At 41.4% G+C, this 144179-nt stretch overlaps 1 protein-coding gene across 1 annotated transcript; it reads right to left on the bottom strand.

The window, feature by feature from the left end:
• Nucleotides 1–66266: 66266 nt before the first annotated feature.
• On the bottom strand, nucleotides 66267–134630 carry TACR3 (tachykinin receptor 3). The gene is made up of 5 exons (XM_050944519.1): nucleotides 133948–134630; nucleotides 107101–107289; nucleotides 106032–106182; nucleotides 71597–71793; nucleotides 66267–70279 (listed from the first exon to the last, which is right to left on the bottom strand). Exons 1-5 carry the CDS (start codon nucleotides 134421–134423, stop codon nucleotides 69964–69966), a joined length of 1329 nt encoding a protein of 442 aa, XP_050800476.1. The 5' UTR covers nucleotides 134424–134630; the 3' UTR covers nucleotides 66267–69963.
• Nucleotides 134631–144179: the final 9549 nt, after the last annotated feature.

Here is a 144179-nt window from a genome sequence, read left to right as displayed (position 1 = left end):
ATATAGGGGGAAGGGACCTTTATAAATTGTGTGGTATAGTGCATTGTGTGAGTGGAGGGCTATTGAACTTCAAGACCTGGTACTTTCCCCTTATCCCCATCCACACTGCAAGATGGGCCAGGTACGGGGCTGTGCCACATCTAACACATACATTTATCCATATCCCTCAGGTCAGCTAGTTATTATTATAGCATCTACTTACCCTGAGACACTCTGTTTCAGGGGTTTGAGTGTGGACCATAGTGAGGTTATGGCACAACTGCGTGCCTGGACATGTGTAGAGATCCCACTGTAGGCATAGTCCTAGTGGAGACTTAGCGATGACAGACCCTGCTGCTTAACTGTGGCATGATAGCATTTTTAATACTTTTTCCTATTTTATTTGACTAGAACTATTATACTAATTGTCCTCCATTCCAATAGGGTCAGGGTGTGTGTGTGTGTGTGTGTACGTACTTACTTAATAAAAAAGTTTTTTCTTACTAGTCTAGACAAACAGAAGCTTTATTGAAAGTCTTAGAGGCTTAGTAGATTTTATCTTTTTAGGTGGGAGGTAGATTAATTCTTTTTTTCTTTTGTTTGTTCATAGGGGTCCAAAGTGGAAAAAGAAAGACACAAACTAAACCACTAGAACTTCTTCTGAGATTTCACTTTATTAATAAAGAAGGGCATTTCTCATAAGAGTTCTCCCACAGAGACACCAAAAGTTCCTTTACATCTTGTTGATTATCTTCTGTGAATTCTTAAAGGGCAGATATGTCTGCAGAGATTATTATATTTACTGTGTCCTAAAATGTGCTAGGCACTTGACGCAACAAACAAGATGATGTAGTCCCTACTTCAGTGAGTTCATGATCTAATTTTACAAGTTACAGAATGAGTAAAGATAACACAGATGCAGGATGAGGAAGACAACCTGATTTCTTTGAATATTGTTTTAATGACCATAAAGGGTATGGAAAAGGGGTCCCATTCCATATTAAAAATGAGAAAATATTTTGTGTTGCATTCTCCCCCACATGTTTGTCTGGCAGTCTTTCCTTCTTGAACTGATAACACTTCTTCTCCTCCTCATGCTGGGGGTCCATTCTATTCTCTCTTACTGCTGCTTCCTTTGCTTCTGGCCTGCAAGCTGCTGGGTTTCCCGATGCTCTTTGTCCCTCTCCAGCTGCAGCCTCTCTGCTCTAACCGTTGAACTGTCAGGAATCAGGGCCTGCAGAAAAGCTAGTATCTGGGCAATCTAACCAGTGCAGCTGACCTGCAGTAGTAGTAGTAGTAGTAGTTCCTCCTGGTTCCCAGCCTTGCTCACATCTTGTTCCAGTCCCACGTCTTCCCTGCTTTGGACCTAGCGCTGTTCCTGCCTTTAGCTCCAATTCCAGATTTTGTCTCTAACCCTTGTCTCTGGCATTTGGCCTCTGACTCCAGTTCAGATCCTGAGCTCCTATTCCTTGTGTGACAGACCCAGGCCAGTGGGGTGCAGGAGTCTGGTAGAGGGCAAATATACTGGTCACTGGGTGAGTAGTTTTCTGTTCCCTGAGTGACCAGAGCAAGGTCTGCACTAGAGTAGTCAGGAACTTGCTAGAACCAATTAAGGCAGACAGGCTGGTTAGAACACCTGCAGCCAATCAAGGCAGGCTAATCAGGGCACCTGGGTTTTAAAAGGAGCTTTCTCCAGCCAGAGGAAAGGAAGTGTGTGTAAGGAGCTGAGAGCATGAGACACAAGGAGCTGAGACTGAGAGGGTGTGCTGCTGGAGGACTAAGGAGTACAGGCATTATCAGACACCAGGAGGAAGGTCCTGTGGTGAGAATAAAGAAGGTGTTTGGAGGAGGCCTTGGGGAAGTAGCCCAGGGAGGTGGAGCTGTCACACAGCTGTTACAAGAGGCACTATAGACAGCTGCAAATCCATAGGGCCCTGGGCTGGAACCCGGAGTAGAGGGCGGGCCTGGGTTCCCCCCAAACCTCCCAACTCCTGACCAGACACAGGAGGAGTTGATCCAGACTGTGGGGGAGATCACTGAGGTGAGCAAATCTGCCAATAAGTGCAGGACCCACCAAGGTAGAGGAGGAACTTTGTCACACTTGCTACAGACTTCTGATCCAATCACTAGACACAGCTACCTGTATCCCAGTCTCTGACATGAGCTGCCTTTCTCTGCATAACTCAACCAGCTGATTTTAATTCACCTGTTAATTCATTTTGCCCCCCATCCTGCTCTTCACCGTGTCTTTCCAGAAAAGATTATAGAGACTTTCCTGTGTGCTTTTCCCTTCTACAGTACTTGCTTTCACTGCTGTTGGTGCTTATGCAATTCACACTCTTACTGATCCCACAAACACTGCTACCATGTATGTCACAGTTCAGGATTATTACACACCTGTATTTCCCCTGAGTTGTTCAGCAAGGGCACACACACTCAGGCTTCTGGCTTCATAGCCATTGCCTTTCTTGGGTGGAGACGTGTGTATCTCTCTCCCTTTTGACTGGGGTATTTCCAGGCCAAGCGGTTCCCTGCCTTCACTGTGTCATTCCCAAGAAACGACGGTCTGCCTAAACAGGCCTGCTTGCTTTCTTTCCTCAAAGACAGGGTGTAACTATCCATTGTTACCAAACAGTTCTTTCTAAGCAAAGCATTTTTTATTTTTAAAGTAAAAGCTTTACAGAGAAAACATTAAAAATAGTAAAATAACCTAACACATGCTATTAAGCTTACTAGAGATCAGCTTCCCATCTCCACGAGGGCTTGTGTCAGTCCTTCCAACTTTGACTTCAGGTCTGGGGCCCTCCACAGACAGGAGGTCCTAGCTGTTTGTTGGATCAGAACAAAAGCCCCGAGCCTGTTTAAAACCTGGCTATTTAGCCAAAAATCCTTTGTTGGTCCCTGGGGAATTCAGTTTGAACTGATATATGCAAACTTCTCCAAGGGATGGCTTCAAAGGGCTGGTAACTGGCAGAGATACATTAGCATCCTCCTTCTCCTAGAAAAGTTACATACAATCTCACAACAACACAAACAATTACATTTTTAATACAATGGACCCCAAAGTATTAAACTGAATTCAATAAGGTTTCCTACTTCGTTTCACAACAAGTTTTCAATGAATGTTTGCCCCAGTTCTTGGCAGCTTCCCCCAAGTTTGTATATGTGGAACTCACAGCTCTTGCAGCCCTCATGGTGAGCTCAAGTACAGTGGGTCACTGACACTACCCAGCAATCTCAGGGAGCTCAGGTGTGGTGGCCACCATAGCACATTAGACCCAGTCGGGCTGAACATAAGGATGGCGATAGAAGGGACTGGAAACCAGGGGTGAAAGTAACTTTAAGGACTTGCCGGTACTCCAGAGTCCTGTGGAGGGGGAGGGGCCTCAAGCGGAAGAGGCATAGCCTCTGTCGGAAGAGGTGGGGCCTTTAAATCCCTGAGCTTTTAAATCAGGATTTAAAGGGCTCAGGGATTTAGCTGAAGCTAGGATCTGGGCCCTTTAAATCACCCACGGAGTTACCAGCTGCAGAGGCGGCTGGGAGCCCGGGGGTTTGGGCAGGGGTGAAAGTAATTTACATTTCTTACCCATATGGTCCAATCGCAAGCAACCCACCTCTCCTACATACTTCATGGATCCCTCCCACTGCATGACATAGATAGAGAAAATAAAGCTACTGTTACTACTATCAGTACTGTCTGTAATAAAACTTTTCTGTTGGAATAAGCCTGAAAAAGTGAAAACTCAGTCACATTTTTCTCCATGTCTTCCCTCCTCCTTCAGCCAGGCTGCGGACATTAGGTTCCATGCTTTCTCCCTGCCTGGCACTGAGCAGCAGCTGCAGGGGCTACTGTCTAGCTTGGAGCAGGGAGACTGGCTGAGGGAGCGAGAAGCCTGCCTTCTGCATAAGAACAGTTCAAACTCAGCTGTTCCCTGCACGGTTCAGTAACATTTCAAAAAGGATCTGCAAGCAGTTTGGACATTACAACCATGATCCTCTGCAGGGGAGGGAATGGGATAGATTTGAACTTGGAAATGGTTCCTGATTTTGATTGTGTTTTTTGGGTATAGGAGATCCCCTCATCCCAAGGGCAGAAAAGAACTGCCTCTGCCATGGTCACACCCCCCCCCCCCAACAACAACTGGGAATGAAATTAACAAGTATGCCAGAAACGGCTTCTAACCCTGCAAGCTAGAGCCTATAGGAGAACCCCTGCTGGGCGGGGAGGGGAAGGAATGCAGAGCCTTGTCTGTAGCCTGGCTGGAGGAGGGGGAGGGAGAAGATGAGAAACCAATGTGACAGTGAGTTTTTCCGTTCCACCTGCTTTTATTAGCTCTGGATTTAAGCTGTGCAGTGAAATGCTTGTATTTGTTGTGTATATTAGTATTGGAGACAAGATCCCCTCATCCCCTGGGGCAGACAAGGACTGCCCCTGCCATGTTCAAACACACCGTCCCCACTCCATCCAGCTACTATGAGTGAAATTAACAAGGATGCCAGAAACCACTCCTATCCCGGAGGGCTGAACCACTCAGGGAACAGCTGAGTTTAAACTATTCTTATGCAGGAGGCAGGCTTCTCCCTCCCTCAGGCAGTCTCCTTTTCTTACCAGTCCTCCCTACCAGCCCATACTGGCTTACTTTCACCCCTGCTGGCAGCCCTTACAGCCTAGGGCCAATGAGCAAGGCTCCTGGATGGGGTGATGGGAGAGAAGGCAATGTCTGACTAGGACTGCTCTGCCCAGAGCAGGAGGGGATTGGGAGTGAGAGAGAGACCTAGAGTCAGCGTGATCCTGAGCTGGGGAGAGAGAGAAGGCCTAGCCAGACACGTTTGAGCTAGAAGATAAGGCCTGTTCCCTCACTGGAGCAGAGAGGAGGCACCAGGCACTATTCATAGAAGTAGTCAGGGCCCTACTCCAATGAGAGAGTGGCGTTAGCCATCTTCAGTGGAGAGGTTGATTTTTTTGAGGTTTTATCAATCATTTTCTAAATTACAAAACCAAAAGTGTGTAAGGGAGGATGTTTAATTGTCTTCCTTAATATGTAAGGAGGACAGAGGACAAATATGTCAAAAGAAGGACTGTCCTCCTTATTATCAGTTATTATCAGCACTTTGATGATGAGAAGTGTATAAGACATCTGGGAGGACAAATAGAACTAAGTTAGGGTTTAGAAGAAACTACCTAGAGGCAAAGGCAATGTAAGAGGGCTGTTTGTCCCTTACATGGGTTATTTTGATTGGCCCTCTCCCAATATCAGGAGAAAGGAAAAGAGTCAAAGAGGAGCCAGAATCTTGGGACTGACAGGGCCTCTGGCCATTCAGAGAGATTCAGACCTGGGCCTTTGGGAAGTAGGCAGCAGTCCAAGTTAGTAAGACTGATCAGGAAGCTAGGCCAGTGAGGGATCCCTAGCTCAGAACCTAGCCTTTGCATCTGCTGGGGGAAGAAGAGACAGAGAAAGCAGCTTCAAGTGGGGTGAGGAGCTGTGGCTGGAAGCGTGGAGGAGAAGAGCAGTGCTAAAGGCCAGAAGGGAGCTGTGCAAACCAGTAACACATGTAAGAGAGAGCAACAGGGGGAGGGGATCATCAGTGAGGAGAGCAGAAAACCAACTGTGAAAAGGGGAAAGAACCAGCAGGGCAGGGTATGAGCTGTGGGAGCCCAGTAACACTCCCACCCCATACTGCCCTGAGACCAACTGTGCAGGGAGCTGAATCAAGGACCTGTGTGAGCTGTGCATAGCCTCTGACAAAAGCAGCCCCACCTCGCAGTAGGCAAGGGAGTCCAGAGCTCATAGGATGGTGATTATCTTTTATTTTTTTCTCTCCTTTTTAGTTGACCTTGGACTATGGGGCTGGAGGATGAGTGGGCTGCTCCCTCTGGTAAGTACATGGCCAGCATATTCACCCACTTGGGAGATGGGTCTTTTTCATTCACTAAAGCCTGCTGAGGAAGAACATTTACTGCTCTTTTGAACCAGGATCTCTTTTGTAAGGGAAGATTTGGGACTTTCACAAATAGAGAACAAAAGGAGGGAGGCTGGACCCTGCTGTGATAATGTTTGTGGAACTCCGAGTGATGCTATAACCCCGGGGTCGGCAACCTTTCAGGAGTGATGTGCCAAGTCTTTACTCTAATTTAAGGTTTCGCGTGCCAGTAATACATGTTAACATTTTTAGATGGTCTCTTTCTATAAGTCTATAATATATAACTAAACTATTGTTGTATGTTAAGTAAATAAGGTTTTTAAAATGTTTAAGAAGCTTCATTTAAAATTAAATTAAAATGCAGCGGCCAGTGGCCAGGAGCTGGGCAGTGTGAGTGCCACTGAAAATCAGCTCGCTTGCCACCTTCGGCGCACTTACCATAGGTTGCCTACCCCTGCTATTACCCCTTCTGGAATTATCAAACCAGTACCCCACAGAAGAGACTGTTCCTGTTTGAAGTGTGTTTTTTTTGTATGTGTTACCCTTCTGCCAGATGGCTTCACCTACAGGGGCCAGGTTCAATATCTGGGGGTTCCTCTTAACAATATAAACCAACACTGGCTCCAGCCCCCACCCAGTAAGCTGTGAAAACTTAACGTGCTCCTGGGTGCCTCTGAGAGGCAGTATTTCCCCACTTGCAAGCACGGAGTCTGTATATAACAAAAGAACACTTTTATTAAAAGGGAAAAGAGGATCCAGCATTAATCTGGGAAAACACCACAACCACATTCAAAAATCACATGTGACCCTAAGCGAACTTGAACCCACAGTGCATAGAGCAGTTTCTTTTGCCTCAGTTTCCCACCTTGAGGTCAAAAAATCCAACGAATGAATGTCTCTTTAACACTTAACTCTCTCTCCCTCCACTGCACCCCACTCACAGTTGGCTGTCCTTGGATAGCGCAGACCCAGAGTTCAGAGGCACATTCATGGGGTTCACCTCCCACTCCTGGTGGGGCAGAGGGTGTTGAGCAATGCCTCTTCTGCCACCTCAGCAACTGGCTCACAGCTGCATCTGTTTGTCTCCTGCCACTGGCCACCGCTGCTGTTGTTTGTTTGCTCCCACAACATCATGATCTGAGGTTCCACCATTTAACCCAGCTCTCGGTGATTTCAGCAGGTAGTGGGAACCTCACAGCCAGTGCAGTCTCTGTATTGTCTTTCACTGTTCCCACACAAGGTCTATGACTTAGCTCAAAGACATGTGCAGTGTTGATGTTAGCTCTAGAAACCACCAGTTGAGTCTAATGAGTTCTACCATTAAATGCTGGAGAGGGGCAGGCCTAGTGTCCACGACTCTCTGGGCAGAGTCCACATTACCAGGAAGGAAACCTGTTTGCACTCACTCTCATCTTTTCTGGGATTTGGCATCCCTACCCCCTGCTGAGATAGGTTAGTTTAGGGTCACCCCCTCAATCAGGGCATGCTAAGCACAGTTCTGCTGGCCTTTACTCATATAATGAGGAGAACATTTCATTACGGCTGAGTTTAAATACTAGAGCAGCGTGCAACCCAAAACCAGCCAAAATTGATCATTTAGGCAAAGCAGCTCCATCTACTGCACACCTAGACAAAGCAGGCAAGCCTATGCAAACAGGGCTGTCTCCTAAATTCTTTCCCCCCAGCTCATCACTAGATGTCAGGGGACAGCTCATTCAGAGCCTGCTTTCATCTGGGTGTAGGAAACAATGCAAGGATTGTTTTAGAATATTTAAAACTTTTCAACTGTTTAGTACATTTTGAAAACTGCTGACATGTTTTGTCCCATTTTTTGGCTGTTCCTGAGAAAGATAAATCTCTTTTATTCTATTTGGTATTTTGTGTATGTGTTTAACAGTTTAAAGTTACTGTCCCATTTAGGGTATGTTTCTTATAGGGAATCTATGCAGTAACAGGATGAGAGCACTCACAGATAGATCTGACATAGGTAAGAGGAGCAACTGGAGAGGGGCGCGGGTCACTTGCTGGAGGATTCTCTGCAGCTTGAGGTCTTCAAACCACCATTTGAGGACTTCAATAACTCAGACATAGGTTAGGGGTTTGTTGTTGAAGTGGATGGGTGAGATTCTGTGGCCTGCATTGTGCAGGAGGGGAGACTAGATGATCATAATGGTCCCTTCTGACCTTAAAGTCTATGAGTCTATGATGAGAGGTAAAGTGATTTGCAAATTCCTTCACCATAGTCTCCATTGTGCAGGCTCAGTTCTGGGGTCTCACGAATAGCTGTGATGTCCCGCAAGAGGAAGGGTAATTGGGTTGCAGTTGCAACCGAATCCCAGAGTGTTTTGGGCACCCAGTAGGCAAGGCCCTGTTGGTGTAGCCTCGCTAGATAGATCAGGGATAAGGAAGTGCCCTAGAGTTACTAATGACCGTCTCACAGGTGGGGAACCCCACTCAGCCTGTTCCTCCGGGTAATACCAGACGGATTGCTTCTTGTGCCACTGAGATAACTTAAGGTAGGGTAGGGTCCCATTTTACAATACCCCTGGCCCTAACCCTGTTACAGCAGGGAGACTTACAAAGATTTAGAATAAAAATTTAGACTTAATCTTGAGATGTGCTGAACTTTGCTCAGGATTTATCCCCAAAACTTTTGTGGTTTCATCAAAACCTTTCAGAAATGTTCACCTATCTCTAACATTTCTCTAACATTCATCCATCCCTAATATTGATATGCTTTCTACTTCTCCATACCATTGTGCTAACACCTTAATTTTGAAAGTAGAATATTTTCTAAATATATTAATAAGCGTTAACACAATCAAACAAAAATAACCGAATACAAAATAACTTGTAGATTAACTACAGAGGTTTGTAGATGTATTTTTATATCCTTCTTTCATGTAAAATAGTTCTTGTAATTTAAGCAGTTTCAAGTGAAATAAGGCCAACTAAATTCATGTAGAACATTTTTCCAAGAAGAGAAACATGATAAATTTAAACTACAAAGTAATCGTGTATGGGGAACAGACTGGAGATTAATAATATTCTACCCGAACGTCATCTTAAATCTGCAGTATAGGATTTTTAAAAAAATTACCTGATGTGCCAAAAGTTCCATCTTGCAAAATTAATCTGTAGAAAAATGATGACAAACTGTGACCTGACTAGAAGTCATAGACCAAGTTTTATCACTTGTTTACTGTGTGTCACGATTAAGCCTCAATGCTATGTGACTTTTCATCTGTTGTTAGCAATTATTAACTACTGTATGTTCTGGGACAATAAATGATTCAGACTCTATTAAGTCCCACAGAAAGTAGATTTTCATTACTTGGACTTCTGTCCTCTCATTCATTTTCAAGCAAATTGTTGTCTTTATTTGGGCTTCTTCAAGTAACTTCTGATAAATATTTTCTTTGTTTGTCATTCTGTGTGGGTTATTTCTCCATTAGTTTATAATTTGCATTAAAATAGATGTTGGGCTAATCACTTCTCCCCACAAAATAGCAGAATCAGATCTTTTATTCAAACATACAAGTGACGAAAAAAATTATTTCTGAAAATTAAACATCAGAGCAAAAATCTCTTTACACATCTGCCATGCAATTGTGCAGGCTGCTCTGCTTCTGTTTGTGAGGATTATATGAATGTATTTGCCCATGATGTGCTGCCAGAGGCTTTAAATGTGGAACTGGAAAGCTCGCAAGAAGTGAAAATAATGTTAAGAGCTCAAATCAGGACTAGTAAATATATATACATGCAAAATAACGTTAATATTTGCATTGGAAATTTCCTTATGCAGTAATATATTCCCCTTACATTAAATTAACGATGGACCTGCACTACAGAACTCAGATCCAAACTTTCCCACAGTTCAATGAGCATTCTGCATCTAGACTTTTTGTTCAGGCCTATTAATGAAGCAGGGCCTAGTCTAAAGTTTGGATTTGGCTCCATATTTCCACCAAGTTTGGGAGCTGGTGGTCGGGTGGGAATCAATGAGAGGGGGACAGTGCAGAAATGCAGATGTACCATTGTACATTCATTGTATGACGGTAAAGTTAGAGTTACAAAGTTGATGGGAGTTTTGAGTTTGCAAGGACTATAAAACAGAGCTCTAATTTTATAAAGTGATCATTAAGGACTCTTAAAAGGAGTCATCAAAACACAGAAGTCTGGCTAAATGAAAATTCTATAACTAGCTACAACAGCTCAGAAAGGAAACCAAAAGATCAGAGCAGTGATGACTGTTAGAAGTTGATACTCTTTTAGGTTGTACGCTGATACAATGACTGACGGTTTTAATTTCAAACTTCGAAATGTATAAAGCACTTTCCCCTGTGAGAATAGCTTGTTCTTTTGTTATCACTTTTACATAGGCCGACAGAAATTATGGCATTATTAAGTGAAGATCTCTGACCCTTACAACTAGAACTGATGACATTATTAATTATATAAGGTTGATTCACTGGAAGACTTTCAGAGAGCGGTTTATGTCAATGCCAATATTCATGGCTAATTTAGTCATGTTGTAATATTAATTACCAAGGTGCAGGCAGAAGACACGGCGATAAAAAAGCTAGACTTGGTTAAACGCAAAGATAGTAGGATTAAAGCAATCTAAAGTGGTGTCAGTTTAAATGATTACATTGCCTAACTCCCTCTTACTGTATGAAGTGTAATCTATTTCTCGTCTTCTCCTTAAATGCTGAAAGTCCTAAATCGTGTTGTCCTTGAGGATGAATGGAAAGCTGCAGCAGTAGCCAGTAATATTGTCCTTTCAACCCTTGTATTCCATCTCTTTGCCTTCGTTTCCATAGGCTAATGTTTCTCTATGCTTAATATACAGTGCAGCAGAATTCCATTCAATATTATGCTTAAAGTATGCTCCACTGTAAAATGGCTGTAAAATAGCATTGTGGATTTCATATTTATTGTATCCCAATAATTTTCATATACAATGCACTCAATTTACAAGTAAAAAGACTTTATTTTTTCCCTACCTGTCAACTTCACAAATTCAGCCTGGGATCTGAAGTCAAACTTAGACTTTTCTTCCCTATGCTTCATCACTAGTAATAAAGATTGAACAGGCCAGATAAGGCCCACAGTGATATCAGTACATCCAGGGCCGGCTCCAGGCCCCAGCGCGCCAAGCGTGTGCTTGGGGCGGCATGCCACAGGGGGCGCTCTGCCGGTTGCCGGGAGGGCGGCAGGTGGCTCCGGTGGACCTCCAGCAGGCGTCCCTGTGGAGGGTCCGCTGGTCCTGCGGCTCCGGTGGAGCATCCACAGGCACACCTGTGGGAGGTCCACCGGAGCCACGGGACCAGCGGACCCTCCGCAGGGACACCTGTGGGAGGTCCACCGGAGCCACGGGACCAGCGGACCCTCTGCAGGGACACCTGCGGGAGGTCCACTGGAGCCACGGGACCAGCAAGCGGCAGAGAGCCCCTCACGGCGTGCCGCCATGCTTGGGGAGGTAAAATGGCTAGAGCCGGCCCTGAGTGCATCCCCATCCCCTTCTAATTATGTCTTGGCTGACATTTGTATAGTCTCATTTCCTTCAGTAGGTTTCCACATATGTATCAGATTGAAATTTAATATTGCGCAAGAAAAATATGATCCAACTTATTTTCTATTTTTTGTGTGTTGGATTTTTATGAGTAATTAGAGTGAATAGCAGGGCTTATAATCAATTTGGCTTTCTTCCTTCATTGTGGGTTTAAATTATTCTTAAACAATTCCCAATTATCTTTCACATTTTTCTTTTATGTTCTTTTTCCCCAGCTGATTTGGCTCATAATTATTTTCAGCTTTGTGAAATAGTGCTTTTAAAAGGCCAAAGTGTGTGTGTGTGTATATACATATGTATATATATATATATATATATCTGGTCTGTACTTTATTCTGTTTGCACATTATAAATCTGACCAACTCATGATCATCTATACCTAAGCTGCCATTAATTTTTAGTTCTGTGATCAGTTCTTCATTTGTCAATATGAGATCTAATGTTTTTATTTCCCTGCCACTGCACTTCCTGATTCCAGGTGGAAGAAATCATAGGATTGATTGTAGGACTGGAAGGAATATTAATAGACCTTCTAGCCCAGTTCCCTGCACTGAAGCAGGACTAAGTATTATCTAGATCATTCCTGACTGGTGTTTGTCTAACCTGTTGTTAAAAACCTTCAGTGATGGGGATTCTATAATCTACCTAGGTAATTTGTTCCAAAGCTTACTACTCTTTTCCTAATATCTAACCTAAATCTCCCTTGCTGCAATTTAAGGCCAATGCTTCTTGTCCTGTCCTCAGTAGCTAAGGAGAACAATTTATCACCCTTATCTTTATAACAATCTTTTATGTACTTGAAGACTGTTATCATGTCCCCCTTCAGTCTTCTCTTCTCCAGACTAAACAAACCCAGCTTTTTCAATCTTTCTTTGTAGGTCATGTTTTCTAGACCTTTGTTGCTCTCCTGTGGACAGTCTCCAAGTTGTCCACATCTTTCCAAAGTGTTGCACCAAGAACTGGATACAATACTTATCAATGCTGAGTAGAGTGGAATAATTACTTCTCGTGTCTTGCTTACAATACTTCTGCTAATATACCCCAGAACTATATTCCCTTTTTTTGCAATGATATTACATTGTTAACTCATATTTAGTTTGTGATCCACTATAACCCCAAGGTTTTTTTCTGCAGTACTCCTTCCTAGGCAGTCATTTCCCATTTTGTGTTTGTGCAATTGATTATTCCTTCCTAAGTGCAGCGCTTTGTATTTGCCCTTATTGAATTTCATCCTATATATTTCAGACTATTTCTCCAGGTTGTCAAGATCATTTTGAATTCTAATCCTGTCCTCCAAAGCAGTGGTTCTCAACCAGAGGTATGTGTACTCCGGAAGTATGCAGAAGTCTTCCAGGGGCTAGCTATATCAACTCATCTAGATATTTGCCTAGTTCAGTATTTCTCAACCTGGAACGTCACGACACCCAGGGGATTATGGAATGGGTTTAGGGGGGCTGCAAGTGCAGGGCTGGCATTAAGGAGTAGTAAGCAGGACAATTGCCTGGGGCCCCACACCACAGGAGCACCTACAAAGCTAAGTTATATGCTTTAACCCCAGGTGGCAGGGTTTGGGCTTTGGCTCAGCCCTGGACAGCAAGGCTTGGGCTTTGGGTACACTGAAATGTAAGTACAATATTTATATTCCAAATGATTTATTTTATAATTCTGTGGTAAAAATGAGTAAGTCAGCATTTTTTCAGTACTAGTGTGCTGTGACAGTTTTCTATTTTTATGTCTGATTTTGTACCCAAATAGTTTTTAAGTGAGGTGAAATTTGGGGGTATGCAGAACAAATTAGACTCATGAAAGGGGTACAGTAGTCTGGAAAGGCTGAGAACCACTGCTCCAAAGCACTTACAACCCCTCCAAGCTTTGTATCATCTGCAAACTTCATGAGTTTATAAGCAGCAGAATAAATTAAATGGGCTTTTTTTATGGTACTTACAACAGTAAATACTTGAAATCTCACCAGAAAGCCAGTTCTCCTGAGATTTCCAGCTCAGCTTCATAACCCAAGAACTTTGTACAGTTTGAATTAAAGAACAAAGGACTTCGGGGATGTCAATCAAAACAAACCTGATCTTAACCTTCTGGGGATCATTTGTTACTAATATTTAATATCCATCTTCAAAACACAGAGACATGAAGAATGATGTAATAAATGGATTAAAATAAATTCAAGGGAAGGATTATGCTGTGTATGTGCTTGGAAGATTACGGCACAGCATTACGGACTAGATGTACAGGCCATTGAGGTCAAAGGAAAGATTACCATTAACTTCAGAAGGCTTTATATCAAACCCTAAACTAGTATGTTCTCTCAGTGTGCAATCTATCACAGCACTCAAGAGGTTACATTTTTTAAGATTAGTACTCTAAACTCCACATTTGATAATGAGTCAAGTGCTAGTGTAATTAGGTTTTCAGTTTAAATATAGCGCTACCTTTTAAATCTCAAGTAAATATTTGAAGCAGAGTATTTCCTAAAGTACATTTTGTGTTCATACAAGTTATACATTTGGTTCCCAAACAGCTTTTATATTTACATAGTATCTTTATAAAACAGTTTGCCTGAATCTGAATAGAAGTGTTTGTTGGTAGGTCGGTTCAATGGGCCAGAATTTATCCAAGGGGGAGACACTTCCACGTATCTTGATTAGAGATATTAGGCCAAATTCATCCTTGTGATTTCATTGACTCCAGTTTGCACCACTGGCCTATTCTACATAACTCATTCACTATACTATTTGGTTTTTGTAAAACATTAAACAATTAATAACTAATTGATGAAAGAGAAGCCCATAGAAAAGAAGGAGGTACAATAATCAACTAACACTGACTGTAATTTGTTCCACTGAAATCCTTTAATCTTCTCAGGACAAGACTATAACAAAAAAGTTAAGTCCAAAAAACTCCTACCTGCCTACACAGCTATATAATATTTCATTAGTATAAGCAATAATCAAATTAATATTGGTTTAAAAAAACCACCCAAGGGGAAATAGTAACTATCCCACCTAGTATCCCTCCAGAAACTCAACTGTTCATATTCAGGTTGTCAAGGTTTTTTCCCCCACTTTGAACTTCAGAGTACAAGAAGTGGGGACCTGCATGAACACTTCTAAGCTTAATTACTAGCTTAGGTCTGGTACGCTGCCACCAGCCAGAATTTAGTGTCTGGTACACTTTCTGTTCCCGCAAAATCTTCCCTGGGGAACCCAGACCCAAACCCCTTGGGTCTTAAAACAAGGAGAAATTAACTATCCCCCTCTTTTTCCTCCCAGAATTTCCCCTCCCTGGGTTGCCTTGAGAGGCTTCACACAGATCCAAACTCCTTGGATCTTAAAACAAAGAGGAATTAACCATTCCCCCCCCTTCCCCCCACCCAATCCCTGGTGAGTTCAGACCCAATCCCTTGGATCTTAAAACAAGGAACAATCAATCAGGTTCTTAAAAGAAAGTTTTTAATTAAAGAAAGAAAAGGTAAAAATTATCTCTGTAAAATCAGGATGGAAAATGCTTTACAGGGTACTCAGATTCATATAGACCAGAGAACCCCTCCGCCAGCCTTAAATTCAAAGTTACAGAAAACAGAGGTAAAAATCCTTCCAGCAAAAGAAACCTTTGCAAGTTGAGAAAACAAACATAAGACTAATTCGCCTTGCCTAACTATTACAATTTTGAAACATGAAAGACTGATTCAGAAAGATTTGGAGAGCCTGGAATGATGTCCCGTCCCTCTCAGTCCGGAAAGCGAACAATGAACAAAACAAAAAACACAAACAAAGACTTCCCTCCACCAAGATTTGAAAGTATCTTGTCCCCCTATTGGTCCTCTGGTCAGGTGTTAGCCAGGTTTACTGAGATTCTTAACCCTTTACAGATAAAAGAGACATTAACCCTTAACCATCTGTTTATGACACAGGTAATGTGGAATTAGATATGTCATCTCAGCTAGCCAGGTTAACAACATCCTGATCATTTTACTTTTCTTTGGACCATGTTAGAAGATCATCTTCATGCTTCAAAAAAAATTGTGTGTATATGCACACACACACATATATAGTTCTTCAACAATAATATCAAATTTGGCCTAAAAAAGTGATACCCAATGAAAAAATCCCCAGAGATTTCAGCCATCTTTTTTTGCATTACTCATAGCCTAGTCAAGAGCTGCAAAAATACGACCTCCCCTTTAGATTTTGAACACCTTTGCACATCAACATTTCCTGCATAAATCTAACTATCAGTAATGGAACACAAAAAAAGATATACAGAAAATAGAAGTGATAGGTATGGCAGTGTGTGTCTTGTTCTTAAGGTGATTCTAAAGTATTTAAGCATTAGGAAAGGAGGAATACATTTGATATGGTCTAGTATTTACATAATTCATTTATCAGAAGAATCTAATTCTACACCTTTCGCTAATCCTAACACACATGTTCTGTGCCATGGTATTGTATTATAATAATGGTTCTTTACATTGTAGGACAGAATTATCTTTAATAACAAAGCTGGTTAAAATATTTAAATTATAATTCTGTATTTGAGGTTCTGCTGTGTTATATTCTAATTTATTGGCACATTCAAAAACAGATTCTTTTTGACACCTTCCTAAATTAAAGACAAGAAAATTTTAATTAAGAAGGGACATTTTTTGTATTAATCAGAGAGGTTTTTAAAACAACATAAGGGATTTAGGTGCACGAGTTATAGCAACTTTCACTGAATTCTTTTGGCAGAGAAAGAAATGGAAATAAACTTCCATATAACAGTTTTTCTCTTTATAGTGCAGTATATGCATTTGGGGATAGCATTTTAAGACTCATGAAAGGCATTTTCAGAAAGACTGGCAAAAAAAATCTTGTAAACCATATGCAACATCAAGGCAAATTTCCACTGTATGGGGAGAACATAGTGTTTCTACTGTGACCTGAAGGGAAGAGCAAGTATATCTTAGTCTTCATGCTCATTCAGACCTTGGTATCACATCTGACATTGGCAGTAGTGTACTAGTTGGTAGAAATTGTGAAGGTGATTTACATGAAGTGGATTTACCTGGACTGAGACTAATAGAAAGCACAACAGCTATGATACTACAGGCCAGCAGCACTCCCTTATTACTTTTGAATGGAGCAATGCACATTTGGGCCTATGCACTATATAAAGGAATCTCTTCGCACGTTATTGAAATAATTTCTGGAGCTGAACACAGCAACTGTTTAACTGTGTATACCAACAGAGTTTAGAACAGGAAGTGAATAAAATTATTTAGGGAATTTATATAAGCAGAATGGAGTTACCCAAATCATTCATGATCTGGATGATGGAATGGATTAAACCCTAAGCAAGTTCATGGATGACACTAAGCTGGGGGGAGAGGTAGATATGCTGAAGGGTAGGGATAGGGTCCAGAGTGACCTAGACAAATTGGAGGATTGGGCCAAAAGAAATCTGATGAGGTTCAACAAGGACAAGTGTAGAGTCCCAGGGAAGAATCCCATGCACTGCTACAGGCTGGGGACCAACTGGCTAAGCAGAAGTTCCCACAGAAAAGGACCTGGGTATTACAGTGGACGAGAAGCTGGATATAAGTCAACAGTGTGCCCTTGTGGCCAAGAAGGCTAACGGCATATTGGGCTGCATTAGTAGAAGCATTGCCAGCAGATCCAGGGAAGTGATTAGTCCCCTCTATTTGGCACTGGTGAGGCCACATCTGGAGTATTGCATCCAGTTTTGGCCCCCTCTTCCCCACTACAGAAAGAATGTGGACAAATTGGAGAGTCCAGTGGAGGGCAACAAAAATGATTAGGGGGCTGGGGCACATCAATTATGAGTAGAGGCTGAGGGAACTGGGGTTATCTGGTCTGCAGAACAGAGAAGTGTGTGTGTGTGTGTGAGGCCTGGTCTACACTACTCTGTTAAACCGATTTTAACAGCGTTAAATCGATTTAATGCTGCACCCGTCCACACTACACTGCTTTTTATATCGATTTAAAGGGCTCTTTAAATCGATTTCTGTACTCCTACAAAACGAGAGGAGTAATGCTAAAATCGATGTTACTATATCAGATTAGGGTTAGTGTGGACGCAAATCGACGTTATTGGCCTCATTATTTTACAGTAGCTACCCACAGTGCACCGCTCCAGAAATCGATGCTAGCCTCGGACCATGGATGCACACCACCGAATTAATGTGACTAGTGTGGATGCGCACAATCGACTTTATAATATCTGTTTTATAAAATCGGTTTAAGCTAATTCGAATTTATCCTGTAGTGTAGACATAGCCTAGGATTTGATAGCAGCCTTTAATTACCTGAAGGGGAGTTCCAAAGAGGATGGAGTTTGGCTGTTCTCAGTGGTGGCAAATGACAGAAAAAGGAGCAATGGTCTCAAGTTGCAGTCGGGGTGGTCTAGGTTGGATATTAGGAAAAACTATTTCACTAGGAGGATGGTGAAGCACTGGAATGGTTTACCTCGGGAGGTGGTGGAATCTCGATCCTTAGAGGTTTTTAAGGCCCACCTTGACAACGCCCTGGCTGGGATGATTGAGTTGGGGTTGGTCCTGCTTTGAGCAGCGGGTTGGACTAGATGACCTCCTGAGGTATCTTCCAATCCTAATCTTCTACTATCTTAATTAAAAATTAATGTGTATCTAATGATGTCTTTAAAAAATCTTTAGGAAAAAGCATTTTTAAGCAAACTGTAAGAAAACTTTAGTAAGAGCAATTGACTTTTTTTTTCAGTTTTTCTGTATCATTAAAATCTAATGGGAAAACCTCACAAGGCAACAATTCTTACACATCTTAATAAGACTACACTATAAACATCTGTGGTTGATTGTTAAGAAAAGAAATAGAGCAAGGTAAAAGTTGTGTTTTGTCCACTTGTACATACAGAGTTATTTTATTATGGGGAAGAGCCCATATTAGTAATTGGTACTATATTTATAAAATACACACATCTGTGTGTGACTGAACATTCAGGCAATGGACCTGTGTTTGGAACAGTATTCGGTGGGTTTAGATTGCCAAAAAATAAGTGTGTCAAACTTTAAGTGAATCTTATTTGTTAATAATCCTAAACCAAGCAAAGAGCATTAGACTAAATAAACACATTCATCTTCTGAGTAGTTCCTCAAATGTAGGGCTTAGATGGCCTGAACCTGTTTAATATAACAAGCAATTTATGGTGAAGCAGTCACAATGCGTTATACCACAGAGACCAATTAAAGTGTCTCCAGGTGTATATGTAGAATTAATTACTGCAGTATTAGTCATTAGGAGACAAATCTGTGACAAGTCTGTGGCAAGCCCAAGTGCAGGTGGGTGGTGCAGGGATTCTCTGAGGGAACTATCATGACCTCTAAAATAACATTCCATGGAAGGTAAATTAAGCCTTTGATCCCAGTTTAGGGGACAATCCTACAAACACTTATTCAGATGGATAATCCCTACTCACATGAATAATTACACTGAAATCAATTTATCCGTGTTACTTGCATGTGTAACAGTTGCAGGATTGATCCTTAGTCTGCAGCTGTAAGGCTAGGGTAATTTTTTGTAGCTATATTGATGCTGGAAGTCGTCTTTGCTAAAGAATGATACCATCATCAAATAAAGAAATAATAAAAAGTAAAGGTGAAAAAGAGAAAAGGAATATAGGAAGGCTAAGACTTACTGATACCAAAGAGAAAGTCCCAGCAGTGCAGGAGGATATTGTCTTTGATGTACAAGTAAATTCCAAGAATGTAACTCCTAGTTTATTCTAAGAATATTTACTTGTACGTTGCTGAGTATACATAAAATAGAGATCAGTCAACAATAAATTAACATCCGATTCTACTGGTGACTCGGTCTTACCTTATTTGACACTAAGAAGCTGTACCAACAATCTCAAATACAATACTTCATTGGCTTGACTATGCTGAAATGCATTAGACATGACATTTTTGTGTAAACTGATGATGGCAAACTGTGAGTAATCTGAAAAGTGCTTTGCTTTGCCTTAAGATGAAACAGAAATCAGAAGTGTTCTGTGTGTCATGAATGTTTCCCAGGTGCAGAGGTTTATTTACAGTCTCTTGATTGTAATGAATGCCCACCCTTCCCCCTGGCACAGCCACTTCAATGGAAGTAATTTAGCAATTTCTATTCACACTCTTGTATGGGCTTTGAATATAGCATATAGACATTTATGAAGTATTTATCATTCAGCCTTTCACATCTCTATCAAAGATAAGGAAGGTGATTTGAGAGAAAGATGCAGCACACAGAAGATGACAAATCTGATTGTAGATTCAATGTAATGGAGTGATGTCAGCTAAGAGAAAAGGCTATTTGTAAGGCTGTTTGTCTTGGTAATTAAAAAGACTCTTGGGGATGTAAAGATAAATAATATTCTTACTGGTTTTAGTCTGGTATTCCTGAAGTACAGACACTAAAACATGAAGGGGTAAGTTTTCTAAAAGTTTATGCCACTAAACTAGGCTTTTACATCTGTAATAACAGGCTCCAGCACTCTGTCCTCTGGATATATAGATTATTCATCTAGTTCTCATATCTATTAGCATGTCCACCATCCTTATCTCATGCACATTTTTTCTCTTTTTCTCATTCAGAATATTTGCCTTCTCTGGAAGGTATCTGTGACAGTGTGTGCTGAGTCAGGAGCTAATCCCCACCAATGTAGGCTAATCGAGACCTAATTGGAAGGTCAGACAACTGAATAGACCTACAGCTGAGGGGCTAATTAGAAAGGAATGCAACCACATCAGCTAGAAGAAGTATATAAATTGACAGGAAGGATGCCCTAGAAGAGGAGGAGCTTGAAGGTAGGCAGGGTTCAGGGATTGTTGCTGTGCTCTGTTCCCTTCTGCAGAAGCAAATTGGGGGAGCAGGCTGGGGCTTGTAATAGCACTACTGCAGAGGCTTGCTGGAACAACAAAATACAAGGGTGGTAGCGAGACCTGAAGTGGTATGGTCGTACTTAAGACCTGAAAGGACTCTTAGGGGAACAATCCGTAACATTATTGGGGGCTTGTGTGGGATCAGTGAAAAGCCAAAGAAGGAACCAATGCTGGTACATGTGACCTGGGAGGAATGGAAGAAATTCTGAAATGGTAAAACAGCAAAAGGAGCCACAACGGTTCATACAGCTCTTTCAACAGTCCCAGCAAGTAGAACAACAGCTCAGCATGGTGTGGCAGGCAGAGCAACAGAAGTCTCTCCAGGAATTTATTAAGGAGCAGATGGCAGCACAATATCAGATGCCAAAGAGTCTGATGAATCCTGCAGCTCAGGGTGGCAATAGAACCCAGAGAATCAGACTGTGCAAAATGACTCTGACAGATGGCCATGAGGCCTTTCTCTGATGTGTTGAGAGGGTAATTATAGGTTCTGGCTGGGATAAGGCATCGTGGGCTTTATGAGTGGCTTCCTATTGGACAGGTGAAGCCTAAACACCCTGTATGTCTCTAAGCAAAGAACATGCCAGGGACTGTGATGTAGTCAGGGCAGCCATCACAGATAGAATGGGTCTGTCATCAGAGAAAGAATGTCAGAAATTTAGGGCAGCAAAATGGACGGATGGAATAATGCCAAGAGCTCTTGCAGAGACTGTCAGACTGGACTACCTGTTGGTTGAGGATGGAGAGCCAGGAGTTGGTGGCAGTGATGGATGATCCTATATCAGTTCTTGGAAAGTCTTCCCGAGGTGGCAAGTGTATGGATGCTCTGACACCAACCCTCGACTTTGACAATACTGTGAAGCTCATCGAAGAGTTATTAGAGGCTGATCTACCTAGAAAGACAGTCTGTCCTTGTGAGAACAAGAGATGTCGAAGAAGTCTGCGGATGTCCTGGCAGGAAAAAAGGACCAAGAAAAGGCAGGAAGATCCTGTGGGTCCTCATTTTCTGAATGCTGATGGGTGATATGTTACCAATGCAGGCTGCCAGGACACAGAGACTGTCTGTATATGGATTGCAGGTTGGTGGAATTTCCCAGGGGGACTGGGAAGCCCAGTGAACAACGCATGCCTGAAAGAACTCTCAGGGGACCATCCCATAACAGTATCCAAGGGGAGATTCCCTTTGAAGATTTGAAAGTGGCATCCTATTCACCTACAAATGGCTATGATAGGCTGAAGTTTGAGAACTTGCTGACTTCACAGCTTGTTGACTCTCATCTTCTAAGCTATTATTGTTTGAGGAAGAGGATGAATCAATGTCCATCCCTTCAGAGGTAGTATCTTCATCTGTTTCTGCATCCTCGTCCCCTCCCCCCTCCTTGCATGGTGTTTGGGCATTGGAATCCTACCCATCTGTATTTATATCTGTAAATCAAATAAAGAAGTAAACATTACAATAGATGAAACCTTGAGGATGGACTTGTGAACAGAGGATAACATCTAAACAGTGGTTACTTGGGAACTTACAGATGGTTGATGTATATCCCAGAAAAAGGCCAACTACAGTGAGAAGATAAGTCCAGGGATGTGAAAGGGACATTTTTCTTATAAGTTAGAAGCGCTCTCTGCTCCACACTCATAACACTAACTACAGAGCAGCTTCAATGCCAGGCACTGTGATAGCTCCGCATGTGTAAAGAATAAGGATTTTCCCAGGTCTTCTGACACACTTTCTAGTGTATCATCATTGGAAACCTCTTTAATCAAGGTCAAGGGTTATAGTTTTTTCTCACATGCTGCTCCTTGAATTTGAAATGGGAATCACTGGCTCCTCTGAAAAATTGCTGCAACCTAATTGCTTTAAACTTTCTTTATAGATCTAAAATACATTTTTTATTCAGCCACAATTCTGTTAAGGACATTAGCAGCAATTATACATATGTACTTGTGTATACATGCTGCTGGGGATATGATATCACAGTGTCTGGTATGGAAGCTGCACTATATCTATATGTAGATCTATAGATTTCCATTTTTTTCTCTTATTTTTGTTGGCATTGATCCTCTTCCACATTTCTCCAAGTTTTACAGGTTTTTAAATATTTAAATATTAAATATATTACAGATATTTTTAAAATATATTGCATCGGGCTGACATTCTGGCACCATTCGAGCCCCTGGAGTTTTTCCATTGACACAAGTAGAGCTAGGATTTCACCCCAGCTGCCTAATTCCCCAAGGGAGGAAATAGTCTTTCTCTAGCACATTGGCGGTGGAGCCATTCCTGGCTTTGATATGGCTCCTGAGATTGTGGTCACAAAGCCCATCCTCTGCTGCTTCACAGTATTCAGGGGTAGGCATGCTAATAAAGAGATTAGACAAAATGCTTATCTGTATACAGTCAGAACATTGAAAGTGATGAGACAGTTACTGGACACCTTAGGAACAGGTACAAAACAATGATTGAGTCTCAGAGAGCAATTGCTTATTAGGCACACATGTGAGTGAAGCACTTGTTCCCAGGCAGGAAGCAAAGTAAGCATCAATCTTTTAGAGGTTTGGGGAGCAATTAAACAGTAATAGCTTTTTTCCTGCAAGAATAAAATTTCTGCACGGTAGAATGCCTAATGGTAAGGCTATGGAGTTATGTTTATTGCAGAATATGTGATATGACTGCAAACTTCAAGGCATTCCTTTTAGGCACTAAAGCTGTTGGCCTTTGGGGTATGTATTCTGGAGGATTTAATACTGTTTAGAATGGGTGTTGTGTACATACTAGAATATTTATGCAGCGATTTCAGGAGTTTGGCCATACCTCCAATGACTAACAACAAATCTAATATACACAGAAGTGGCAAATAGAGAATATGTGGGAAGGAGAAGAAAGATGTTATGTATTTAGATTTATAACAGACATCAAGCTGCTTCCCATTGCTCTGGATTCTTTTGTAATACATTATTAAAATAAAAGTATACCCAAATGTCCATATTAAACAAATACACAAGGAAAAAAGTAACCAGATAGAGGACAGAAAGAGTTCCAAATGCTAATTTCACTTGCTCAAAGGTGAAGGCAGAAAGCAAATAAAATCTTATTAAAGCATTCAGTACAATTCATTTCCTCTGTGCCAGAAATGAAAATGTAATATGAAGAAAAAATTCTGAACAGTCACTTCACATGAAGGCAATCATTTCCTGTAGAAGTGCTTGAAAAACATAAATATTTTTATGCTTTTTATTCTTGGATTTGGTCCAATTTAATTTCTTACAAATAATATTCAGCTTTAATAATGAATTTTGTAATCCAAAAATCTCAGATTTACTGTGGGCTCATGCAGAATAGAAGTTTAAATAGTGACTCTGAAGAAAGAACTAAGTCAGAGTGCCTATAGCAAAAAGAAGTGGTGTCTAGTTGGAAAAATTCTTCCTCATTTTTTGCATAGTAACATAGAAATTGTCATAGTGGATTAAAATTATTGGTACGTGATATCCTTTCTGAAATGGGAATCAGAGGAAGGCTAAAAAATCTCCACAATTCACCTAGCATTCTTGATCCCCATGGACAAACACAGTAATCAATTTATGTCCTGCAGCATAAAAATGATTGTCCTTATTATCATAGCTTGCATAACTATGTATGTTCATGTTCATACAAGTATCTATCCATTTAAAAAATCAATTCACAATATTTGACTCAGTGATTTTCCTGTTGCAGTGAGGAATTCATTTCTTTTGTGAGTTGATTTGAGGTTGGACTGTTCATAGAGCAGATAGGCTGTCAAGGTATGATTCCCCACTCTGAACTTTAGTGTCCAAAAGATGAGGTACCTGCATGAACCCCTCTAAGCTTAATTACTAGCTTAGAAATGATAGAGCTGCCACCACCCAAAAATATAGTGTTTTGGGACATTTTCTGGCCCCCAAACCCTTCCCTGGGGACCCCAAGACCTAAAACCCCTTGGGTCTCACAACAAAGGGAAATAAACCATTCCCCCCTCCTTCCTTCCTCCCAGATTCTCCCCTCCCTGGGTAACACTGGGAGATCCCTGTGATTCAGCTCCTTGAATCTTAAAACAGAGAGGAAATTCACCTCCCCCACCTTCTCTCCCCCTCCCAGACTCTCCCTGAGAGAGAGACAATGATCCTAACACAGAGGGAAATCAGGCTTTTCTTCCCCCATTCTCTCCTTTCTCCCACCAATTCCCTGGTGAGTGCAGACCCCCTCCACTTGGGTCTTACACAAGAAATAAAAAAAAATCAATCAGGTTCTTAAAAAGAAAAGCTTTTAATAAAAGAAAGACAAAAAAGTAAAAATTGTCTCTGTAAAATCAAGATGGAAAATGTTACAGGGTCTCTCAGCTTATAGATACTAGAGAGAATCCTCCCCCCAGCACAAATACAAGTTGCAGCAAACAGAGATACAATCCTTCCAGCAAAATACACTTTTGCAAATAAAGAAAACAATCAAAAGACTAAACCGCCTTTCTAACTGGTACTTACTAAATTGAACAGAAGAGGCTGTTTCAGAAAATTGGAGAGTCTGTATACGTCTGGTCCCTCTCAGAACCCAGAGAGAACAAAGAAATACCCAAAAAGCACAAACAAAGGCTTCCCTCCACCGAGATTTGAAAGTATCTTGTCTCCTGACTGGTCCTCTGGTCAGGTGTTCCAGGTTTACTGAGCTAGTTAACCCTTTACAGGTAAAAGAAACATTAACCCTTAACCATCTGTTTATGACACAGGCTGCCTATGTTCCTAAACCAATTTCTCAATCATGCTGACCCATATATGTTGAAAGATGCAGCTTTTAAAATATCAGCTCAATCCTCAAAAACAATGACCTATATTCTCCTCCTGTTCAGTGAGCAGTGCACTCATCCTGTCACTCTGCTGAAACTTTACCCAAGACAGGCATTTTAAAATATCCAGTATTTGATAGGCTAGAGTTGACTTAGGTGCTGGGTACAGAGGCCCCAATCCAGCAAAGCAATATTAAGCATTTGCATAACTTTAAATAGAGGGATAGTCCTATTGAAAAGTATGGGTAAAATCCTGGTTCCCACAGATTTCACCCCAGGGGTTTAAAGTGCTATGAGATAGGGAAATATCCATGTTTTACAAATGAGGACTTAAGGTATGGTGTAGTTTAGGTTTGCTTAAGTTCACACAAGAATTCTGTGCTGAGCCAGAAACTGAAATAGATCTCCTATATCCTAGTTGAGTGCCTCATCCACTAGACCATCCTTCCTTGCTAGTCTGTTCCAAATACCTATTTCTGTTCATAATACCCAACTTCTTATGCACTAGGGTCCAGACCATCTAATGGTATAAAACAGCATAGCTCTATTTACTTCAATAGATTTGCCTCATTTTACATTAGCTGAGGATCTGGCCCTAATTAATAGTATTATTACTATTAATAATAATTCAGTGGTTGTTCTCCTGTTGGGCTGACGCTCACTCACAAACTTGAAACTGGATATCCAGTGCAGACTATCACTATATATCAGTTTTTGTACCACTAACTGTGTCACTTTCAATATATTCGACTGAAACGATGTAAAGCTGATGTGTGATAGTGATACCATAGGTTGCACTTGATGCCAATTCCTGTTTTTCAATGTGAACTAGGCAGAGAGGAAATAAACAGCCTTGTGAATAATAGAAGAAAGAAGAAATCAGGAGGTGTCTATGAAGGGGTTAACAACCTCCAGACTCATGAGGAAAGGATTGCGTGGTAGAAAGTTAAAATGAATTATTATAATTAGTAATAATTATTTGTATTATGGCAGTACCTAGAGGCCAGAGCCCTATTGTGTTGGGCACTGTACAAATATATAACCAAGAGACAGTATCTGCTCCAAAAAGCGTACACTCTACCTGCATATAGGGTATGTGTAGCCACATGCAACAGTGAGATGCTGGAACCTTTCCCTACTGCCTCCCCCTGGCTGGAGCCTTCCCTGGAGCAGGAAAAGGCTCTGGCAGTGGGACAATACACTGCTAAAAATAATATAGTAGATGGGGGAGGCACTGCTAGGGCCTGTAGAGAGCACTGTAGGATACATGCCAGCAGGTTCTGGTGGATCTGTACTCTAAATGCCAAAGCAGTGTCTCTCTCTGTGCTGCTATTTATACCCATGTTAGGGGTGTGTGCAGTGTATCTACGCTACATGCAGACATAGCCTGTGTTGGACTATAGGAAACAGGTGCGTCAAACAAACAGATGGGGAGAGCAGCAAGAAGCAATAAGAAGATAATGGTCAGCATGAAAAACTGTAAAGTTTTTTGTAGGTAACACAACACTGAAGAGGTATTTTTTAAGGAGGGGTTTGAAGGACAATGAGGTGGCTTTTTGGAAGTTTACCAGAAGCTCCTCCAATGATGAAAGGACAGCATGGAAGAAAGCACAAAGGTGCCTGTAGGAAATTTTTTTTATATGGAGATTATATCCCTAGTACAGTGAAAGTGGGGGTTGATGGCTTGATAAAAGTGAAAACAAGTAGTTTGTGCTTGATGAAACAGAAAAGGGGGAGCCAGTAGACAGAGGTGGAAAGAAGATGACATGGTCGAAGCAATCAGCCAGGAAAATGATCCTTCCAGCAGTGTTTTGAATGAATGCCTGCTTATTCACATTTTGTACTCAACATAAACATTCTAATTGATTTAGAAAAAGAACTAAGTATCCTCAAAGGAAAATAAAATCAAATAGGTGCACGATCTGGTTGAAAAACTTCAGAATAAAAATATGGTAATATGAGAGACGATGGTTGAAGCCTGGGTAACTTGGCTTTGTACAGAGAACAAAAGCAGATGGAACAACCTCCCAAACTTGGGTCAAACATTTTAAGAGTAGAAGGGATTGTTATGACCTACTACATAACAGCCCATATAATTTTACCCAGTAACTCTTGAATCAAACCAGACCTTCTGGTTCAGCTAGAGCATACATTTAGAAACACACTCTAGATTTAAAAATTTTGTCATTTTGGAGAATGCACCACACCCCTAGGAAAGTTATTCCAATGGTTAATTACTGCTAAAAATCTATACCTTATTTCTAGTCTGAATCTGTCTGTCTTTAGCTCCAAACATTGGATCTTGTTCTGTCTAAATCTGCTAGATTACAGAGCCTTCTCCTCTGATAAATGTTTTCTCTATTTCTGGTAATCCAAGGCAGGGCATCCGGCACCTATCTATTTAGTGAAATGTGTGGCCAGTGAATCTTCACAGTTCTGTCAATCACAGCCTTGCAGGGCCTCCAACTAACTACAACCTTCCCTTTATTCTCTATAATAGAAAGCCACTTTGGAGCTTGGCTCTGCAACTTGTAGGGGCCTGCAAAATTTTCACTCACAGCATCTCCATGGTGATAGAGATGTATGTAAATGAAAAATAATGGGAGAGAGGTGAGGAAATAACTGAACATTCCAGAAACTTCAGGAAGGTTTATTCTGGATTTGGTTCTAGGAATGGGCAAAACGTCAAGTGAAAGATTCACAAATTTATCCAAATTGTTCACTGATCAGTGAAGACAATACTTTTTTTTTCCATCAGGGTTAGCTACTATCAGCCATTATCTCAGGCTACTGGATGCAGTTTCATCAACTCCTGTAACCGTCAATCAGTTGAGGCAGAAAAATTGGCCCATCTATTTTCCTCCTTAAAGTTAAACAGTATTATCTTGACTTTGATTTTAGCATGGGGTCTGCAGTATGTTAGATTAATGGTGCTTTTGAAATATGATAAGCATTCCTTCATATTTAATGGTATATCATTTTTATGTTCTGACTATTTCTCTCAGGGGAGAATAACCTCTACAGTATGCACGTTAATAAAAAAGCAAGGACTTTGCAAATCATGTTTTTACTGCTGGCCAAAATATTAAAAGCTGAAGTGAATTGTGGATTCATAATTTGAATTAAATTGGGAAATATCCCCTAACTGCCTATAAGGTACAAAAGAAGAACTGATTACCTTGGTGATTTTGTAATTGGCTGTAGCTGTTGAAGACTTCGGGTAGTAGGAGAGAAGTTTTGTATCTCCTCACCCCTCCTTCCCAAACCCTTTTATTTTGGCACAGAAAGAAATTACCTTTGCTGATAAAGCAAATTGGCCAGAGAGGGACAAGCATTGTAATCACTTATTTGATTGGGCACATGCATGGCAAAAGTAATGTTAACATGAGTCACTGTTCTGTAAGTAGCCCTGTGCAATGCCTCTGTGGCAGAAGTAATCTATAGAACAGGGTCACTGTTGGATGTGGGAGCTTACTGCATGTGTAGAAACATGTGGACAATACCTTCTAACTAGCAGGTCATGTCTAGAATGCTCCTCTGTAGCTCTTGTCATAGAGGGGCTGGAGTAGTCTCTCCAGTAGGTTTAGGAGCCAGAATAGAGGCAGACAACTTCCACCTAGTGTTCCTGATGTTAGCTATGGTGGCTGGGTTTTTTTGGTTATTGTTTCCTAGGGTGCAACAATTACAACATAGAAATTTAGAATTGTTAACAAAGTATTGTCATTATGTTCCTGATTTTTTTCAATAACAAATCAAAAAGGGATGGGTACTAAAATTTGTGAAAATGCTGCTTGAGAAATAGATTTTTTTGAATCAACAGAAAATGATATTTAAGCAAAGACAGAGTGCAGATATACATGCTTGCAATCTTCAGATATACATACTTGCAATCACATGCATAGCTGGAGATGCGCATGTGGCAATAAACACAGCCCATCACACAATCAGATAGCACACTGTGCATCTTGAAAACCAGGGCTTCTACCTAACTGTTTAAAAAAATATTTTGGGACCTCAGCCAAAGACCACTGAAGTCAATGGCACTGTGGATCTGGCACCTAATGACCAAATTAGCACAGACCAAATTAGCCTGCCCCTCTGCCCTTCTCCTAGAGCATTCAGTGAGAGCACCTTATCCTCTTACAACTTTCCATGTTGAAGCTGACAATTAAGATAATGAAATCAAACCAAAGAGAATAATCCTGCCTTAATAGTACTGTCACATGCATTTCATTTAAAAAAAAGACTAATTCAATAAAAGAATAGAAACAAGTCTCATGGCTCCGGGTGAGATGGCTGTACATTAGTTATTTTAATAGAAGGAATATGGAAATTGCTAAAATAATCTAGATGATACTTTAGGGAGAAGAAATTTATTTAAAATTAAAATGATTAATTTAACAAGGGTACCCCACCAGAATAGTAATATCCATTCTCCTAAACTCTGTCATTTCTTGACTTCCAACATTTGCTGAAATTCCAATTACTTTGAGAGAAATTCAACTATATTCAACAAAGCCTGTATTTTTAGCATTGTATGCCTGGCATAAGATTAAGGTTGGGAAAATTATTATATTCTTTATCCCCATTTACTGGGTCCACACTTTTATAACCATCAAGGGATTTTGTGATTCTTTTGGATAATAGGAGGAGATCTGTAAGTCGTAGAAACTAGGGAAGGAATAAACCTACTAAGACATCTAGTCCATCTCTCTGCCAATATATATAATTGCTTCCTACTGGTATATATGATTTCTATTGGTTTGCATTCCTTCTTTCGTCCATCTCCCTCTCTTAATTACTTATGCTTTTTAATCACTATTTTTATGTCTTTGTTTCCATTTGGTCTCATTGAGTTTGTGTGTTATTCTCCTCCATGGTGGATTAGCCACTGGGCCAATGGGGCAGAGGCCCCTGGAAAAATGGGTGCCTCCATACCCTGATCCATTCTGCCTGCCCAGTGCTCCTGCTGGGCATGGGTTCGGGGGCTTGCCCTGCTCTGACTGCCCACCCAGCACTCCTATTGGGGAGAAGGGGAAGCCCCCATGCCCCAACTCCACTCTCCATCAGGAGCATTGGGAGGGTGAGGCGGAGGGGACTGCAGGTGGAATGGGTGGGGAGGGGCCCCCACTTGCTCTGGCCCATGGCCCCACAAGCCCCTAATCAGCCTCTGATTTTCCTCATAAATGAATGTAGAGTAACAGAGCAAGTAGGATCTGATCTATTGACCAGCACACTGGAGATTTCTGGAGACAAGAAAAAGGCATCTGCAGCTTCAATTCCTCAGCATCGTGTCACATGTGATAGCCCAAATACATTCACTTCCATTGAATTAAATATAATACAAATAAATAATTCTGCCAATGCCTCTCAACCACTTTCATGACAAAATTCATGATTTAATAGCCAAAGCTCAAGCATGATCATAAAGAGTTAAAATCAATCAGGAAAGAAAAGAGAAAGTACTGTTCAGAACAATCATATCTACTAAATTACGCCTCACACAAAGTACTCTAGCCGTTTGCTCTGTTTATCCGTGCTGGTATTATCACACAGCTGTTCTTGGTGTGGTGAGAATAAAGATTGGCAAAAGACTGCTCTTTATTCTACTTTATAAACAGTTATTGTGATATCAGTTGGTTTAGCAACACTGTCAATATGTCTGGACAGTAACCTCCTCCATTTATGATGGGTCATATACTTTCAGTAGACCAGTGCTAAGAAATTCTTCAACATCGGGAAAGCCAACATGAATTGTTTTTTTTTACTGGATTTGTGAAATATAACGGTTACAAATTTAAAATGTCTATTTTATTTTTTGTGGATTAGTCAACATTTCATCTTGTGTTTAGATTTTGAGGGTGAAATAGCATAGTGATTTTCTGCCAGATAAATGACACAAATGCATATTGTTCCCATTTAAAAACTGTGAATGATGAAGTATATTTTGGATTTGTTTCGACAATTTAAAACTAGCTAGGGTGAATTTTGCTCAGCTTTCCTTCAAAATACATATAAAAGAGTGTCTCATCATCATTATACTTTGCAAAAGGATATATTCTCTTGAAAATTTGCACTCAATTTAGCTGAGTATATAATAGGGGCTAAAGAGTCTGAGTCTTTTCCTTAAAAGATGAAAATCTGTATAATTTAAACTCCATTTTTGCAATAACTAGAAAGATGTATTATTTGACCTTGGAACATTGCTGTCTATTTTTATGAACAAACAGAATACCATTTCTATGGGACTGGCCCCAATCCCTGGAAGTAAATAGAAAACATTGAGAGGTTGATACAAAATTATGGTAGACAATATATTTTTCTAGTAGAGGAAAGAGTATCTGATCCAAGTTAGTAATAATTAGATCTTGCTTCATATAAACTGTGGGTCTTAGCTGACATTCTGTAGTCTTTATGTATATTGACCTTCATTTTTCACTTTCCATTTGAAAACCTCTTGTTTGGTAATAAAGCTTTGTTGGATAAATCCCTCCAGCATTTATGTAGTCTGTGAATCCCCATATCTCAGATTTTTAGACTCTCCTCTAGGGATTCACATTTGTTTTCTAATACAAATAATTTTAATGATTTTTAAAGAGGGGAAGATGGCAGAGAGAGAATCCCAATGGGATTTAGTGCCAGCTTTCAGAGTACAGATCACATTCAGTGTAAGCATCTGAGCACAAAACCATGAATCATTATATCCTTGAAGAACAGATGCAGGCCAAGTTAAGAGAAGAAAGATTATTGCATTATATAATCTTACCCTTTGGTATGGGGTCTGACTGTAGACTTTCTGGGATTCTTAGTATGGCCTAAAGGTCAACACAATGTGACAGGTCCTCAGCTGGTGTAAATCAGTATAGTTCCTTTGAGGTCATACATTAAATGATACTTGCTGAGGATCTGCTCTATTGTCTTCTATAAGACTACTTACATGATTTTGGTTCAATAGACATAGAACAAGAAAAATTGACTAAATTTCTGTTTGATTTCTAGCATATACTCTCTATGCAATCTTCTACTATATTTACTCAAAGCATTAGACATGTTTTGGAAGATATAAAACTAACTAGGCAGTCTGAAAATTTATCTCCATATTTATTACCATAGAACCATATTCCATATTTATTTTTAAGAGTATTTTTCTTGACTCACAAGTCATACCAGTCAAAGCAAACAAAACCAGATCCATCAAGTGAGAAATACAGAGAGAAGACATTCTACCTCTCTTATTTTCTAATGAGGTCAGTCTACTTCCTAGATAAACTGCTCTCTTTTAAAGGGCTTGTAAGGTAGTGTGCTGACCATCTGTAGCAACTCCTTGTGTCAGGGTGCAGTGCTGCCAGGGGTCCTTATCTCCAACACCTCCCACTGGCCATCTGCCTCTCACCATGTCTTCCATCCATGGCTCAACCCTCTGACCAAGCCATGACTACTTCCAGGGTAACAAAACGTCCAGCTGAAAGTCCAAATCAAATGCCCAAACTAGCAGTTCTTCTGCCCTCTACTCCTTGGCCACTTCTTCTGGCCCCTGCAGAGTTTTTCTTATTCTGCATCTTCCTCAGCAGGATTCCCCTTGCTGCCTCCCTTCACCACAAACTCTGGTAGCTTGCCTTAGGGATCTTCCTGATCTTTGTGAGCCTCATCTCAGGACTACCCTTCCCCTGCTACACTGTCAAGCTCCCACAGGAACCAGTAACATTCCTTTTAAAGTGAGTTTAATGGAAACAAAAGTTGCTGGACTGTCTGCATTAATGTTCTCTATTTATGTATGGTGTAGCAGGTTAGTTGCCTCCCTCACCATCAGCCTCAGAGAGAGGCTACGCCACCTCACTGTGTGGTGCCCATAAGCACATTGATTAACAATCTTTGATAAGGACTCAGGAGTTCATGGCTCTGGCCTTGGGGATGGGACAGGGCAAGAAGCAGTCTTTTGACTGGCCTCCTGGCTCAGGCAGACAGCCTGCAAACAGTCTGTAAAGGGGCTCTGACCTCCTGGGTGGGGCAGAGTAATCAGTAATCCTGCACCTGGCCTCCTGGCTCAGGCAGACAATATGCAAACACAGGTCTCTCGGCCTAAGGTGGGTAAGCAGCCACCCCAGTGGTGGGGTTGGTTGGAGAGGATAGGGGGACCCAGGCACACCCTACTCCAGCCCAGGGCCCTAACAGTAGGGGAGGTTTCTGCCACTGTGCCAGTGGGGATCCCAGTGAAACTCGCTGACTCATTCTGGCCACACAACCAAACTAATGTCTAGTTTCCCTGGGCTACTTCCTACTACCCTTCTAAGTGTACCTCTGTCTCCTCAGGTTCCTTGGTCTCCCCAGAATACATAGCCAGCGGCACTTCCAACAACTACTCTGGGACTGGTCAGTCAACAGTCCCAGCAGCTCCTTGGGGTCCTTGGTGCTGTAGAGCTCAGTGTCAGCTGCAAAGCTTGGCAGTGGGCAAGATACATTTACTCCTTTCTCCCAATGGAGCTGTACATTTTCACATATATTGTATATATAAGTTTTAAGCTTCCCACCCCGCCCCTTTGCTTCCAGTGGGGGAGGAGACTGTGGTAGTTTTGGCTCCATCCATCAGAGGTATGTATAGAACTTCCCCGAAACAGTTCCTAAGGCATATCTTTTAGAAAAACATCCAGCTTTGATTTAAAAATTGTCAGTGACAGAGAATCCACTCCCACTCTTGATAAATTGTTCCAATGGTAGGGCTGTCAAGCGATTAAAAAAATTAATTGTTTACATTTGCAGGAGATCATACTGCCCAGGTCTTGTTTACAGTGTCACCTGAAAGTGAGAACAGATGTTCTCCTGGAAGCGTTGAAGCCAGCATCTTAAGATTTTTATGTGCTAGATGTGCTAAAGGTTCATATGTCCCTGCATGCTTCAACCACCATTCCAGGGGCTATGCATCCATACTGATGACAGGTTCTGCTCGATAACAATCCAAATCAGAGTGGACTGATGCATATTCATCTTCATTATCTGAGTCAGAGGCCACCAGCAGAAGGTTGATTTTCTTTTTCGGTGGTTCAGGTTCTGTAGTTTCTGCATCGGGGTGTTGCTCTTTTAAGACTTCTGAAAGCATGCTCCACACCTCATCCCTCTCAGATTTTGGAAAACACTTCAGATTCTTAAACCTTGCGTCAAGTGCTTTAGTTATCTTTATAAATCTCACATTCTCACCTTCTTTGCATTTTGTGAAATCTGCAGTGAAAGTGTTCTTAAAATGAACGATGTGTGCTAGGTCATCATTCGATACTGTTATAACATGAAATATATGGCGGAATGTGGGTAAAACAGAGCAGGGGACATACAATTCTTGCCCAAGGAGTTCAGTCACAAATATAATTAACACATTGCTTTTTTAATGAGCATCATCAGCATGGAAGCATGTCCTCTGGAATGGTGGCCGAAGCATGAAGGGGCATGTGAATGTTTACCATATGTGGCATGTAAATACCTTGCAATGCTAGCTACAAAAGTGCCATGCAAATGCCTGTTTTCACTTTCTGGTGACATTGTAAATAAGAAGAGGGCAGCATTATCACCTGTAAATGTAAATAAACTTGTTTGTCTTAGCGATTTGCTGAACAAGAAGTAGGACTGAGTGGACTTGTAGGTTCTGAAGTTTTACATTGTTTTGTTTTTGAATGCAGTTATGTAACACACAAAATCTACATTTGTAAGTTGCGCTTTCAGAACATAGAGATTGCACTACAATACTTGTATGAGGTGAATTGAAAAATACAATTTCTTTTATCATTTTTACAGTGCAAATATTTGTAATGAAAATAATATACACTTTGATTTCAGTTACAACCCAGAATACAATATACATGCAAATGTAAATAAAATCCAAAATATTTAATACATTTAATTGGTATTCTATTGTTTAACAGTGCAATTAAAACTGTGATTAATCACAATTAATTTTTTAAATCATGATTCTTTTTTTTGAGTTAATCGCAAGTTAACTTATCCAATGGTTCTTATTCCCATCATTAAAAATTTACACCTTATTTCCAGTTTGAATTCGTCTTACTTCAATTTCCAGCCTTTGGACTGTAGTTATACCATTTTCTGCAAGATTGAAGAGCACATTATTAATTATTTCTTCCCCATGTAGGTACTTATAGACTGTAATCTAGTCACCTCCTAACTTTCTCTTTGTTAACATAAATAGATTAAGCTCATTGAGTCTGTCACTATAAGCCATGTTTTCTAATCCTCTAATCATTCTTGAGGATCTTGCTTTTGCACTAAAAGAACAACAATACAGAGGAAAGAAAAGAACTTTTCACAAAGCGCACCAGTTAGGAGAAAGGCCACAACATCAGCTGATGTAAAGCTACATAGCTCCATTAAAGTCAATGGAGTTTTTGCCAGTTTACACAACCACCAATAATCTATCCCAAGAAATGTAATGGGTGAAAGTAGAAAAAAAGCATAAGATTAGCCAGGATATAAGGAAAACATATGGAAGTCAGATCAAAGAGACAGCTTAGTACTTTATTCTGGGTGTTTCAAACCAGAGGGTTAGATCACTAAGCCATCCCCTGTGGTCAAACAATGTGTTTTCTCTCACTTTAGCATTAAATTATTTTGTCAGAGCCATTCAAAGAAAATGTCAAAACCGGTTCTTAGTGTGAATTCTTCCTCTGGCTACTATTGTACTGTCTGTAATCACAGGGTCATCAGTGTTATGTATGATCTGAGATGCTCATAACTCACAAGCGTGGGCACTATTGGTGTTTTCTTATAACCCACATGGTAGACTGTTTCACTTCACACAATGTCCCTGAACCCAAGAGTGTATCTGCAATTACACAGATAGGGCTCAAATGATTTATGTTAAGTTTCATTAGCTCATCATAATGACACACTCATACACAGATTTATTATATGTTGGTTGTTATTTGTGCCAGTGCATGTTTCCTATAGTCTTTGTCTTCCAGTTAATCAGATTAGTGAGCTCAAGCAAAACTTTCAGTGGCTGCAAGTCATGTTAAATTGGCAGCAAATGGATATTTAGAAATAGAAGTTTTCCAGAGATGGTAATCAGTGAACAACAGTAATGGTTCTGAAGTTTAATAGGATGCTGATTTACAGATAATAATATCTTAGCAGCTGTCAATGACAGCTTGAAATATGCCATGTTAACCATAAAACACATCCCACCAGCTAAACCACTGCCAAATGAATTAACATGTGGTTCAGCTTTTGCAAACTAAGAACTGCTTGATTACTGATCTAGTCAGTCGTGACATGAATGAGTATGAAAAATAGCCATCAGGCTCACAGATAGCCAACTCTTCACTGTCACAAATGCAAAGTCCTTGACTCGTTGAAAAATAATAAATTATATGGTGTAACACACAGATAATATCCTTCAATGTCCTGAACAAACCGTATGGAATTAAGAAAAACTTTACTGAATTAAATTTAACTGTATTGAATTAGTTTTAATATCTTTGGGATGCTTTGTATTTAAAATGCAATTGTGTCTGTGTTGTTGTGTCATTGTAGGAGCCTTCTTTAGAAGGAAGGTTATGTTCACACTGCTTCTGGGAGAAAGCCTCCCAGCATGGGTCCACAGAGTTGAGCTCGTGGAGCTCACTATAGCACACTAAAAATGGCTGTGTAGATGGTGATTTGGCTTCAGAGCCTGAGCTCCAGCCCAAACTGCAATGTCCACACAGCTCTTTTTTTTTTTTTTTAAAGAGTATTAGAATGAATCCTGCCAGTGCAAGACTGTGAACCGGGGCTGGGAGGCTTGTTCCCAGATGCAGTGTAGACATATCCTCAAAGGTCAGTTGTGAAGACTGTTGACAGAAGTATCCCAGTTGATTTCAGCTGTTGGGATAGATCATAAGGAGATAGCCAGGACCCAAATATATTTATATTCCTTATTTGAAACTTGACATACTGTGTGGTGCCAGATTTAGAGCACGTATTATATCTGCTCTCCCATTTTGGACAGTAATTTTGTAGGTGACAATCTTTCTGCTTAAAAGTAATTTTAGTACTTTGTAAATTACATATAAGGGCCTACAGTTTTATGAGCTTATTCCACAGAGCAGACCAATGCCTCTGTATAGTTTATGGAGGAATCAGAATGACCGAGTACTTTCTGTTTAGAGAAGTCACTGAGACAAAGATTCAGTCATGGTGCAGTGTGTGACAAGAATTTCTAAGGTCTGTCTGCATGTACTCCATACCTGATTATATTGTAAGATATTGCTATGTGCTGTTCCATACATTTTAAAGAGACAGCTATGGGCACTGTGCAATCGAAGCAGATCATGCCCCAAAAGGATAATGCCTTAAAGCAGTGCACAGAGCTTTTTCTGCATTCTGTTCTCTTTCTTTCTTTCTTTCTTTCTTTCTTTCTTTCACTCTCATTGGAATTGGGTAAAATTTAACAAAAATAAAACAAAATTATATAAATGGCAGCAAAAGGACCTACGGGGAATAAGAAGGACTTCTACAAATATATCAGGGGGATAGAAAACCCAGAGAAAAATTTATAGGCTCATTAATAAATGAGAAGGGGGTTTGAAATTAATGATGACTCAGAAATGGTTGAGATACTGAATTTCTTTTTTAAAGTCCATTGGTAAAAAGAAAAAAAAAAAAGAAAATAAGGTCCTGATCCTGTAAAACACTGCACTTGTTGATAGACTCTATATAGACATGAGTTTGCAAAGTAATATGGCAAGAAATAATGCCACTGAAGTTTTGTGCTGCATACAGATCATCATATCACAGAAAAAGGAGACAACAATCCTTGTTTACACAGCTCCTGTGAAGCGGTAGCTAGAATAATGTGTTATATTCAACTCTGGCCAGCTCGTTGCTAGAACGATAGAGATATAGTCTAGGGAGCTCAGAGAAAAATAAAAAATAAAACATTGGGCAGCTTGACGGGACTGTTTTATGAAGGAAGATTAAAACAGCTAAATACATATAGGTTGGCTAAGCTATGATTAAGGGGAAATGACAGTATACACTTACATAAAGGCTGCAAACACCAAGGGCTGAGAGGATTTATTTAAGTGGAGTAGAGAGGTATAACGAAGATTAACTGGATGAAATTAAGAAAAGGGAAATTTAGGTTCACTAACAGGAAGAGGCCTTATAACAGTGAGATCTGTTGTGTATTGTGGAAAGTCTCTCAAGGGAAGTGATGGAAATACTGTTGGCTGGGACTTTTAAAGTGATTCTAGAGAAAGTTCTGCAAAAAATACTGTAAGGAATATTTTTGTATTAGAGGAGAGATGGATGGAAGGCCTAACTGGTCTTTTCCATTTTTAATTTCTATAAATCTATGGATTTTTACTCAGCTTCTCTTCATTAATTATAGCTGTTGCTGTTTTGTCTGGTTTCAAAAAGATGTTTGAAAAACTCACTGTCTGTTTATCCTGTTTTGTAGCTTACAGGTCAAATAAAATGTCAATCAGTCAAGCAGGGTTGGAATAGAACTGGGTCTAGAGACAGAAATGTTTGTACGCTAGAAATTCAACAGTTGTAATGTAATGCAGATGAAGATAAAATGGTCACTGTTAATATATTTACTGATGCCTTTGAAAAGTAATTAATTCTTCAGATGTAGTCTCTGTATGAAATTCCATATAAGGACTATCTCATATACCATAGTAATATTACCTACTTGCAAAGACAAAACTTTTAACAATTTTAATGGTGACCCTTCATAGTTTATGATTTGCAGATTATAAATGCTCACACTATGCTTAAAGACAGTGGCTTTCATTAGAAATTGTGGGCTGCAAATATAAATATATTTCATCAGCACTTAGATAAAAAGAGCTTAACTTTTTATAATGGCACCTAATTTTAGATCCACAATTAACTGAGGGCTCAAAATTGTGGTTATAATTAAAAGTAGGTACAAATGCTTACAGTTAAATCAACACACATACCTGCATTTATATGCAAATACAAAATGTGGTATGGTGTGGTGATGAATTTCTCTGCTTCTGGTGTTTGGACTACTGGCTATATATTTTATCTAATGATAATATGGGGAGAAGCAGAGGAGACAGATTTTAACATCCCACTGGAACAATTTACCCTGGGCCATGGTGGATTCTCCATCATTGGCAATTTTAAAATAAAAAATGGATGTTTTTCTAAAAGATCTGCTCTAGGAATTATTCTGGGGAAGTTCTATGGCCTGTGTTGTGAAGGAAGTCAGAATAGTTGATCACAATAGTAGCTTCTGGCTTTGAATCTATGAATCAATGAAATACATGTAGGCATTTCATTCAAATGTCTGTGTATATGAGGGAGAAGTGTTTTCCATTAATAAAAACAAAATAAGCATATTTCAGACTTTCTTTTCTGCTCAAATAATTCAGCTGGGTTTCCTTAAAGGTTTCCTGCAAACAAGTTTTGAAAAATGAGGTTTGTGTAGTGTTATGTGCTGAATGCATCTCCTCCTCTTTAAGGGGGAACTGGCATGCATTAGGGAAACTGGCCTGCTTACAGGGGGCTTTTGGAGCTCCCTGGTGGGCAGAGGCAACTTGCCTAGTGCACCATTCTTTAGGCAGGTGAATCATATGCAGTCTCCCTGTTCCCTTTGACGGGGCTACTGCCTCAAGGGAGTGCAAGGACAGCAAATGTGGCTCACTCTAGTACAGGGGTCTCAAATGCTTGGCCTGTGAAGGTCCCCACACACCTCCATCCTCTGGAGTTATTTCCTGCAGTCGCCAAGCTCCCCTCACCCGCCGCCCCCTTCCCCCCCCAGCGCGCTACGTCCCTGCTCCTCTGCCTACATCCAGGTGCTTTTTGGCAGCCTTTAGAGCTTTCGAGGAGGGAGGGGGGAGAAGAGGAGGGGCAGGGGCAGGGATTTGAGGAAGGGGTTGGAATAGGGGCAGGAAGGGAGTGGAGTTGGGGTGGGGACTTTGGGGAAGAGGTTAGAATGGGGGCAAGGAAGGGATAGGAAGCGGTGGGGCAGTGGGGGTGAGGGGGGAATTTTGTACCTTTATATGAAAAAGAGTCAGTGATAGGGCCCTTGGGCCAGTGTACTAGTCCACATGTGGCCCTCGTGGTGATTTGAGTTTGAGATCCCTGCTCTAGCGTGTGTTAAAAAGGATGGCAAAGGCACTTTGCACATTCCTCATTCCCATGCATCCACGAAGAGATCACTCACAATCTACACCTCATCTTTGATCTCCTGTATTTTGTGTGGGCCATCAGTGTTAATCCAACAAGTGACGGAGAATTGTAAATGTACATATTTGCTTATTATTCTGAGCCCTGGGTTTTGCTCTTTGACCTAAAGAGAATGGATCCGACAAAAAGAACTGGAGGAGCCAAAGGAGGGGTTAAAGCAGTTAGCTATTAATTTTTTAATCATCTTACACATACCACACCATACATAAAACATGAGCAGTGGGAAGCAATGGAACACAAATCATAGATACACAGGTTCAGCTTGGAAGGAAATGTTGAGACAAAATTGTTTCAAACTCAAATAGAAAAATATTTCATTTAAAAATGGTCAAAGTAAAACATTTTGCCTTTTTGGATTTTTTATTTGGGTTTTTAGACACTAACAATTCAGCGAAAATAGCAAAACTCACAAAATGTTTTGGCATTCCCAAATCTGCATTTTTTCCCCTGAAAAAAAGTTTTGAGTGAATCATTTTGCCCAGCTGTATCAGGGACCACCTTAGCCCTTTACTTATATAACCTCAAAGGGACACTGTTAACCTACTGAAGAAATTAAAAATATTGGACTTAGCATAGGCATCTACTCCGCGGGTGCTCCGTGGCTGGAGCATCCGCAGGGAAAAAATGGTTGGCACTGAGCACCCACTGTGACTGTAGTTAATCCACCTTCCCAAGCTAGGTAGTGAGACTAACAGAAGAATTCTTCCATACCCCTGAGAGACATAGCTATGCCAATGTAACTTTCCAGTGTCGACCAGCCCTGAAAGGAAAGCAGATCTCATGCTACATCCTTGGAGGATGCTATAAAATTATATTTATAATTTTAAATATAAACTTTAATAGCAAAAATATGTTTTCAGTGCTCAGTATTGCAAACTTAACAGTTCCATGGACACAGACATTTTATTCTGTAAACTATTAAAATTCCTGTTTAAAGAATATAATAGATGAAAGGCATCTTTCACCCATGAAACATAAATTCACCAGCTGACACTGCCTTTAAACCCAACTTCTTCAGCACTAGCATTTGAAATGCTGTTACCTTGAACTGGAGAAGGAATCAGGTCATCCTTGTTTGCATACTGTATGGGACATCAGGGACCTTGCCCTCTATTAAAAAGAGATCCAAGGTTGTCAGTGACTCAATGACCCGTGAGCATGGAACTAATAAATGGACACTTCTAACAGCCTTGTGAAAGAGCCTAAAAAGGAAGCAAGTATGGGTGATTTTCCCCTCAGGTCACAATAGACCTATCTATCCTTCATGAGAGGAAATTGGTGAATTGAACACACAGTGTTGACGGAGGTCTGAAAAGGTGGTTAAAATGAGAGGAAATGTTGTTATAGAATGCAGCAGAGATTTAAACCAAAGAAAATAAGACATAAAAGCAGCTCTTGGTGACCAGATCTGCTTCAAAGAGCTAAAGACAGAAACTTTCTTCAGTTTTGCTTGATTCCTAGCTCACACTGAGAAAAAGAGAAACTGATTGTGTTGCTCTTGGCTTCTTGGGGGACTTGGAAGTCATCCTGAATTTGAGTGACCATCTCTGTAAAATAAGATAATTATTTGCAGCAGATGGTGCGGTGTTCTTGAGGTGAGTGGAGGCAAAAACAATTTATAGGCCAGAAATTCTGCCAGATATAACTTTGCTGGCTCTCTGGCAGAGGAGACGTAGACTTTTCTTTTTCTTTTCAGCAGTTGTATAGAAATTCCTTATACCGGAGCCTATTGTCAGTCACAGGTGACTATAGCAGGAGTCAGGAAATGGATATAATGCCTCATTAATTCTTCTACTCTTTGGCTTCTTAGTTTGTTAGAGTTTTCTATAAGTAAATTATGAAGTTCGTCAGGGTCCAAGAGTTTTCAGGGGCAGATCATGATGGTAGTTTCTTTTCTTGCAATAGCGAGAGTTATTTCCAGAGGAAAAGGGTTTTTTCTTCTGTCCACATTCAGCCGGAGGATCCAGTCCATGGATGGGTAGCAGAATATATGAGTCTGGAGATTATGTGTGAGAAACACAAGGATAGGAGATTTTCGACTATCCTATTATAGGCATCACTGGAGTGGATTTTGGAGTTGCTAAAGACAATGAGTTTTCTGAACTTCATAACCATGTCTTTATCAGCTTCTCTAGGAAGTCTTTGGTGTCAAAAGGTTCACAAGATGCCCCTTGTTTTTGGATTAACAGAATAAGAGGATTCACTCAAAGGATTTTGATTTGAATTCACTTCTCCTATGTTTGAGCCTGAAAGGCAATAGAATGGTTACTCTACTTTCAGATTTTTCCTCTCTAGTTTTGTGTTTGTGTTAAATTGAGTTTAGGGGTAGTAGGAGCAGGAGTTCTGGAACAATTTGTACAGTGGGAGCGCTGAGAGCCATTGAACCAAATAGTAAATCCTGTATATGATGAAAACAACTCCAAGCCAGGAGGCATTGCAGCACCTGAAGTTCCAGCACCTATGAGTATGGGTGTGCATTAGGTGACACCAACACCAATGCAGTAGTCAGGTGTCTGTGATGCTGATCAGTTCAATTAATCAGTGATAAAGTCTCATGAGGCATAAGTCCCTGGTGTTTGCGGAGCTTGTGAGGTAGGTGTTTGCACAAGATTAGATATAACCATTTATAGGGATCTATTTTCCAGACACTGCTACGAAGGTAACGAAGAGGGATGCAGGTGAGTGGCTACTTTAGTTGGCAGTGGTAGTGACCTATTGGTGTGTTAAATATGTAGGAAGTTGAAAGACTGCTCAACTCCCCAGGGGGCTGACATACGGTGAGAGGCTGGGGAAGATCTAAGGTCTTACCGAAACACTGACAGCATGGACGTTAGACTCCTATTCCATTTCTGTACAAGCCCATCTGATTGTGAGTGATATGGGGTAGTTGACTGTATTTATTTTGATCCAGGAACAAATGTCTTCAAAGTTATGGCCTTGGTACAATACTACTGGCAAAAAAAAGTCCTCAAACAGGACATTCACCAAAGTACCAGCTGCTTGGTCAAAGATAGAGAAAATTCCTGTTCAACAAGTAAAATAAACTGCCAGTACTTGTTCTCTTCTGGGGCTGTAAAGCAGCATTTTTGGCATATCGACTGCTATTCTCTCTCAGGCATGCTGTAGCCTTTCCCTGCCTTCTCACTGCACAGCTACAGCATCTGCTCATTTTCCCAAATCTGTCTGACTAGCTTGAGGGGAAAGTTCTACTGATATTTACCTTAAATAGAACTCTTTCCTCTAAAAGAGATACATATTCCTTTTCCTGTTTACTAGTGAACTATGAGTTAACAGAATAATCTTATTACATATCTCTATTAATTAAAGCACTTTTAATAACAATTGCAAATGAATAACAATTATATTTGTTCAATTTTAGGTGCCTCAGTTCTTGGGTGCCTAGTTTTAAAAATCAGGCTGCTTTAAATTGCTCCAAGTTGGGTATCCAAACATTAAGGTCTGGTCTACACCAGAAAATTAGATTGGTTCAACTGTGTTGATTGGGGTGTGAAAAATCCACACCTCCTGAGCGGTGGCATTAAGTCAAGCTAAATCCTGGCATAGCCAGCACTAGGTCTGTGGAAGAATTCTTCTGCAGACCTAGGTACAGCCTTTTGGAGAGGTGGATTAAACTACCACCCATCAGCCTAGATAATGTCTACACTGAAGTGGTACAGCAGCGCAGCTGTGCCACTGTAGTAGTTTAAGTGTAGACTAGCCCTAAAGCATACAAAATTAGTGAGCACTTTTGATGCTCCGGGAATTAATTGCTGCTTCAGACCCGCTATAGTTCTTAGATTGAAAAGCAGGCTCAGCTCTGATTTAGCAGATAAATACCCTGCCTTAGCTTCCTCCCCCACCATGCCTCCATGACTGGAGAAGTGTTAACTAGCCACTTCACTTTGAATGGTCTCTTGAGGCCATCTGCAGCTCCCCTTTTCCTGAGCTGATTGTTTGCTTACAGCTTCCACATAAGATAGGTTATTAACAATTTGTCTTTTGTATCTCTTTAGCTTGTCTTGCCTCAATACACCCTCTATATGCTGGACTGTGATTACCAGCACAGTTACTACATTTGACCTCTGTCCCTTCTGTACAATTTTCATAGGAATCCTCTCCCCCATATTTACTGCATCTTGTTTTCCCTTTACAAACAGCTGTGACATTCCCATATAGTTGGCACTTATAACACCTTAAGGAAGGTGGCTTGGTCCTGAATATCTGACTCTCTCTCAGGTAGACTCCTTCCCTTAAATGAAATAAGTACAGCTGTTGTTGGCTTGTTTTCTCTTCCTCATTTACTAATTAGTCACTCACTTTATCTTCTCCTGTGCGTTTGGTAATCAGGTCATTGGTCAGTTCTAATGGCACACCATATATTATCCCCTTCAGTTCAGTCAAATTCTTTGGCTATTGGCAATTTATATTAACTCCATCTAATGTTTTAGTTTTTAGGACTTCATCATCAACTTTCTTTGTTTTTACATTCACTAAAAGATCAGTATCTTGCAGCATCCTGGCTCTTATGGTATTCCCTATGGGAATATTAATCTAGTCAACTATTTGAACAGGGTTAAAATCACTTAATCTTATTTCTTTAACTAGGGATTTTACAATTACAACATTTCGGTTTATCTCCTTTCCTCAGCTTTACTTTTTTGCTTATACCATCATTACCTGATTCTGCTTCTGCTCTTTTTTCTTTTCTACCTATTTTGTATCCACTCTCGCTTTCTAATAGACTCTTCTTCAGTTTCTAGAGTGACTTCATTTGAGGTCAGAAAATCCTCCATCTCACCCCAGCTTGGCTAGGCACATGGATAATATAGAGTGCCCTTAGCTCCAAACTTCCTCTGATTAAACTAATGGCTCAGCTCAACCCAGCTGAGTTTCATTATTAATTAAGCCCTTCAGGTGCAGCCTTAATTGAGCTCTCCTGCTCCAGTTTATCCTTTTGCTGCTGTTTGGAGAATACACCCAATCACAGGAACATAAATCCCACCAAACAAGAACTGAAGGACTGAAACAACAGTTAATAAAAGAACCAGGAGAAGATAGAGCCACAAAAGCCTAGAGGTGATAGGATTTCAAGAAGAAGAGTATGTCTGACAGTGTCAAAAGCAGCCAACAGGCCAAAAAAGATGGACCCAAGGTCTAAGATAGAGTTTTGAAAAAGTAAAATTTAGTTAATCAGGACTGATTTGTATTCACTATGCTTGAACTCAAGTAGTTTTTACTTACAAGCTCCAAGCTTCCATGGTTCTTAAATTCTGAATCAGTCCCTTTAAAAAAAAACAGAATAAAACAAAATAGATCCATATTCTCTAACTGGAGCATTTATATTTGTATCCGGTGTTTAATTTGAAATGAAAGAGGTGCCAGGGCTCAATCAATTTGTTTACTCTCATAACTGATGCAGCAGAGGTGCCAGTGCTATGAATTGACAAGCCCAGAGGTACCAGGGTATCATGGCTTGTATCACAAACTTGTATTCAATACAGAGGTCTTTTCAACAGTTTACATTTGACTATAGTTGAATTTTTAAAGGTGCAGTGTCCCTACACTGGATATTATAGTCCTATTGGGTGCTGGGAAGTGGAGTTGTATTCAGAAGACCATCAAAGGCTGTGTTTCTCAGAAGAAGGACCATTTAGAATTCACTGTGGTGCCTTGTGGTCTTTAATTCCATCAAAGGTTAATGGATTGAATTTGGCAGATATTCAGGAGGCCATATGCTCAGTTTTTCTGGATGGGGATTGGTTTGGTGAGGCATATCCAAGAGGATTAAAGCTGTTTGAAGTTTGTGTTCAGCTTGCTGCAGCAGCCTGGTTTGAATTTTAAGCCATCCAAATGTAACCTGAAGTCCCAGGTGCAGTATTCAGACCATGTAATTTCTGCAGAAGGTGGGTCCACAAAGCCAAGATGGATACCCCAACACAGATGGCATAATCTCTGAAAATGGTAACAGCAGGGAGAAACTTTCTGGGCCTTGCCCCATATCACAGGAAATTTCTTTCTGGTTTTGCTTCAATAGCAGAGCGTATATTGAGCCAGAAAGAAAAGGGAACACAGTATGAATTAATAGCAACTTGCCAGAAAGTTTTCAAGCCATTTAAGACAAGGCTCTAACTTCACTTTTACTATCATAACCAGAACTACAAAGTTTATGCAGAAATGTATTTGTAAAGAGATCCAAGGGTAGATGCAGAAGCACCTTTGGCAGTTATGGGCCAGTTTACTGATAAACAGGTAGGTGTAATAGCCCAGGTATAGCTAATCTGCTATAAAGTTAATAAGAACATAATTGTATAGTACCAAGTCTTAAGATCTGGAAGCTAGAAGGCAGAATTTGCCCCCTTCTCAAGAAAAGCTAAAATTATAGCCTAATACAGATTCTCTGGAGACATACGTTCAGGGAAAGCAGCCTGATCCAAGGTTCCCCCATGCAAATTAATATCTGCTGCTTTATTGGGTGTGGATAATGTCCAACCACTGACGAAAGTTGATTCTCTCTTTACACTCTCTCACTACTGCAGGCCATTGCTGTAGCCCTGTGATATGGTCACCTTACTCTTCTTAATGTTCCATGCCTCAATTTCCCCTTGCTTGGTGCCAGCCCTTTCATCTGCTGTTCTTGGATGGGCAGATTCCTGTATGTTCAAATCATAAAGTCCAAAAAAAAACTCAAAATGTTCCAGAGAACTAAGTCTTTCAGCAGCTTCGGACTGATCAACAACTGTGACGGGTTGGATCACAGAAACCCACTTGGGAGCTGCCACCTGATGTGCCAAGACTACTTCTACCCTTGCCTTCCCTGCCATCTCGGGGTCCCAGGACCCTGTCTTGCTCAGCCAGCCACTCCGTCTGCTCCAACAAAGACTCAGGGTCTGAATTACTTGCCCCAAAGCTGAAGGTTTACCTGAAAGCAGCTAACAGAAGTGTTCCTGTATTTAACACTCAGATGCCCAACTCCCAATGAGGGCTAAACCCAAATAAATCTGTTTTACCCTGTATAAAGCTTATGTAGGGTAAACTCATACATTGTTCACCCTCTATAACACTGATAGAGAGAGATGCACAGTTGATTGCTTCCCCAGGTATTAATACATACTCTGAGTTAATTAATAAGTAAAAAGTAATTTTATTAACTACAGAAAGTAGGATTTAAGTGGTTCCAAGTAGTGACAGAACAAAGTAAGTCACCAAGCAAAATAAAATAAAATGCGCAAATTTATATCTAATCAAACTGAATACAGATAAGATCCTCACCAGTTCCAGAATGCTCCCTTTTACAGACTAATCTCCTTTTAGCCTGGGTCCAGCAATCGCTCACCCCCTTGCACACTGTCCTTTGTTCCAATTTCTTTCAAGTATCCTTGGGGATGGATACTTTAGCCAGCTGAAGACAAAATGGAGGGGTCTCCCAGGGGTATAAATAGATTTTCTTTTGTAGGTGAAGACCGCTTCCTCACTCCTAGGCAAAGTCCAGCTCTAAGATGGAGTTTAGGAGTTACCTGGGCAAGTCACATGTCTATGCATGACTCAGTTTTTACAGGTAGCATCCATTGTTTGCATGCTACCTTGAACATACTCAAGTAGACTTCTTACATGGATTGGAGCATTCCAAGATCCATTGTCCTCTAAAGTGTTTCTTGATTAGGTACTTAATTTCAACATTCCTTTCTCCAGGAACTGACCAAATGCTCTGCTAAGGTTATTTAGAAATCAAGCCAGTACACAGACAAAGTTCATAACATTCATAACTTTGAATACAAAAATGATACATGCATACAAATAGGATTAATACATTCAGTAGTTCGTAACCTTTGAGATATGTTACATGGCATGTGTAACATAAAACACATTCTAAGCATATTTCCATAAAGACTTATGGGAGGTAATGTCACATAACAGTCCTCCTGCCTTTTGTGTTGGGGATGTGTGGGGGTTTGATACCACCTTCCTCAGCACAGGAAGCTTGAAGGGGAACTCAGCTTTCCATTTACTCTGGGTTCCAGTCCAGAGACCCTACCACAACCTATTTCTCCAATCATCCTTTCCTGACTGGTCTCCTTCCTGCTCCCTAGAGGTTTCTCTCCTCAGATTCAGCAGGCTACATCTTACAGGAAACCTGGGCCTCTGGCTTCTATCATATGATCCTGGTACATGACCCAACCAGCAGCCCCAGCCCAGACTCAAATCCATTGCGATGACAAGGCATTGGTGGGACTGAACGTAACTCCTTTAAATAGTCATATAACAAGCACCTTTGTCCCCACTTTAGAAAATTGTATGGGAATGGAAAATCTGGGGATTGGAAAATCTAACTTGTTGAAACAAAAGACAAATGATCAATATTTTGTAGCTTGGCTGCCTTTTATCAACCAGGCTGATTTGGATATTGAGACAGCTAAATCACCTAATAAAGTGTTCCTTGTACCTTATTGAGACAAATCAAATCTAACTTTGTTTTCCCTGGCTCTGCAACTTGCCTGTGACATTATTTCCATGGTTATATGGTTGAAACAATACCTGGCTTATGTTCAGTGATTGTTTCTGTACAGCTATACAATGTATTGCTTTATTTTTCTTTTTTTAAAGCTCTAAAATAAATTTTTCTAAAGGATAATAATCTGACCTTTAGGTTTTACTAAAATAAACAGTATTCATTGCAAATTATGTGTAGGATCCAAAATCTACAAGCCAAAATTCTGAGGCTAATTCAACCATCTGGAGAAACCTGTGATGGTACAAAGAGAGAATGTGAAAATGATTTTGGTCTCTCATTACCTTCCAAAGGAAGGAATTCACAACAGTAGATTGTTTCCTATTCATGGAGAACAGGCATCCCCCTCCTACTCTGTCAGTTCATGTTGTGAACTCAACCTTTCCTCATATTTATAGCTGCTGCCAGAGCTGTAACAAGGAATTTTTGCACCTGAGGCAAGGGTCGACTCCAGGCTCTTTGTTGTCAATTCAGCGGCGGGTCCCTGAGTCCCTTTTGAAGGGAAAGACCTGCGGCCAAATTGTCGCTGAAGAAGCGGCGGTGGTAGAGCTGATGCCAAAGCACCGCCGATTGTGGTAGAGGTGCGCCCTTCTGCTTTGCATGCCCAAGGCAAGTGCCTCACTCTCCTTGCCCTTGTTACGGCACTGGCTGCTGCTTCTACTTCTCCTTGTTAGGGCTACCAGAATCCCAGGCCAGCGTCTCAAGATGCTGGATGATGAGCTGGAAATGAGATGGCTGACAAAGCAGCTAAACAGGCTCTAAGAAATGAGAAGGTGGATATTAAGATACCTGTAAGTATATAAGAATTTAAAAGTGTGGTCATGAAGGAACTTGCAAGGGTATGACAAGAACTGTGTCCTAAGGAAACAAAAGGACAAAGGTTCTATGATGTAGACTCTCAAACTGTCACATAATGTACATATAGCTGCAGAAGTCCTTTCCCTAGCTGCAAAGACACACTTAAACAAGAAAACTAAAACCTTCAACATTTCTTGAAGAGTTTCAAGTCACAAGCTTTACAAAGTTGCTACCTAAGGCCCTGAAATGTTCTTTGACGGCTGAAGGATATGATAGCTTTGCTGAAAGGCATATCACCTGTGTTTTAAACTTAATGGCTGTTTCTGCATTAGCTTATTTACCCCAAAAATATCCTACTCTTGAGAACACCAGTTTGGCAGTAGTAGCAGCTGTGGGAATGTTAGGTCTAGATGACATAGTGGCTAGGGACATAGGAATTACCATACAGGATCAGACCAGTGGTCCATCTAGTCTGGTATCTTGTATCTGACCACAGCCACCAGCAGATGTTTCAGAGGAAAAAATTCTGCAATAGGAAGGTTTCTATTGAAACCTTCTCCTGCCTCCTGGTGGTTAGAAGTTGGCTTATGACCCAAATCTTGGGGGTTTATATCTCTTCCAGAGTTCTTGGGGATTTTTTTTGTTTATGTTTACTATCATAAGTCCTTGCCAGTGTTTGCTGGCACCTTGCCTGCACTGCTCTGATAGCAACAAGGCAAAATCTTAGGAAAACAAATCTAGTATAGACAAGGCCAGAGAACCTGCTGCATTGCTCACTGCAGCTCAGAGATTGGATTGGTCCGGTTTGTGGTGGCTCAGTGAGCCAGTTCTTTTGTGTCATGACTTCCAGGATTGAAGCTGTCATTTAAAAAATAAGAAAAGTTATAGCTAGGACCAGATCCCTGGACTTGAGGAGCTGTGCTCCATGCAGGATGTGGGGCAGGGAGAAAGGTGATTCTCAGATTAGGGACTTTTCTGGCAGCTGCAGATCATTGGAACACAAATAAAGTTCAGGTCTATCTCCTCCTGCCTTCAGCCCATTCAGAAATGTCTCCTACACCTGGAGGGGAAGCAGGACATGCTGAACACCCTGTGCCAGCTTTATGCCACCTACTATCTCACTGTGTCAGAGCAGTTCTCCAGCCCTGAAAGTTTCTATGATTAGAAATTTATTAGAATCATAAACTGAGTGTCCTTTGGCTGTGTTTGCATCACTTCTGCATTCACTTTCTGCAAATGAGTTCACTGCCAGACATGTCACCCAAAACCAGCATGTCTGAAATGAATATAATTGCATAATGTTTGTGCAGAGTGAATTTTGAGCTCATAATCATGAGTGTTCATAGTGAAAGTTTGCTCCTATGAATTATGCAAACCACATGAGCTGTGTGTCCAAGCAAAACAGCTAGGATTTAGCATAATGAACACTGGCACCAGTTTGCTTGCAAAGGATCTGATGGAAAGCCCAAATGAAGTCAGAGGGTGTTTGTTTCAAAGACCACTGAGGTCAATGGAAAGATACTGGCAAGGTAAAGAGCAAAAGCTCTTCACAAACTATTTATTGTAAATAATTGTGATTAATGAATAAATTTGACGAAATTACAATAATCTTTATTTATTTTGTTATGGAGCCTAGAGACCCCAACATAGATTGGGTTCCCACTGTGCTGGGTGCTGTACAAATACATTGCAGGAGACTCTCCTTGCCCTAACAATCTTAGCATCTACTAGTCATGACAAACAAAAGGTGGCAAGGGTTACAGAGGCACAGAGCGGTGAAGTGACTTGCCCACAGTCACACAAAAGGTCAGTGGCATAACAAAGATTAGAACCCAGATCCCCTCACATCCATTAGACCACAATGATCATGTACCAGGTGGTGGCTGGAAAGTGAGGCAAAAATCATCAGATAAATTCTTTGTTCCGCATTACTCATGCAGTTCTACTTACATTAAAGACAGTGATTCCTCACATGGGATTTTGGGAGACATTATTCAGCTGGTTACATGTCTGGTGTTTTTTTTTTTTCTTTTACAACTGTTTCTAGTTTGGTTAACTGTTACTTCACTGCTTTTTGTAGTGGCATTTTGGATGGCTATTTTTAGTACATCTCTGTTAGGGTTTGCAAGTAGTAAGATATCAATGTGAATAGCTGTTGCTCCTGAAGTACCTGGATCTGCCTGTACGCCACACAGCAGCTCAGCTCTGGTGGCAAAGACTGCTGGTCAACCATTCGTCTTATACATTCTCTGTTAGATAGCCCAGAGGGCCACTTCTGAAAATGTAACTAGGAAAAGGAGAGTGACAGTTTTAGAGGTGTCTCTCTGGACTATCTAATAGGCAACACACAGGAAGAAAAGGTGACCAGTAGTATTTCCAGCCTAAGCTGGTTCAACAAAGATATTGATCAGAATTAAATATTCTGTCCATCCTTACCTCACAGCATCATACAGCAATATGGTTTGAGAACGGTGCCTGATGTTACATTCTGTGATTCTAAGATTCCTCCACACACTCCCATATTGCACATGATACAAATCTACGATTAAATTCAGCAAATTAATTCACTTTAATGGTTGGGGCCCAATCCTTAAAATCTGATTCAGGACAGGGTCTTAGTGTTCTTTCCTTTTTCATCAACTTTCTTTCTCTTCTGCATAACCTCTCATTTCATCTCTTGTAGCTGTCTGGTTTGAAATACTTTTTAATTCTCAGGTATCATGTATATGGGTGGCTTAGAAATGAAAACAAATGAAAAACAAAGATATTTGGTAGGATTTCTTTCGTACATTCCAGAATGAATACATGTGCAAACATGTAATGAAAACGTACTTCTGTGATTTAGATTTTAGGCCAGATTCTTCTCTTGGTTATACCAATGTAAATCCAGAGTAACTTTGGTGACTTCAGTTTATACTGAATTTAAATGAGAGGAGAATTTAGTCCTACAATCTCTCTCACACCATTCTCATGAATGTATGTTAAAAGCTCTAATGAGGCTGTGAGGAGCCATGTTTACCCGCTGGGAGAACCAAGAGAGATTTGGAGACCACACTTACTGTGCTGACCAATATTGTCTCATTGTTTCTTTGGGCAACACCTATTTGTATCCTGTTGTCTCTTATTTTATACTTTGATTGTATTCCTGGGCTCTGGGAATATCCCTGGGCATACAAATAGTAAATAATATTTGTGCTTCAAAGATCAATTATCTGTCTTGGATCTGTCTATCCAGAACCTTTTAAAAGTACTTAATTCACTCTTTGTATGAAAAGGAGAAAGAAATGTCTCTGCTGGAATTGCCTGAGTTCCTAATGTTTGGCTGTCCGCATTAGAAGGGCATAGAAGCATTTGCTCTTTGGAAGCACTAGACCTGAGAGCACTAAAAATGCATTTGCAATACATGTTGGTGGGTGGACAACTTAATAAGCATTCAAGTTTGGGCCTGGGATCTGGACATCTGCTTCTGACATTAGTATTTAGGCCTATTCCCATCTATCTGGCTTCAATAAAAGCTGTTCCTCAGGTGTATATGTGAGTGTGTGTATGAGAGACAGTGTGCTTTTGACATGAATTATTTATTTATATACCTCATCAAAGGTATAGTGCTTTTATTCAGAATGAGCAAGACTCATCATTAATCTTCTTTTAGACAGCCAGTGATTATCTTCTTCTTAACGTTTCCTTTTTTTTAAAAACAGTCTTTTAGATAAAACTGAATGCTCAGATATTTCTAAAGTTTCCAATGAAAAGAAATTAAATGGAAAGCCCTGGTGTGCTCTGGAAGGAATACATTAGGATGTACAACTAAGAGCCTCATCAACTGTTTGCAACATTGCTATTCAACACTAAAATTCTTTGTTTGCTGGTCAAGTACTACAGTATTTTTTTGCACTGCAAGACTTTGGTCCTCATCTTCAAGACCATTAATAGGCCAGGACACAGCTCATGAAAAGAAAATTCTGTACAATTTTGCTTTGGAACTATTGAAATATTTAGTTTAGACTTTAATACTTAATATTTTAATCATATAAAATATATACATACTTTAAAAATATAATATAAATGTTTAAATGAATCAAGACGATAAAGTCAAAATGAAATGTTTGAACTTTTTCCCATAGGAAAGTTTTGCTGAAATTGACAAGTTTCCACAAAGTTTTTGGAGTTTGACAAAATCGCATTCTTGGGACAGAAAACTGTTCTGTTAATTTTTTTTTGACACTGCTCTAGCACGCTCTATTTCTGCAAATATACCAAACAAACTTGTAACACTATCCGTGCTGGCACCTTTCCATAGACTACAGAATGCAATGTTATCATTGAGATAAGATTATGTCCCCCCTGTACGATGGAACAAAACATTTCACTGCGTGTGCTTTGAATAAGATGGTAACACATGCAAATGGAATTAAGAGAGATTAATATCCTTAAACACACAATGGCTTATCCTCAGCTGGCAAAACTGTCAGCTCCAAAACAGTAACGAAAGATGACAGTTGTACAAACATACTATATATAGACAATCATCTTTGAAAATTTTGGCCTAAGTAAATTTCAGAAGTGATAACATGATAAACATCACTTCTGAAATTTACTTAGGCCAAGATATTAAAAAATGAGTGCCCAAAGTTAGGTTCCTAAATAACTGGCCTGATATTCAATAGCACAGAACATCCAACAATTCTCATTAACTTTTGGAAAAAAAAAAAAAAAGAAAAAGAGGCACACCTTTCATTAGATTAGTAACATGAATTCTTTGAAAACCTTTTCTATTCAGTGGCACCTGTTGGAGTTGTTTGCTACTAGAGCTGATTTCATTATTTTTTCCTATTCCTGAATTATTGACAGATAATTTTCGATTTTTTTAAAAAGTATTTATTTATAAATATTTGCTAAATGCTTTATGCAAACGCATTTCAGGCTAGTTTTGTGTGTGTGAACTGTTCACTTCAACAATTCATTATTTGCTATTCCTAATAGGCGATGACTGGTCACCTAAGTCACATGCTATTGTTTTTGTTCCCCGATTAGATGATTGAAATGATTTAAATAGAATAGAAATGATGATAGCAAATAATTAAAAAGCCATTTCTATTGTGAATTTTCAGACAATAATTTCTGCTAAAAATTCAGATGCTCCTGCAGTTAATGAACACTTTCATGAGTAAACGGATGGTCATCTGAGTGCTTCTGAATAGTAAATCATAAGGCCCTATGATGAAGCAGAGAAACTGCCAGCCAGCATGTTAAGAGTTAAAGAGAGCCTTTGGATCCAGTTAACCCTGTCCCAGTCTGTGTGTATGCAATGCCAGGCCTGGATGTGGGAGAAAGGGAGGGAGCATGGCTCAGGCCAGGGCTGAATGTTGAAGAGGCAGGAGCTAGCTGCCTCCCTATCTTGTAGGAAGGGTCACTAGCCTGCCAGTTAAGGCAGCCACCAGAGAGTAAGTATTGTCTTTTCGGTCAAGACGGACTGTGAAGACTAGCAACTGAGGTAACTGGTTGACTGAAGCACAGAGACATTGTGGGGTTCAGCCTCACCAAACTTACAGCTGCCCTGCCCGAAGGAGCCTGGGACGGTGGCAGGGTGCCACCAAAGTTCCAAGAGGGGGCACTACTGGAGGCAAGCCACCTCAGTGAATTGGATTATGGGGGCCATGTCCAAAACTGAAGAGAGAGAGGTAAGAAGTAGCCCTGGGCAGCAGATTTAGACTCCCTGCTTGGAAGGCCCCCCTGTTTTGGGGTTGACTCACATGGGTCCCTAGACTGAGGCACCTCAATTAGGGAAGCAAAGGGCTGGAGATCAGATGAGCCTACTGCTGGCTGCCTGGCACTCCAAGCACTCTGTTAGAGACCCTCTAAATATTATTATGGTGGTAATTGTTTTGCCACATTTGCAAACTATTAGCGCATCTCTTTTGGAACTATTTGGGAAACTATTTGTCAGTCTAACACATTCCCTTTTGAGCTTGTATCTGTGCTGGAACAGGGCTCTGAAGCTGGACAATTGTGTTAAATGATTGTCATGTTCAAATGAGATTTTTCTCCCCAGGGAAATTAACTTCTGTTCATTTGCTTTCTATTCACAGCTTTTTCCAAATGTGAAATATAATTCAACTAAAATGTTGCTTTGATTGATACACAGTGCTTCATTTTTATGCTGTTTGTTCAAAGGGAAATGAACAGGAGGTGTTGACTGTTCTCTTTTTGTAATTAAAAAGAGTGGTGCTGATCACAAATTAGTGTATTGCATTGTAATTCAGCTTTTGTGATCTTGAATATCAATGACTTGGTTTTGCAAAGACAAAAAAACACATTTGTTTACTTAATCTTGTGTAGCCTTTTAGGGCTAGACATCCAAAAGGCAGTGTCTCCATATCCTTTCACAACAGACAGATCTTTACTCACTTTGTGCACACTGCACACCCAAACACAGTGGAAGTGAATTTGGACCCAGAACATGCAGACCCTGCATGCCATAGTTCCTAAAGATGTCAACATGATCTTTATTATTTTTTCTTCCCTGTGCAAGCACTAAAGTAATGAAATTCGAGCCGGTGAATTCTTTTGGCGAAAACATTTTGCAGACTTGGTATCACCAAAATGTTTCACAAATTTGTGTTGGTTTTGACAAATTGTGTGTGTTGTATGCATGTGTTGGAGCAGTCCAAAATCCAGAAAAGTCAATGTCGTGTTTTGATATTTTCAGAATGAACCATTTTGATTTTTCAGTTTAAAATGACTTTTCAGTTTGAAACTTCCTTAAATTATATTTTTAAATATTCAAAACCATTAAGTGCGCTATCTATGCAAATTACCTTGTTCAACCCAGAACTACCCTTTTAAAATAATTTTTGATACACCAATAATTTAGGAAAAAAACTTGTTTTTGGTTCAACTCAAAAACATTTTTTCAGAATTACCAGAGGAACAAAAAAGCTATATGCACAACTCTAAAGGTGATGCATAGAATGGTATTCCCCAGATTTTTAAATCTTATTTCAAATTATTTTTTAAAAATATGGGCATTGATTATTTCTCAACAAGCTTAGCCTCTCTTCTGTTTGTTTATTATTCTATCAAAGAATTGCACTTAATTAAAACTGCACTTAATTAGAGTACTTTAGTTTATGTTGTATGCCTATTAGCCCCTCAGAAAACAAGCATCATAACAATATCTATAAACAGGACAAATGTTCTTCAGTTACCAGTCATATATTTATCAGGCAGCTAAACTACAGTTTATGGCTTTTGAGCCATGTAACACTTTAGGGAAAAAGTAAACCAACAAGGTTAAAGCTACCAATGGCTTAGCTGAGAGAGCAGCACTTTATCATCCATAGAATCCTTGAAGGGGAAAAAAGCAGAAGTTAATCATCTTAAAAGCACAAAATTATATCTATGGAAACTAATTACTTTTATTATCCCAGCAAGGGGAATTAATGGTGAGATGGAAAACAGATTTCTATAGCTTAAAGGGTAAGACTCAGAGAAAAAAAATGACCTTTACAGTTTTGAAAACAGAAGATGAACCGTAATTTGCAGGTGACTGGTATTGCTGAGTCATACTGGGAACTTTTGCTCCAAATACTTGTTTGAATTTGAAATGCAGTGGTGTCAGTGGGAGTTTTGCTTGAGTAAAGACTGAAGAAAGGTGGCAGGATTTTGCTGTAACTGAACGTGTGCCTTTACAGTTATTTATATCTGATACTAGAGAGCTTTTTAATCTAGCAGACAAAGATCCAATGGCTGGATGTTGAACTTAGGCTATGTCTACACTATAATCTTAAATCGACCTATGTTAGGTCAATTTACAGCCACTACATTAATTACTGCGGTGGCTGATGTCCACACTACCCTCCGTCTATTGGTGGTGCGTGTTCTCACCAGGAGAACTTCCACTGACTGAAGAGGAGTGGTGTGGGGGACTGAAAGCCTTTGTTCTCAGCTCCACACAGCTCCTCACTGGGAGCTCAGCTGCTCAAAAGGGCTTCTTGCCTCCATGCTCCCAGCTGGGCCCGGGGGAGGGAAGCCACCTGGGATTTCTTGGCTCTGGCAGATAGATCCATGCCCCGGAGTCCGGTCGGCTGCTGTGCTCTCAGCATGGAGCTGGGACCCCAAGCATCGGCCCAAGCCAGGCGCCTGGGTGGCAGCCCGTCTTGGAGCGGAGACCTGGCAACAGTCTGGCTGGGGAGCCTATAGCTGGCTTTCTCATTGGCAAGAATGTTGGCCAACGTAAGCAACACAGCGTCTACACAGACACTACGTTACCCTAACTACTCAGACATAAGGTCCTAGCACCTCTTGTCGAGGTGATTTTATTATGTTGGCATAGCAGTGGAGTTACATCGGTGGGAGGAGCACTGCAGTGTGTACACCTTCACTGTTTTGTCGAAGAAAGCAGCCTTTTGTTGACAAAACTGTGTAGTGTAGACAAATTCAAAGTAGAAATAAAACATGCATTTTCAAAAGTGACTATAATTAACCATTAAACAGCAAAGGAAGAGATGTGCTAAATTCTCTGAGTCTTGGAGGTTTTAAAGCAAGATTGAGTATCTTTCTAAAAAATGTGGTCTAGTTCAAAGCAAGATATTGGGCCCGATGTTGAAATCAGTTGGGTGAAATTCTGTGGCTTGTGTTTTTAATTGTGCGATTACCGAAATGGTCCCTTTGGCTTTAAGGACTGATAAATGTATACATATTACAGTGAGGGGTGTCTGCCCCACACTGCCCCCACAGGAGGCAGCCAATTAGAGAGGGGCTGTCAGGAGCAGCCAGTCAGGGCCAGGGAGGTCCATATAAGGACTGTAGGGCAGAGCACCTTCAGTTTTTCTGTGAGCTTGAGGATGGAACACTGCTACCTTGCAGGACGAAGAAAGCCAGCACCTTGGACAGAGCAGTGCTGGGCAGGATCAGAGAAATGAGCGTGTACTCCTGGCTGACAGCTAAGACTGGCATGTTGAGGCCCAGAGATAAGGGCGGAGAAGGTGCTGGTGCTGCAGAGAAGTGGCCAAGGGAATTAGACTGAGAGGTTGGGGGGAATGAAGCATGTGGATGACATCTACAGGGTCCCTGGCCTGGGACCAGAGTAGTGAGTGGGCCTGGGTCCCCACCTCCACTCGCCACTGAGGAAGTGGCTGGATTGTCAGACTGCAGTACTGTGCCACTGACGGCAGGTGAGACACCACCGGGAGTTGGCATACTGACCTGTGGAGCTGATTCACAAGAGGATCAGCAGGAGGTGCTAGCGTGGTGAGTCACACCCTGTCACAATTACAAATATATTTTAAAAAAGCAAACTGAAGTTTCTTTTTTTACCTGCCAAAACCTGAGGTCAGAGTTCTCTTTTTCAGTCCTTGGACTCAGGCCCTGGCAGCTAAGAAAGAAGAAACAAATCTCTAGTATTCAAATGTATGTACTGTGGCCTAGATCTTCAGCCATGTCTCTGTCCTCCATTTTCCCTCCACTTGCTTATGGGTAGAGGGGGAAGCATCAGCATAGGATTCCTGCTCTCTCCAGAATGCTCAGAGGTGAAATCTGGAACCCTGAATGCTGCCATTGATTGGCGTGGGAGGGGCTGGCCCTTACTCCTTTCTACTCCATTTGGGCAAGCGACAAGCTATACTTGTTACTTTATGAGAGGGATACTGGGACAGATTGTGACTATTAGGCACTGGTCTGCACTGCGGTTGGTGCAGAGCAGCATCTTCCCATGGTGTACCAAGGGATTACAGCCACAGTTACACCCCTTAGGACTGTACATCATGCTACTTCTGTTGCATTCCGCCAATTATGTTGACCGGTGCAGAGTGGGACAAGGACATGGCCCCTACCTCCTTGCCCCATTTGGGTGGCTAGTGCCTATCAGGATGCTGTCAGGGAGCAGTCTCTATCTTCAGTACCTGCAGCTGGATACAGCCTCTATGCCTAGAGGATGTACAGAAGGAGGGATAATGATACTTCATTTCCCATGCACATTTGTGATGGCTACTGCCTTAGTTGAAACGCTAGGGACCTCTAGACATAAAATCACAAGTTACTACAGCTTAAGCTAAAGAGTCAAGGTGTGATGGGGCACCTGCCCCACATTGGGCTCTATGAGGTTAATAGAGCCCTTGGGAGGCTGTGCAGGAGGCAGCCAATCAGAGAAGGGTTGAAGCCAGTCAAGGTCAAGCAGGCCCATATAAAAAAGGAGCTTTAGGGCAGAGGAAGGCAGTTCTCTGCTGGGAGCCTAGGGAGAAAGTGTCTCTGGAGGGCTGCAAGAACTGCCAGCACCCTGGACAGAGCAGTGATTCTAGCAGGGACCGAGGGAGCGAGAGACAGATCCTGGCTGGCTGCTGGGATTTGCAGGCTGAGGCTCTTAGACAAGGGCAAAGAGGATGCTGGGGCGACGAGGAAGTGTCCAGACAATTTGCTGCAGTAACCACTAAGGGAAGTGGCTGAACAGTGGACTGCAGGTCCCCTGGAAGGGAGGAGCAAAGTGTGTGGCATGGTAGGAGGGCTGTGTCGCTGAAGAGGACACCACGGTCCTTGGAGAGATGTTGGTCCTTGAGCAATAGTGACGGCAGTGAGTCATCACCCGAAGAGCGTGCACCAACATGCAGAGCTAATTCCCATCACAGCTCGCATGAGGTTCCAGAGCAGTGAGCAAACTGTTACACAGGGCTTCAATGCTAGGGGCTGTAACAACTCATATCCTCTGTGGATCATCAGATATTCACTAGTGAGTTACATCTTCACTCAGGGATTGGTCTGACCCAAAGTAAATAGACTTGAGCATTATTAGCAACTAATGAAGTCAGGGTAACTCCAGAGAGACACAGTGTAGGCAGATGCTCTGAGAGTGTGCCTTAATCTTGACAATGATCCATCAAGGGATTACCTGTCAGCAGGCTGCAATTTACTAAATATATCCTGTAATAAAGCAGTTTCTTGTTAGTGTAACCATTTCTTTATTTTAACAAGGAATTCTGGTTAGTTTGTTTTGAGTTAAAATGATTTTTTTCTTCTTAAAGCTGTTACTTCCTTTACTTCATTAATTAGCTTTTAATATGCAGAAACCCTGGCTTCTCACTCTTGTTCAATTTATTACAAAGAAGATATAGATGTCTATTTATTAACTCAAGGTTGAGCACCAGTTAGGCTTATCTTCTTGTTGTACTGGTTCCTTTGCCATCAAAGACTGCCACGGGCATGGCCGGGGAACCTGATGTTCAGGATCAAGTGTTTGGGAAGTCTGGTTGTCCCAATGGATATGAAAGCTAAAGCCACCTGAATTATACTGAGATAATCTGTCCATTGTGGGAAAGATTGGTGAGTAAATTCAACTAAGGCTTTCAATAAAGACTCTTCACGAATGGTTAGGTTGAGTTTTTAGATTCAGCCCCGAATATGGGGTGATGAATAGCTACACTACCCCAGCAGGAGCTCTGAGAGCCAGGATTCCTCCCCTCTTTCCTTTGTGTTACAGGGGAAGGTAAGAGATGACACCTCTTTTCAAGATGTGGTTACTTTGTCTTCTAGTGCAGGCCAGCTCTGCCTTTCCCTGTCCCCTCTCCACCCACTTGGTTGTGGAGGAAACAGAGTATTTGGAACACAGGCTGAACACAGAATCTGAGATGGTCCTACATGGCTGCACAAGTGGGGGGGGGGAGGAGGCAGGGGCCTTACTTGTGTATTTGTACTGGGACAAGCTGTGTACAAACTTCCAGTGAGAGGAGTTGGGTAACAGTTGGCATATAACTTAGAGGAAATGTTATTTCAGTGATATTGAAAATATTTGTTCAAAAACTGATAATGAAAACTCAGGCCCATGCCAACCAGAGCTTTTGTTTTCTACAAGTTTAGCTGTGTAATCCATCACTCCCTCTGTAACTTGACAGAGTCAAGGGACTTCATTTTAAAGCATGTGCCACACAACTATTATTGTGACATTTCACCTAATCAGTGATTGCTTCTAGTTACTGCGTGGGCTGACTAACATCAACCCAAAAATATAGCCTTGAAAATGTGTTTAATTTGCTGAATAAAGAAACCTCATTTGTAACAGTAACCTTGGGGGAGAAAAAAAATCTTCAAGAATGATGCAACGCTCCTCCCTGACTCACTTTTCTTAATATACCCTATCACTATTATGATTAAATTTAAGTACAGGTTGCTTTCCATCAGATCCAGGGCCGGCTGCAGACACCAGCGTAGCAAGCTGGTGCTTGGGATGACCCATGGAAGGAGGCGGCATGTCCTGGTCTTCGGCGGCAATTTGGCTGCTGGTCCCTCAGTCCCTCTCGGAGGGAAGGACCAGCTGCTGAATTGCTGCCGAAGAATGAAGTGCCGGCAGTAGATTGCGGCTTTATTTTTTTTCGCCGCTTGGCAAAACACTGGAGCTGGCCCTAATCAGATCATGTCTAAAAATACTTTACTATGTACTTTCCTTTGATTTATTGGTTTTAACTCTTTTCTTGTAAAATATCTTCTTAGAAGAAAGAGAGACTTAACTGCATTACTAAAAAACCACTTGCTGGGATTTTAATGTTTCAGTCATTCAGACAAGACAATCTACGGAGGTGATAGCGTTTTATCACTTGTGGCAAATTGCCGGCACTATGATGATGGGTCTCACACTTTCTCTTCTTGGTGGGGGCGGGGGGCATTCCTTGCCCCTGAACTGGGATATTAACTGCCCCACTAGTGGGGCCCCTAGAGGAGGGGAGTGGAGATGGAGGGATCCAGGCCTGCCCTCTACTCCAGGTCCCAGATCAGGGGCCCCAAGGATAGCGATAAACCACTTGAACTAGTGTTTCCTTCCCCTGGGCTACTTCCCTCTCCTGCCCTTCAGCTTGTGGGGGCTTTCTGCCCTCCCTCTGCACAAGCCAGGTGTCCCTTTACCCAGGGTCTTGGTCTTCTTAGCCCACCGCAGCACTTATCCAAACTTTCCTGTGCTTCCCTCCAAACTGTTCTCTGCTCCAACACCAATCCACTCTGTGCCAAACTGCTCTCTGCTCCAACACCTTCACTTGTCTGATTGAAGCAGGGGTTTTTATCAGGTGACTGGCTTCAGGTGCTTTAATCGGCTTCAGGTTCTTTAATTAATCTATAGCAAACTTTCTTCCCTCTACAGGGAATAAGGATCCCTTCTAACCCTCTCCTGCTGCCCTCTGGCCATGCTGTATTACACACTCCATTGAGACAATGAGACAAATGCTTCAGCTGAATTACACTGGCAATTTTTGTTACACAGTGTCACACATATCAAGCAAGTCAACACAATCAGTTCCAAATGCTAGTTGTCTCCTTCACTCTCTGAAGGGAGATGTAATATGTAGGCTAGATGACTCATTATCTGGATCCTTGAGACGTGGGCCCCAGGTTTGGTTGGGGCTCAGACTCAGTAGTGAGGCAGCGCATCAGGCAGATATTTGATCCCTGCCAGTCCTGTTTGAGGGTTGGCTGGGTGATAACATGGAGCCAAATCCTGAGTCCAGCACCCTTGCGAAGTAGCCAGGTGAAGTGCTAGGTATTTGTGAACTGGGGACATAGAGAGGAATCCTCCGTGTTATGTGACAATGGTAAAGCTTCACAGATATTCTTGTTTATTGAAAAAGGGGTCTAATAAAAAAAGTGAAAAATAATTTTCAATTACATTTTTTGGAAGAAAAAAAAAGCAAAACCTTTTGGGAAAAACTCAGCAATGTTTGGTATTTTTGAAATTTTTCCTTTTGAAATTGTGGCAAAATGCTCACCACAGAAATGGATGGATGCATCAATGTGGCAGCAGATCCTCCTACCACACCTGTATCCTGCTGCTGTGCAGGGTGTTCCTATGGAATAGGGCATTGAATTACCCCTTAAATCCTGCCCTGCCCCCCTAACTTCTGTGCTTCTTTCTTCATTTCTTTCATGGTTTTTTCTTTTGCATCTTTCCCTGGACTCCCTTTTCCCCTTTTGATTTCTCCTTCTGGTCTCTGAGCCCCAGGCTCATTCTCCTTTACACCTTGTTCTGTAGGATTTGGAATAATCATGTGCTCTTATTAAAGCTACCTAGTTGGAGGGATCAGACGTCAGCTTTTAGCACATATACAGTGATGAATATTTTTCTATGAAAATTTTCATTTCATTTCCAAAAATGTAGTTTAGTCTACACCCCCCCCAAACTTTCTCTCGCTTTTAACCCTTAATAATAACCCTCAATCTGGGGCTGGCAAGCCAGGGGGAAGGCATAGGCTTAGGGAGACATAGTAGGGAATAATAGTAGGGACTAATCCACAAGGACTACTTACCTTAGTAAGTAGAAGTATTTCTCTATCTGAGCAGTTAGCTACAGTCTATTTCCTGTACAATCTACGATTCAAAAGATTTTGGATTATTACACTTAAAAGAGTCAGGTTTGGTGATCCGTTCTATCAAAGTGCACCTGGCTGCAATTTTAGTGTTTTATTCTGCTGTTATGGGTAGGATGGTATTCTCTAACCCTATGTCCACCAGGTTCCTTAAAGACCTAGAAAGACTGTTCACATCTATCAGAGATCCTACTCCGCAGTGGGATTTGAACATAGTTTTATCAGCTTTTATGGATCCCCGTTTCAAACCATTAGCCACCTGTTGGTTGCTTTACCTTTCAGCAAAGGTGGCCTTTCTAATAGCCACCACTTCAGCAAGAAGTGCTGGGGAACTACATGCTCTAGTTAGAGATCCTCTGTACACTTTTTTTATTTTTTTTACAAGGACAAGGTGCAGCTTAGGCAGCACCCTAAGTTTCTCTTCAAAGTGGTATCTGATTTCTAACTCAGTCAATCTATCTGTCTTCTTTTCAAAACCAGATGATCATTACGATATCCAAAAGCTCCCTGCTTTGGATGTTCACTGAACATTAGTTTTTTATTTGGCAATAACAAAGCCCAGCTGTTTGTCTCCTGCATGGAACAAATGAGAGGACATTCTGTAACAACATCATAACTTTCCAGCTAGATCACCAGCTGTATTGTCATGTACCACACAATCAAGGGTATTCAACAAGACTACGCTCAGCCTCTGTAGCATATGTGGGTAATGTCTCTATCATGGACATCCACAGAACAACAATATGATCTTCAGTCCACACCTTTCCTAGACACGAGTGAGGATATTAGAGTCTCCCCGTATATTAACTATTTACCTACCACTGTCTCTATTCTTAGAATCACAAAAATGTAGGACTGGAAAGGACCTCGAGAGGTCATCTTGTCCAGTTCCCTGCGCTGAGGCAGGACTAAGTATTATCTAGGTCAGCCCCAACAGGTGTTTGTCTAAACTGCTCTTAAATACCTCAATGACGGAGATTCCACAGCCTCCCTAGGTAAATTGTTCCAGTGCTTAACCTCAAACTCCCTTGCTTCAATTTCAGCCCATTACTTCTTGTCCTGTCCTCAGGGGGAAAGGAGACAAATTTATTGCCCTACTCTCTATAACAAACATTTATGTACTTAAAAGACTGTTATCATGTCCCCTCTCGGTGTTCTCTGCTCCAGACTTGACAAACCCATTTTTTTTCAACTTTTCCTATAGGTCATGTTTTCTAGACCTATAATTATTTTTTGTTGCTCACCTCTGGACTTTGTCCAATATGTCGACTTCTTTTCCGAAGTGTAATGCCCAGACCAGTACACAGTGCTCCAGCTGAGGCTTTATCAGTACCAACTAGAATAGAAGAATTACTATTTGTGTCTTGCTAATATGTCCCAAACTGATGTTGGCCTTTTTTACAGTTTTACATTGTTGACTCATTTAGTTTGTGATCCACTATAACTCCCACATTATTTTTCAGCAGTACTCCTTCCTAGGCAGTCATTTCCCATTTGTACTTGTGCAATTGGTTATTCCTTCCTAAGTGGAGTACTTTGCATTTGTCCTTTATTGAATTTTATCCTATTTACTTTATCCTATTTATTTCAGACCATTTCTCTGGTTTGTCATGATCATTTTAAATTCTAATTCTGTCCTCCTAAGCACTTGCAACCACTCCCAGCTTGGTATCACTCACAAAATTTATAAGTGTACTCTCTACGCCATTACCCAACCCATTTATGAAAATATTGAATAGAACTAGACCCAGGACAGGTCCTTGTGGGACCCCACTCAATATGCCCTTCCAGCTTGATTGTGAACCATTGATAACTACTCTGAGTATGGTTTTCCAACTAGTTGTGAACCCCCCTTGTAGTTGGTCCATCTGGGCTGTATTTCCCTAGTTTGTTTATGAGAAGATCATGTGAGACCGTATTAGAAGCTTCACTAAAGTCAAGATATACCACATCTACTGCTTCCCCCATCCCCAAGGCTTATTTACCACATTCTTTGTCTTCTGGAGCATTTGCATTGTTCTTGCTATCATCAGCATTTTAAAAGTATATATAGAGTAGGAGGAAACCTGGCACATTTCTGACATTGGATTATCACAAGCGACTCCTAAAATTGTACATCTGTCTTTTTCAAGATTAAAATAAGAGAGAGGAAAAACAAAATAAGCTCACCACAGTCACGGTTTGAAGTACACAACATATATTCATATACTGATTTTTATTAATACAATGCCTTTTTTTGTAATAGCCACAATTTAAAAAATACAGTTTATTCAACAACAATAAATGTTCTGTATATAACTTCCTTATAGACAGAAACTGTACATGAACAACCAGAAAGTCTTTACAATACACACATATAATACACAAGCACAAAGTTACTATGCTTAGTTTTTTGTAGCCAGTCGGGACTCTCTCCCAGTTGAGTTGTGTTAGTATATCTTCATACTTGTGTGCATTTAAAAACTTTAAATCAGGACATTTGAGGCAAAAAATTAAAACAGACATGTTGTATGCATTACATTACATACACTGAACTAGGAAAGGGTTGGTTTTTTTTTTAAATTATAAACATTTTGCTGAAAAACAGGGCCTGTTGTTCATAAATACAGGCATTTGGCATGTATGAGCAATGACTTAAGGTCTGGTCCAGAAGTTAATGGGACTTTTTCCTTTGATGTCAATGGGCTTTGGATCCAGTCCTTGCTGAGAAGGGCATATGTGACACTGGAATTGCAAGTTATTATATTTTTATAATTTTCTAATATAAAAGAGAAATTGGCTTCTTTAAATGAAATTGTTGGGGTTAATGCAAAAGATGTCATAATGGGGGGGGGGGTCACAATCTTTTTTTTTTGTAAAGACATTTTCAACTGTATACTTTTCCTGACATTTACATTTTATCTTCTACAATTATACAATTGAAAACAAATAGTATTTTTTAAAGTTACCGAACATACTTGTACAAATAAAATTATATATAAAGTACACATATTCATGTTTCTAAACAAACTTCAAAGTTTCCTGAAGTGTAATATCCATTGTGTTCTTGCTCTGAATTACTGTGTTCTGCTTCAGTATAAGACAGTATTTATTCTTAATCATAATTGTATCACACACAACCCTTTAGTCTTTATGCACATTAAAAAACTTCTGGTTTTGTGTGAGAGAAGTACTGTATGATTAAAAATAGATATCTTGGATATTATAGAAAAGATTCTGTATATTATAAAAAAGAATTGTATTTGTTCCAGATCATCCAGATGTGTATTAGGTGGATATGGATCTAAACTTTGTCACACACTAACACTTCTGGACTATAAAATAGTTCTTGTTAAAGAAAAATGGGAAAATTCTGATATTAAAGACATTAAGGGGTATTGTTCATGGTTAAGTGTGTTGGTAATGGCCAGCCTGAACAGTGAATCCTGAACTGGATTCTCTAATGATTTCCTAATTTGCTGTTGTCTCATGCACCTTGTCTAAGTATCAGATGCCTTTGAAATTTCCCTTGCTGTCCAGTAACAATAGGACTGAGATGTTAAAGATCCAGGATTGGCAAATTTATGGTCTGATCTCTAAGGATGTCTCTTAGATGGTGCTGAGTGCCCTCAAACCATGTTGGATGAAATCCTGAACCTTTTACTCAGTTCTTAGTCAAGCAATTAGACTTTGCAGTCTTCAGTGGCAGTTTGTCTGAGTAAGGACAGGTTAAAAACTGGATACAAATTTCAAGATTTGGCCCAATGATTTCAGTGGAAAATGTGGGTGTGCAGAAGCTCTCAAGAGGTGCTCAGCTCTTTGGGCTTTTACCACAATAGGTCATTTTAAAAAGAATACTTTTAAATCTAATATAAAAAGATTGTATGCTTAGATTTGTTTCATATTTACAAATGAGCTTCCAAAAATGTGATTTCTACATACACCCATAAGAATGCACATTATTGAAGGAAATGTATATTTGGAAAACTATGGTCTATGAGGACAAATTTCTAAAGGGATCTGTTTTTTGCCTTTACCATTTTCAGGTGCAAGTAGCTGCAGGCTTCCTGGAGATAGATTGTACCCACAAATTTTGTACTAACTGGAGCTATCAGGTATTTAGACATTTAAATGATTGATTTATTCTATTTTGTGGGTGCAGAAACAGAGCCCCATAAAGGCTGGATTCCAAAGTAACTCTTAGAGTTCAATGAACAGCACTGCAATTCTCTGAAGCACTATGGAAACCTTCATGATGGATATTTTTTCATATGCCATAAATCTCACACACATTTCTCAAATGATTGTTGGACTCCTGTTCCCAGTGTAAAGAGCCATATCCAAGTGTATTAGGATTAGGCTACCATTCATCCCTGACTCAGGCTTTAATCTGGAATTCAAGTTTTGGGTTTGGAGTCAATTGTCACAAAATCCTGAGAACTGTTTTTAGCACAAAACGAGGGAAAAACTGGCAGGATGACATGATCTCAAAAGAGTTCTCTTTTATCTTAAATCAAAATATTATAATACGTTGGGTCAAAATCTTGCAAGGAAAAGCTGCTTGTGTGAGAGATTAGTCATATCTGAACCTGCACTGAAAAATACACCCTTTATGGTTTGAGATTCAACCCAAACCAAAACTGAGTTTGTATTTGGGGACAGAGCAAGCAAACTATACTTAGTACAATCACTGTTTTTTGCTTTTGAAGGGAAAACAGATATCTGCTCATACACTTCACTTGTCTGAATTTAATTATGTATACAAGTTGGCTGACAGTCAAAATGAATACAAATGCAGTTAAGTATTTTTATGTCTGTCTAGTAAGACATTAATTTGCAATGCCTTACTGAGGAAGTGGCTCTTCATACTTCAGCGGGAGAGCATTGATCCATGCAGGGCTGGCTTTATGTATTTTGCCGCCCCAAGCACAGCAGTCAGGCGGCTTTTGGCGTCATGCCTGCGGGAGGTCCGCTGGTCTCGTGCCTTTGGTGTTCCCGACACCGAATTGCCATTGAAACCGTGGGACCGGCCAACCTCCCGCAGGCATGCCTGACTGCTGCCCTCATGGCGACCGGCAGGCCGCCCCCCACGGCTTGCTGCCCCAGGCACATGCTTGGTGCACTGGTGCCTAGAGCCACCCCGGATCCATGTTTAACAAAGATCTCTTGATACAGACTGTCTTTTCTGACCTTCACTTTGAGGTTGTAGTCTGGTGTTCCTACTGAAAGATACTCCAACGGTGGGTCAAATAAGTCCTATTTGCCTCAAACAAGGTGGTATTCCTGCATGTGCAGGGGCCAGAACAAGGCCTATGAACCACTTAAGCCCTATTTTGGGGTTTGAGTTAGTCTTAAGTGGGATTTAAGTGGTGCACAGTTTGGCCTCTGCGCAGAGCTAAATCCTATTCACATTGACTTCAATAGGATCACTCACATGAATTTGTACAACAGCAGACTGGATTTGGAACTTATCAAGACTCGATACAAAAGGAATTTTTAACCCAATCTTATGTAACTTTCATCCTGTAGAATTCACAAATAATATAAAAATTCAGTCAAGTTTGAACTGTCGTTATTTTGAAGCTGTCTGGTTACATTTTGGTCAGTGAAACTTAAATATCAGCAAGTCAGCTATAGGTCAGCATTTGATCCTAGTGAAGGAGCAAGAGTTTGATGTTGTATTGTTTTTAAATAATTCTTACAGACATTTCTATGTACAAGATGCCACCGTGTTTTCATACTCAGGTAAACAGACATCTTATAGTTCCTCTTTTTTTTCCAAAGCACAAATGTAAGCAGAGCCAATAAATCATATGGTATTTACAACCAGGGTTCATCAACTGAATCTTGACTGCCATCCAGTAGCTTGGATATTGGTTCTAAGGTAGACTAGCATTGTCTCGTTTATGTACAATACTGCTCTTTTCATGCCCATCACAAATTTACCCAGGGCCTTAAGAATACTCATCCACTGATGTATAGGGTGAGCTGATAAAACTCGACATTGTCGAGGTGGTTTTGGAATTCCTGCGTGAACAGCCATTGAAGTTTGTGTCCCGTGAAACAACCCTTTTCTTACGAGTGGACTTGGAATGATCTCCATCATTTGGATCAAACACTACTGTTGTGCTAGACTCCATTCTGGACACAGTGTACAAGCTACTTTGTCTGGTGGGATGAAACCTGGCTGCCTTGAGCTCCAGCTCATCATAGCTGGACACCTCAATAAATGGGCACCAACGGAATGCTCTCTTGAAACCAGCTCGGAACCTGAGAAGAAAGATACTTGGTGAAAACATTCATAGGCAAGACGTAGAGTGAAGAGTCCCCCCCACCATTTCTGCTCAGCCTTCCAGTGAGGAGAGTGAGGGGTTCTGTACTTCTACTGCACCTGCTCCCTGGCACGTTCAGCCCCTGTCCCTGGCAACCGGGTCTGGGCGGGGAGCAGAAGGGGTGGGACAGAGTCACTTCTCCACTTGGCTGAGTGTGGCCGCTCCTGGTCGTTGCCTCTGTGCTGCGCAGCAGCTGCCTGAGAGACAGCCTGGCTGGGAAGGTGGCAGCTGCCTGCACCCTCTGCTACCCACCCAGGCCTAGTATGTTTTTGGCTTGCTCAGGCCCTGGCCCTAGCAGCCTGACCCAGGTGGGGAGTGGAGGGGGTGGGCCACTCCCTCCCCGGCCAGGTTCTCTCTCAAGCTCTTGATGGTTTTAATTCAGTAACACTCATGGAAATGAAAAATGAGCAGATATGTAAAAGTAGAGTGTTATTTGTGAAGAGGTGTAATGGCACATATTCTGAATAGTACTTATTTAGACCCTGATCGTGCAGTCTGATCCAGGTGAGGTGACTCATGCCCATAAAGACTCCCTTAAACAGTTGTGGCCTGATTTTTTCAACAGGGTAAGCACCCACAAATCCCAGTGAAGTCAACTGCAAATGCAGCCCCCTTGAAAATAAGAACCTAGGAGTATGTGTGACTTTTTTCTCCCCCAGCATCTCCAACTACATATGCTTTAGGACTGAGTAATAAGGCTATGAGCATTCATTTTATCATCCAATCAGACTGCAATGTATAATAGAAATATTGTGATGTGATCAATAATACTACAATAAAGCTTTATTTTAAATTGCATTCTGACTGCTCACCTCGTAAAGTCATGCTATAAATATCTTTGGAGTAATGATTAGTTAGCAAATATAGATAAATTGTGGCATACACCACTAACAGCAAAGCAACCTTAATTTATATTTGGTGTATAAGGGCCTGGTTCTGCAAGCCCGACAAGTGGAACTTCCATTGATTTTATTAGGCCTTCTGCATGTGGAATGTGGCAGGCGAGCTAAGCCCCTGCAAGGCTAAATTTTGCTCTTACATTTGTCAATGCCACAAGTGTTCACTGGAAGAATAGTATTAGCATTGAACAGAAACCTGAAGGAGGCTTTCACCTCACATGATATATATATATTTTTTCCTCTCATTGGGAATCTTTACTACTGAAGTGAAAATTACTCTGCATCTTTCACATTCAAATCATTTATATTCTGGCTAAGCTCACCCTCCTCCCCCAATAGTTTCATGATTCTCTTACCTCTTATTAAGGCAGCAGTAGATAATGGGATTGTACATTGTGGAGCTCATGGCCAGCCAAAAGCTGGCTAGGTAGATTTGCTGAATATATTTCCACCGATTTAAGTGTTGGTAGATCCCAGTAACTATGAAGTAAATGTGGTAGGGCAACCAGCAGATTGCAAATGTCAACACAACGACAATCATCATTTTTACCACCTGAAAGAAGGAAGCAATAAGGCCATTTTATTATATATATTACCTTGTTTCATACCTTGTACAAAGGTGTCCACATCACAAGCACCACTGCAGCTAGCACCAGCATTTTTGTTTTTACTCTGAATTTCTTGTGTTTCCATTTTTCTCTGGAGAACAGCATCCTCCTCAATAATAGTATGAGAGACTTTTATAGCATTATCTACATTGAACTTTGTACCAAAAATTGACACTTAGTGACTAACCCTTGGACTTGTTCAATATTATCATTTTTCCTAGGTCATTAGCCATAGAATAAGGTTATCCTATTTTCCATTTAGCCACCCCTGCATGGCCTTTATTGCCCCAAAGTCTGTTGTAGAGAAGAGACTCCTCTCTAGCTGCTAAATAACTATATCCCTAGGCCCTTGCTAGTAAATGGGAGTTGAGTGAGCAGTGACCAGCAGGGAATGCCCACCAGCAGCAATCTGCATTCTTAATTTAGTTTCAGATGGTGTACATCCAGAAGTATGACAGGTTGGTGATCTTCATCATTTTCTCTGGTTTTGTGTGGCATCGCAGCCCCCAGATCACAACAAAAGACAAATGAGAAGCTTTGGTCAGCGTGAAAGGCAAGGGCAGAAAGTCATGCACGACAGAGGAAGTAAGCATTAAACAAAAGTGTTTCTAGCTGCTATCTTGCCCTCTTTAGCTATAGAAATTGCAAGACCAGTCATTCTCAACACAAAATGAAAGATATAAGCATGGTAGATTTTATTTTGTGTATATAAAATGAAAACTATCCTGATTAGGCTTACAGTGCAAATCTGGTGGCCGTGTATGTATGTTACAAGCAGAACTGGGATTGTCACCTATACTTTAGGTTGCCTGTCACTTTCCATTATAAAGACTCTGTTTCCAGTTGCTTTCAGCTTTGCCAAACTTTAAGTGCTAGAGCTAAAATCTTCCATGTCAAGTGTCTCTCTCATGCTGATTTTTTTTTGAAATCTTCAGCTAAGCTTGTTCAACCTTAATCCGGCCCTGTGATACATATGTATGATGGTACAGATTGTAATTACATGAATACATGCTCATATTTTCACACACAAATTACTTTTCATTAAATTTCTGCTACCAGATTCAGCAGGCTACCACAGAAATATTGCGTTGAAACAATCATAGTTCAGATTTGATTATATTTCACTCTTTTTTGGACATACTTTCCAGCTGTTCATCTGTGATGAAATTACTCCTGCAACTATAAATTGTACTGCTAGAAGACTTGGTGCATACTTTCATCACATCTTAGCATCGAATCCCCTGATTTTCAGAAGGGCCTCCACTTGGCCTCCAGTTTTGCATCCACATTTTTATGCCAGTATGGAACTGTTGTTATTTAAATTTGCAGGCATATTTCATAACACTTAGATGTCTAATGATCTGCAACCAAAATTAATCAGCTAAAAACCTGATACAACCAATATTTTAATAAAATGTGCCCATAAAATTACCCCTGAAACTATTTACCAGTGGAACAAAATAAGTGGAAAATGGGAGGCTGCTAATGAAAATCAGACCTCAATTCTTTACAGTCTAAAAACTCAACTCAATATGTATGCAAACAATCCATCTACACAATGCTTGAGAAACTGAAGCAGCAGAGCCTTTCAGTACTGTAATGTGTTTGGTTTAAACTGGCTGCACACTGTGATTCTCATACCCTGGAGCTGCAGGAATTGCTACAACAGTAACATTACAGGTTACCAATTCTGGCATCACTAAAATGTGTTAGCTCCACAATTTCTGGAGAAAGTAGCCCTTCTGTTTCTAACACCTAAGCTGTTACAAAAGCAGGTTAAAACATGTAGACACTTAAAGGGCAAGTCAAGCCTCTCTACGGGAGTTGCCGATTTAAAAGATTGTCTGAAGGTCTCCTGAAAAAACACAAATAAGCCAGTGAATGCAGGGCCACCTTAAAAATCTGTTGCTGTCTCTGCCTTGAATTTTGGTAATGATTCCAGATGCACAAATTTGTTCTTAATGAAAGACAAAACTACTATGATGGAGGTCTATAGAATGACTGGTATGGAGAAAGTAAATAAGGCAGTGTTATTTACTCCTTCTCAGAACACAAGAACTAGGGGCCACCAAATGAAATTAATAGGCAGCAGGTTTAAAACAAAAGGAAGTATTTTGTTCACACAACACATCATCAGTCTGTGAACTCCTTGCCAGAGGATGTTGTGAAGGCCAAGACTATAACAGGGTTCCAAAAAACCAAACCAAACCAAAATAGAAAAACCAGATAAATTCATGGAGGATAGGTCAGGGATGGTGTCCTTAGCTTCTGGCAAACAGAGGCTGGGAATGGACGACAATGGGGATGGATCATGTGGTGATTACCTATTCTGTTCATTCCCTCTGGTGCACCTGGCATTGGCCACTGTCAGAAGACAGGATACTGGGCTAGATGAATCTTTGGTCTGACCCAGTATGCCCGTTCTTATGTTATACTTGAAAGTGAGAAGATCTGATATTTCTCTCACACCAGAGTATATCATGAGTAGTTTCTCTGAAGGCAATGGAAATGTATGTTGTGTATGGTCTACAGAAGATGTCCACTGGGTTTTGGGATTTTGCCAGAAACTTGTAAAAGGGGCATTTTAAGAGAGAAAAATATCTCATCTATGTCACATAATACTCAAGCAAAAAAGGCCCCATTTTCCAAGGGAAAAAAACCTTTGTTTTTAAAATTGAGCATAATTTTGCATTTTTTGCATATTTACAATGTGAAAAACAGACATTTCATTGGCATTTTGCTTAAAGTGAAAACTGGGCAGTGGGAGGTGTTCCAAGACTTCATGAAATGAACATGAAAAAGTTTACACTCAGAAATCTACCCTACTCTGTAAAATGGAGGTGGTTATAATTCTATAGGGAATCAGGCATGTCAGTTCACCTGCAAATATACTCCTACCTCCTTACCTGGTGAAATGCATCATCACATCACTATTGGGAAAGGCAGGAGTATCAAAGGGAGAAAGGATCAAAGAGAGTTGAAATGGAGGGGAGAGGAATGTGAATATATTGGGACAGAAGGGGAAGGCATGGGGGAAAAGGAGAGGAAATATAATTTGGAAAGGAGCAAGAAGAGAGAGGATTACAGTGAAAAGACAAAGTGAACCACTTCTCACAAAATATAGGCTACTCAAGTAACCGTATGAACAAGATTTGCTTGCTTTTCAAAACCTCTCCCTTTGCATACATGCCAATCTCCCATTAATGAATGATACAACAAAGGAAAAAAGCAGCTGAGAGAAAAACATGCATATTAAGAAGATAGAGACATTGAAATATTGTATTGTCAGGAATGCAGGTGCTCAAACTCGGGGTGCACACTCCATGATTTGACTAGCAACGTTAGATTCTCCTCATTCAGTATTGACTATATATATAAAAAACAAAATGTAATCCACTATAACTCATTATGAGAATCTATTCAGTCCTCTTGCTCTATCCAAATACCATTAGATGTAGGTGTTTCTCTTCTTGACAGTGACTGGTAGCTAATGAATAGAAGCGACATTCATGGTTTATAAATGCAGTGCCGCCTAGTTTGACTCAGTTTAATGAAAAATCCTGAAAAGAAGAAACTCTGGCATGAGCTCCAGCAAAGAGTTAAACTAGAGCACAAAAAGGAGAGTGAAACAGTACTTGTACCTAATTTTCCCCAATCTCCAGATTATACATACACTAGACATTTTATCAAAAAATCCCTCTGGTGCTATTGCTCATTCAGCTTCACAGAAGAAGAAAGCATCTTAATAATTTTGTTATTTGAATTGTATAGAGTGCATCTGGCAATACAGAATTCAGTTTATTTTCTTTCTTTTTAATAGCAGCAAAGAGTCCTGTGGCACCTTATAGACTAACAGATGTTTTGGAGCATGAGCTTTCGTGGGTGAATACCCACTTCGTCAGATGCATTAGTGGAAATTTCCAGGGGCAGGTATATATGTGCAGGCAAGCTAGAGATAATGAGGTAGTTCAATCAGGGAGGATGAGGCCCTGTTCTAGCAGTTGAGGTGTGAAAACCAAGGGAGGAGAAACTGGTTCTGTAATTGGCAAGCCATTCACAGTCTTTGTTTAATCCTGAGCTGATGCTGTCAAATTTGCAGATGAACTGAAGCTCAGCAGTTTCTCTTTGAAGTCTGGTCCTGAAGTTTTTTTGCTGCGGGATGGCCACCTTAAGGTCTGCTATAGTGTGGCCAGGGAGATTGAAGTGTTCTCCTACAGGTTTTTGTATATTGCCACTCCTAATATCTGATTTGTGTCCGTTTATCCTTTTCCGTAGTGACTGTCCAGTCTACAGTCTAGCTTGCCTGCATATATACCTGCCCCTGGAAATTTCCACTACATGCATCTGACCAAGTAGGTATTCACCCACGAAAGCTCATGCTCCAAAACGTCTGTTAGTTTATAAGGTGCCACAGGACTCTTTGCTGCTTTTACAGATCCAGACTAACACGGCTACCCCTCTGATACTTGACACCATGCAAGGCACTGCATTTAGCCATATGGAGTGGAAATACATCAACCTCATTAAGAAACTTGCACAAATACAGACAGATATCATCTTCCTTTTCAAATGCAAACGGATGGATATCATACCAAATGTACTAAAGGTAAAAAATCCACTGCTATCTACATACTACACAGACCACAGTGAGAGATTATGCCATACTCTATCAAAGAAACTGAGGAACCACCTGATCAGCATCCTATACAGCAAACAGGAAAACATCAAAAAAGAGCTCTTCAACCTGGAGACTCTCATCAATAACCAAACTTCCATACAAATGGACTTCACTAAAATAAGACAGGAGATCTACATTACTCACTTCACCTCTGTACAAAGGAAAAAGGACTGTAAGCTGTCTAAACTCCTACCTGCCTCATGGGGCCACAACCGTGGTACCCCCAACTCACCCAGCAATATCGTCAATCTATACAACTACACACTCAGCCCAGAAGAAAAGTCAGTCCTATCTCGGGGACTCTCTTTCTGCCCTGCCACCCCCACCAACATGATACTGTTCTGCGGCGATCTGGAAGCCTACTTCCGCTGTCTCCCACTCAAAGAATACTTTCAGGACAACACTGAACAGCGCACTGATACACAGGTACCCTCCCACCAACAGCACAAGAAGAAGAACTCCACATGGACTCCTCCTGAGGGTCGAAATGACAGTCTGGACCTCTACATTGAATGCTTCTGCTGACATGCACAGGCAGAAATTGTGGAAAAACAACATCACTTGCCTCATAACCTAAGTCATGCAGAACGCAATGCCATCCACAGCCTCAGAAACCACCCAGACATTATCATCAAAGTGGCTGATAAAGGAGGTGCTGTTGTCATCATGAACAGGTCTGACTACCAAAAGGAGGCTGCCAGACAACTCTCCAACACCAAATTCTACAGGCCACTTCCCTCAGATCCCACTGAGGAATACACTAAGAAACTGCAACATCTACTCAGGACACTCCCTACACTAACACCGGAACAAATCAACATACCCTTAGAGCCCCGACCAGGGTTATTCTGTCTACTACCCAAGATCCACAAACCCGGAAATCCTGGACCCCCTATCATCTCGGGCATTGGCACTCTCACTGAAGGACTGTCTGGATATGTGGACTCTCTACTCAGACCCTATGCCACCAGCACTCCCAGCTATCTCCGTGACACCACTGATTTCCTGAGGAAACTACAATGCATTGGTGACCTTCCAGAAAACACCATCCTAGCCACTATGGATGTAGAGGCTCTCTACACGAACATCGCACACACAGATGGAATACAAGCTGTCAGGAACAGTATCCCTTATGATGCTACAGCACAACTGGCTGCTGAGCTCTGTGCCTTTATCCTCACACACAACTATTTCAAATTTAATGATAATATATATCTCCGGATCAGTGGCACAGCTATGGGCATCCACTTGGCCCCACAATATGCCAATATTTTTATGGCCGACCTGGAAGAACACTTCCTCAGCTCTCGTCCACTCACGCCCCTTCTCTACCTACGCTACATTGATGACATCTTCATCATCTGGACCCATGGGAAGGAGTCTCTGGAAAAATTCCACCATGATTTCAACAGCTTCCCCCCACCATCAACCTCAGCCTGGACCAATCTACATGGGAGGTCCACTTCCTAGACACCACGGTGCAAATAAATGATGGTCACATTACCACCACCCTATACCAAAAACCTACCGACTGCTATGCCTACCTTCATGCCTCCAGCTTCCATCCCGGGCACATCACATGATCCATTGCCTACAGCCAAGCACTGAGGTACAACCGCATCTGCTCTAACCCCTCAGACAGAGACCAACACCTACAAAATCTCCACCAAGCATTCTCAAAACTACAATACCCGCATGAGGAAATAAGGAAACAGATCAACAGAGCCAGACATGTACCCAGAAGCCTCCTACTGCAAGACAAACCCAAGAAAGAAACCAACAGGACTCCACTGGCTATCACATACAGTCCCCAGCTAAAACTTCTCCAATGCATCATCAGGGACCTACAACCCATCCTGGACAATGATCCCACACTTTCACAGGCCTTGGGTGGCAGGCCAGTCCTCGCCCACAGGCAACCTGCCAACCTGAAACATATTCTCACCAGTAACTGCACACTACACCATAGTAACTCTAGCTCAGGAACCAATCCATGCAACAAACCTCGATGCCAACTCTGCCTACATATCTACACCAGCGACACCATCACAGGACCTAACCAGATCAGCCACACCATCACTGGTTCATTCACCTGCACATCCACCAATGTAATATACACCATCATATGCCAGCAATGCCCCTCTGCTATGTACATCGGCCAAACTGGACAGTCACTACGGAAAAGGATAAACGGACACAAATCAGATATTAGGAGTGGCAATATACAAAAACCTGTAGGAGAACACTTCAACCTCCCTGGCCACACTATAGCAGACCTTAAGGTGGCCATCCTGCAACAAAAAAACTTCAGGACCAGACTTCAAAGAGAAACTGCTGAGCTTCAGTTCATCTGCAAATTTGACAGCATCAGCTCAGGATTAAACAAAGACTGTGAATGGCTTGCCAATTACAGAACCAGTTTCTCCTCCCTTGGTTTTCATACCTCAACTGCTAGAACAGGGCCTCATCCTCCCTGACTGAACTACCTCATTATCTCTAGCTTGCCTGCATGTATATACCTGCCCCTGGAAATTTCCACTACATGCATCTGACGAAGTGGGTATTCACCCACGAAAACTCATGCTCCAAAATGTCTGTTAGTCTATAAGGTACCACAGGACTCTTTGCTGCTTTTACAGATCCAGACTAACACGGCTACCCCTCTGATACTTTCTTTTTAATATGTTTGTTTTGCTCTTTTTTGATAAACTGCCATTTTCAGCTGCTTTTTCCCTTTGCTCCATGTTATGTTACATTCGTTAATGACTGATTGCAATTTGCGCAGATGGAAAGGATTTTCATGAAGCAAGCAAACTAGGAAAGTACATGACTTTTCACTTCTACATAATCTCTTGGCTAGACCCTCAATCGTATTCTATCTGCTACGTGCTGTCCTGCCACCACAAATCACTCAGAAACTGGTGGGTGCAACTACCAGTGGTTTCCTCTAGCGTAGACTCCTAGCTGTTGAACCAGTCCCCATGCCTGGCAGGTAGTCAGGTATGCTTTGAGCAAGCCTGAGGTTGTGAGCAGAGCTGGTAGGAAATTTTTTTTTCTCATGAAAAATGTTGATGAAAATAATTTTTTCCCATTTTCGACAAAAATTTCTGCTGAAAATTTTCCACATTTTGGTGAAACATCAAAACCTGAAAACCTTTTGGTTTTGGAGTGTTTGGTTTTTTGGATGACGTTTCCAATTTGTCTACAGAAAACAAGCACTTTCAGTGAAAAACTCTATTTAGTTGAAAATCCAGTGTTCCATTGAAAAGTAGTTGAACCAGACTTAGCTGTGAGCTATGTTTGCTTTACTTCTCTCAGCTGCTCTGACTGTATTTCCACGTCACATGAGTATCTAACTCTTTAACTCTTGTGAGACATCTGCATAAAGACAATGTGAATAATGCAGGATTTCCTGTAAAGAAAATCCACATTTGTTATATTACTTAGGCTGATCTTGCAGATCCTCAGTCAGGAGAGTAATCCTTACTCATGCAAGGAGTCCCATTGGATTAATCTCATGAGTGCAGCCTTACAGGACCTGCCCTGTCTGAGGAATTTTACTTAAGGGCAGTCCTGGACTATTTATACAGATTTCTCACTCAACATGGAGATTATATAAAAATGAATTAGACTGTGTACTTTGCCGCCTTGCTTACTGCTTAAATCCTTTCCTCGCACAAGTTGCAAATTCTCATTAATCAGCAGTGTGCAACACAGCAAAAGGAAGAGTCAGCTAAAATGTAGTGTATCAAAAAGAACGAAACATGCTTATCTAGTGTGAGCAAGGATACTTATGGGAGTGAGACTTTGTAGGATCCCCTGCCTTGTGAAATATTTGATGCTATTTTAAAAATGAATAGGAACTAAAGGATTCTGCTAAATTCACAAAGAACAACAATGATGTTTGGTTTGTTGTATTATTATTATTTTATTTGCACACATGGGAAGGGTTAGCCAGGAATGGCTAGACAAACTAGTCTGGCTGATTTAGATGTAACATATGGCATGTTTACACTATAAACTCAAGTCAACCTATGTTAGGTCAACTTATAGCCAGTGCAGGAATTATGTGGTGGTTCATGTCCACACTGTCCTTCTATCAGTGGTGCACATCCTCACCAGGGAGCGCTTCCACCAACTTAAGAGGGGTAGTGTGAGGGGCTGAGAGCCAGGGCTGCTCTCAGTTCTGCGTTCAGCTTCCTGCTGGGAGCCCGGCTGGCCCCCGGTCTCCTCGGTTCTCCGGCGGGGATGGGGCAGCCACACCGGACTTCTCGGTTCCCCGCTCCCCACCGGGAAAGTGACAGCTTCCTGGACACTGGGGGCAGATCTCTCCACAACCCAGCTTCTCCCCCAGGCTCTTAGCTCCCCATTCCCTGCTGGGAGCCTAGCTGCCACCCTGGACTTCTCAGCTTCCTGCACTTTGCTGAGCTACTCAGTATACTTAGAACAAGATTCTTAGACAGGTCAAAATCCTCCTTTCCAAACTACACTGCATCATTTTATTGGCTTTCTGTTGCAAACCTGATCCTGTTATTTCTATGAGGTGAATGGGATTTGATTCTGATTTCATTTGCACCGTACTGTGTAACTTCTTCAGCTTCAGTGGAGTTACAAAGATGTAAGTAAGAATCAGGTCCAGTTATTAAAGAGCATATATCTGTAAGTATGTCTTCATTTATCCATTCATAGATTGTTTAGCTAGAATAAAGTGATACAATTTGCAACATGTATCTTAAGGTTTGTAAGTAAATGGATACTTTAAAGTAAAACTAAATCAAGTGTGGCTTTACTTTTGATTTTTGGCTTGTAATAGCTATATAGTAGAACCTTCTCGTTGTTACTGATGAGATTTTTGCCTCAATGATTTTCTGAGATAAAACCTGTGCCATTTAAAGTATTAAGGGACTTTAAATTCTGATATTCTATCTCCCTATTTAATAGACAGCTTTCTCTCTTGATGTACTATACTATACCTTTCTTTTGTTTCATCTTTATACTTAACAACCCAGAGGAAAATTGTTTTGTAATCTGATAATGTGTATTATTAATGAGATTTCTCGTACCCAGAGAAGGTTAAAAGGAACCCCTACGTTACAAAGTGATGAGACTTTTGTTTTTGGTTATGAAAACCAAAATATGTGTGTCCTGTATCCTTCCTAAATCAAAGAATCATAGTACTTAGATGGAAAACACCTACTAGATCATCAGATGTACTCTTCTTGAAGGGAAGAAATTAATCCACTGTAGAAGTGTTGTGCCACATGTTTATCTATCCTTGATTTTGCCATTTTAATTTATGTAACCATTGCTAACCCTAGCCAAAGACAAATGGCTAACTGTACACAATAGCTTACATTCTTTAATATTTCTCACACACACACACACACACAGACACAATGCTTTTAGTGACAGGTGGTTGGTACCGATGACTATATTAAGTTCTTGGACTTTTTCAAGGAACCAGTAAGTATGTGTTTCTTCTCTTAAATATGTCTCCTTACATCCTTCTGCCTATCTCTTTTTAGGGATATGGAGAAGGGAAAATACAGCAGGAAATGCAGATTCTTTTCTCTGTCCTCCGACTGTTATTCTCATTTCCTCTTTTCACTATCCCTTCCTCTCCTTCCATTGCTGCTTCCTTCCCCTGATCCCCAAGTCATTACCATCAGTGACCAACTCCCAGTGATTGGTGTTTCTTCTCCCATTTCCCCCACTGCTTGCTAACACTTGACTCTTCATATTCCTAACCTTTGGCTTGAATCTTCCCTTCTCCTCACTAAAGCTAGATTGTGGCTTTGCCACAGGCCCTCAGAAAGGGGCAGCAGTTAGTTGCATTGCTTCAGGGCAGACTGGAAGCCAGATAGTTATTCAGAGAGTCACAGTCTGGTTCCTGGTTCCTTCCTCCCTTCCCCCTCTTTAGGGGGAAATAGATTACTTCCACTCACATGCTGGCTGAGCTGCCTTGGCAGGCATGTTTGGGAGGTGAAGCCAAGTCTCTGCCCATCCCCTGCCCCTGGCCAGGGGCAGCTCTAGGCATTTTGCCACCCCAAGCATGGCAGCTTGTAGTGCCAGCAGAGGTCCCCCGTGGCTTGGCCACCCCAAGCATGCGCTTGGCTTGCTGGGGCCTGGAGCTGCCTCTTCCCCTGGCTACCATATGCTATTCTCTGGGTAGCAAGCCAAAGAAAAAAGGGGGTGTCATTACATCCCTTTCTGCCATGCACTGTGCATGTAGGATGGACCACAATCTGACCCTTTTTAGATAATTAGCATTTGAGGCCATAATCATTATTCTTTGATGTCAATAGACTTATGCCACAGATGAGATGGTGATTGAGAAGTCAAACACGGTTGTACATAACAAGGTTTATCATGACTTACTTTCCACACAATCATTCCTTTATTAGTCCACTGGCCACTTAGTGTTGGTTACATCCAAAATATCAATACAAGCCTATACATCCTTATATTCTGTACCCTAGCAACAATACGGTTATAAATATTGGCTGAAATACCTACAACAGGTTCAGGCCTAGGTGACACCATCCTATCATGGTGTACTCCAGAGGGGTAAGGAAAACTCTGCTGAAAACCCCCTAGAAAACTTTTTCTCACTGTAACAAACAAGTGATAGCATTGCTGGTTATTGGACCTACACTAAAGTGAGCTGAAGCAGTTTAGGGCTGCATTCTGCTTTCTTCAAGGTTTTTTACCTTATCACACATAGCCTATTTTTACCCAGCTACTGGACTGAGCATTTCTTTTCAAAACAAATTTATGTACCTAATTATTTTACTGATCCTAGTATCTAATATACCATGTTTTCTGTATTTCTATTGCTCAGTCCAAGCCTTAAATAACACTGGTATTTCTGGGATCACTACAAGTTCAACACAAACAATCCCTCTGTCTCATGATCTCATTCTTTTGGTCACATAGTTTGAGTCAGAATCCAAACTCAGCTTAAAATGTATAATTCACTCAGAGAGTTAGTGTGCGCCTATATTCCTATAAACACTGAGACTTTTCACATAATTTTCACAAACGTAGTGATTTTGTTAACTTTTTAGTCTATATCAACAAAGCTTTCATGATAATAGTAATGTATGCAGGATGGGAACAGTAGAATCACAAGGTCTGAAAGCACAGATAGTCTTTCAATCAGATAAGACAGGTGCCAATTTCAGCACTTCATAAGTTGTTTTGTTCTTCTGATTTATAAGCCACTTTCTGCCAGTTTTTTAAATATCTACCTCTACATTCCATTTGACTAACCCAAAAATAAAAGTTCGTGATCAATTTTTTTTTGTTATTTAAATAGGAAAGTTAAAAAAGAGAGGATCATCATGTAGACTGGTTTCACCATCAGCTATGCAATACTTCTGTTTCTTAGCTTCATAAATTTGGAATAATCTCTTACAAATTGTGGTCTTCTTTTACAAAATAAAACCCATTCTGACATTTTTAGAAACAGATTTGGCTCCTGGCATTGTTATACTGCACTTCACTGATGTTGTCTGGTCCTCTGGACATTTACTAGAGCTGGTGATAGCTCTCAGTTTTGCCAAAAGAAAATTATCCAATCTGACTCTTTTTATGAAGTTTTGTCAAATAGAAAATGCACATAGAATTTCCTCCAGTCTTGATAATTTGCTATTGGATTTTGCTTAAATGTCACAAACTTGGATTAATCCACAATATAAAGAGGGGAATGGGGGACCTCCAAATGGGCCTCTTGGAGTGGCAGTGAGTAAAAAAAAAAGCAGAAGGAATCAGAAACTAGAGATGTGAAAATGTCTGTTAGGAAATCTAGTCCATCCCCTGCCAGTGCAGGATTGTAGTATATTCAGAGCTTTTCCTGTTTTTAAATGACGTAAATGGGAACTGTGTGATGATCAACTAAGGTGGCTGCTTCTTGATTTAGATCCATTAGACTTGGTTGCCTTTTTACTATTTAATTTTTAATTTATCTTTGTACCACTAAACTTCATATTTAACCGGTGATTATGGGCCAGATGAGTCTCTCTAAGGCCTGGTCCACACTATGCAGTTAAATCGATTTTAACAGCGTTAAATCGATTTAACGCTGTACCCGTCCACACTACAATGCACTTTAAATCGATTTTAAGGGCTCTTAAAATCGATTTCTGTACTCTTCCCCAACGAGAGGAGTAACGCTAAAATCAATATTAGCATATCGATTTAGGGTTAGTGTGGCAGCAAATTGAAGTTATTGGCCTCTGGGCGGTATCCCACAGTGCACCAGTGGCCGCTCTGGACAGGTAACTGAACTCTAATGCACTGGCCAGGTAAACAGGAAAAGCCCCGCGAACTTTTGAATTGCGTTTCCTGTTTGGCCAGCGTGGAGCTCTCATCAGCACAGGTGACCATGCAGAGCTCATCAGCACAGGTAACAATGCAGTCTCCTGAGAATAGAAAAAGAGCTCCAGAATGGACCACACGGGAGGTACTGGATCTTATTGCTATATGTGGAGAGGATTCAGTGCTAACACAACTGCGTTCCAAAAGACGAAATGAAAACACTTTTGAAAAAATTTCCAATACCATGAGGGAGAGGGGCCACACTAGGGACTCAGTGCAGTGCAGAGTGAAAGTTAAGGAGCTCAGACAAGCCTACCAGAAAACCAAAGCAGCAAACGGCAGATCCGGATCAGGGCCAAAAACATGCCGCTTCTACGCTGAGCTGCATACAATTTTAGGGGGCTGCGCCACCACTACCCCTGCCCCTTGTCCATGGATTCCAAGGTGGGGGTTATAATCTCAACCATGGATGAGGATTCAGCGGAGGGGGAAGATGACGAGGAGGTAGAGCTTGCAGAGACCACACAGCACTCCATTCTCCCCGACAGCCAGGAGCTTTTTGTGACCCAGACGGAATTACCGTCCCTGCCCTCCCAAGCCACTAGCCCAGACAGTGAAGCCATGGAAGCGACCTCTGGTGAGTGTACCTTTGTAAATATAAAACATAGTTTAAAAGTAAGCGTTTTTTAATGATTGATTTGCCATGAGTGTTTGGCATGCATTAGCAGGCATTAAAGTTACTGGAACTGTTTGTTAACATGTCTGGGGATGGAGCGGAAATCCTCCAGGGACATCTCCATGAAGCGCTCCTGGAGGTACTCCAAAAGCCTTTGCAGAAGGTTTCTGGGCAAGGCAGCCTTGTTCCGTCCACCATGGTAGGACACTTTACCATGCCATGCATGTAGTAAGTAATCGGGTATCATTGCATGACAAAGCCTAGCTGCGTATGGTCCCGGTGATTGCTGGCATTCAAGAAACATCCGTTCTTTATCTCGCTCTGTTATCCTCAGCAGAGTGATATCGTTCATGGTAACCTGGTTGAAATTAAGGTATTTTATTAAGGGGACAGAGCTGGCCATTCCTACTGGGCTGCTTGCCTGTTGCTTAAAAGAAATCCTTCCTTGCAGGTAGCCAAGCGGGGGGAGGGGAGGGGGCTTAATGGCGCTGAGCTTTTTAGCGTTTGGCCAGCAGGAATCTTCCCAGCTACCAGCCACGCAGTGGGGGAGGGGGGGGGGTGGAGGAGAAAGTGGGGGTGATTAGCAGTGATCTGCCATTATACCAGCCATGCGGTGGGGGGAGGGGTAAAGCAATTCCAGTGTTAGGGTTAGGGTTTGGCATCTGCTGCTCCTTGTAAAAGCAGCAGCACAGGGAGAAGCTGTATGCCTTACCATGACCGCATGCAAGCTGAATTGTGATACCCAGACCTGCGTCTGTGTTGATCTGTTACACCACAGCCGCAGGCACTCAATACTAAAAGAATCCAAATGAGACCTTGTAGTGAAATCACATGTGCTATGTAAGATGAATAGTGTTGTTCACTGTGAAAGAGTATAACCATTGTTCTGTGAAATGTATCTTTTATAATCTTTCTATCACTATTTTCCCCCACTCATGGAGCTGCAAAATTTTCAAGTCTCCCTACTCCATCCCGAAGGCTAGCTCAGATAAGGTGGAGGAAGATGAGGACATGAGATGAAATGTTCACAGAAAACATGGTAGTAACCCACAATGAAAGAGCTCATCTGGGGGAGTGGAAGGACGTGGTAGCAAAGTACAGGAAAGATGCCAGTGAACGTGAGGACAGGAGGGACCAACGTGAGGATAGGAGGTACGAACGTGAGGATAGGAGAGACGCTCGAGATGAGAGGTGGTGGCAGGAAGATCAGCGGTGGCGGGATGCAACACTGGAGCTGCTGCGTGATCAAACTGACATCCTCCGACGTCTGGTGGATCTTCAGGAAGAGCAGCGGGGTCACAGAGTGCAGCTCCAGCCCATGTTTAACCACCCTCAGTACTCACCATGTTCCATATCTTCCACACCCAGATGTGTAAGAACGCATGGGGGAAGGCTTTCTGCACCCGCCCACTCCACCCCCTTGGACAGTCCAACCAAAAGGCTGTCATTACATTGAAATGTCCTTAATGGCCTTTTTCTTCCCTCCTATCCTCCTCCCAAACCACACCCGGGATACCTTGTTAATTCTCTGCCTCTTTTTATAATTACATGCTTCTTAAATGATAGTAACTTTATTTCCATAAGCAAGCTATAATCAAAGGGGGAGGGTGGGTTGCTTACAGAGAATGACTTTTAATAAAGAATACATGCTTTTTAAACGATAGTAACTTCATTTCCAGAAGCAAGCTGTAATCAAAGGGGGAGGGTGGGTTGCTTACAGGAGGAGTCAATAAAGGGGGGGAGGTTCATGAAGGGGAAACAAACACAAAAGTCACACTGTACCCTGGCCCGTGATGCAACTCGTTTTCAAGGCTTCTCAGAGGCGCACCGCTTCCTGGTGAGCTCTTCTAATCGCCCTGGTGTCTGGCTGCGCGTAATCAGCGGCCAGGTGATTTGACTCAGCCTCCCACCCCGCCATAAAGGTCTCCCCCTTACTTTCACAGAGATTGTGGAGCACACAGCAAGCAGCAATAACAAAGGGGACATTGGTTTGGCTGAGGTCTGAGCGAGTGAGTAATGTTCTCCAGCGGGCTTTTAAACGGCCAAATGCACATTCTACCACCATTCTGCACTTGCTCAGCCTGTAGTTGAACAGCTCCTGACCACTGTCCAGGCTGCCTGTGTATGGCTTCATGAGCCATGGCATCAAGGGGTAGGCTGGGTCACCCAGGATAACAACAGGCATTTCAACATCCCCAACTGTTATTTTCTGGTCCGGGAAGTAAGTCCCTTGCTGCAGCCGTTTAAACAGAGCAATGCTTCTGAAGACGCGAGCGTCATGAACCCTTCCTGGCCATCCCACATGGATGTTGGTGAAACGTCCCTTGTAATCCACCAGTGCTTGCAGCACCATTGAAAAGTAACCCTTGCGGTTTATGTACTGGGTGCCCTAGTGCTCCGGTGCCAAGGTAGGGATATGGGTTCCATCTATGGCCCCCCCACAGTTAGGGAATCCCATTGCAGCAAAGCCATCCACTATGACCTGCACGTTTCCCAGAGTCACAACATTTCGTAGCAGCAGCTTAATGATTGCTTTGGCTACTTGCAACACAGCAGCCCCCACAGTAGATTTTCCCACTCCAAATTGATTCCCGACTGACCGGTAGCTGTCTGGCGTTGCAAGCTTCCAGAGGGCTATTGCCACTCGCTTCTCCACTGTGAGGGCTGCTCTCATCCTGGTATTCTGTCGTTTCAGGGCAGGGGAAAGCAAGTCACAAAGTTCAAAGAAAGTGCTCTTACGCATGCGAAAGTTTCGCAGCCACTGCGAATCGTCCCACACCTGCAAAACTATGTGGTCCCACCAGTCTGTGCTTGTTTCCCGGGCCCAAAATCGGCGAGCAATGGGTAGAACCTCCCCCATTACCAACAGGAGCTCCAAAGCGCGGGGGCCCACGGTTAGGGAGAAATCAGTGTCCATGTCCTTATCACTCTCGTCGCCGCGCTGCCGTAGCTGCCTCCTCCTCTCCTGCATTTGCAGTTCATGGTTCACCATAGACAGCACGAGAATGCGTGAGGTGTTTACAACGTCCAGGATCGCGCTACTGAGCTGAGAAGGGTCCATGCTTGCTGTGCTATGGTGTTTGCTCAGTTCACCCAGTAAAAAAGGCACGAAATGGCTATCTGCTGCTTTCAGGAAGGGAGGGGTGAGGCTGTATCCAGAACCACCCGCGACAATGATTTTTGCCCCAGGAGGCACTGGGGTAGTAACCCAGAATTCCAAGGGTCAGGGAAGACTGCGGGAACTATAGGATAGCTACGGGATAGCTACCCACAGTGCAACGCTCCGGAAATCGATGGTAGCCTAGGACCATGGATGCACACCGCCAAATTAATGTGCCTAGTGTGGACGCATAAAATCAACTTTATAATATCTGTTTTATAAAACCGGTTTAAGTTAATTCGAAATTATGCTGTAGTGTAGACGTACCCTGTGTCAATGAGAGTGCATTGTGTGAAAGTGAAGTAGGATTTGGCCTTGGATCATTATGTGCTCCTTCAAGTACTTGAAATAGAAAGTTCAATAGATAAGTTAACTGGAAGCAAGAGACCAAAACATTCTTCTACATCACTGAAGAGGAAATCACTTTTACCCAGTTCACAGAATTTATACTTGCTATTTCACAGATGGCAAAAGGTTACTGTTCCTGAGGAAAAAAAGTTACACTTGAATAGGTATTTCACTCCTTGGCTGAAATTAAATCAGAAATCTTTAGAGCAGTGGAAGAAATGCAGAGGCTTTCAGTGTAGCCATTTTGGAGGAGAGTGCAGGGTTTGTATCCTGGAAGATGGACTTAATTCAACAAAATTGCTCAGATTTAGAAGGTCAAGGAGCTCAAAGAAGAGGGAACATCCTCCATTTTTATGAGTTACCAGAGAAAATATAGGGAGAAAACCTTATAGCGTTTATCTAATCATACTTAAGTGTCAAGTTTTGAATGCCTCAGCAGAGTTGTGCATTGGGGGGGTAGGGGAGGGGAGAAGGCACAAGAAGTCAATTTTTTCCCAGTACATCCATGTAAGCATCATTCATAATTTTGCTACTAGGACAGGGCAGAACTAGAGGGTGAACTCTAGCACTGCTGATAGTGCTAATCAGGTCAGAAGGGTCATGTCTAAGGGTATGTCTACACTGTAATCACAGGCTGTGATCACAGCTCCTGTAGGCATACCCAAGCTAGATTTAATCTAGGGCAATGAAGCTGTGACAACATGGACTTCAGCACATGCTAGCCCAGGGATGGCCAACCTGAGCCTGAGAAGGAGCCAGAATTTACCAATGTACATTGCCAAAGAGACACAGTAGTACATCAGCAGCCCTAGTTCAGCTCCCCGCCCCCTGCTTTCAGTGCCTCACACCCACCAGCAGCCCTGCCAATCAGTGCCTCCCACTCCCTACCTGCACCTCCCAATCAGGTGTTTGTGGCGTGCAGGAGGCTCTGGGGGAGAGGGGGAGGAGCGAGGGCACAGCAGGCTCAGGATAGGGGGCGGGAAGGGGTGGAGTGGGGGCAGGACCTGTGGCAGAGCCAGGGGTTGAGCAGTGAGTACCTCCTGGCACATTGGAAAGTTGATGCCTTTAGCGTCAGCCCCGGAGTCGGTGCCTATACAAGGAGCCGCACATTAACTTCAGAAGAGCTGCATGTGGGTCCGGAGCCACAGACTGACCACCTCTGGGTTAGCCACTAGAGAGGCTTGTACAGGCCACACATAATTCTGTTCTGCCACAGCTTCACTACTTCAGTACCTGAGCCAGCTAGATTAAAGCTATCCTGGGTGTGTCTACGTGACCTGCAATCCCATTACCAAGCCCTGGCAAAAAAGCACAGCCAGAGGGGAAGAACAACTTATTCACTCTTCAGTCAACTCCCAGAGTGTCCATTGTAGGCTCATAATACCCCCGCTTGCCATCACAAGGGCACGAGGTTCTTTACTTCCTGCAGTGCTCCACAGCTATAAAAGCCATAATTTTGGTCTACACTGTTACAATGATCTTGATCACACTGTTCTTTTCTTTTTTTTACATTTCTGATTTGTTGTTTGATTCTAAATGTTGTACTCTACCTAGGTTGAAATTCACCCCTGTGCAATGGGCCACCACTGGGCCTGTTCTCCACTTAAACTCTCAGCATTGGACTTCAGTGGAACTTAACAATGGTGCATGAGCCTTGGGCTGGCCTTTGGCACAGGTAGGAATTTCACCTTTGGTCATAAACATACAGCTAAGGGTAGCGTAAAATCCCTCCTTACCCTGGTAAAGGGTTAAGAAGCTCAAATAACCTGGTTGGCACCTGACCAAAAGGACCAATAAAGGGAGAAGATACTTTCAAATCTGAGGGAGAAGGTTTTTGTTTTGTGTTCCTTTGTGTTCTCTCCAGGTCAATGAGGAACCAGGGCAGGGAAAATACATCTCCCTAAGCCATATCTGAACTAAGCATCTAATATTACAGAAATAGTAAGTAATAGCAAGGAAATGTGCTAGATTATCTTTTGTTTTAGCTTGTGAATTTTCCTCTGTGCTAAGAGGGAGGTTTATCTCTGTTTTTGTAACTTTAAAGTTTTGCCTAGAGGGAAAATCATCTGTGTTTTGAATCTGATTACCCTGTAAATTACCTTCCATCCTGATTTTATAGAGGTGCTTCTTTTATTTTTCTTTATAATAAAGTTCTTTTTTTTAAGAATCTGACTGGGTTTTTCATGTCCTAAAAACCCAAGGGTCTAGTCTGTTCTCACCTTGGTCACGCTCAAGCTTTCCCAGGAAAGGTGGTGAAGGGACTTGGGGTGATATTTTGGGGAAACAGGAACTCCAAGTGGTTATTTTCCTGAATCTTTGTCTAACTCACTTGGTGGTGACAGCAGTACTCATCCAAGGACAAGGAAGGATTTGTGTCTTGGGGAAGTTTTTAACCTAAGTTGGTAGAAATAAGCTTAGGGGGTCTTTCATGTGGGTCCCCACATCTGTACCCCAGAATTCAGAGTGGGGAGGGAACCCTGACACCGCTAGAGAACACCGACTGCCACAAATGGAAGTAAATGTGAAGAGATAGGTAAATCAATCAATCTAGGGCATGCAGGTAAGCAGAAAACACATTTTAGCTCTAGAAACGGGGATCTCATCATGTGACCTCTAACAATGGGAAGAACTCCCTTAGAATTAAAAGTAGACTGCATAGCTTGGTACCCCTGGAGACTTGCAGGCACTGTGACTGGGAAGTGGCCATAAAGGCCTTCTTCATTTATTCACTAAATTGAATTAAGTGCCTGCTTTTAGAAGTAAGCCCGGTAAATTTATACTATAACAAACTACTTAAGGTAATTACCATGTTTCTTTATAATTATATGAAAATGTCATGGAAAAAAGTGCTAAACATTTAATAAAAGAGCTATTTTCCCCCCTATCCTTCTGATGTGAACAAAACTGTGTTGCCTGAAGATAAAGGCAGCACTTGCCTCTAACAGCACTTTTTCAAAATACATGGCTTAATGCAGCCTGCAAAGCAGTTAGACCAATTCTTTTATTTCCACCATAATTGTGCATTTGCAAAGGTAGTAACCTCTTTTCTTCAAAAGGCTGAAGCAAAGGGGTTTATTACTGCAGAGACAAAAACAAAACAAAAACACTCCCATAAAGCATGTGTTCGGTATTGCATTTAAATTGAGTTAGAAGCAAATTAACGTCAATGATGTCAGAGTTTTACTTATTGTATTGAAGGGCTCGTCTTCTTATTCAGTAAGGGACTGTACAGTAGAATCAATTTGTTAGGTACAGTAGATTTGCACCCGAAGTGTGGAACAGCACCTCTGAGGGCACTTTGGGAATGACCATTGCCACAGCCTTTAACAGGATACATCATGTGTTTCAATCGTGCCTTCCCAGCTTTGCTGGCTTGTGTGGCAGTAGCATAATAGTCCTTTCAACACCGAGCTTTTCCCTTTGCCAACAGAGTTTCTAGCGTCACTGCTGGCTGTGATGAGGTGTTCACCCCACAATTGCCTGGAAAAGGTTAATGTGGAGTGCGAATTGGGCTAGTTAACTCCATGGGCCACAGCTGGAGGGACTCTGGTGGTTAGGTATCCCCTGACGGGATGAGGGAGCCCAGCTGAAGAGGAGCACACTGGGCTGGGGTTATAAAGGCAGGAAATTGGAAAGAGGGGGGAAGGGCTGCTGGGAAAGTTTGTCACTCTCTGGGACAAGGAAGGTGTAGGGCTACAGAGGCAGTATCATTTGATTTTTGTGTAGGAATTTTGACTCTATTGTTAAGAAATGTCTGACTCAATTCATCAAAACACTTAAGCACATGCTGAAGTCCTATTCCTATAGAGCAATCACTTAAGCTTAAAGTTAAAGTGTTTTACTGAATTGAGGCCTATGTGACTAAACACAATTGATTTAGGAGTCTCATGTTGAGGAGAGATCAATTATTCTGGCTTTGTCTAATACATGCTTAAAAATTTTGGATTAAAATGATCCTATACCACCTAATTCAATGTCTTTGTTAGAGAGTCTGACTTCAGGTACTGACCAAAAGTTGTTGCCACCTGGTGGCTGTTTGGTGTTCTATATGAAATGAGCTAATGATCTCAGTCTATTTCCCAGTGGACATCATCAGGCTTGAGTTAGAACTGTTGTCTAATTGAAACCTGCCTGTTTCAGGCATCTCCTTGTAGATGTCTAGCTATCAGTTCACACTCAACATGGCTAAAACACAGCTATGAATCCCCCATCCCCCAAACCCATACTACTACCTCCTTTCTTAGACTTTGTGGACAACACTACCATTCTACTTGTCATCTGGGCCCATAATTTGGGTATCATCTTATAACTTGGACTCTCTCTCTGTAGGTCCCACATCCAGGCTATATTAAAGTTTTATGGATTCTTTCTGTATTAACATCTAAGATATGACCTTTCCTATCCAACCAAACAGCTAAAACTCTTGTCCAAATTATCAGATACTGCAATATCCTTTTCTCTGGCCGTGTCATATGTAGTCTTGCCCTGCTTGTATCCGTTCAGAATGCTGCTTGCAAAGATAATTTTCTTAGCCCGTTGTTTTGACCATGTTATCCCTCCCTCTTCTCCACTGCATCATACATAGGCTACTTGTCTTCACTTACAAGGCCTTTCAGGACCTATCACCACTTAACTTGTCATCTCTGATTCAGTATCAAGACTGTGACTCCTGTCTCCAATAAGACCATCGCCATTGCTCACTTGTTAAATCAAACTAGCACTTCCGTTTTCTCTCCCATGCTGCCCCTCATGCTTGGGAGAAGCTCCACCTAAACATCTGCAAAACTAACTCATTATCCTCCTTAAAACTCTCCAGTGCCATGATGTGTATAAAAAACTTGACAGTGGTTAGGCTGCTGCTGTGCTGGGACTCCTACCTGTGATGCTGACCAGTTTTGTTTCATTGTTTCCTTGTACTCCCGCATCTGTGTGTATCCATCTGTGTTGTCCCTCGTCTTGGACTATAAGTGCTTTGGAGCAGGGACTATCATTTTGTTCTGTGTTTTTACAGCATCTAGCATCCACGACAAGGGATCCTAGGTGCTGCCATACCAGTACTACTGCTAATTTAGAAGTCTCAGTAGATAGGTTAAGGCCCTGAAGAAAACCTGAAGCAGAGTTCTGTGTGGCTTGAAAGCGTGTCTCTCTCTCTCTCACCGACAGAAATTGGTCCAATGAAAGATATGATCTCACCCACCTTGCCTCTCTAATATCCTGAGGCCAATATGGCTACAACAATACTGCACAGGCTAAAGATGACAGTCACATCCTGCAGAGCTTGCTCAAACCTTCTGCAGCATAGGATCATGTAGCTCCCCTCTTACTCATGGTGGTCCTTTCTGCTTAGAAAAACATGGAGGGCTATGTGGGGAAGTGTGTACTGCTGCTTACTGTGCTGTACCTGTTCTGTGGATAAACAGCAGGTTCCAGGTGTCCAGAAGTATCAAGTGGTACATTTTAGGAGCTGAAAATTCACACTGATATAGAAAGAATCAACCAAGTGTGACTTCATTTACTTCTGCTGCAGGAAGGCAATAATTATGGATAAATTCTAAAATTAATGGCCAAAAAGGTCTGTCAGGTGCAAGGGACAGATATATTAGGAGTAAGCAAATGATGTCTGATTGCCTATGAAAACGAGGGGATTAATCTCATCCTTTGAAAAATCTAAACCTGTAGAATCATCCTAAAACATTTTGGTATGGGTATATTAATTTTGGTGTCTTTTAACAAATACTTATGTCTCATTTTTTTCCTAGGCAATTACTGAGTGCACAAAGAGCGAAACAGTAAAACCGAAAGTATGATGCATAACACTGAACTGCTTTTACAATGGGTATTAGGTCCATCTGTACTTTATATACAATATGATGGAAAGGATTTAATAAGTTGTTTGAAACACTTTAAAGGATTATCTCAGAGTAGGAACCATACTGCCTCATATCATTGTAGACTTGGGGCCATGTTATCATTATGAATAGTATTCATTGAACCTCAATAAAGTTCAAGTTAATGGAATTCAAGAACACCTGAATAGAGTTGTATATCTTGATACCTTATTTGTGTTTACAGTTCTCATGTTTTTAATGCCCAAGGGAGCCAGTTGTTGGGCAAAAATAACAGCATATCTGTTTTTTATCATATCTTCACCATCTGGGAATTGTACTCATGGTATTTTGGCCCTCAGCCATTAAAAAAGCTTGTGATGAACATAAATAAAAAAAAAGTTAAATTCCCTGGGCTGTGGTGTATGCCACACACTGGTGCTGAAATAGTTAATTGGAGCTGGAACATTCAATGAGGCCACCAGGTTGTACCTGGAGGGTGGGCTCTGCCCAATGAAAGATGAGTCCCAGCTGGTTGTTATAAAGAAAAGAAGCCCAGAGTAGAAGGGGGTGAAGTCCAGTGGGAGCTGCGGGGAGAGAGAGAGAGTGCGGGGAAGGGAAAGAACTTTGCAGTCCCTCTCTTGGCAGTCCTGCAGAGTTAAAAAGGAAGCCCAGGGGAAGAGCTAGCCTTGGGATCCTCTCCTGAATAGAGATCTTTGGCAAGAAGCCAGGAGGCAAACAGAGAAGCCATTGGGAGCCCCTGCCCTGAAAGTAGGGTAAACCCTGAGAGGCTGTGGAGCATGAGGAGAATACAAGTACACAATGGGCCTAGGATGGGGCTGCGTGAAAAGCCTGTAGACTGGCTAAGGTAGGAAGAAGCCCAATGAAGAAGCAGGATGGGTCTGAGTAGATGACATTGCTTGCTTATTATAGATTCCCTGGCCTGAAACCAAGTGGAAAGGGAGGGCCTGGGTTTCCTACAGGCCCACTCAGAAAGGTGGTATGAAGACACCAGGGCAAAAGGACTAGTAAGTCTGGAATTGGACTTGGTGTGAGGCTGGTGAACTCTCTTACCTGGGGGAGTGACTATAAGTGACCTGGCTGGAAGGATGAGTCACAGAATTATAGAAATGTAGGGCTGGAAGGGAACTCAAGAAGTCGTCAAGTCCAACCTTCTGTGCTGAGGCAGGACTAAGTAAACTTAGACCATCCCCAACAGGTATTTGTCTAACCCATTCTTAAAAATCGTGCAATGATGGAAATTTCACAACCTCCCCTTGGAAGCCTATTCCAGAACTTAAATACTCTTATAGTTTATATATTAGGAAAAAAATTTCCAACTTAAATTTCCATTTCTACTGATGAAGCCCATTACTTCTGCTCTTTTCAATGGACATGGAAAACAATTGATCACCATCCTCTTTATAACAGCTGTTACAGTGTTTGATGACTGATGAGGTCCCCCCTCAGTCTTCTTTGCTCAAGATTAAACAAGCTTATTTGTTTAACCTTTCCTTACGCCAAGTTTTCTAAACTTTTATAATTTTTGTTCTCTCTCTCCAATGTGTCCACATCTGTCCTAAAGTTTGGAGCCTAAAATCATACACAATTCTCCATCTAAGGCCTCACCAGTGCTGAGCAGAACAGGACAATTACCTCCCTGGTCTTACATATAATTGTCATTAATACATGCCAGACCATTAGTCTTTTTCACAATGGCAACATATTGACTCAAATTCAATTTATGATCCGCTGTAAACCCCAACAGCTTTCCAGCAGTACTCCCACCTAGCCAGTTATTCCCCATTTTGTAGTTGTGCATTTGACTTTTTCCTTCATAAGTGAAATACTTTCACTTATCTTTGAATTTTTTCTTGTAGAATTCAGACCAGTTCTCCAGTTTGTAGAGGTTATTTCGAATTCTAATCCTGTCCTCCAAAGCACTCGGAAGCACTCCCAGCGTGGTGTCACATGCAAATTTTATAAGCATACTCTCTGTTCCATAATCCAAGTCACTAATGAAAATATTGAGTAGAACTGGACCCAGCACTGACTCCTGTGGGACTCCACTAGATATGCCCTCCCAGTTTGACAGTGAACCATTTACAAAACTCTTTGCGTATGGTCTTTCACTTAGTTATGCATCTACTTTACAGTAATTTCATCTAAACCACATTTCTCTGGTTTGCTTATGAGAATGTCATGTGGGACTGTGTTAAAAGCCTTACTAAAATCCAGGTATATCACATCTATTTCTTCCCCCTTATCCACAAGCCAGTAACACTTTAGCCCTGCACTAATCATCGTCTTCTCTTTCAAAGTGTTTGTTAGCAGGCAGAGCCAAATGTGGAGAGCCTGCTATGCCATGACAAGGCAAGCCAGCAGAGAGTGCGCTCTTCAAAAGTCCCTGTCCTGCAAACTTTTATTCATATGAGCATCCTAACCTGCATGAGAAATGCCATAATGGAAATTAATGGGGTGTTTGTAAGTCTGGACTGAATACTGGAAACACAGATAAGAAATACTTTCTATTAGAAAGATTTTTTTATTTTTTATTTTTTTTTTAAATTTTGATAAAGTGGAACAGACTCGTATGAAAGCATGGGAATTGAAATTTGTGACAGGATTCAGAAGCATTCCCCTGGGTCTGAAAAATAAGGGGTTAATAATTCCCCAGGTGCTCCTGGGAGGGACTGTAAAAGCAGCTGCTCTTCCAGACTTACATCCCATTTGACACTTATGGATTCAGGACATTTGTGGAAGCACTTTCATTACTAGTCTAATCACTATAAAGGATTTATGGATGTTCACTGAACAATATAATTTTTACAGCCCTACCATAATGTGAAATGTTTTTCTACTTAAATTTCATGTGTTCATTCCAAGTAACATTTTCAAATGTTAGATATCAGAAATTGACAAAATGTTTGTAGTTATTAATTATGGATCCAATAGGAGAAAATTCACAGTAGTTTGTCTGGGCTCTTTCATAGATAATGTACTGCAGTTCGTGAGGTGTAAATTATTTTAGCCCCTGGATGATAAAATTGCTTTAATCAAAAAAAGGGTGAAATGCATCCTTGGATGAAAAGAGCATACTTACTAAATTGCTCCTGGAAGGAATACCCAGTTAGCAGTGCCACTGCAGTGACATACAGATACAGGGCAAAACTGCAACCAATCTTCACTCGAAATAGCTTGGTTACTGTGAATACGTTACATCATTGCCACCTACCATGTGCTATCTCACCAATTTAATTACCTAGCGTAGACAATGCTTTAAAAGGACAGTTCAAGAGGACTGCATTTGTTGACTTACTCCATGGCTTCTGTGCTCATCCATCCTTGATACTAATTTCACATACCATAAATTTGAAATTAATTTTCATTAAGTCCAGAGTTCATTCATCTAGCTTCATTACCCAAGCCACCTGTCCTGCTTGTTCACATTTAGTAAACAAGGCATTGAAGTTTCAAGGCCTAATGAATCCCATAATTAATTTTGATGGATGTAATAGGTGGCAATGTGAACTGCCGTAACAGCCTCAGGTTTTGATAGGATCTCTGTCAACACATCTGAATAAATTCTATTGTCCACTTTATGTTATGTCCTTTTTGTAGTTTCTTGTCTTGTAGCTATGTCTTCTGTTCTTACCAACTCTATTCTTAACAAGTTTTAATATATAATCACTGACCTTGCTTTCCAGCATGTTGCACATCTACGATGTAATACCACTGCTTTATTTGACTTAGAGAGTGAGAAGGTTTGAGAATAAGTCTGGCAAATCTTGATAGGGATAATAATATTGTCTCATTAATTGCAGCTTTAACCCTTTGACTTTTTCCTTTTCACTCCCTATAGGAAGCTGTTCACGTAATGAATACCATTATCTTTCCCTGACACATTTTAATAGCAGGCACATCTATTTATCATCTTTTCTACAGATGGGAAGATTATCTTTTCATGGAAAGATTAGGTGTTACCTTACTGATAAAGAAGCTTTTATTTAGAGAAAACATTTTTGATGTCCTTTTCAGAGTAAAAAAGAGCTTGTGTCAATGACATCTGTCTGAGATGCAGCATAGGAGGACAAAGCACCAAAAGTGATTTGACTTGAAGCATTGCTTCCCAAGCAGTATCTTACTTTAGGTTTAAAGAGACAGTGGCAGATGCATGTGGCTTTGAAGCTTGTCTCACTCACCAACAGGAGTTGGTCCGATGAAAGGTATAATCTCACCCACCTTCTGTCTCTAATATACAGGGACCAACATGGCTACAACAACACTGCATACAACTTTTGAGGCTAGCAGTTCCAGAAATAACTTCTGGGTGTGGTAATAGCAGATAAAACAGGAATAGCACAGGTCAAGGCAGATGACATTCACTTGGCCACGAAACTTTGTAATGATGTGCTGGAAATACATAATTTAATGTACTTCCAAGAAGGAAATAATTTTTCTCCTGTCTACTTAGACAAACTTGAATGGCGTATGGAATGACTCTTAACTGGAGGCAGGATCTAAAGCTTTCAGAGGAAAAAAAAATACTAAGAATGCCTGCCATCTAGTTTAAATAGTATGTAAATTATTCTGAAAACAGAAACAGTAGTTTAATGAAGGGAAAGGGTCCTTCTCTGATCAAAAATTGTTAAAGCATGAAAAAAATGTTATTTAAGGTTGCCAGTGATGAGAATTCTAACACTGAAGTAAAAAGTATGAGAATCCAACATGTGAAAACTCTTTAGACTACTGTCTAATGTCAGCGAGTAGCACCGCTACTTCTCTTTAGTATTTTATATATTTCATACAGGATAGAGTGAATGTGTATTACCAATGGATTCTTTGCAGTGCTATACAATAGCATTGTATAATGCCATATACACAAGCCTGTGACCTTGACATAGTGTCTGGATGTGGCGTCGTGTCCTTAGTCTGTGTGTGCTGATAACTTGGACAACCTGCTCTTCCTGTATGGGTTGTGTGGCATGCCAGAGAAAAGTCAAGAATATTTCCTGAGGATTCATTTGTTGAGCTATATTCATAAATAGCTTCTCATTCATGAGTTTGTTAAGGATCACAATCTTAATATTCTAGCTGTGATGGAGAGAGGGCTCAATTCTATATACAAGGTGAGTCTAGCAGAATTCTGTCTGGTTACATGTGGAGAGTGGAGAAGTGGCTATTTCTTAGCGTGCTTTATTGACATTTTTAAAATTTATACCCAATCTTGTTTTCAGCACACTACCGTAAAGTGTTTGCTTAGGGGTGCCTTATTCTAAGGTTGTGTTGAGCCTCTAGAGAGTCACTCGAAAACAAATATTTAAAATGTCTTGTTTACCTACCATAACTTGTCACTCTTTTATTCTGGGTGAGTTTTCCAATTTTCACCTTGTTATTCTAACCCTGTCTCAGAAACAAGTAACTCTGTCCTCTTTTTATATTTGGCTTCCCACAGTGTGTGGCTTCTCAAATTCACATCAAAGATCATAAACTTGACTTTATTAAATCCAAACAATCAACAAACTATTTGGAGTATCTTTTTGTCTTTAGAAAGCAATCTTAGATACCTATATTCTTGTATTCTAGGCTTCCTTATCTCACACATAGTATGTTACTCCATCAAATAGAGGGGTCTCATCTTAGTGGTTATGGCATCCTTCCTCTTTTAACTACTATTTCAATATCTAGCTTTCCAAATTTGTTCACATAATTGACACTATTGCACCTGCGTGCTTACTGATTTACTTCCTGGGATACTATGACACAGTGGGAAACGTTATATGTACTTCCAGGCTCATAGGACCACAAACACTTAAACATTTTGGGCAAATGTCACGCCTGGCTTTTATTTATCCTGAAGTGAAGAAGGAAGTTGAGTTGAGGCTGCATGTTGACAGTGTCAAGAGAAGACAATGTGGACAGAGTTAAGTGTTGTAGTCATGAAAATTGTTAAAACTCACACACAGTGGAGTATCATTAGCATAAAATTAATAGGTAAAGATGAAGATAGAGAAAAGATGGAAAATGCAGAGGGTCGAAGAATAGAATTTCCTATTCTTGGTCTAATCATTGGCCCAAGACTCTTACTTCATCTTATCAAAACAATCTTTGTCACAAAAATTTTGTACCAGAATTGTATTACAATCATCTCTCACAGAATAGATAGAAGCAAGCTATTACTTTGACCTTTACAGTATATGTTGATTATTCCCTTTTTACAGTCTCTGCAAAGTTACAAGGGGAATTGGAATTGATGAACAAATAAAATAAAGAAAACTGTAGTGGTTGACAAGCTAGGGATGAATGTGCACTTTAATGTTAGGGTGATTTTGACACTAACACTTAATAATTCCCCATATTTATATACTTATTCAAAGTTTCTCATCTACAGACAATTGGGCATGGAAATTGTTTCTTCATGAAAATGATTATTGGATGAGAGCACAACCGAGAAACACGAGTCAATTCTCATGGCAAAAATTTTAATAAGAAGGAAAAATATCTCCCAAGTCTCAGTCTTGTTCTTGTTCTAAAGTTCAGATTGGTGTTGGGTAAACCTCATAGGAGTTGGCCACTGAATTAGATTCAGGGAAGCATCCAAAAGTTCAAATGTATACGTAGCAGTATCCTGCAGACCTGTATATGTTAGCAAAAAAATCTCTCACCTCATTTCCAGAAATAATGCAACAATAGCCTCTGTTGGGATATTTCTGTCCTTTCCTTCTAGCCCTGGCTGAAAGAGGAAGTTGAGAGATTCACAAATGGAGAGTGGGGGGACTCCAAGACAAAAATCAGTTCCTAATATCAGGGCAGGGCTTAGTTCAAGTTTTGAGCATATACTGGAGCAGGTGCTGCTGCAGCTGGGGGGAGTGAAGGGAGGGGGCAAGACCACTGGTCTACAGGTTAACCTGGCCCTGGGCTGGAACATCATGTGGGTGGTGGATCCTCTTCTGTCTCTCTTGGAAACTGATACTCTCTAAAATTCACCCATATTGTCCTGAACTTTTGAAATGCCGCAAAGCTGGGGCCCTCCAAAATACCAGGAATGGTTTTACTCATCTCTAGATGTAAGGTGATCTTCCTTGAATTCCCACAGAATTTGGAAGTTACTTTGAGAGCAATGTGGGTGTGTTGCAGTGCTGCATATAGACAGAAAATGGGAATGTCTTCAAAGCTGTTGATGACTTGATATGTTGTTTAGGTGTTAACCATTTTCTTAGCAAACTTCTAATGACTTTGTTAGAAGTCTTAGGTGTGCTGTTCATTAACTGTTAGCATTTCATATGTTTTGACCACCATTCTCAATAATCTGTACCTCACTGCATAATGTCAAAATCCCCTAGTGTTGTATATTTACCTTTCGTAATAAAATGGAATCAGCACAGGTAACTAGCCAAGTTTCTCTTCATTTGAATAAAGGCAGAGCTGTAGCTTTTTTTATTGAGTGTTGCAGGAAGAACAAATAAGAACCGAATTTGGAGCCTGATCTATTCATTTGCCTTTTCGAGTGACAATTACAAATTAATCTTTCCAAATACCAGTTGCCTCACAAATCATACCTGAGACCACAGCAGTGTAATGGAAGAGCTGTCTAAGAGCTCCACTAATAACACTGCTGATGCCATTACTTTACGTCCCATGCACTATTAATCCTCTTATTGTACGTTTGCAAAGCATGAATTCCAGTATATGCCCATTGTAGGCAGAGAGATAATGTGGAGAGGCATAATGAAAACAGGGGCTTGCCATCATGTTAACAAGCCTTTAATTAATGAGGCATTTCTTGTCTCTTGTGTTCATTTAAAGTCCTAAATGGCCATTGTTTTAAAGGATTGAAGGGATTTAGTTGGACTATTAGCAACACAAAGTAAATGCCAGCTACTCTCTTCAAAGCCTTCTGGCGTTCAACATAAATTGTTCATTTCATTTTATTATCAAATGTGTTGAATTTCTTTGATAAAGTGGGAAGGCTTGGCTCACCTAGTTCAGGAGCCTGAATTTAATGTTTCCTTCCAAACTCCCTTTTGCAAACTGCATTCGTTACACACAGTCATTTCTCAGTTTATCTTCCCTGTCAAACCCTTGGCACCATTCATCGTTTCTTTTTCTGACGTAATGAGGAGGTATAGGTAATAAGCCTGATAATTGCCCACTAAAGAGTTTCCACTGCTAGGGTTTTGTAATAAAGTTCATTTTGTAAACATAGGAAACCTGTTTTTGGATGAGTGATATTATGAATGGCAGATTCATTCCCGCTCCTGTGGGAGATAAGGACCCCATTAAAGATCTAAATAGAGCAGTATGGAAATGCTTTCCATATTCCTTGAAATGAATCTAAAGCATTAGCTTCTTGGGGGGAAAATACAGTTAAGTACATTTTCCAGATTTCCTTGATAATTGCATGTCAGTTTTCACTTAGTTTAAAATTAACCCCCGCCCCCACTCTCACAAGAATAGAGTTAAGGCAATAACTGGTAAGAGAGTCTGTTAAGAGGGGTAGCCGTGTTAGTCTGGATCTGTAAAAGCAGCAAAGAGTCCTGTGGCACCCTATAGACTAACAGACCTTTTGGAGCATGAGCTTTCGTGGGTGAATACCCACTTCGTCAGATGCATTTAGTGGAAATTTCCAGGGGCAGGTATATATATATGCAGGCAAGCTAGAGATAATGAGGTAGTTCAATCAGGGAGGATGAGGCCCTGTTCTAGCAGTTGAGGTGTGAAAACCAAGGGAGGAGAAACAATTACAAAACCAGTTTCTCCTCCCTTGGTTTTCACACCTCAACTGCTAGAACAGGGCCTCATCCTCCCTGATTGAACTACCTCATTATCTCTAGCTTGCCTGCATATATATATACCTGCCCCTGGAAATTTCCACTAAATGCATCTGACGAAGTGGGTATTCACCCACGAAAGCTCATGCTCCAAAACGTCTGTTAGTCTATAAGGTGCCACAGGATTCTTTGTTAAGAGATGGTTGCTTGAGCCGGGCCTAACAATTGCTTCTTTAAGAGTTGCTGGCACTTTGTCCTCCAGAAAGGAGCTGTTCAAAGTCCTTTCCAATGTTTTTCACACTGGGTTTTACTAGTTATTAAGGACATGCTTCCAGCTTACAGGTGGTAGCCTAAACTTCCTTAAGCATCCCAGGGCTGCCCAGAGGATTCAGGGGGCCTGGAGCAAAGCAACTTCAGGGGTCTCTTCCCTAAAAAAAGGTTGCAATATTTTCTCATGGGCACCCCTGCAAGGCCCAGGGCCTGGGGCAAATTGCTTCACTTGCCCCCGCCTCCCGGGCGGCCCTGAAGCGTCCAGGACTTGGATGAGTGAAACTGGTTGCAACCTATACAAAGAAGACATTGCATTAGTCAGTCTGTAGGTTGACTATATTTCCGAAAGGGACAACAGGATATCACATATTGCTAGCCTGAGCCTTCCCCATCCCCCCAGGTGGGGCTAGCTCAAGCCACTCACATGGGGCCCTTCCCACTCCCTACCCTGAGTGGTGTTGAGCCTGGCATTGCCTCTCACTGCCCAGCAAATCGTTCTGGGAATTTGTCCCATTTGCTCTTGCCAATTGATCAAGCTGGCAAGAGCAAACTGGAGAAATGCCAAGTTTTGTCAAAAAGGTTGGGAGGGCTGGGATAGGGCTTAAAAAAGGGACTGTCCCAGCCAAAAAATGATGTATGATCACCCTATCCCCTGAGACACAGCTGTGCTACCAATTCATGAATGTAAAGAGGGACTCAGGGCTATATGATGTATCCTGGGCTCAGAAACACCCTTGGAAGCCATGACCTCTCCCTTCCTAGGTCCTCTATTCTAAGAGTGCGATCACTTGTATTGTCTGGGAGAACCTCCTTCTATGTTCCTTTATATGTTTTTGAAACAAGTGAAGCACCAAAGAATCCATCCTATGGTTTCATGCATATTGAATTGGACTTTGGGAGTTCCCCCCTCCTCCCCGCTATTGTGGACTGGTAGTAAGCCAGTCCACAAGTTTTATATGTAGATGGCCAGCAAGTATGGATGGGTTTAATTAAGGCTGATAGTTATTTACATTAACATAATTTTTGTATTCCAAGGTCACGGCTGTCTAAGACACAACACTGTAACAGTAGTAGCAAGCAGAATTTGGTGGTGTCCTCCTACGTGAATTTTAATTGTGATGGAGAGCTGGTGGGGGAGTTGGAATAACTGATTCATAAGTATTTCACAAAGTGTTCTGTTCAGTTTGTTATGACTCATGGGATTATGTTCATTATTCACAAATGTTGGGATAACTTTGGGATGACCAGTCAGACTAATTGAGTATGTGCTCACCAAAGCAAGTTAGGGTTCCATCATTGGGCCCAATGTTTGCAAATCCATTTTAAAGAATTTTAGCACAAGTAATTCTTTATCTGAAAATGAATAACAGAAGGGCTTATTTATTCGGTTACTATCCTACTTGGAATGTTCTGTCATCCATTCAAGAAGCAGAAATGATACAACCAGATTCACATGACCAATTACACAACTACTGAGTGAATTGTCAAAGTAAATGGTTCACTAACAATGTATAAGCTGAAATATTGATTATACAAATAATTACAACTAATGAAATACATTGAAAAAATAATTGAAAGGCTCAGTTTGTTGATTCTCACTATAAAAGGTGCTAATTTCTAACGTATAGTCTCCATTAGATGAATAGATAAAGCAGCTCTTATCTGTGTAGTGAAATAAGCCAGGTCAAAAACCTGTTAAGTCAGAGAAAGATTCTCATTGACTTCTGCTGGCTTTGGATCAGGTCAATAAAGAGCTACTGTTCAGAAAACAGACAAAGCTGAATCCAAAGTTCCAGGATCATCACTTTAGTTCTGTTAATAACGCAGACCTTCTATTTCACATCTCAAGGACACAATTGTATGCCTGACTAAATGTTACTCAGAGCTCCCTAGAACTGGAGTAAAGAGTTAAAATCCAAACATTTACATCATTTGTTTGAACAACAACCACACTGGAAAAAAAAAACCCAGTCAAAATCAATTGCGATTTTAACTGAGAGTTCTTTTATAACTGTCTCAAATGCCATTCTGTCTGAAATAAAACACTTCCAAGACTTTACAACATAATTGCTAGTGATTTCAGCAGGAAAAAAAAATCAATATAAACTTACTTAGCAAGGTTTAATGGAACAGTACCTTTCTTTTAGCTTTGAGCTGCTCCTGGTATTTGTCAGATGTGTCACCTGGAATCTCTCCTCCCCAGAGGGTAATTCCGACTATGGTATAAGTGATACCCATGACAAGCAGTGGAAAGCAATACACTAATACAATCACAATGACGTGATACCTGCATTAAAAGAGCATTGAACTGATAAATGCTTTGAGAGGGACTATTCAGATACAATTTTCTGAATGTTTGAGAAATAAACAAGATATTTTCTCTACCTAAAGGATCAGCGTCTCAGATGAAGTAAACAGGTGCCTATTTACACCACCTGGAGATTTGGCTCAGTATTTTTTTTTACTGTCAGTCATAAAAGTCTTAAGTAAACTGCATTAAAAGCAGACAGAAAGACAGAAAACTGTTTAAGATCTGAATTCATTATTAAAACTTATAGTTCTGATTCTGAACACATACTGCTATTAATCAGTAGTATCTCATTGAAATCAGTGGAGTTACAACACTGTAAAATAGTGTTACTGAGACCAGTTTTCTGGGTAACCAAATATTGCGCAATAAAGTACTGTACCCATAAACAACTTTTTAAATCAAAATATTTGAAAAACTGGCATCTGCAACTACTGAAATCAGAGTACAGACTTTGTCATTCACCCTGCAGCGCATGGGGATGCCTCCAAAACCTACATAACATATGTCCTAGTTTTTGTGGCAGTGTAGTGAACTGCTATCGAAGAGCAGACACAGAATATTAACTTTGGTCTTGACAGGTAAATGGAAAGAAGATCTCCTTCCATATAAATTTGTCACTTATAAGTAATGCACCATCCCAAACTCATGCAGATTAACGGCTAGGTCCTTAGGTGGTGTTAATCCGTGTAGCTCCATTGTCTTCTGCAGCGCTATGTCAGTTTACACCTGATGAGGATATGGCTGAAAATCTCTGTAACCCACATTGTGAGCATGGGATAGGTACAGGGCTTGGTTTCTTGGTCTGCAAGTTATTCTTGCCATCCTGCTGCAAAATTAAAATAAGCCTGCAGTTTAGATCTAGCCATGCCTGTGTTTAAAAGCAGAAAAGCTTACGTGAAGTGCTGTTTTGGACCACCTGGCCATGCTACATAGCAAAGAGTTCTTCCAGGCATCACTTTGGTTATGGAGTAGAGGCATTGGGGAAAAGCAAGCAGGAAAGCCAAAATCCATATACTGCCAATGACCACCTTCGTTACAGTTGCAGACAGTCTGGGCTTCAGGGGATCGATAATGGCCATGTATCTGTACAAAAAACAAACAAAAATCCTTCATGTGAGAAATCTTCAGTGATGACTTTGTTCCTGTATCAAACCAGCTTGTGCAAAGGAGTGAAAAGAAGATAGTTATTTTCTTGTCTTCTTCAAATGATCAGTGACCTGACCCAGCTCCCATTAAAGTCAGTGGGAGGGTTCCCCCCCACCCCATTTGCTTGAATGGAAGTTGGTTCAGGGTCTTACTGTATGTCTACACTGCAATTAACCCCCCTGGCTGACCTGTGCCAGTGGACTCAGGCTCACAGGGCTCGGGCTAAGGGATTATTTAATTGCAGTGTGGACATTTGGGCTAGGGCCTAGGCTCTAGGACCCTGTGAGGTGGGAGGGTCCCAGAACCTGGGCTGCAGCCTGAGCCCAAAAGTCAACACTGCAATTAAATAGCTCTGTAGCTTGAATCAGCTGGCATGGGCCAGTCATGCATGTCTAATTGCAGTATAGACATACACTACAAGAACACATGTTCTGTAACTAAGAATGAGGTTGGGGGAGAACCACTGAGCTAAAACCATGGCAAAGGTGGTTTTTTGTTTTTGTTTTTTAAATTTCCAGCTAAAGGGAATAAGGAATGTTGTTAAAATGAACATTTTATGTTCCAAATACTTGAACAGTTTTCCCTACTTTTCTGTATCTAGTAAAAGGTTAAAGCGGTTTTAACAATGTACCTGCCACGGTACTAAGGCTGAGGACTTTTTATACCAAACCCTAAACCTTATTTTACACTGTTTAATGTTGGACAGTGATTGGGCTATGTTAACACTTTGGCCGGTATATTCCATTTACATTAACACAACAGTGGTCTCACAGAAATGCCTGTAGTAATGTAACAAACCACGTTTGGCTCGTGATCAAGATAGGATGCTTCAGTAATCGTTTGCTGCAAACAACAGATTTGTTGTTAAATTTAAAGTTAACGATCGCATTGTAAAAGTTACACTGATGTCCAAGACCAGCATATGGCCACAGTCTACTTTAAGAGCTGCCCTGTATCTAGAGAAACTGATACATATCCATGCCTTTTATTAAGTAGGCATAAGTTTCCTTTCACGCAATCAGCAATACAAACAAGGCCAGATTGTGACTGGCCCCTGTAAGGTGGTAGGTTGGTGAGGGGAACTTTACCTTCTTGTCGCACCCTGCCCAAACAACACAAAAGATGAAGGCACTAGTAGAAATGTGCGGCTAAGCCAGGAAAATGTTTGCAACCTCTTGCGGTTTTGTTAGTGATGCCTGAGGCAGAATAGCATCTATCTGGGTCTCCTGTAACTGTGTTGGCTATACGTTTAAGGTGGTACCTCATAGAAAACTATCAAAAAATAGGAAATGGCAGCTTTTCAGTAATTACAGTCTCTTCAGGAGGACACAGAATAAAGAACATGATGGAAAGAGCAGGGGGTCTGGGGAAAGGTGTGATTTTAAAAAGTGAAAATTAACTTAATCTTTCTGCCTTTTGATCTCTGCCTTGATGGAAAAAGCAAATCAGAACCAGGACCTCCAGTCCACACCTGTATAGTTAATGTGCTTTTTACATATCTCTGCACAGCTCTGTTTTGAGCTCTAAACTGAGTTCCAGATTAACACTTTTTCCACTCAATTCCCTGATCACTCTCCCCCCATTTCATTTCCCAACACTGGTGAATTAAAAAACTGATTCACAAAGGGTTGATTTTTATTATTAATGAGCATGTTGCAAGGCATGGGCCATCCCCATCTTGTAAAGAAGTGTTTCCTTTCTGTGAAAAGCCCAAAATAGCTCCCAGACTTACTGAGTACGTTTGTTTGATCTGATGCCCTAAAGTTTTCAAAGCCATGAAATGGGAAGCCTGGAACTATGGAGGCTCTCTGAGCTTCTAAACTCCCCGCCATGGAGCCAGGAGCCTGGAAGTCCTTGGATCAGCATCTGGGTCTGTGGCTGTGGGGCAACCCTGCCCTGGTCCTGGAGACCCCAGGGAGATGAGGGTCCTGGTTCCCTGTGTTGCCTGACTCTTAAGCAGGCAGCCCTGGGGATTCTGGAAGCCCTGGAGTCCCTGGCACAGGGCAGTCTGCATAGTAGGGGTGCCCCAGAGCTGCAGACCCCCCGAACCCTAGCATCTGCTCCCTAAACTTGACATTCTTATCTGTTCGAGTCAGCAGCTCCTATAATCCCAGGGAGCATATTTTGTTTTAGAAATACCATGGATCATAGTTCCTGAAATGAAACTTTTTCGGGTTCATGGGAAATTTAAAAAAAAAATTTGTTTCAGTCCAAATCAGAACAAAACCAAGCTTCCAAATTTCCCTGGAACTGGAAATCTGTAGTTTGGGCCAGCTCTCTAATCCCTAATTACTGATGTTTTCTATTGGGTTTCGTGAACTATTGCTTTTTCCCCACCAGCAACTGCAGTTGTTGTGTAAATTGCAAATCACACGTAAACTAACAACACTAAAGGTTATACTCACGTCCACATAGTATTTATCTGTTATGAAAATATTAAGCCTAGCCTCTTAAGGGGAAAAGAAAACCCAGAGGAATATGGATCATTCATCATTAGCTGTTTTTGAACTCTTAAAAAGAAGACATGTCTGTTCAGGTTTCACTGTCTTACCAGTCACAAAGTTAAATACTAAGTCAGCAGCAAATTTATGACTAGGGATTTATTATGGTGTTCTCCTCTCTCTCCTCCAGTGAACACCCCTAGCATCTGCCCACTCATCCGTTTGTTCTTCCTTTCTCTTTCTACCCTATGTACTGTCTCAACCTAATTTTCAGATGTACTGAGTACCAGCAAATCCCACTGAAGTCAGTGAGAGTAGCTGGTGCTCAGTACCTCTCAGAATGAGGCCACTAATAATTTTGCGGTAGTTTCTAGCACTACAGATTACTTGAACTACACACATGCAGAGCTGGGAGTGAAACCTACAGATCTCTGTAAAGAGCTCTGACATTTTGACTTAAGGGAAAAGGTATGTTAGCTATCAGCAACAGAAGGGTTCTTAGTGTATATCTAAGCTGCAACCAGGCAACAGAGTGCAATGTAGTCACGCAAGTATAAGCCTTGATTCTTCAATTGGCTGTGCATGGGGGGACTGCTGTGTGCATGCAGAGGCCAATTTACTTCAGCAAGCTCCAAGCAACAGGCCTGTTGATATGCAGTGAATATAGAACTGGAGCCATAGAATGTCCAATCTTGCTACCGCTGAAGTCAATGGCAAAAAATTCTCACTGACGTCATTTGGTTCCAGATTGGACCTCACAAGACTTTTGGCACCAGTAGGAACAAGCAGATATTCTGTGCTTCTGAAAAGTCATGCCGCAAATTACTAATTCAACAAAAATAAGTGGGATGTGTGTGTTTGTGAATCAGAAATGCAAATCAACAGAAAAGATTTAGTGCAAAAAAAATTAACTCTATGCTTGTTCATCATAACAGCCAGTTGAAAACTGTAATTATCTCATCCAGCATAAACACCAAATCAACACTTGGAAAGTAATTACAAGATAGGATATATATATCTAGAAATGATATATGTAAATACAGCTAAGAACTGATGACAAGTAAATATGTGTATTAAAGAAAAATTCAGTTAAGTCACCACCTGCAGGAATGACTTGTGAATTATTCATCCTCTGCAGTGAGTTCTGAATTTAGATTTGTGATTTTAAGACTCTTTAAGTGGCAGTTAATTCTTAACTTTCATCATTAAACTTTGCTATTTGGGTTATTGTGACCATATTTAAAGCAATCATACGCCTACTGAAAATTTTTCTAGTTTTCAGTTTGGACTGACCCAACTCCTATTAAAGTTAATAGTAGTCTTTCAACTGATTTAATCAGAGCTGGAGCAGGCACCAGAATACCTGATGTGTAATGGTTTTCAGAGACACTGGACTCCTCCTTCAGGACTGATCTTATCTGCTGTGCTCAAAAGAGAGACAAATCTTGTTTCCTTCAGGTCTGTTCAGTTTGTCTGGCCAAGCTCCAGGATTTACTGTATGGTAGTTGCTTCTTAGTCCCCTAAATCAGGAAAATCTGTCTCATTCCTCAGAAATCATTAAAGGTCCAGTACTGATTCAAATAACATTAATGAGAGGTTTTAGTCATTGACTTAAGTGGGAGCAAAACCAGATACACTCTATATTTGTGTGAGTGTTGCACTCTGTTGGCTTGTTACTGCTCACAAATAATATAAAATCCTTCTATAGATGATCCATAATGTACATTTTCCATTGACTCATGTGTAAAGTCCTGTATAGTATGTCTGGAACTGCAGGACCAACAATTCAGTCCCAGATCTGCAGGTATTATGTTCAGAGAACAGGCTCTCAATAGCTCAGCCTGATTTTGATTTCACTTGTGTGAAAAGGAAAAATCAGTTAGCTTTCAAATGTCTAGTGCTAAGTCTCCTTAGCACATATTTTTCAAATTGTGAAACAACTGAGTAAATACTTTTTTACTTATAACCCACAATGTCAGAGAACCAGGAAATGTGTATGTCTAAAACAAACTAAATGCCATGGCATCACAGAAAAAGCATAATTTACTCCAGTTAAGAGTATTAGAACCTTCAGAGGATGGGGGAAAAAGGCAGCTAACATGCATAGGAGACTGCAAACTGTGTTAGTAAATAGAGAGCATTTTTCCTGCATTTAACACATTATTTGGACAATTGCAGTAAAAATACATACATGTAAAAACAATGCCAAGTTCCAAATTGAATTTTACAAATACCCATCTGCAGTCACAGCTGGAATCCATTAAAAGTGCTAAATGATTTGTCTAGCTTACTTACAGTTTGCTTGTAAACTCATATAGGGGGTAGGGGGAAATTAACCTACTCAGCATAAGTTGGAACAGGTAACTGGGATGCTGATAGAGGAAAGAGATTAGAAGAAAATTATAAAGTTTGCATAAAAAGAGGTTCATCTGCAGCAGAGACCACTACAGTTCTTCACAGATATTTTTGATAATTACTCATATGAGTAAGGGTTTCCAGGACTGTGCCCTTGGATGTTGAACTACTGTTGCTGCCTGGTTTTTACGGCGAAAATTATCAAAGGTATCTGATGATTTTGGGAGCCCAACTTGAAAGACTCTAAAATGGCTTCGAAATATACTTCAAAATCTTTCATCATATGAATGAGCTAGTATACAAGGGTCACACTTTATGTTAAGTGATCATTTATAAAGGATTAATACATGCTTAAAACATCACTGAATCATTTAACTGATAAATTACGTGAAGTCAGTCGAAAGTATTTTATCTGGTTATAGGCTGTTTAGTTACTGGTTAGACTCAATATTCTATAACAACTGAGCAAACATCTATGAATTTCTATTAATCCTTTAAAATTATTTATAGATGTACCCTTAGTATAAAGTGTAAAATGTAAACAAAAAAAGGAGTCTCCCTCTGGAATTCTCAGAATGATTCAATTATTGTTAATGTATGTAAGTGTACACATGCATGTAGTTCAGCTTGATGTCTTAGAGTAGGATGAATATATCAGACAAGTAACAAAGTACAAATTATAAGCAGCTTGACTTTCAAAGATGATGAGCACCTGTAGTGGGAGGACATAAACAGAACGAGCCATGTTTTAAAAAGCAGCTAGAAGATGTCCTAGCCTGGAATTCCTACATTTATTAAGCTCCCTGCTGCCAACACATCCTGATCCTCTCTGGTAACTCTAGAGGACCAGAAACTCTATAAACATTCATCTCCATTTATTTATAATAAAAGATTAGAATATAATTACAAAGCCATGTATATACACACAACAGTTCAAAATAAACTACAAATTCCTTAAAACTATTTACACAGTTATGTCCTCTTATCAATTGTATTTAAATAGCACTGAGCAGTATTCTAAGGATCAAGTCTTTGAGGAGGTTTGATCAGACTTCCAGAGTGTGTTCTCACTTCTGTTGAGTTTGTGCATGGTGTTCTCTGTGGAGGAGGCTCACTTCCTGACAAATACTCACAGGACCCAGATCCTCTCTTTGTTGTGTTGGAAAATATTGAAGATGAACCTGATTTTGCCAGAGAAGTCCTCTTTGGAGTCTCCACTAGGTAGGATCTGGGAGTTTCTAAGTTCTGAATAGTTCCAAATGTTTGAGAGCTTTTGAGCCAAACCCTGTTCCTGGGTTTCAGATCAGGTAGTGCTTTTCCTCTATCCTGAAGATATGCCAAATGGAAGATAACTGAAACAGTACCTTCCAAATGGGGTGATGAATGTAGTTAATGGCATAGGTGCTTTAGCAAGAGGGATTTGCTAGGTGTGTGCTGTACCATCTAATTTTGAGAAGGCTTTGGCTTCTGAAAACTGAGCTAATGTCTGGTCAACTGCAGAAAGTGTGCGTCTTTTTCTGCACCTGCTTTTACTAGGTTGTGTAATGTCTACACGAATCTGGATTTTGCCTTTGGGCTTTGATACTATAACCACCCCTGCACACCAGTCTGTTGGTTCTTCTATCTGGGAAATAACCCCCATGTCTTCTATTCTCTTTAATTCTTCTTTGACTTTCCCTAGCAAGGGTATAGGAATGTGCCATGGGGCTGTAAGAGCAAAGGGAGTTGTTGATGGCTCCAGTTTATTTTGTATTCCCTTGGCAGCTATCCGAGCCCTGTGAAGCTCCTGCATAGCTTACTTTCTGCCATTAATGCATTCCAGTTTCTCTGCTAGGTGTAGTCCTTGTACTGCTGGTAATCCTAGTAGAGGAGTTGTCTATCTTTATATTACATGTTACTTGTTGAAGAACTTTCTGTCCTTTCTCCAGTTTCCCACAGCAGTGGCCACAAACATTCAATATAATGTTACTAGCTGGTGACAGTCAGCAAGTGAGATTGCACCCTGACACCAATTAGTTCCTCTGGAGAAGGCTGACTGGGGTAATTGAAGTTAATTACCTAATTAATTGAGGCTGGGTGAGTTAAAGAACCAATTAGCCCATCAGCTCAAGACTTATAAGAAGGGCACAGGAAGGAAGTGAGGGAGAGAAGAACTAGGCTTGCTAAGCCCAGTCTCACTCATGTCTCTGGAAAGGGAGATCTCTGGTCCTCTTAGGCCCTAGGGAAAGGGCTGGAAACACAGGGGACACTACAGCATTACTGCACAGGACCATAAAGGTGTTAATGGACAGAACATAAATAAATAGTATGGTGTGGGTACACAATCACTGGAGTTAGAGTCATTTATGTGATGCTAGAAGACAGGACCAGAGTGCAACCTACTACATAGTCCCACAGAGAATCTTATTTTGTCTTTGCAGAGCTCCATCCTGGAATCAATTATTATCTTTTTCGGAATGCAGTTACTGCTGCTCCTGTATCCATTTTAAATTTACCATCTCAACCATTGATATTCATGCTTGTGCACCCGGTGTTCTCTGTTCTGTTGGGAATAGAGTCTAAAAGTATGTACTCATAGTTATCTGATAACACTCCCTCTTGGATTGTTTCCACTACTCTTGCCGATCTGCATGCTATTACCCAGTGTCCCATTTTGTGGCATCTCCTACCTTCTGCCTTGCCAGCTAGACATAGTTGCAAGCTATGTCTTGCCACATCTTCTATAGCTTTTCTAAATTTCCCTCCTATTAAGGTTTCTTCGGTCTCCCTCTCTTCAGCTGTGCACTATTCTTATGGTATAAATTTGGTCTGACTGCTCCTTTCATATTTGGGTCTTTTTCTCATTACTGTGTCGATTTTGTCTGAAGCAGTTTCCCATATATTGTTAGTATGCAAGTGACAAAGCTGTTTCTTTACAGCTTCTTGGATTCTTACTTTTGCTAGTGTGAGAGCTGAGTCTAACTGAAGCTATACTCATAGACTCATAGATAAACTGATAAACTTGTGTCTCTTATTAATTCTTTTGTTCCATATTTTAAATGTTAAACAAGACTATGAACTGCAGTAATAAAAGTCTGAGATTTTTCCTTTGTGGCAGGCACCTCCTACTAAATCTGGCCCTTTCATATGCAATATTCTGTCTGTCTGTGAAATGGGCATCAAAAGCCTCTTTCACTTTGGAGTATTTTATCTTTTCCTCATAAGAAGATAACATCAGAATGGCCATTCTTGGTCAGACCCACGGCCCATCTAGTCCAGAATACTGTCTTCCAAAAGTGGCTGGTGCCAGATGCTTCACAGGGAATGAACAGGGCAACTTATTGAGTGTCCAGTCCCAGTTTCTGACAGTTAGAGGCTTAGGGACACCTAGAGCATGGGTTCATGAAGGATGGACCTATCCTCTGTCAACCCACTTATATCTTGATCTTCACAATGTGCCTTAGCAATGAGTTCCACAGGTTGATTGTGCATTGTGTGAAGCAGTACTTTTTTATGTTTGTGTTAAACGTGCTGCCTGTTAATTTCATTAGATGACCCCTAGTTCTTGTGTTTTGTGAAGGGGGAAATAACACTTCCTACAGTACTTTCTCCATGCCATCATATCACCCCCTTAGTTGTCTCTTTTCTAAGCTGAACAGTTCCAGTCTTTTTAATCTCTCCCCATATGGAAGCTGTTCCCTATTCCTAATAATTTTTGTTGCCATTCTTTGTACTTTTTCCAACTCTAATATACCTTTTTTGAGATTGGGCAACCAGAACTGCATGCAGTTTTCTAGGTGTGGGCACACAATGGCTTTATATAGTGGCATTATGATCCTCCAGTGAGAAGCAGCGTGCACAGTATATCAGCAGCAGCATCACCCATGGCAAATATCAGGGCCTTACATGGAATTTTTGTGCTTTCTCTGTTAAAACAGAAGTCATCTAGAATTGTTCTAATCTGTGGATCTCAGCTGCCTGGGTTGCCAAAATCAGACTTTTCTCACAGGACCATTTGTACTCTGGGCTTCATTGCTGTGCTGAGACAAGGTTCTTCCTCTTTCCTTTCACAAGTCTCTTCCCTGATTTTCCATTTTCACTGGTCTGGAATTTGGGGCTCTCATCTTTCCTTTACTCCATCTTTAGAGAGAGGGATTCATTCATTTCTGAAACCATGTAGTCTAAGGACATAGACACAAAGATCCATGCTTTAAGCAGCACCTAGAGAACTCCCTGACCAGGAAGTTCCTATGTTTAAACTCCCTGATGCACCATATCTTGGTCCTCTCTGGTAACTGTGAAAGCCCAGGAACTCTACTGCTACTCCAGAGTACCCACAAATCCCACTGAGGTCCATGCCAGCTGTAGGTGGTCAGCACCTTGGAATATAGGTTACTTCTCTTTTGGCGCTTAAACGTGAATTTAGGACCCACATTTTTGACAGCAATTGGCTCAATCTCTGTCCAAAAGTGGAAGCAAGTTTAATAGAAAACATCTACCATAGACTAGGAGATAAACACGGAGTGTGGGGGTGGGTTACTTTACTTCTTCAGGAGGAGGACTGGAAATGTTCGCATTTGAAATCATATTCTTTTCTTTAGGCAAAAATATCACACATGTGCATGGTCAGAAAGTGGCATTGTGTCACGTTCTGACTGGCAGATCCTTGAGAAGCACATGGACATAACTGAACCAGAAAAAAAGTATTCAGGAAGAAAAGCCCCATGATTCTGCATCCTTGTTGCAAGAAGACAGAAATGGATCAACCTGGAGTGAAATATGTGAAAAATCTAAAATAAGCCTTGTAATTGCTACCATTATACTGTAAGTGAAGTCACTGAGAAAATGAAATTTGAGACACATTGTCAGATTTGAATTTCTTAGGTCAGAATTTGGTTTGAACTTGTCAGATATTTCCTGCTTCCGATAGGGAAATTTGAGAGGAGGGACTATTATAAACATTGTCTATATATCTGGAAAGAGTGGAGGGACTATTATAAACATTGTCTATATATCTGGAAAGAGTGGTGGGGCAACCTCACTTTCCTGGCTACATGTGATGAAGGAGGTATAAAAACAGTCTTGTTCAATGCAAAACAAAGAATAAAACAAAGAATGTTGTTTGCCGCCAACCTATCTATCTAGTTAGCAATGAATATTTGCAGGTGCATTCTGAATTCACAAAGCTCACATAGAGTAAGACACACAATCTTTCTCCTGTGTCTTAGATTGACTGACCCTAATACCATATGGGGGGAAAGATCAGCAGAAGCTTATTTCACTTGTTGTCAGAGAAAGAACTCTATTACCAACCCCACAAAATCATGAGATTTTACAACAAAAACATGTGATATTCTTTTGTGTTTTTTGCCTTTTGATACTTGGACTCACCTATTTGTTTTTCTCTGCAGCTGTTAGGGCTAGAAATTTAATTTTATATGAAACCTGAGATACTCATAAATCACAAGACAGGGGCTATAAGAAAAAGACCAAATATCATGAGACTCACAATAACATTGCTACACAGACAGGGAGAAGCTGGTTTTCATCTGAGCTCTCTGATCTAGCTGGCAAATCAGGGGAAAACAACCATAAACCCCCACAACATTTTATATCAATGTCTGTCTCTGGCATATAGTGACCTGGGCTAGCAAAATATTAATTCCATCCGTTAGTGCAAAGAAACTGTGTTGTTTAGTTTCATCAATGTAGAGATCAAGGCAACTACATATTTTTGAACAATTGTGTTACACTAGGGGCAAATAAAATTAATTACCCATAAACTGTATCTTAAAAATAGCATGTTTGAGAGACAGCCGCTTCCTTGAGTCATCTCTTTGGAAATATCACTTTAGAAGACTCTAAAAGAAAATGTCTTCTTGCAAAATCCCAGAAGAGATAAGTCCACTATCAAGTTTCTTACAGTTACAACAAAATATATCTGATTACAACGTCCCAGCCCCACAACTCCTCTACATACAAAATATTTGAATTAAAGATATAATGGAAGTCACAGTACTGCTTCTATGTACTCATATATGAATAGAATTATGGTGAAAGGTAATTAAAATTTGATTCCTAGCCCCTATCCACATTTATTGTTGAAAAAGATTTCTATATGGCTATACTTTCTATAGGTAAACTTTGACTTCCCATGGGCAGATGGGAGAAACAGCATATAATATCTGGCTTAAAATAAACAAAAAGTGTGTTTTTACAAGTTTTTGAACAGTGAAACATTTGCTACTTCCAAAACCTAGAGGCGACCTAGGCTCCCAATTAAATTTTTCTTTAGCTGCTTTAGACATACATTTTGCATTGTTTAAAGCAGGATTCTCAAATTTCATTGCACTGCAACCCCCTTCAGACAATAAAAATTACTACATAAACGCAGGCGGTGGGACTGAAGCCTGAGCCCACCCGAGCTCCGCCGCCTCAGGCAGCAGAGGGGTGTAAAGCCTGAGCCCCACTGCCGTGGGCAAGAGGGCCAAAGCCCAAGGGCTTCAGGCCCAGGCAAGGGGCCTGTAACCTGAGCCCTCCCACTCACGGTTGAAGCCCTTGGGCTTCAGCTTTGGCCCTGGGTGGTGGGGTTTGGGCTTGGGCTTCAGCCCCAGGCCCCAGCAAGTCTAACGGAAGACTCCATTAAAACAGAGTCATGACCAACTTTGGGGTTCCCAACCCACAGTTTGAGAACCGCTGATCTAAAGCAACAATAGGCACTGCTATTTTGGCAGCAGGATGAGAACAGAGCCCAGGGATATATCCCTGTCCTCCTGAAAGAACGCCACAATAGGGCCAGATCCTATTTCCACATGCCAAGTTCAAATAAGTGGCACAGAGCACTAATGCCAGGGTGGACGGGAAAGAATCCTTCCTTCTCCACCTTGTTGGTAGGCTGTGGAGCATTGGAGCTGTTGCAACCTCCATATTCACCCTACACGGGGGTCTTGGCCAACAGATTTGTATAGTTGCAGACCTACTAGCCACACCTGGCTTTTTTTTCTTGCTCCTGCTCAAACCTCCCTGGTTGCTATATAAAATGTACTGTCCCTGATGCAAACTGGTGCAAGTGGTGCGTTCTCTGTGCAATGGAACCATGATGATTCTGCAACTTTGGAAGCCGTCTGTGCTTGTGCAGAAAGAGGAACCCTGCTTCACATCTTTTATGGCCCTGACCTGCTCCTCCACAGCCATCGCCTACTTCTCAAGCTCCCCCTGCCAATGGCAGCAATGCTTGGACATGTCATCATGTCCTGCACCACCCTGACCCAGTATCTTCCAGATCCAGCAGATGCAGTGGCTATATAGGTGATGAACATGAATGCATATCTTCGTGGTACCTGCATACTACATACCACACCACTTCTGCAACCATCCATAACTTCTAGTACAGGGGTGGGCAAACTACAGCCTGGGGAGCAAATCCACCCCCCCAGACATTTTAATCCGGCCCTCAAACTCCTGGAAGCAGCGGCATGTCCCCCCTCTGGCACCTACACATGGGGCAGTCAGGGGGCTTTGCACGCTGCCCCCACCCCAAGTGCCACCCTCACAGCTCCTATTGGCTGGGAACCACGGCCAATGGGAGCTGCAGGGGCAACACCTGTGGTGGGGGCAGCGTGCAGAGCCCCCTGACTGCCCCATGTGTAGGTGCCAGAGGGGGGACATGCCGCTGCTTCCAGGAGTTTGAGGGCCGGATTAAAATGTCTGGGGGGGTGGATTTGCTCCCCAGGCTGTAGTTTGCCCACCCCTGTACTAGAAGTTATGGATGGTTGCAGAAGTGATGTGGTATGTAGTATGCAGGTACCACGAAGATATGCATTCATGTTCATCATCTTTAAGTGAAAAATAGGTATTTGTGAGGTTTTTGTGGGTGCGACAAAGAAATCAGTAAGGTTGGATTTTGTGGGTGGGATTTTCAAAAACACTTGCTAGGTTAGAGCGGGTCAAAAATTTTCAGCTGAAACTTTTTTTTTTTTTAAATGACTTTTTGACAAAATCAGAAATTTGTGAATACATTTGTTTTGGTTTAAAAATTTGGGGTTTTGGGGTGGGAGGGTTTATCATAAACCAAAAACTGAATATTTTACACTTCTTGGCAACTGAAAAGTGAATATGGTCTGGATTTTTTAATTTTATTTTATATAATTAGAAAAAATAGATTTTTTTTCATGATACAGGTGGGAAGAATCTTCTCCCAACCAGCTCTAAGTTAGATCCCCAAATCCCATTGAAAGTCAATGAGATTTGGTCATTCCTTTTGCTACCTTTGAAAATCCCATCGTAAATGAACAATAACTTGTAGGTGAAGTGAAAACATTCCTAATTATATGGATATTCACTTACAATTTGTCAGTTCATATGGACCATGTGCCTTCTAGATTGGTGTGTGAGTTCTCCTCTATGCACAGACCCCCAGGACACATGGTGGTAGGGATGTTTGTCACAGCGAAGGAAGAGGCTAGAAACTGGGCTGGGCCATCTTCCTTTATCACCAATGGTAAATTAGAAGAAAGGATAATGCTGTTTCAAGCTATGTGAACATTTCCATTGAGCCCCCACCACACTCGAGACCACCTGATGTAAGAGAAGTTACAGTTGCAGCTTTGGGCAGGTGGGACTCTGGTAACATGGATTCTGAATTTTCCAACCCCAGGCCAAAGACTCTGGGCTGAATTCTTCTCTGTGTATCTTCAGTGGAGTTACACAAGGGATGAATTTTGTCCATGATTTACGTTTTTACGGAAACATTGGCTCCTTTAATTTCTCAACTGCATATTCTCTCGGGAAGTAGTTGCCTGAACAGTATAATAACCAGTTACAGTCACAAGGCAACCTGGTTCTTTGTCTGTGAAAATGTGTGTCACAGTGTTAGTTTTTTATAGCAGCCCTTGTTTAGAGTTGTATTTGGGCACATGTGAGTGACACTAAGGAGATCTCTAATATAAACATTTAATCTACTTAATGTAACTCATAAAAGTTATAAGGCATTTTATTGTAGGTCGGTAACGTATGAAATGGATGTGTTAAAAACCCATTAAAGGAGTGTTTTTTCAATATTTCACCTAAAAACAGTGGGTCAGATCATCAGCTGATGTATGTGGGCACAGCCCCATTAATGTAAATGGAGCTCTTCCATTTAAATCGGCCAAAAACCTGGCCCCATATTGTAAGGCTACTGCCCACTGAAGTCAACAGGAGTTCTTCCGTTCAGTGGGATTTGGATCAGGCCCTTGGTCTCTTTGTTCAATTTAAAAATACAATCAAAAGTAAAGCCAGCAGCTACTCCCACCCCCAAATCAAAAATAAACAAAGTAAAATGCCCAATAATATTCTCCTTCCTTACACACACACACCAGCCCCTATCATGTCTCTCCTTCCTCAAATGCCTGAGTAAATAGATGGGTCTTCCCTGAAAATCATTAAATCCTGGCTATTCTGGACCAAGTGGGATAGCTAATATTTAAGTTGAGGGCCCATCATGGAACATTCTATGGGCAGCTCTTTCTTTTGTCCTGAGGGGGCTCCAGCTGGAGTACCTCTGTGGCTTACAGCTAATGCAATGCGTCAAGGAGAGTAAGGCAGTGTCTAAAAGAGGCTGATCCTAAGCCTGTTTTAAACACATCACTTAATCAACAGGATGCTGCAGTTCACCCTACCCACCCCTGGCTTCAATTTCTGGGTTGTGTTTGTAAAGTTTCTAGAAATTTCTGCCGTCCCCACCATGAAGAAAGGTCAGAATAATCAGGCTATTCACCTCTTCAAACAAATCAATTGATTGAAGCTTTGCGGATGCTATGGTGGAAGCAAGGAACACTGTCCTTGCTTCTCAGACAATCTTTGCAGAGAAGTTCAAAAAAGTCTTTATAATGCAATCTTAGGCAAAATTGACATTGGATTGAAAATCAGATTTTCAGAGACATTGGCAGATAAAGCAGATTTCCTCTCTGATACTAAAGGTGATCTTTCTCTCACTCTCAGTTCTCAAAGATGAGGAAAAATTGAAGCTAGTTATGAAAAAGTGTCAATTTTCCTCACTAAAGAGCTGCAGTTTCCTTTGTGGTCTTATCTTTCATTCCAGGCTATTCTGATTTACAATATGTCCTTGGTAATGTATTTACTTAGCCTTAATTTAATTCCTCAGATTAAAGAGATTCCTTTAAAAATAGGAACACTATGCAGCAGGGTGTTGTTGAAAAAGTCTGGTAGAATCAGGCTTCCCAGCTCTGGAAGGGCTGAGGAGAGCTCATTCTTCTTCTGACCCTCCTGATTCCACTATATATATTTTGTGTTTCATTATGTATGTATGTATGCTAGAGATGGGCATAAAAGTATCACCCCCTAAACTTTGGGAGCAGTCAAAATCTGAACCTGGATTCAATAAAAATTTGCTACTCTGGCAAACTTCTAGTATAAATAGCTTATATCCTATCTCTTATTTCCAGCCCCATCACATAAATGCAAATCTCATGCAGTTGTGAATAATTTTATTAGGAGCAGAATACCAACGTTGTGCAATCTACATCGCAAACTGTAGGATAATTATGAAATTAAAGAATTAGGGTTATTTTAACTTTGGTTTAGGAAATATATGTGTTGTGAAGAAAGGCCCTGATTAGCAAATAGAAGAAAGGCCTTGAAAATAAGAAGTTATAAGGCCAGAAGAAATGAAGTAGGGAGGATATCTGGTTCAAAGAGTAACTAATGAGATAAGAGGAAATTTCTAAAAGGAAGGCCTCTGACTGAGAGGAAGAACTGCAGATGGTTTTAAATAAAACAAAGAGAATCTTAAAATGAGCCATCATAGCCCTTCCCAACCCACACACCAATGTTAAATTCTATCTGAACCCTGGTGCGATAGAAAAACTATTGGCAGCAAGAAGGAGGGAAGAAAAAGCCTTGAGAAGAAATGAGGTTTTAAATCTTATCTGGATTAAGACTGGAAATAAGGGTGAACAGTCTCAAGTTGCTTTTTAGTTAACGTCGGCAATTGGCAATTTCATCACTTGTTTATTAAAAGGTATAAAAAGGAAACTCTTCAAGGGTTCATTGCTAATACCTTCCTGACCACACTGGAGCTGACCAATGTGGGTCTAAACACCCCTGGGTTTAACCTGCTGGTAAGTACCTTTGCCAAATGCTCCTAAATGTTTTGCTACTGTTTGGATGTAGTCAATTGTTTATTATTTAGGCTTTTTAGGCATCTTAGAGCAATTGTATAAGTACCATTTGGCCTTTGGATTTAATAAATAATTTATGGTTAAATTAGTGTTTGGTGGTTCCCATATTAATAATTTCAGATATTATCAATAATTCTAAGGCATCATTGGAAGTTGGACGAGAAACTTAAATATTGAATCCATTTAAATCTTATTTAAATTATATAAAATTGTGAAAAATGTGATAGCTATAGGTGTTCATCAGCATCTCACCCCTGCAGGGTCAAAGCAAGAATGTACAAAAATTATTTTTGGGGAAAAATCAGCTGTCTTAAATGGCCTTCAAAATGTTGTGGTATATATGAGAATATTTTTCTACTGTAGTCTTGGCTTATAAAAAAGAAATTATATTTTCCATTTATGCAAGATCTAATATATTGATGATACTAAGCCATTCTACTTGTAAATTATATCCTTTTTCAAAAGCAAGTGAAGACTTTGAGGACAAAAAACAACCTAATTATCTACCAACAAATTATCTAAATTGTGTTGGTGAAGGCTAATGGAGTTTTTAATTTGAAAGATCTTCAGAAATTATGAGTGTTAAATTGTAAATGATAAGATCTAAAAGCAGAACAGAAGTAATCTAAACCAGAAGCTAAAAGTAGAACAATTAACAGGAAAATGATTCTGAGAGCTGAATAGCTAAGGCCCTAGATCCTCAGGTGTTGTAAATTGGTGTAGCTCCACTGGCTTCAGTAAAGTTATTCCAGTTTATACTAGCTAACAATCTGAAGTAATGTATTCAGAAGATGAAGTAGGAATGTGAAGAATGAAAAAAGTGAGGAGTTGAGTGTAGGGGTCTTGGGAAAGAGAAGAAAGATAGTCTTCTTATCTAAACCAGAAAAATGGGATCCATGAGCCCCATGTTCTAGTTCTGACACCGCCACACTATGTTCCCTTCTAAGCTGTGTGGTTGTGTGGCTGCCCAGGAGTGAATCAAGTGCCTCACACTTAATTGGCAGAGGGGCACACCATGGTGTGTGTTTAGATGCCCCTCCCACTGCTGCTCTACAGCTGCATTGCTCCTGCTCTCTACCTAGGAGTCCCTAGCCAGCTGCTCCCAGGACCCTCCTGCTTGCTTTGCAGAGCGGAAGGGGTGGGGTGGGGGGGTGCTGATGTCAGGGTGTACCCCATCTCCACAGAGTAGGAGAAGGGGGACAGGGCTCAGGAGCAGGAGAGCTGCTGTGGTCCGAACCTTTTGGTGTGAGTGCCTTAAAGAGACAGCGCATGGTCTCTCAAAGACTTCTCCAAAAGCCAGCACACACATGCTCTCTCTCTCTCTCTCTCTCTCTCTCACACACACACACACACACACTCATTCTGTTTCTCTGTCTCTCACATACATATACACACACATTTTGTCTCTGTGTGTCTCTCTCACACATACATACACTGTCTTTGACACCCCCCCCACACACTGCCTCTGTCTCATCCACCCCCCCCATACACTGTCTCTGACACACACACTATGTCTCTTTCACACTCACCTCCCAACACATGTGGTGGTGGTGGTGTTACTTCTTGGCACTTTCTGCAATGTACATATATTCTTTGTAATACTATTCTTTCAAAGTGCTTTTATTTTAGTTTTTTTTTTGACTGGTCTATGCATTTCATAATTTTATTTCTTTTATGCTTAAATTTAATTCTTTGAGTAGTGAATTATAAAATGCCTAACCTGTCCTGGCTGGAGTAATTATCCCTAAGGTAACTTGAAAAAAAAAAGATATCTAGGTATTTTGGTTCTACTGGTGGCGCACCACCGCACATTACCTCGATATTGGTGCACATAACAAAATTCATTCTGCATCAATGGAAAAAATTAGAGGGAACATTGCAGGGCTACATACTTCCCATGTCACCTCGGCCAGTTCATTTAGGTCTGAGTTTCAAAAATGTCTGCTATTTTTGGATGTCACTACATTTGAGTGTTCAAACTCATTGACTACGTCTACACTACAGACCGTACAGTGGCACAACTGTACTGATGCAGCTGCGCCACTGTAAAGTCTCCTGTGTAACTGCTCTATGCCGATGGGAGATAGCTCTCCCATTGGAATAATTAAACCACCCTCAACGAGCGGCTATAGCTCTGTCAGCGGGAGAGCATCTCCCGCTGACATAGTGCTGTCCACACTGCTGCTGGTGTCACCTATAAATTTTTTTCAAACACCTGACCGACAGAAGTTTTACCAACAAAAGTGATAGTGTAGACCTAATGTAAAACAATATGCCAGGAAGTCAATTGGTGATGTAGACAGCAGTGCTGAAAATCAAGCCCTATTTGTCTCAGATAGGGCACTCAAAAACTGGCATAGTCAAAAGTAGAGGACATGTTTGAAAAAGAAGTCCTTGACTTCTCTATGCTTTATTGTCCCCATCTGTGAAATGGGGGAAACAGTAATTGATATCCCTGGGACTCTGGGAGGCCTAATCCATAAACTGTGAATATTTGCAAAGTGGCTAGAGATATTCAGGTGGAATGGCACTATACAAGTAAATGTTTATTAAGTGAATATTTTTGTTGCTGTGATGAAATCCTAGGAGAATAATATATTAAAGTGATATTCAAAGCAAGAGACCTAACTTTGACCTAGCTGATGAAATTAACTATCTGGATACTCAGATATTCTCTGAGTACGGATGTCAAAATACAGAGTTTTTTAGCTCCTCAAAGGACTATATCAAACAGACAGACATGACAGAAAGGGTAATCATATGCACATGTAGTGGGAGGAATGAGGCAAGGCATTAACAACAATCACAAAGAAAATTTGCATCCCAGATTTGTTAGCAGATTGCTTTCCTGAAAAAAAAACCCCTCTATGCTACAAATGTTTTGGAGAGTTGGTATGTTTCAGAATAAATAACTGCACCTCTACCTCGATATAATGCTGTCCTTGGCAGCCAAAAAAATCTTACCATGTTATAGGTGAAACCGCATAATATTGAACTTGCTTTGATCCACCGGAATGTACAGCCCCGCTCCCCCGGAGCACTGCTTTACCACGTTATATCTGAATTTGTTTTATATCGGGTCGCGTTATATCGGGGTAGAACTGTATGTTGAGTAGATTCCATTTTGGGTCTGAACTTTTCAAGCAGATGAAATGAAAAATAAAGATGGTTAGTAAAACATGGAAATATATGTGTGTGTAATATGCTATGATTAGACTTAAGATCGAACAAAGGTGAATCATGAATAGAATGCTTTGAAAATGCTAATGTGGCAATGGGCTGGCCATGTGACATGTTGGACCTATGGTATGAATCCAATGCTATCAATAAGGAAAATAAAAATTAGGAATTGAGAGTCCTTTTACACATTACTGCTATCTGTGAAGAGCACACCTCACCATATGCAAAATATTCCTGATATGAAGAATTCCAGTTTCAGCAGGGTAATTTGTTGAAGCAGGTATGTAGCTACCCCTTCTTTTAGGTCTGGAGGCTGAGAAGATTTTAGCATCTGCAGCTTCAGGATTAGCCCATTGATTTCTATGATATTGTTAGAGTCAATGACTCATTTCAGGATGTGATGTATTAGCCATGCTGCCCACGATATGAGAATTAAGATATCAGTGTTTTTTAGCAAAAGAAATGAGGGTCCAAGTTATTGCACATAGAAATATATTGAACCAAACCGAAATATATTGAACTTCCATATAAAATCAACCATGTATTCACTTCCATCAAGATGATTAATCTTAAAGTATAAAAAACTATGAAATCAAGGATTTTTTGTGTGTTTTTCCCCAAAGCAACCAGTACTCTTGAATGCACTGTTTAGGAGGATGATTTTTCAGAAACCAGTCCTGTTGGGATGCCATCATATTGTCAGGAAGTGCTCTGCGTGGCTCGAAAGCTTGTCTCTCTCACCAACAGATGTTGATCCAATAGAAGATATTACCTCACGCCCCTTGTCTCTCTAATGAAGGCAATAGCAGTTTTGTCTAAAAGAGGGCCTGATTATGAAAGGAGTGTGAATTTATTGGAAAGAAACAAGCTTTTCAGTTTCCAAGAGAAACATCAAGCATGGACTATTTACATGGAGCAAACAAAGAGCTCTAACGCTATGTAATTAGTTCACAAGCAAAAGCAGTGATGTATGGAACATTAATATGTTCAAACAGAGTGTTAGATGAATTTGCTCAGCAAGGGAAGGGTGAAGCAACAGAGGAAAAAGAAAATATTGAGTAGAATACAAGAACACAAGACATGAGCAGAGAGCTGCACTTTTAAGAGTTTCTTTTGTTAAAATGAATGAAGTAGCTCAGTGGTAGAACCCATTAGTCACTTTCTTTCTGTTTAAAACAGTAATTTTATATTGTAGAAAATGGATTGGATTAATTATTTCCTCTTTGTTTAAGAAAGGAGTGGTAATTGGGGCAGTAGAGTCTTTACATGTTTTGCTGTGCAAAGAGGTTCCTGGCATCTACTGAACCTTGCAGTTTGGTTCTTGTAGGTTGGAGACAAATCAGCCCTGCAGTCTCATTTGAAACTGTGACAAAATGCCCCTTCCTACCCTACACTGCCAAAGGGACCTCTTACTACTCCCCAACAAGCCCTATAATGTCTTCTGAATGGCCTGAGCTAAACCTTTTGAAAACAGCCAAAAGAGTCCCATTTTTTTTTTGTTTTGATTAAGCCCTAAGCCATCAAAAGGTTCAATGAAATATGTTATGGGGGTTGTAGGAGGGAATGGTAGCAATGGAGTGTAATTCAGGGAGGGAAGTTCAATGGCTTCTAACTTTTGTAGTTACAGGCTCTGGCTAGTTTGAGGCTCAGTACGAGTATTTCACAAAGCTCTAGCCATAATTGCCTGCTTTCACATAAAATAGTATAGCCCTACAGTGAGGGGATGTGCACCCTACACCAGCTCTGAGAGACCAATTAGGTTATCCTGCCTCAGCTGAGAGAAGGAGGGCCAGAGTTAATTGAGAATGAAGCCCAGCTGGGGAAAGGGGTGGGACAATAGTATAAAACCAGGAAACTGAAAAACAGAGAAAGCAACTGTTGCAATGGAAGGAGGCTCTAGTCACTTCCTGGGATGAGGGTGACTCAGTGACAAGAAGGAAGTCTAGGGGGCACATAAGGCCTGAGTGCCTATCCTGGATTAAGCAGTCTGGTAAGGAGCTAGGGGTAGAACCATGGGGAGAAGAGTAAGCTCCTGGAGCAAAAGGAGATAGGGAGAGTCAGCAGGAAGGAGCCTAGGGATGAGTACTCAGGACCTTGATTGCTAGTTATAGGTTCCTTAGGTTAGAACCCAGAGTAGCAGATGGGCTGGGCTTCTCTCCTAGCTACTGATATAGTGGAATCAACCCTTGAGCTGGGATTGAAAGCTAACTGGAGATGGCCTTTGGACTGTTGTCCTGGATTTTGTAATCCCAAAAGGGGTGCATTAAATCATGCCTGGGCTGAAGGGCTGAGTTTTAGGGAGAGAGACCACTGCAGTAATGGAGCAACTGTCAGCAGGGAATGCCATATGGGCAGAGAGCTGCTATGCCACGTCTACCCATGAGGAAGTGCTCTTGTGGTGCGTGAATCTCTTCATATGTAGGCACAATGGTACAAGTTAAATGCAAAGTAGAAACATGAATCTCCAGACTAGGAAATCCAGAATGTTTGTTAAGATACTTATGTCAAACTTTGTGCATTTATTTCTCTGGTGGTCTTGTTTTGCTTTATCAGAAATATGCATAAAGCGGGGAAAAATCAGTTGTTATATATACACACCTTTCTTTCCCATACCAGTGTCCTGCTTCTGATGCCAGTGTTGCCTCTCTGCTGATTAGTAGCAAATTCGAGGGCCTTGCAGGTTGGCTTTCGAGTGAAGGAGAAATGAGTGATGCAGAGTCTGGCTATATCCTATACACACACATCCTGGAACAGAGGCATCACAAATAGCACACAAGCAAATCACTCTTCAGAAATCTTAGTCTACACTCCAGCACTTGGTTCCTGGAAAGCTTCTCCAGATCCAGAGAGCAAACTATCTGCCACTGCTTCCTCCAAGAATTACTGCATATAAAAAGCTAATAACAATATGGCATTTCTTCAAGGAGCAAAAACTTCTTTGAATACTAGGAAAACAGACTTCTAAGATATGTGTAACATTGCTATTTAGTGACCCCTTTCATAATAATGTGTTTATGAACCTTGGAAAAGGTGAGATAATTATTATGGAAACGTTAACAGTACATTAGTTGTGATTTTTTTTTTAGTGTGCATTAATAGTATAAATATCCATGAAAAGAAATACATGAAAACTGAGATGCTACCTTTCATTATGCACATAAAATACCTAAAGCTTTTTATCCTGGGAGTCTTCAACATCCATGCTGACAATGCCTGTGGTGCAATGCTCCAAAACCTACCCATTTTCACCAGTATCATCAAAGTTAATTTCAAGGCCTAAACACAGAGTAGTTCTAGGGTAAGCCTGATTTTTCTAGACTGGAAATGGGTATAGGGAAAATGAGTATTAAACTACCCAACTCTTCCAGCATGACCACACCACCCTCTCCTCTATGCTGAAATCAGTGTAGCTGGTGGAAAGGGGTGAAGGGTCATCAGTGACTTAGACCCAAAGAGTAGAATTATTATGATCATTCACTGGACCTGATACCCAAGCATCCTCTTACTGCTTTACCCTTGGAACCTCAGAGTTTTTCCTCACTAACCTGAAAGAGGGCAAGTAGAAATGAAAATTGGTAGTGGGAAACATAAAATAAAGTCAGACTTCAACACATGGCCTTCTTACAAGCCTAGATGATGGCTGTGGGAGAAAACTAGATGTGTTACTTCTCCTCTGTTAGAGGCTGCTAAATTTACACATTGAACTGATTTGGACTGTGAATAATTTCATTAACCCAAAATATCTTCATCCTCAACTTCTGAACCCAGCACCTCTATCAGCTTCACAGAGGAGATCACCTTAGTTTGGGATGGCCTGTGTGGGTTCCAGTGACTTCATACTGAACACACAATTGATAAAACACATCCATCCAAGAACTTGACTTAGGGTACATCTATAATATCCGCTGAATCGGTGGGTAGTGTTCCATGTATTGGGGATCGATTTATTGTCTCATCTGGATGTGATAAATCGATCCACTAATCAACGCCCGTACTCCACCAGGGCAGGAGGAGTAAGCGGAGTTGATGGGGGAGCCACAGCGGTCGACTTGCCGCCGTGAGGATGGCCAGGTGAATCGAACTAAGATACTTCAACTTCAGCTACACTATTTGGTTATCTTAGTTCGAACCCCTTGCTAGTGTAGCCCATGCCTTAGTCAAGCAACAGAGAGTCCTAGAAGTGCTGAAGGAAATCCACACCATTTGAGACTTTGACCAATGCCCTTCCTGATAGTTAATGACACCTGGGTCAGTGAAGAATAACCTGTACTGTGTGAATACTAATACATACAATCAATAAAACTTAGTTACAGGTATGCATTTTTGAGTCTCAGAACCTTGATTTTAATAGCTTCTAGTCATATGGGACATATACACCTCTGCAAAAGAAGCTGTTTGTTTAATGTCAGACCTTGTGTAGCATTTCCCCCCGGTGTTTTAAATGTGATGCTTTGGCATACGGTTCTTAAATATTTTTTCTTAACATTGTTTTCTTGACATGCTAATTATATTGTATTTTATTTCAGTGCTGTTTCCTGAGTGCCCTGGCACACTACATGGAAGTGATTTATAAATAAAATGACTGTAAAGTAACCTTTGCATTTCTATAGTGCCTTTCATGTGGGGAAATTAAGTATATAATAGACGGTAATGAACTAAGACGTGTAGCACCTCTTTGAGGTAGGCATGAAAAACGGATCACTTAACTCACTGCTGAAATGCATATATATCCGATGTGGAATATGACAACTGTTTAACAGAACTTACACATCAGATTAAGACAGGAAGTGAAGAATAAATATATTCAATTGATAATGTTGGAGTATTTAGATTGGCAGAATTTAATTGCTGGAGTTAAGACTTGACCAGGATACCAGAAGCAACATCCTGGCTCTGGCAGAAAGCATGAGATCTTTCATGAAAGCAAGCAGGAACCAAACATTATATTTCTTGTCCAGGAAGAGTCCTCTTTGAGAACAATGTCCTGTGATGGACGTGCTACCTATCTGGGTCCCATGAGGGGTTGGGCCTTGGATCCTCCTTGGGATTCCCAGCTAAACTGTTTCCTTATGAGTCTGCAGGGAAGTGCTGTAGAAGCAGGTGGGGAAGGGTTAAAAGATACAGAGCATGTGCATTTGGGTGTCTGGCCCAGCTGTTTAGGTATAAAAAAAGGCAGTAGTGGCTGCTGCTCTCCTGCTTGAGCCTCAGAAGGGGGAGATTTTTGTCTTAAAAGACTTTTGATAAACCCTGCAGAGAGCTAAATATTTGTTTATACTCTGGCAAGAAAAGGACTTGTTGCACAGTTGATTGCATGCCCCCGCCCCACACACAGTAGATTGTGTGTTTTTTCTGGGTGCAGGTGCCTGTGCGGGAGGGAGATGTCTTCTGATGGCAGCCCCTGTTCTGATCTCTGAGCCCAGTTAATTGTTCTCAGAAATAAGTCGGAGGGAAGAATGGCACCTAATGAATTCCAAACACTTGTGTGCCTTTCAGCCTGTTAAAACCAAGCCAAGCATTTGAGTTTTAGACAGTGTGGAGCAGGGCAAGTGGTTTTTCACTCATTCTAGAAATACACCAATCTCTCTTCCTTGAGGACTTTATAACACAGGACAACTTCATCTTTGATTCCAATCTCATAGAATAATTAGCAATATTTGGTGTAATGCAATATCTCATTTTTTTTCTCACCAAAAAATGCAGACAAGGCATCTGGATAGTTATGAATAAAATCTTAGGGCAAGATCCTTATTACCCACTAAAGACTCTTTGGAGCACTGAGGACATTAAATTAGCCCTAAATGGGTAGTTAGGGAATCCTCAGCTGTCATAAGGATGGCATACCTGGCTTTATTCCATCTGCTCTACGTCTCCTTCAGCAGAGGGGTGTGTGCTGAAGGTGAGGTACAGTGAGTTGATAGCAGGAGCAAAGTCAGAGCACTGGGTGCTTTCATATTTTGGGGCTGGTAGAATGGCCCTCGCTGGTCCCAGGAGCAGAGGAAGTGGAAAGGTGGCTTAGAACCACTCTTCCGTCAGCCGTACCTAGCATGATTTCTTGTGGCTGAGAATTCAGCCTTCAGACTTACAATTTAGTAGAACTCACAAAGAAGTATTCTGATCTTGTGCTCTGTGGGAATGCTGCTGCTGTCTTTGCACATGTTTTTAAAGCTTCGTATGATTAAACCTTTGAAAAAATTGTCACCCCAAAGTTTCATATTTTCTAGCAAGTTAAGTGAGCAAACCTACACAACATGATTTTAATAGCTTATGTACTCTCTTGCATGTAAAACGTTATAAATGCACTGCAATAACAAACACGTAGTAAAGAGTCTTAGAAATAACTACACTACCTATTGCTGCAGATCTGCAATCTTAAGCTACCAGCTTTTCTGAATGTAAACCAAATTGCTTAGGCTCATGAAGGAAGTGCCGAGTCTCCCTTTCAATACAGTGTATGTGAAAGTGGTCAGGAAGACGGGACCGCTTCCTAAGGGAGAGCCACAGACTGATCTTGTAAGAGTCAGAGAACAATCTAGTGAAACATTTTTGTGAGAGATTTGATGGAGTCCTTTCTCTTGTCAATAGGAACCTCTGTATCAATCCCATCCCATTAGCGTCAAGAACACCAGGATGAAGTTTTGTCTCTGTTCTATTTTCTCTCATGATCACAGGCTTCCTTGCTCTAAGAATTGAAAGAGAAATCATACACTTGATTAAAAACATAATACCCACCCTTACTGGTAGCCACCCCTACTGGTATACACAAATGACAATGTAAATCATTTCATTAGCTAAGATCAGGAGGGGCAAAGCTGAAAGAAGCTTCCTGCTAGGGGAGTTACTGACAACAGACTCTGAGGTTGCTTTCCCTCTGCTGAGGAAGCAAAGAAGAGGCAGATGCTTTTCTGGGATGTGTCCTCAGTGGCTGCCAGCGGCAGAAATAAAGAAGGAAATTTGAAATGCTTCCTGTAATCGCATCATTAGTACAGACTCTCCAGCAGCAGGGTGTAGCACAATGGCATGGACCGCATGAACGGAACATCTCCCTGGGTAAAGAGCGCACCCAGAGCAGGCGCTGGCATAGCACAATCATTATTGAAAGGATGGGAACACAGACAGCTGCTGAAGTCATCACATAGGAAAATAATGTGAAAGAAAGGCTAAGGGAGAGGGAATAAAAGATGAGGAGAGAGAGAGAGAGAGACTGAGAGGTAAATCAGACAGAGGGGAGAAAAGAGTTAAAATGATCATTAGGGAGAGATCTTGAAAAGGCACAGTGGAGTGTCCATGCTGATCTGTCTGACAGACACAAGGACTATAGCAGGATTTCCACACAGAGCACTTTGGGTGCAGTGTTCATTACTCAACCCCCTCACCTATTTGGCTTTCTCCCTCAGGGATTTTTCAGCAGAGAGATTCTGTCTCCACCCCATCATCTCCACCAGTCCCCTCCCTTCTCTCACCTGTCCACGGCAATCGCCGTCATGGAGTAGATGCTGGCAAAGACTGCAGTGATGGGGAAGAAGTTGTGGAAGCGGCAGTAAGCCTCCCCAAAGTACCACTCGTTGTGCAGGGCATAGATGAAGTTGATGAGGGTGTTGAAAGCAGCCATGGAGGCATCTGAGAAGGCCAGGTTCACCAGGAAATAGTTGGTCACTGTCCTCATACGCTTGTGAGCCAAGATGATCCAGATGACAATCAGGTTGCCAAGGACGGCCACAGCCACCACCCCACCGTAAGCCAGAGACCACAGGGCAATGCGCCAGGAGGGCTGCACAAATTGGTTGGAGAAGTTAGCTGTTGCGGGTGCTAAAGGGGAGGAGATGTTACCAGCCTGAGCTCCCAGAGGTTGCCCCCAGTTGCCTCCTGACCCAGAAAAGCTCGTGTTCCAGCTGCTGCTCTCATTTGCACTCCAGCTGGATGCAGGCATAGAAGTCATCTTGAACGTCCTCCCTCTTCCCAGCAATATGAAAGTCTCCCCCACTTCTCCTCCCCCCCCAAAAAAAGTTGATCAACAAAATGAGAACAGCTTAGTGGAAGTGAGAGAGGGATCAGAGCAGGCTTGAGCAACACCACATGTGGTTATGCTGCTTAAACTATAAAAGGATGCTACACCAGGAAAGCTGCTGCTTGTGAGTAGTAAACGCTGTCCCCTTCCCTCTCTGTGCAGCCAGCTCTCTCTCTGCTTTGTTGAAGGAGAAGGGGATCAGGAGCTGAGGCACCTTTTATAGGATTGTGTGTTCCCCGGTGTCCTAAAGGGAGTGGGGTGATGACACTTTTTTTCTCTCTCTTCTCCCTCCTCCTCTCCCCAGCTTTCATTCACTGTCAGCAGCATCCACTTTCAGTAGCTGTGAAGGAAGGAACAAGGAGAATAAATCCTCTCCCTCTCTCCCCCCTCTTCACTTCCCTCTTTACCCTTTCATGCTCATGCCTGTTTTTTTGTTATACTCCTTCCCCAGCTTTGTAGGGCTCTGTGTAGTTGAAATCAATTGAAGATTCCAAGTCTCAGATGCTAATAAAAACACACTATATTGTCACTTCCATTCTGTGTTCTGTCAGAACATTCTCTGAGAAATGCTGGGCATTCTGCTAAGGGCAGCAGACAGTCTGGCTGGCAGTATTAGTGGACATCAGATACATCCCCGATTTGTATCAACACATTCTTTAGAACAATTTATTAAGCTCCTCTTTTTATGCTCGTCTTTCTCCCCTCCTCCTTCACAGAGTTTTCATTTGGCTGCATGCTATTTATTCCTGCTGTTACAGATCTAAAGCAATGACATTCTTCATGAGATAAATGAATGATAAATCTTGCTGCTTTCTACTGCACTTCTTTACATGTAATAACTAATTCTGTCAAGAAACATTTATAAAGTTTAAATTAATGAAACTTTCCTCATAGAATAATCTTTGGATCTTATAAAGCTACCAGTTTATTCAGCCACTATTGATTTCAATTGATAACACGATATACCCCTTTGTGTAGAATTGACAGTAAGGTAAAATTTACCTAAACCTGGGGAAATCAGCAGGATTTTATTTTCTTTGTACTGAAAAAAAAATCCACTAGTCCAGGTTTATAATAACTATTTATATTGCACAAATCCTACCTGCTCTGAATTCACCGGGCAATTGTAAACAACTGAACTTCTTGCATCTTTTATTACCTGAACTTCTTGCATCTTTTATTAATTTGAGCAATCAGTATAGCTATCTTCATTGATTGATGTCAATTTCTCAATGGGACGAGGTAAAGCAGCTGGGTTTATAACCTGATGTAATGCCTGAAACCACATATTTCTTAGTTGTGTAACTGCAGTTGGCATAGAGATTCTGCTTCGTGCAGATGTTGATTGGAAGGCATTATCAAATCCGTTAAACACCGACTATCCGAGGCATTGCACCGTGCAGGCAATGAGTGCATTTCAGTGCCATTCTACTCCATACTTCAACAATTTAGAACTAATACTTGGCATCAGAATATATTTTCTTTGGAATGTCAGAGATGAAGTATTACTTTGTTCTCTCTCTTGGTGGATGTATTTACTCAATGAATGTGGTGTGTATACTTGACTGTGGGCATGCCTTCACTGTAGAGTTAATTGGAGGGATTGGCATTTAGGTGCGAGCAGCCACACTGCAAAGCCATACTGGAGTTGTAGCCTCTACACTGATACAGAACTCACTTGTGTGCATCATATCCAGTGGTTCTTAGCACTGCAGTTAATTGAGCTGTTCTGATTCTTTGCCAGTGAAATGGGGGAGAACTTGTTTGTTCTTCTGGGCACATGGTGGAAATTGTGGGAAGGCACTGGAGGACAATCAGCACTGGAACGATTCAGCCTGAGTCCTCATTGTAAGTGTGAGAGTTGCCAGTGTGTGACTATTACTCAGGCTTAAGTCTCTACCCAAGGATGGGTGGGCTATCTCAGGTTGAAAGCACCACTGCACTGAAGTGGGAGAGTTATGTTTGTGGATGGGAGCCAGGCAAGTCCAAGATAATGCTGCAGTGAAGACAAGCCCTGTGAGAGTCTGTTGCAGGAGTGTTGAAATGCTGAATTCAATGAGTAAGGAGTGCAGGATTGGCCAGCTGTAATGATTATTGCAGTCTTCACTGTTTTGACAGATAATGGTGCAAATGGTTGGGTACAAAGGCGTAATTTAAGTGCACTGACTTTATTTTTTAAGTCTGTTTATGTGATTCTATAGTATATCTGTAATTTGGACACACTCATTCTTTCCTTTTCAACGCCTCTTGCACTCCGCTTATTTATAACCAAATTATGTCACCCTTACACATGCTAATAGTATTCTGTAATGGACTCAGTGGTGACTTTGCCACAAACCCCAATTAAGGGGCAGTGGCACTGTTTCAGGAGCAAATCAGGAACCAGATTATGACTCAGAGCACCAATCTGGTTCCTGGTTCCCTCTTTGCTCTCATAGGGAAACAATCAACTCCATCCCTAAATACTGAGCAGATTGCTCCCCCCCCCACTAATTGGCTCAACTGTACACATTGGTGCTTGGGAGGGGCAGAGCCAGACTCCATTCACTCCTTCATTCCTGCCTGCTTGCTGCCTGGCCACCAGTGTGGAAGGGAGTGTAGTGGCTCCTCATATTACTCTCCTCAACGTGCTTCTACCCACAGTCTTTTCTCTTACCCCCACATCCCAAAACTGATATATTTGCTGTGTGTGAGCAGATACCTGAAAGGGGAGATGAGTGTGAGAATGCCTGTCCACTGAGAGAATTGGACAGGGCCAGCGCACAACATTTTGGCATCTGAGGCGGAGCGCTCAAATGACACCCCCATACCCCCTCGCTTGGACCAAAACATTGAAAGCCTCAATTCTGCCTTCTTCCTGTTCTACTCCTCTCATGGTACTGCTCTGCTACCTACCCTGATAAAGGAGAACTAACAACTTAAAATGTCTTGTTCAGAAGTTTTAAGTAACACTTAACTTTCAAACGCCTGAACAGCAAATGTAACTTTTCTTGTCTGCATAGTAAACAGTGGCATTGTTATCTGTTTGAATAATCAAAGTGGTGCTTTCTGTGCCTTGTTGGTTGCAAAGATTTGAACTGCTTCCTGCTGAAGGTCCACAGTCTGGGCCAGCTCATGCTCTGTTGAGATGGTTGCAAGGCCGACCAGCCTCTCCTGTGTCATTGTGGAGCGTAGATGTGTTTTTATTAACTTCAGCTTAGAGAAGCTGCGTTCTTCACTGGAAACTGTTACCAGAAGTGTTTAGACACATGCGCAGAGCAGCAAAAGCATTTGGAAGAGGGTGGTCATCTTATTTGTGCACATATATTCCAGAACAGCCTTTGGAGTTGAGCTTGCTGAAATGTCTCTTGAAAGGGCTTTCAGTTCATCATCTAAATCACTCACATCAATATCGTGCATGTCATCATTGTCACCATTTCATGCAGCTCTGTTGATGCATGATGCATGTACTCCTGGAGTACATGCATTTCACTGTCTCTAGTGTCCTGCATTGCTGGTGTAGGTCTTCTGCAGGTATAATGAAGAGTTTTGGAATATCATACAACATCTCAAATATACTGCTGTGTTCCTTGAGCTGCATGAAATGTTCAACTGACTGTATTGCACAACCTAGCACCCGGTTAAATAATTCAACTTTGAATTGTTGTTTGGGATCTCTTATGGGATTATCCTGTGCCTCATAATCAAAATGTTGTCTTCTTCGGTGACTCTTGTATTCTTGAATGGGTGGGAAAATAGATTTAGTGTGAAGTTCCTCTGCCAACTTCTGTGCACTCTTCAGAACATTTTGAAATCCCTCATCTGACTGGTAAGACTGTAGGTATGACTTTGCTTTGTCCAGTTGTTCCATTGCTCCAGATATATCAAGGTCAACACCTTGAAGTCTCTTGCTTACAACATTTATTTCAAACAGTATGTCATGCCACAACACTAAGCCACACAGAAATTTGAAGTTATGTATGTTTCTGGTGATTCCATTTCCCTCTGCCACTATTTTCCCACAAACAGTTCCTGTCATAGCATTATGACATAATAGCATTATGGCAACTCTGGCATCATCTATCTTTCCAATTTGGTGTTTGATAGGCTTTATCGCCTCCACTCAACTTTCCCATCATGTGGCACTCAGTGGTTTCAGTGTCAGAGAGGATGTTCCCAGATGTTGCTTCAAAATTTGTCATCGATGAGTTGATGCAGAGAAAAATACCTAGATGCTTTGAATTAAATTAAAAAATTCAGCTGCCTCCCTAGAAGATGATGCTACATCACTGACCACCGAGTTCAATAAATAAGAACTGCATGGGACAAAAAAAGCTTGAGGGTTTAACTCTCGGATCCGTGTCTGCACTCCTCTGTTCTTTCCTCTCATGTTGGAAGCATTATCGTAGCCCTGACCTCTCATGTCAGCTATCGCAATTCCCGTATCTTCCAGCATTTTAAGAAGCACATTTGTCATACAAGCTCCTGTAGTATCATCAGTGTCAATAAATTCTAGAAAATGCTCTCTGACAGTCACCTTTGCAGGGACATTTTCACTAGGTTCTGTTGTTGTTACAAAATGCACCATTAAAGTCATTTGTTCCATCTGGCTGATGTCAGGTGTGCAGTCTAGAATAACAGAGTAATATCTTGCTGACTTCAGATCTGCCACAATCTTTTGTTTGACTTTTGTTGCCAGTAATTGTATGATCTCATTTTGAATTGTTTTTCTAAGATAGTGGTGTGTGTACATTTCTTGGGTGGTGATTCTTTTTAGATGCTCCTGGGGTACAGCATCAAACTCAGCCATCAGCTCCACAATTTTTAGGAAGTTTCCATTGTTTGGCACATACAGCTGATCTGAAGTGCCATGCAGTGCTAGGTTTTGGGTAGCAAGCATTTTCACTACGGCAGCGAGACTTTTCAGAGCATTTTGCCAGTAAAGAGACTCTGATGCAATCTTCTCTTGATGCTGATCATCTATGGTGGCCTTTAACCTTAGTTTCATCTCAAGCTCCTTCTACCTATGGAATGCTCTCTGGTGATTTGCTGCCTTCTCATGGCATGCCAGATTTCTAGCCAGATTTTTCCAGTCCTTTGTTCCTGTAGAACCCAATGTGGTTGGAACATTAGACTGGAAGAGTTTGCAACAAAAACAGTATACAGCATTCTGGGGTTTTGAGTACATAAGCCATGGCCTCTCCACTTTGTCACCATTGGGGATTTCACGCCAGTAATGTGTTGGATGGAAACTTCTATTTCATTGTCTTTGGGAACATGAAGTTTTTCCACTTGCTGTGGCCCATGCAGTACAAGGAAGTCCCTCAGTCCTGGATCGTCTAGACTTAAGGAACTAAACTCAGCCACAGCTGTATCTTGTACCTCCACTACACTCTTGTTTAGTGTACACTACACTACACTTTTCTTCAGGAATGTGCATGGTTACATCCATTTGAGATGGAGATATGGATGCTGCAGTAGCTGCGTGGTCACCTGTACTCTGACTAACTGGAAGATCAGGCATCTTCTCACCACTTGCATCCTCACTGGGGCCAGAAGGCTCACTGTGAATATTTGTATCTATGTATCTCAGGAGAGGTCCTTTCTGCTTAGATAGAAAAGCTTCCTTTTTTTTTTATTTCTTTTTCTGAATGCTTCCCCAGAAGGGCGTTTTCTGCTTTCATTCATGACTGCTGTTCTGTGCCAGCTATAGTGGCTCTCAACACCCAATTGAAGGGGACAAATAAGCAGGCTGGTAGCAGGGCCTGAGTGAGGGAAGATATCAGCATCTTAAGGGCCTAACTGGCTCCTACTACTTCAGTTGACTGCCTGTTCTCTTCAAGTGGGTTCCGGGAAATAGTAGGAAACAGAAAGCTCCCTGAGAAGCTGGTGTTAATCAGTCCAGGCTCCTAGGGGTGCTAAAGAGGTACATAAGAGGCTCCTCCTCCTCTCTCACCCTGCAGCTCCTGCTGCTTTCTGTTATTCCCTGTCACCTTTTCTCCTGCCTGCCTGTTATGTCTCTTGTGCCTTCCTTCCTCCAGCAGAGCACTCCACCATCTCTGTGCATCTAGAGCCGAGAGAATACATATGCACCAGCAGCAGACGCAATTTTTTACACTTTGGGTCCTAGTGGTGCCCCCCACAGCCTGGCACCTGAGGTGACCACCTCAGTTCACCACATGGTATGGCTGGCCCTGGAATTGGACCACTCTAATCTGGACAACAGGTCCAGTGGTGCTTTCAACCTGAGATTGGGTAGCCAGATCAAGTGTGCACAGATTTGGGATTTAGGATCCCTTTGGGGATTTACTGAGAGTCTGCTTGAGATGCTAGGGGACCTAGCTTGCATCTTTCTGTGTTTGGAGTTTCCCACACCCAGAGATTTAGAACACTGAGGAAGTGGACTTGACCCTATGGGACTAGCAATGGAGTGGAGCAGAACTGAGTGCTATTGCCTTCAATGGACTGAAGCAGACAGGTGAGTGAAGCTGTCTCCTATCAGCCACTTGACCACCACTAGGCCACCACTAGATCTAACCAGGTTAATGAGTAAGGACTGAGTTCTTGGCCCTTGACTAAGAGTTTGGGGTTAGCTGTACTCCTTATACACTATTTTGTTACTTTTATTTTATGCAAACATTTGGTTATTGTGTTTTCCCCAAATTAAAAGAATTCCTATGTATTTGTGAATGGTAAAGAAACATCAGGTGGATCAAGATTAAATTCTCTGCATATGCTGCTGGAACATCCTTCAGGATTTCCTTATAACTGCCCTACACACCTTGTAGCTACTTTTTAAAAGCTCCAGCGCATAAACCTTTCATACTGAGCATGCAGTGGAAACTTTATCACAAAATGGAAGTCAGGATGAATGCTTAAGTCTTATAAATTATGCTGGTTCTTTGGGAGTTTGATTTCATCTTCCACAATTCCCTAGGCACCAAACATCTTTTCAAAATCTCTCCCAAGTCACTGCTTCAGGGAGCTGCACCAGGAAAAGTGGGATTATATACCTAGACTGCAACAGTATGGGTGTATAGCAAAACTGCACCCAGCACAGCATTGATACGTACCGTGGATAAACTGCACCACTGATATTTACAATGGTGCTGTCCCACCTGATCGGTTGTCTGTGATTCCATTCTCTAATGTAGACACAGCCTCTTTCACCTAATTCCTTGGGTAGGGTGGAGTGGAGTGGGGTGAAGGTGAGGGGGTAGGGCTTCAAGGAATTAACCTTTCAGAAGATGCGTTGATACTTCAAAAGACTTCCTCAGCTGGGTTGCTTCTTGACTGTTTTGAAATTAACTGTTTATCAGTCTTTCATTCAGATTTTTACAGTGGAAGAATTGCGATCACTCAAATACTTAGCACTGTCCTAATTGTTATGGCAGCTTGTTTGCACAACACTATTATCATGAGCCTGTCAGCCTACTTGGGTTATGAACAAATAGTTTTATTGCTTTTATGTATGGAGCTGTTCTTATAAAACAGCTGGAAATCTGTTGGGATGTTGATTCCTGGATATTGTTCACGTATGTTAAAATTCTGTTCTCTGTGCCAAGCCTGAGTAAGTCAGCAGGATGCAGGGGGAACTCCACAAGGGAGTGTGTGGGAATGTGTACATGTGGGGGTGGAGGGAGGAGAAGGTGACAGGAATCATTCTGTCTAAACCACAGAGCAACAGCGGAGCTTCTCTGCAGACAATACTTTACCTAGTGGCTGGAAAAGCTTCACCAGCCCCAGTACCCATGCTCCACAGTAGAGAATGGACCAGGGGTCTATGTAGTGACCGATCATCTAGTTCCTGCCTTACCTTATCCCTAGCACCACTTCTTTGTCTCACAGGGGTACAAGTTCCCTGTGTGCTCCCTCTCTCCCCCTCTCTTACTATTTCCCTCCCCGCTTATGCAGCAGAAGCTCACTAGCTTTTCTGGAAGAGTTGCCACACACTGGTACAGGAGGAGGCAGGATTTGTGCCTCACTGCAGAATCAAAGAAACTACTGACTGTCAGACAGCAGTTATGTTTGCTCAGTGCCCAGTAAGGAAGGGTATAGTGCTGTAAAAATTATTAGGAACCACACCCATTTCTATTGGTTTTATAATATTTCTATACAAATGAAATCAAAACTGTTGTTAAAGTTTTTGGATACTTGTGATGGGGCAGAGTGGTGCTGCACTAGAACCACAGGGGCTAACCCTTCCTTCCTAGCAAAGGAAGCCATGCCCCGGAAGCTCTGCTGGGCATGCTCCAACTGGAGAATCGGTATAAAAGCCTGCAGAGCTGCTCAGTCTGAGTGGACTGCTGGAGGGGAAGGAGGCACACTGCCAGCTCCCAAAGAGGGAGAGGCTGTGCATCGGGATCCGGAGGCCAGCCAAGCTAGGATGCACCTAATGCCCAGATGGAGTACATCATAGGAGGAGAACAGACTGGAGGATGTCCCGAAGCAGAGAACCTGGTGTTTATGGTAGGAAGTGACCCAGGGGAACTTTAGAGGCAAAGGGTGTTAGAGCTGCACAGATGCTCAGCGTGTTAGGGGTGGATCCTCGCTGAGCTGGTGGCAAGGGTAACGTGCCACTACCAAGGCCCTGGGTCAGGACCCGGTGGAGAGGGCAGGCCCAGGTCCCACCACCCCATAACCGCTCTCACACCACGGGGATTGTATGGACTCTTGCCATTAGGCTGCATTGCTCCAGCGTGGGGAGCAACTTATATGGACCCTGGCCACACTGCCCTGAAACTTGGGGTGAGTTACCTGGACTCCAGCTGCTAGGCTGCTCTACTCTGCTTGCAAGGGGGATTGTATGGACTCTGGCCATTAGGCTGCACTGCTCCAATGCAGGGAGCAATTTATATGGACCCTGGCCATTGGGCCATACTGCCCTGAAACTTGGGGCGAGTTACCTAGACTCTGGCTGCTAGGCCACACTACTCCGCCTGTGAGGGGGATTGTATGAACTCTGGCCATTAGACCACACTGCTCCAACAGGGGAGGTGATTTATATGGACCCTGTCTATTGGGCCACCCCACCCAGATGTTTGGGCTGAGTTACCCGGACTCTAGCTGCTAGGTCCACTGTCCCGACCAAGGGGTGATTGTGTGGATGGAGGCCATTAGGACGCAGCCAGCCGCTCACAGAGAGACGGGCGCATGAACTTGAGAGTGGTGAGGTTCCGACACCCCATCCCACCTCTGCCACAAAGGGGCGGTGCGGTATTAGGCCTGCCAAAATATGGCTAAAGTTGACAGTCTTAATATGATGCAGGAAATCCTAATATGGTGGGATTTTCATATGAAAATGTGATAAGATACTTTTGTATACTCTAAATTTTTGTACTTGCATTGTCTATAGCATTCTTCTGCCCTAACTCTTCATCCAATATATGGTAATATTGGTGCCACGGATAAAGGAACAAATGCAGCAAATAGTTTGAGAAAGCCATCTCTACTGTACGTCACAGTGCTGTGTTTTGCTAAATCCATAGTGATAAAGGTGGACTTTGAACAATGCTTTTGTTTTTCTAGCTTAAGTATTTATTGAATGTAATACATTTCAAATGACTAGGATTTTCATTCAGAGTTCTCAAAAATAGATCAGCATTATGAGCTTAATCCAAAGCCAGTTGAAGTCTTTTCCTGTGGGAATCTTTCCCCTGACTTCAATGGACTTTGGATCAGGCCCTAAAAAGAGAGGGTATATCTACA

This window comes from Gopherus flavomarginatus, chromosome 3 (genome assembly GCF_025201925.1).
Source record: "Gopherus flavomarginatus isolate rGopFla2 chromosome 3, rGopFla2.mat.asm, whole genome shotgun sequence".
Taxonomy (NCBI): Eukaryota; Metazoa; Chordata; order Testudines; family Testudinidae; genus Gopherus; species Gopherus flavomarginatus.
Note: the sequence above shows the minus strand (reverse complement) of the source record. Positions and strands in the feature narration are given on the sequence as shown.

What these genes read in the sequence shown, in the direction of transcription:
- TACR3 (XM_050944519.1), bottom strand. Translation starts at nt 134,423, where the DNA reads ATGACTTCTATGCCTGCATCCAGCTGGAGTGCAAATGAGAGCAGCAGC. An exon ending in GGTCCAAAACAGCACTTCAC is followed by an intron (nt 106,183 to 107,100) that starts GTAAGCTTTTCT and finishes CTTTTAATGCAG; the next exon opens with GTATCACGTCATTGTGATTG. An exon ending in TACTGCTGCCTTAATAAGAG is followed by an intron (nt 70,280 to 71,596) that starts GTAAGAGAATCA and finishes CTTTCTTCTCAG; the next exon opens with GTTCCGAGCTGGTTTCAAGA.